This window comes from Sebastes fasciatus, chromosome 9 (assembly GCF_043250625.1).
Source record: "Sebastes fasciatus isolate fSebFas1 chromosome 9, fSebFas1.pri, whole genome shotgun sequence".
NCBI lineage: Eukaryota > Metazoa > Chordata > Actinopteri > Perciformes > Sebastidae > Sebastes > Sebastes fasciatus.
The window spans coordinates 5,764,332-5,886,227 of NC_133803.1; the positions used below are offsets into that span (position 1 = coordinate 5,764,332).

The window sequence follows — 121,896 nt, forward strand, 5'->3', positions numbered from 1 at the left end:
ATGTCCCTATGGTCAAATTATTTTACATCTTTTCTAGGGGTACCATCATTTTTGTCCTGGCCAGTTTCATTAGTTTGTTTTTTAAAATGATTCTGTTGAACCACAATTCAAAAACAATGTCTGACTTTCATTAGTTCATTTTCAGTACATTTTTATTTATTATTACTTTTGTCAGTTTCAAGTTATTTCAGTGACCATTGTGGGTTTTTCTCTCTTTAACAGAAGGGTACCAACAACTTTGCCTACGTCTGTATGTACGCATTTACAGATTGTCTATAATTGCAAATCTGAATACCATTTGGAGATCTGATTACACACACACACGGATTGAGTTGCAGTTACACAACTCTCCACACACATTTGCAAATAGTTTTGCTACAATAGTGGCCCCATAGGAAGCAGGGAGAAACAGCTAGCCTGGTTCTGTGCAAAGTTCAAAAATACATCTACCAACAGCTCTAAAGATCCCTATTAACATGTTGCATCTCATTTGTTTCATGTGTTCACAAACATGAATGTAAAATCGTCAATTTGTGGTTGCACGCTGGAACTATTTCTTGATGAACAGTTGGTGCAGTGTCTGTGTGAAGCTTCCTGAAGTCTGTCACAGTGAGGTTGCCAGGTTTGGTATTATTATGCCTGCTATGCCTATTATTATGAAGCCCCGTGTGGAGTGTTGTTGGAGTATTAGGGCAGTCTTTTGTGCTTTCATTTTGGAGATCTGATCGAACCACCTGCATATTTTGTCTTGTGTTTACACCCAAATGCATCATCAATTTCTACCAAAATTTTGCCAACCAAATGAACTGTTAACAGTTGCAGGTTGAAAGGTAGTAGTAATACTAGCAGTACTTAACAGTAGTTGCTGTAACATTAATATGGTGTGGAGAAGGTCAACACTCAATCACACCATCATACAAGCATATTATGCTTAAACGTATTCTATTTAGCCATTACATCAAATGGATTTTGTCAGTATAGCACAAGTAAATAACAGCCAGGCTTAATTCCTAATCTTCATTTGAAGAACTAACTATGAAGTTATTTATGTGTTCACTGGAGGATGCTGTAGTGAGTGTACAGACACTTAGAATAAACTCACAAGCCCATGTGACATAAAAAAATAATTGCATTTGTTTACATTTTCATATTTTGTGTTAAAACAAATACAACCAAAATACAAAATGTAGGAAGCATCACTAAGTACTTACCACAATAAAAAGGTTGAAGTAGGGGCCATAGAGGCAAGAGATGAAATAATAAATAAGAAACCAAACCACAAACTTCAATCTGTGACAACCCTGACAATTTCTGGTGAGAAACAGAGACAGTTCTGTTCGTTAGTCATTGGCTGATCTGGGAGACGGTGTCATCATCTGTCACAAAGGACCAGTCAATGGTGTATGTACAATTCAGTACCTGCTGTCACCATAGAGGTCAGGTGTCTCAACACAGATTTATTCAGTTTAATAATCTGGCCAGCCCTGACATCTAGTGGTGACAAAATGCTTTCTCCACACTTTGTGCAGCAGTGATGTACTGTGGCTCTAGTACAGTAGGCTACCCTACTACATCACGTCTTGATGTGGACAGAAGTACAACAGCTAGACCCTGGGTCCCCCTGGGTCCCCATGGGACATTATTAGACATCATATTCAGACATACATCAGTATTCATTTGTGTTTAATCAAACTACCCCACAGCATGAGTGTATTCTTACACTCTTGATACAAAATTAGCAAATTAAAAAGTGCAAGGACTATGGGGTTTTCTGTGTTCTGCGTGTGAGACAACCACACTCACGTCATGTTTAATTTCTCTTTAAAGGTTTCCCATGGCAGAGGCCGGGCGTCCTGTGTCAGAGCTGTACCCACTAGGGGGAGCTGTTCCCTTGGAATCTACACTCTCTGATCAGACCCTCTTTGGCACCTCCAAGAGCTCTACACGGGCAATAACACCCCATAACAGTGTGGCTGGAGGACCAGGTAACACCTCCCAGGAGGAGGCCGTCAGAGAGATCTGTAAAGAACATTCAGCTACTTCTCCGTTCAGAGAAACTAACGGCAGCGGTCTGAGGGTCGGCGGAGAGCCCGGTGAACAGGAACAAAGCCAATCTGAACACTGTGTGCCCCCCAAGGCTTCAAGCCACCCCCATTGTCCGGCTGAGGCGCATACACACTCACATCCCCGCGAGGCAGGCGTGAATGCAATCAATGACAACCCTAAGGCTGGTAGGACAGTGCAGAATGTAAAGCCACCAGCTGTCCTCCCTGTTTACAGGAGTCACTCAGACACTGTACCTCTGGTTAAACAGGATCCAGCCAGCGAGACTTGTGAACTTGCTTATGGTGGAGATAAGAGTGCTGAGAGTCACTGTATGTTAGCCTGCAAGCAGCCCATGCAGCTGCAGCAGTGCAACATCATCACCACCGTTTGCCGAGGGGCCAGCGGCGGAGAAGGTGGCGTACAGCAGCCTCAGAGCAGATGTGTCTGCGTCTCGTCCCCCAATGAAGCAGCCAAAGTGGAGGGTGTTGAAGAAAAATGTGACAAGGCACTTTGCTATGGCTCCTACAACCATCATGTCAATTTCGAAGACACATTTGCTGCCTACTGCCATCCCCAGCCCATCCCGGCCCCCTCCCAGCTGCTGCCGCGCCTGGCGGGCGTGGAGCCAAACTGTGACATGCAGCGTGCGGCGGCAAATCCTTCAGCGACGAACCACCTCACCCTGCCTCGCCTCATCTCCTCCGTCAGTGAGACGGGCCTGGATGCCAAACACCTGCTGCGGTGCTGCAACCTTAACTGCTCCTGGATCGGCTTGTTGCCCGCTGGTGTTGGGCCACAATCCCAAAAACACTTTGGTGGGGAGGAGTATTGCAGCACTCCCGTTGGACATGTCAGAACCATAACCCGGGACACGGGGACTATGACAGCCCACAAAGAGCTGAGGGACATCGGGGTGCAGACGGGACAGATTGCCACGCCTCACGTGTTCCCCCAGATATGTCTGTCAGAGGAGAGCAGGAGTGAGACCTCCTGCAGCCAGACTCCAGATGCCGACGGCGATGGAGGCAAGAAACCGGGCGGTGCTCCCAAGTCCCCGGTGAAGGAGGTGAAGTGGGACGCAGAGGGAATGACATGGGAGGTGTACGGTGCCTCTGTGGACCCTGAGGAGCTGGGCGTGGCCATCCAGAAACACCTGGAGATGCAGATCAAGGAGACGGCAATTCACGCGGCCAAGCTGACACGCCAGAACACCAACACCTCCCGGCAAGGCGGGAACGCCGGCTGTGAGAGAAAGAGGAGCCGGATGATGGGCTCCATCCGAACCGCGGCCTGTTGCACTCTCAGCACTTCAGCTGTCGACTAACTTGACAATGTGACTGATGCACGGGACAGAACCTGAACACTGTGTTCAGTTACTAGTACGGCTACGCTCAGCCTCAGCCTCAAATGTTACTGATATAAGGTCTATGGAAGATAGGATAAGCTGCATACCAGAACCAATGGAAAAGCTTCATGTGAAATAATTATTAATTTGTGTGAAAAAGGGAAAATCAAAAGAAAAAGGGCTGAAGAGGAAACTAATAACAGCTTTATATTTCATCATTTGTTGTCTAACGGTTGAATGTTTCAACTGTTGGAATCATGATTCCTGCTGCTGTGCACTGCCAGTGTTTTCAGAGGGCCACTCCATACAGTTGTGTCTTCATAATAAACTACTTTAAGGACACCTGTACTGTGTAAAGCCATTTGATAGTCCTGCAATAAACACTACTCTTGTTGAGTTTATAATGAATGTGTGGAATGTGTGGAGTGGGGAATATAATCTATTTCAATACGGATACACCTCCACCTCCACCTAACCCTAAACCTTGACTGGTGACTGGTCCTAACTAACCGTCTGGGGCTCCACAAGGTGTTCGGGGTCTCGAGTGACGTGACAGTGGATGTTTGGCAGAGAGAGCCATTGAGAATGTTATACCCAACCCTAATCCCTCCCATCAAAGTTTACAGCCTCAAAAACAACCATATAGTCAAATCCACACCTCTCTTCACAAAGAATCACCACGTGACACTAAAACAAGTCCAACACTTTAGTATTAAAGGCCCCATATCATGTTCATTTTCAGGTTATTATTTGTATTTTGGGTTTCTGCTAGAACATGTTTACCTACTTTAATGTTTAAAAAAAACCTTTTTTTCCCTCATGCTGTCTGTTTGAATATACCTGTATTTACCCTCTGTCTGAAACGCTCCGATTTAGTACATTTCAATGGAATTGTAACAGTATTGCATTGCTAGGAAACAGCTTGGGTCCATGTTTACATCCTGTCAGCTGATGTTATTCACATACACCGCAACAGGAAATAAACCGGGACCCATTTAGAAGGTTTATGTTTAAAACTTTGAAATCGTCTAAATATTGTAGATTTGTGACATCACAAATGGACGGCTTGTTTCAAAAGCTCAGTTTCTGAATACGGGCTGTGTGAATTTCTCTGTGGATTAAGCGTTTCGATACTTTCACAGTATTTATATAGAACTTAAACCTGCTTTATAATATAAAAGCCATGAAAATGTTACTTTTTACAATATGGGACCTTTAATTGTGGGGTGAAATGAACATCGCAACCTACTTTAATGTTGTTATTCTTGGATTTAAAGCAACAGTGTGCAACATTTAGGGGGATTTATTGGCAGAAATGGAATATAATATTAATAACAATGTTGTTGTTTTTTGTGTATAATCACCTGAAAATAAGTATCATTGTGTTTTTGTTACCTTAGAATGAGTCGTTTATATCTACAGTAGCCCAGAACGCCTCCGGGAAGAGCGCCGGGCTTTGAAGCAAATTTTCGTAGTGGCCTAACAACTTCCGTGTCCGTCATGTGATGCCATTTGGCTCCAAAAATACTTTTTTCCATGGACTTACATTGGGAAAGAGACGTCTGTAACTCAGTGGATCATTTTTTTTTAGGTAAATCAACTTCCCAGTACGAACACTTGAATAGCCCTTATTTAAATCATTAGGTCCTAAAAGTTGTCAAATGCACTAATCCAGAGTTATTTTCCTTCTTCCGTGCATGTGAATGAGCCGCAGACCAAGGCCTGGGAGGGGGGGGGGTTAAAGTAAACGCTAGTATGTATGCTCTATGGACCCGATGGATGCGGAAGATTGCTGGAAGTTCCTTTATTTATTATTATGAAACGTTATTATGCGATTAGGTTCATCATATACATACAGGTACATACATTCACGTTTCAGTTCTCCTACACACGGAAGAAGTTTCAGTTGGTTGCAATCTGCAACCTCGCTGCTAGATACTGCCAAATCCTACAAACTGCACCTTTAACATTTGAGTGTAACGTACGAGTTCACCAATAATAGTAAAAACAAAACATTTGTCAGGTTATATAATCATGAGACATGAATCCAATCCACTTTGTTGTCACAACTGTATAACTGATGTTAATGTCATACACCATATATCGGCTTATAAATTGCTTAGTCCAGTATCAGAAACACCAGTAATAGAAAATAGCTAATTTAGGTGGTATAAAAAGAAGTAAATCAAACTTTTTGGTAGCTTTGAACACTTCATACAGTAAAGACAATAAAGATTCTGATCAGAGGGAGCCACATAGTAAACATTAATGTCATCTGTGAGTGAAGCGGAGACTAAGAATGAAACGTGATTGTGTCTAAAACATCACATCCCCACTGTGAAACACAAGAATATTGTCAGGTATTCTTGCTACTGGGTGAAAATCCTGTTTTAGAGACTTTTGTTTTGACTTCAATTACTATAAATGATTCCATAACATTTTAAACCCTTGAATTATTGATACGTTGAGGTTACGTTATCAGGCTTTAGTTTTCTATATCACACTACATTATATATAGGCTACTGTATATAAATCATTTTCAGACATCAACTTGTGAAACGGACACTGAATGTATTCCTGTTTTCTTCTGTAATCCTTACAGCCATTATTTATATTTCCTTTCTATCTGTTTGAACTTGTGTGGAGTTAAAGTCATTGCCAGAGAAAATGTGAAGTCAACAACCCTGCTGTGTTCAGTGTTCAGTTCAGTGTAAGGCTGTTGAAAACAGAGCGGACTAACAGAAACATTATTTGCCTGAAGTTTAAATGGACACTGTGACATTCTGAGAAATCTGTTGACATTTAGGAAAATCTTTTGCCATCTTCCCCAGATGAGGAGATGGATATCAGTTCCATCTCTTTATGTTGAGTACAGAGATAGGTCTAGGAAGTGTTCATCTTAGCTTAACATAAAGACTGGAAGCAGACTGCTAGCCTATATATATACACAGGTATACAGTATACTGTGTATATATGCATATATATATATGCATATATACACAGTATATATATAATCTGACAGTGTATATTTATTCTCTGGCTGAAAAATAACATTACCATTACAGTGGACAACACAATGTTATGGTAGAGCCGACACATAATACGTTCTATTTTGTGTTAAGTTACATTTTTGTTATTTTAAAGGGAACATATGCTCATTTTCAGGTTCATACTTTTTTGGGGGGTTTCTACTAGTACGTGTTTACATGTTTTGATGTTCAAAAAGCATTATTTTTCTCCTACTGTCTGTCTGAATATACCTGTATTCACCCTCTGTCTGAAACGCTCCGTTTTAGCGCCTGTCCCTTTAAGCCCCGCCTCCTGAAAAAGCCCAGTCTGTGACATAGGAAGGGGAGCCAAATCTGAATGGCTTGTTTAATCACGTGTTTTCTGATCTAGGCAGTCCACAAAAACTGACCGGGTCGTCTTATTTCACAGTTTGTGGGTTGGTAGGCACTCCAGATACCCAAATGTATGTGCACAAGGACTGAAAAAGAGTTTTTCATGATGTGTCAACTTTAAATTCTCATGTTACGCTGTGTTACGTTATGAGGAACTACACTCTGTGTCCACTGGTTGAGACGAAGAACGCCTGTGAAATTGAGTAGCAAGGTAGCATTGAGCAAGACAGCCTCTTTTACTCTCTTTTCTCCGTGCTTTATACATAACGGCTGCTTTTGAAATTTACTGCGGCAGTAATCGTTGTTTTGTTTGTGTAGAGGCCCTCCATCATCATATTTCAGGTTTCACGCAGGCATTCATGCAGAATGTAAACTGAGTGTTTGTCAGCTGAAAGTCTTGTTAAAATGTTGTGTAAATTGAGTGGATCCAAGAAGAATGTGTCCAAATCTTGATGCCAGCAATAAAATTACTGAAACTCTGTGATGATTTTGTCTTGGTGGATGAGTGCAAAGGTCAAAGATTCTCAAACACCAAATTTCCACTAGGTTACGTGAACCAGGCGGAAACCTCTGGTTCTGAAAAGTGAAGCCAATGCTGAAGTGCCTTAAACTTGCATTATTTCTAATAGCCAGCAGGGGGAGACTGCTCTGGTTGCTAAAAGAAGTCTGATTGTATAGAAGTCTATGAGAAAATGAGCCTACTTCTCACTTGATTTATTACCTCAGTAAACATTGTAAACATGAGTTTATGGTCTCAACTGTAGTTTCAAGTCTTCTTCAATACAGCATGATGTTCATTTAGTAAATTATGGTCCCATTTAGAGTCAAATAGACCACAAAGCAGGGGATGCTTTAGGGCGTGGCTACCTCGTGAGTTGGGTGGCTACCACTTCTTATATACAGTCTATGGTATGAACATAGTAAATACACTGATGATGCAGTATGAACAGCACTTTGGGCCCAATGGCATCTCGTGACAGTCACGCAAGTTGTAGTACCGCCGTTTGGCCACTACAAAAGTTTGCTTCACAGCCCGGCACTCTTCGTTGGAGGCTTGGTTTGCCGCTGCTCAGACGCAAATGAGCGTAAACGTAAACTGTGGCAAATATTATCTTAATATATAATATATCTTTGAAAATATTATTTGTGACCTTGAACTTCATGGAAAATTTATTTTTTGTTTTTTTAAGGGTCTACACAATATATGAGAGTATTTTCTAATCAATGTCATTATCATTGTCGCAAAGTTTTTACATTCATAAATGCAAATTTAGAGTTTTAACCTCACGTTAATGTTTTCAAGAAAGAAATCGAACTATATATTAAGACAATATCTTCTGCAAAAAACAAACGGGTATTTATTTATTTTAACCCCTGGCATGTTTTATGTTTAATGTTACTTTTTTTTCCATTTAATTTAATGTTTGTTTTCCTTTATTTCCATTGTTTACCTATCTGTCTATTGAAAAAAAAAATCTGAGGTTTTTATTTGAGATATGTCTATGCTCCATACCAACAAATGGTATGAAAATTCAAACAAATGAAAATTCACAGGATTGAATTCTGTCCAATTGTGTTGTGGCCTGAGAGACCGTACTGGATGATGCAAAATGCTAATGTAGACATGGAAATACTGAATATTAAGCACAGAAATAAGACAGCAGATCTAGTCCAGGAGTATTACAGGTATAGGAAGTACAGTGATCATGTACAGATTTTTACAGATGGATCGAAAGAATCCACAGACAGAGGCAACAGGGGCAGCAGTGATGATACCCAGTCACCAGATGTTGGTTAAAAGGAAAACATCAAATTACTTGAGTGTGTATGTGGTTGAACTAGTTGCAATTCTGTTAGCATTGGAGTGGGAGGAGGATATAAGAGAGAGTAAAATACTCATCTGTAGTGATTCAGTTTCATCACTGTCAAGCATTAAAAATGGAAAAAGCATTGTCTGGAGGGAGGTCAACAAACAGTGGCAGCAGCACTGGGATAGAGAGTCCAAAGGGAGACATTTACACAAAATCCAAAATAAAGTAGGAGGGTTAAGAAGTCATGGTAAAAACAGAAAAGAACAGGTTTTAATTAGCAGACTAAGAATTGGGCACTGCCAACTGAACAGCTCACTGCATATTATTGGGAAACACCCTACTGGTCACTGTAGCCAGTGTCAGGTCATGGAGACAGTAGAACATGAACTTTACTTCATGCACAAAGTATGAGTTAAATAGATGGAGTATGTTAGCAGGTTTGCAGAGGGTGGCACCATTGGAGAACAGGATGGAGGATTTACTTGGATGCTGGGACACGGTGGAGGGTGATCTTTCGGTTTCTGATCAACACTGGATTAATTAAGAGACTGTAGTAGAGTAGGGGTAGTGGACGGATAAAACCAGAAGGAGGCAGCAATGCAACACAAAGAATGCCAGCTAAGCTAAGGGTGCCCAAGGGGAGAGATGGTCATTACCCATCTGACAGTAGGACATACAGGATTAAACAAAACACTCCATACAGAAGAGAAGAGAATAGAATAGAATAGACAATCACCCAACTGGACTATGCACGCACTGTAACAAACCGGAAACTGTCAAGCATGTTCTTATAGAGTGCAACAAATATGACAAAGAAAGAAGGGAATTGAAATCAGGAGTAAATGATGGAAATATTACAATGGGGAATCTGCTAGGAAAGACATCTAAGAAAGTACACAATCTTCTAATTAATTACTTAAGGGCAACCGGAATAATGGAGAGAATTTAATTATTAGTATTATTGTTATTATTTTATTTTAGTTAGTTGTTATTATTATTATTATTATTTAATAATAATAATAATAATAATAATAATAATTACAATAATAATTCTTATTCTTATTATTTTTTATTCTTTATTTAAATTATTTTCCCTGCCAATCTACTGCTCCACACTCCAGTCCAGTAGGTGGCGGTAATGCACCCATAAGCTGGTTTGCCAACCGCCAATAAACACCAAAGAAGAAGAAGAAGCTCCACACCGATTGGTGGCAGTAACGCGTCATGTGACCACATGTGACGCAGTAATATAAAAAGGACCGGAAGTGTGGGCGTAGCTGAGCAGACTACTGGCAGCATGGCGGCGATCGGGAGCATCGTGGAAGAGATCCGGAGTAAAGTGATCTTGGGAGAGTTCGGAGTGACGAATGTAAGTCTGTTTATAACTCTGGTTTTATGACTCCGTCCTTCTCTATCAGCTATCTGCAGCCTGCAGCCTCCTCTGAGCTGCTCTGAGCCGCACACATCCTCACCTCCTCATGTTGCTGCTGCCTGCTGGACCGGCTCTCATATACTGAAGTTAACGGTCTGCTTTATCTGCTTAACGACACCATGTCACCTGTTAATACGCCATGAATATTAAAGTGTGTGTCATTGTTACTGGCCTTTACTAGTTTACCACTGAGAGCTGTCACAGACACAGACAGGCCATGCAGGGCAGTCATCCACACAGTCATCTGACAACCAACATCAGCATCGCTTCAGTACCAAGGAGAGAGCACACTATAGAAGATTTTACTCTGTTAAACCAGCATAATAAAACCTGGCATCCTCACTGTCAACGACTTGACTACACTTAGATTTTCTGAATGAAATCATCAGTCCCATCACAAGTTTCTCTGTCACTGTCACTCAGTGTTATTATTCAAGTAACTCTAAATAATAAACTAAATATAAGTGAATGTCCAGTTGTAGATGTCCATCCTTCACACCTGCCAGTCACTGTAAACATTTGATTAGAAGAACACATGACTAGATATGCATTTTATAATACCATAAAAGCATAAATACATTGAACAGGTAATGTTTGCAGTGTTCATTGATTGATTATTTATTTGTTGCTTTTAGGTTCATACATCAGATTACCCTGGAAACTACTCCGGCTATGATGACACGTGGGATATGCAGAAATTTCAAAAGGTACATTTATTGTATTATTTTAGACCTGAAGGTGGCCGCTGGTGATGGAAGGGGGAAAAAAGATTTGTTTGTTTTGTTGTTCATACTTTTATTCATTCATTTATTCTTTAACTTCATGAGGACATTTTTGAATAAGATGTATTTATTCTTAAGACATTTTTATGGAATTAAAGGTACTATATGTAACTTTCAGAAGATCCTTGTTATCAATGACACCTAAGTGAACTGCAGTCAGCATCCTGACGTCTCTCCACGTCGTCCATTAATTCCTGATAATGGACAGCTCGTAGGGCGTTATCCCTTTCATAATGTTCTGTAATGTTCCTATATTTTATTTGGACCAATGGCTCCATGATACTAACTATAGCTTACAGCTAGCAAATGACTTTATCAGCTAATGCTGTGAAGCATCCAAGCAGATCCATGCTGCATAGCTACTGTAAGTTACAGCAAGCTGGCCAACCATAGCTGAAGCACTCAAGACAGTATTTTGCTATATTAGATGCACACTGTTGGTGCTTTAGGGGAGCTCAAGAGAGGCAAAACACCCTCAGGAGTGCGCATAAATGTCATATTCTTTGGATTTTTCGGCAAAACAGTCACGAGTCCTTTTCATAGAAATCAATCTGATCAAATATGAATCAATATTCTGTTAAGTTAATGCCTATTTTTCCTCTCAAATGTTTCAGAATAATTTTGTAGTGAACGGTTTAGCTGTAAAGTGAGAAAGTTTGTGGTGCGGCAGCCGTTGTGGAATCTCCAGGAAATCTCTTGAAGGAACGCCATGTACCGGTCACATGACCAGAGCACAGCCAATAAGATCGATTTTCTAAAGCCTGTAAACAGAGCCATGAGGAGGAGCAGAAGTCTAGTTTTCTCTCAGAGCACTTGAATTACAATATGCTGAAAGGTTAATACGGAATTTTTTCCCCAATGATGCCAAAAGTATACTGCCTACTGAAACTTTAAGAGTGTTTTGCGTGCACTCAAACTGATGTTTGATGACACTCCTATTGAATGAAGAAGTCCTCTCTTTTTGCAGAACTTCCGAATTGACGTAGTGAATCTGGATGAGAACAGCATGGAGTTTGACATGGTGGGGATAGACGCAGCCATCGCCAATGCCTTCAGAAGGATCTTACTAGCAGAGGTAGGATTTCCATTCAGTCGTGTTTTGTCATCTTATAAAACTACATAATGTTGACATAAGATGTTGTTAGAAGGTTTTTAGGTCTACATGCTTCTTTTTCTACCCACTTTGTTTTGTAAGTGACTTGTGTGTAAAGCCTAATTTGAAGAAATTGTACGTTTTTTGCGTCTTTCTATGAGAAAGGAGACTTGGAATTTTTCATTTCATGCAAATATATTGTGAGACGTTTGCATTATTCTTTGGTTGTAGGTGCCTACCATGGCTATAGAGAAGGTGTTCGTCTATAACAACACATCCATCGTCCAGGATGAAGTCTTGGCCCACAGATTAGGTCTGGTCCCCATCAAAGCTGACCCTCGCCTGTTTGAATACAGGAACGCTGGTAAAACAACACAGTGAAGCACTCACACATTCTGTATGCTCCCATTTTACTCTGCTGATGTGGGTTCACCTAAAAGACACATGAGTAGCAGGTTTGGTGTTGAATAGCATTTTGTTCGAGCATTATCCTGCATCAAATCTGCTTCTCAAACCTGCATTTATCAGTTTAAACTGTGTTGTTTTTAGTCTGGATTATGACTGTAACTTAAATACGATCTGCGGTGTCTCATATCAGAATACTTTGCGTGCCTGCTTGTTTCAATACTTCATTGAAGCTATATGATGCTTCCACTGAATACTCCAAACCAAAGATGCCATATTTGTGTGCATCATTCTATCAAATAGAACTATTCAAATATCTTGTGCATTATTTTCTACACATTTGTCTCAAGCTCGGCGTCACAGTGCATGGGTGCAACATGAGTTTGTAAGATGGAGCCACCAGTGAGTGTTTAACATGTTTGGTTATGCTTTGTTTAATCCAGGTGAAGAGTCTGCAGAGGAAGAAGGTTCAGAAATAGACACAATTCAACTGCAGCTGAAGATTAAATGCACCAGGAACCCCAGAGCCACCAAAGACTCGGCTGACCCACGAGAGCTGTATCTGAACCACATGGGTAGGTTTCAGGTGACCTCCAAATGAACAATACAGATACAGACTTACAGACAGTAGCTATGACCAGGGCATACAAACAAATGAGTGATTGTTGAAAATAGAGGAATGGAATTTTCCAAATCACAGATAACTAAGTAAGAAAGAATATCGCTGTTTAAACTTTCTCCCTTGTCCCGTGCTGTCTCGTCACAGTTTATTCCAAGGAGATAAAGTGGGTCCCCATCGGGAACCAGGCAGATGTGTTTGCGGACTCCCTCATCGGACCGGTACACGACGACATCCTGATAGCTCAGCTACGACCGGGACAGGAGCTGGACATTGTCATGCACTGTGTCAAAGGAATTGGTAAGAGCTTTTGAGTGTCTGGAGAAGAGTCTATAGCTAGATCGGTGCACAAGATACTGATATGGGAAAAGGAACAAGGGTATTTGTTTTTACATTTTTAATCAGTATGAAGTTTATTTTCTTGGCCTAAATGTGTTTCCAAATCTAAAAAATACCTGAAAGTTCATTTTTGAATTGAGATCTCTATGTATGACAAAACAATCTTAAAGGTTCTATAAGCAACATTCAGAGCAGCAAACCAGAGGTCATGTTGACCAAATATTTTACGTCATTGACTTAATTTATTTTAACAATGACGCAAATATCTGAAGGCTGTCTGTCAACATGTTTTTATCTAGCCAAATATTCTGCTTAGGGATGCTAATTTTTATTTTTAACCAATAAACGACCCTCGTTAACCGACAAGATCAGTGCGTCGCATGCAGCGGTGCGCCAGCTGTGGATAATGAGCAAAACGGACAACTGAGTCCCCCGTTCACCCGTCCGGGAGCGTTACTGTAGCAGCCACGGTGCTGCGTGTATTGTCGTGTACACATGCAGCTACTTTAGTCTCCACCACATTATTTAGTTAAGCTGCCAGGTTGTCAGCTGTGTGTCTGCTCGACGTAACTGTGTTTGAGATATTGTTAAAAACTATGACGCTGTGTTTTGCAATTCTTAAATACCCAGAATGTAAAGAGGTGTTTATGATCGTTAAAACATCCTCCGATAAGCGGTTATAAAAACAGGCATGGATGGGATGAAGGGAGAAGTGGAACATCTGCAGCTCTGAACCACGACTCCCAAGATCATCAGCAGTGACTGCTGCAAAATGTGTTAAACTAGTAGTGAATCTTGAAGGAGAGGAGTAGGAGGAGCCTGAGTGATTTTTGGAATATTTGTTGTAATAATAGTCGTTATTTTGTTGTGAAAGAAGGCCACCAAATCCTCACACTTATGGGTGGAAATGAAATCACCAGGAATTGAAGTTCTGGAGTTGTTTAAAAGATTATCTATAGTAGAAAAGAGAACCCTTGAATTATTTGTATTATTGTTTATTATATTTTTTAAATATGCTTGCCTTGCTTTTCTAATTTGAGTTATAAGAAATGAATAGATTTTTGTAGCATCAAGATGCTCTAGAAGCTGGGTTTTGCACCATTCAGCCCTTCTGCAGTCCCTTTTCTTCCTCCTTATCCATTCATCCATAAGCCAAGGACTTTTACTTTTAACCGATAACACTTTGATTTTAACAGGAGCGATATCATCCAGAGCTAGTTTAGCGCCACGATTAAATGCAATTACCTTGTGATCACAGGACAACATATTAGAGGTAACAGCATCACAGAATTTATTAGCAAAGATTATCAGCAGAGTTAGCAGGCAGGTCCTGTTTCTGAACAGTTCTGACAGAGTTGACCCTTACAGGATGTAGTGTCCCGTAAAAAAAAGTTCTCAACCTCCGTGTCCACGCTGCCAGCTAGAGCCGTGGCGGAGGCCTAATGCACGGCTGTTGACTGAGCGTCTGTCAGGCGCATCACCTTCAGCATGTAGGTTCTGAGTGGCCACCTCCACCACCTCTCCTAGCGCCCTCTGGTGGCAAATACGAGTCATTGAAACATGTTTTGAAAATACACCATTCTACTGATGTAACTACACGTTATTTATATTTCAGATCTTTATTTGATAGTAGATCAATTAAATTGATCACATTTTTAACAACCAATTAATCGATCGATGATTAATCGTTAACATCCCAACTTCCATTTAAACCTCAGGGAAATTAGTCGTGAGGAACATCCCTAGTTTAAATATGTGTGAAAGTTCTACCGCTCGGCTCAGATGGAAACCTTTCAGACTGCCTCCTGCTTCGACACAGCTTACATGCTACGTGTACTTTCATCATGTTAATCAGTCCAGACACCCTAATATATTTTCTGCTGCCTCATAACTGAAGTGTGTTCTCTGTTCAGGTAAGGACCATGCTAAGTTCTCTCCAGTGGCCACAGCCAGTTACCGCCTCCTCCCAGAGATCACCCTGCTGGAGACGGTGGAGGGAGAGAAGGCCGAGCGCTTAAAAGGCTGCTTCTCACGAGGAGTTCTAGACATAGAAGATGTTAACGGTAAGAAAGAACTAACCTCACAAATCAAATAGAAACCAACTCTTCAGAGGGCATGGTGAAACAACTAAATACATGAGGTGTTAGTCTGAGGACAGTATTCTGTAAGCATGCAGCACATTTCCACATGTGTATATACTCTATCTATCTATAGATATATAGATATAGATATAGATATATATAGATATATAGACATCTATATATATATAGATATAGATATCTATATATATATATATGACATAGATTTCTACTGCCTAAGCAAGAACGGAAAGATGTGAGGATGGCAGAGGAGCTACATTCTTCATCAGTCTGTAATGAGTTCCTACATCCTGTACATGTAATCATCTGTTTTCTTGTGTCGCCCACCTCAGGGAAAAAGGTCGCCAAAGTAGTGAACAGTCGCTTGGATACGTGCAGCAGGGAAGTCCTCCGACACGATGACCTGAAGAACGTGGTGAAGCTCGCAAGACTGCGAGACCATTTCATCTGTAAGTTCATAGACATTGTTCATGTATATGACTGCACAAACTGCTTTAAAGACAGCACTCGGACTAGGGCAAGGGCTTTCGGGGTGTTTTCACACTTGGTCCCTTTCAGTCCTCCAAACAAACTCAGAGCAACGAGATATGTGAACACTCCAAAAGGACTCAGACCCCTCTGAAACTAACTGTACTCAGACCGTACGAGTACGGTTCGATTCAAGTCGGCGTTACGGTTCGCTTAATCTGTGCATTGTGAAAACAAAGCGCTCAAGGTTCGCTTTGCCTTTTGTCGTTGTATTCTTGCACTCTAGAGTTGCAGTAGACAGATCACACACGCTTGCGCACTGCGACGCTCGGAAAAACAACACGGAACCAGTGCTATCTAAAGTTACAGCTTTTATGCGCTGTCACTCATTTCTTTGAACAGCGTTTTTTGCCCTTTTATTCAAATCTATCTCAGCATCAAGTCCCCCTCAGCTCAGAATAAAACCTCTGCTTGTCCTTTTGCGACGTTCATTTTTTTATAACACTGTGACTGAGACAGCTGTTAATTAGAGCAGTTCCACTAAAATGTGTATTGCACAAAGAAATGTCATGTGGTCATACATGGGGTTATGTGCTGGACTAATTCTTGGTAGGTGCAATGACTTCCTGGAGTCTCTCAAGGAGGGTTAAAAGATGAGGTGTCACAGCGCCATATCGCGTCATATCATTTTGGGTACGACACACGCAGTAAAATCTGCACTTGCCGAAAGGCTCACTAGCCGGCGCACGTTCATAGAACATGAAGATGATCGATACGTGTCACTGAGGTGTCCACAGGGAGGGTGTCACAGTAGCCTCATTTATGGGGGAGAATTACAATTTTGCAAAAGATCTTTAATAAAAGACCATAAACGAATACTAAAAGTATTTGAAAACATTCGATTGTATATCGGCCGCCATCCATTAGAGACGATTCGAGCGTACCCAGAAAGTTCTGTCAGGCCAAGCGCACCCAAAGAGCACCTGAGCGAGCGCCATCCCTTTTATTTGTAGCGCCGTCTGCTGTAATCCTCTAACATCGCAGCTCCAGTTACACAGCACATGTGTCACACCCCATAGCTCAAGACCGTATCGCCGGCCTCCACTCAATAGCCTGGGAGTGTCTTCTTCACCGTGTCAACCAAAGCAGCCGCTCCAGGAAGGCACTGCTCCAGGCTGTTGTTGGTTGTGAAATAACAACTGGTGCTCCTAAAACCACAACGACTTGTTTTCTATTTCTACACCTGGCTCAGTCAGCAAGATGACAATATAGTAATATTAATGTTTTCATGTGGATCATTCTGTTGTGGTGAAATAGGAGTTTGTATTACTGTAGTTCTGCTGTACATCAGTTCACGGAGCTCTCTCTCTGTCATACAGTTACCGTGGAGTCGACTGGCATCCTGCCTCCAGATGTCCTGGTCACAGAGGCCATCAAAGTCCTCATGACCAAGTGTCAGAGGTTTCTCAATGAACTGGACTCTACCGTCATGGAGTGAAGTAATGACTGAGCGTGCTCTGAACCATCACAGAAGATCTGACGTTGAAATATGCCAGAGCCAATCGGGGATTGTATTGTTGATATTGTGCTCTCAATGGCTCAGATAAAAACCTATACAGATTTTGTTATGGTGGTTAGACTTGCTTGTAAGTATGTATATACTGCTGACTCTAGTATTTTGTATGCCCTTGCTCTTGATTTTCCTCAAATACACATGCTGGATCTAATAAAAACATCCTATCATGTCATATCCTATTTTACGGCACCACAACATGTATATGAACATTGTTATGTACCCGATGTAGGGGGGAACCTAGATGTTGTATGACTCCCCACTCTTCCCTCTCCCAAGAAAGGCCAGTTACTCAGACTATATCACAGTTCACAGTCAGTAGTTTATTTGAATCTTCAGAGCTGAGCCGTGCCCAAAACTACAAACAAGTCTACTGACCAAAACCCTAAAATTCCCTATCAAAAAACAAAAGTTAAACCAAAAACAAGTCTCTGCCCTGAGCTCCTGAGTAAAAAAAACAAAAACAATAAAGAGAAAAAGGGTTAAACAGCAAAAAACCTTCTCACTGCTACTGAACTGCTTATTGTGTCCATTATTCACAGTGTTTAAAGTAGCTGAATATAAATATACAAATGGATAGAACTGAAACTTTTACTAACTTCAATTCACAACATTGCACAAGCTTGCCAAAAGACTTGTCTACAGATATACCACTCACAGAAAATCTAGAAAAGTTCTCTGAGTACACAGACTAGAGCTGCATCTCAATTCCCTGCATCTCAAGTTTGCCTCCTCGTTTCATTGTTTCCTCGTCTCCTCGATCCTCCAGCTTGTGACCCGGATATCGATCTCAGCGCTCCATCTTGAAGGACATCCCAATTCCTAAAATGCATCTCGAGGAGCGAGAAGGCTTGCCGGAGGAGCCATAAGCGAGGATACACCGGTGTATCCTTCACGGAAGTTTTTTACCGACCGACACGTCCCCTTATTGGATAGCAGTTACTGATTGGAAGCTGCTGCTGATTGGACTGATCTGATACGACAACATCACTAAGTTTCCTACCGGAGTGAATACAGATTAGACAACTAAACTATAAAACAAAAGTTTTATAGTTTAGTTGTCTTCTGATTCACCATCTAGGTAAAATCTGTGTTAACTGTAGGTGTGAACAACAAACGGACCATGTTGATGGAAAAGTGTTCCAGCAGCAGAAGGACCTGCAGGATCTCTGCCTCACACAAGGAGCCTGACACTGAAAGAGCTTTATAAAACCTGACAACGAACGGACCTCAAACAACTTTCTCCATTTATTCAAAAGACTTTTCTTTTCATGATCTATCCCGTTAACTTTTACACTCTTACAACTATTACACTCAGAGAGAGAAGGAGGGTCTGGCTTTTACACCTTTTACATAATTTATCCTCATTTCCATTCAGTCAAATGATAATTCCTGAGCGTCAGGTTTGATATGAGTTACATTACATCATTTACATTTTCCCTCAAACACTTTAGCCTAATAAATCATTTCTAGTGTCAGATATCAATAAATACACATGCTAATAATGAATAAATAAAGGCATTGTGCTCCATTGTGAATTATGCCTGAAATGGTTCCTGGTCCTCTAAGCAGGACTCAGTATTCATTATAAATACAGACTGCAGGCTGTTATTCATGTGCACGTGTTTGTTAAACAGGTAACAGGCTACAGAGAGAAAACACTGCTGCTCTACCACTGATAATAACTGTGTCTTTATTAGTATTAGATCATAAACAGCTGTTAAAGCCGACTGATCCAGATGTGATCAGCTGCTGCTGTCATCAGAAACGGACGTAGCTTCACGTGACGCTTCAGAGGAAAGGACGTCTCGTATCTCTAAAAACACATTTCCTCTCTTCCTCTCCTCGTGTCTCTTCCTCCTTCGTCCTCCGCTCGCATCTCCCTAGGAGGGAATAAGACGCGAGGAGAGGAATTGAGCCGTATAAATTGGGAAATGGGAAAGGCCTTATGTGCTGGCCCTTTGTTGGGAGTTTTGATGTGAAGGAGGGAAGATGTGTCAGCTGGAGTTTAAAAAGACTGATGTCATCCAGTGGACCAATGCAGAGGCAGCAATTCCTTTGAATGGACCAATCACTGCTTCTCAGTCACACTCCCACACATGCACACACTGTGAGGGGAGGACAGAGTAACCTGGCACATCAATACAAACAACAACATACTGTGTACATACAGTATACACTGTATATATTACAAGTTACTTAATTTACTGTATTAAAGCCCCTTCAGTATATCAGCCTGGCCCACATTAGTTCATCACAGATATATCTGTGTATATGCTTGCTGATAAGAAAACTGCCACACAGAAAAGCCAAACATGTCAAACAAAATTTAAAGAAAGTGGTTGTGTTTCAGAAAGCGGGACTAGTGAAAACTCTGAATAAGTGGTTCCTGAAAGAGAGATAACTTCAACTCTGGGTCATATGTGCAAGGCCTCCATACATCCTACTTGATATTGACATAAGTACTGTACCTTCAGAAGAAACAATTATTTGTACATAATGCATTATTTATTTTATAATTAGTTCTCATTTCATCACAGTCAATATCCAATCAAATCAGATACCATGCCTACTCACATGGCTTCTACCAAGGTCTCAAACTCATCCTGAAAGGCCTCAAACTTTGACAGGTTATGATTTGGATTACCGTCTGCCATTTAATACATTTTTAAGAACTTAACTTAACTCGAATGCCGAGTACAATTCTGTGTCTTTGTCAATGTATTATCTAACTATAAATGAAAGAAGACAAAGAAAACTGTGTGTTCCATCCAGGGTCCGAAATTAGCACCCACCACCCGACAAATGCAGGTGAATTGTTGGCAGTGGCGGGTAAAATCGGCCGGCCATCCGCCACTTTGGCAGGCAGGGAAAACACTAGTGATGGGAACAGCGAACTGTTTCCTAGTTGTCTGATTCCTTGGCATCTCATGCCTCCGTGTCTATCGATTCATCTTAATGATGCTTTCCAACAGTTACACACGCACAATGACGCACACGCACTGCATATCATGTTTCAGTGTGTTTGGGACCGGAGCCATGGCAGAGAGAGAAAAAAAGCATTCAAAAGCATGGCGCTACTAAACCTGAGGGGACGCACCCTATTTTTTTCCTGATAATGCTACACTGTGAACAACAAACCCGTGTTGAAATCAGGCAATCAGGAGGAGAGTTAGTAACGTTAACTGTTAGCAGCCAGTGGGCAGCTGCTTTATACCAACTAGAAAGTCAACCCATGTTAAAGAACTTCAATCTGCTATGAAAACGGTTCTCCTGTTAACCCCAGAAACTAAACTGAAGGTACAGACATGACCGCAAAGTAACAAAATAACAAAACGCTATACTTAAAGGGTTCGTGTTGGTGAGAATTAACAACCCAGTGGATTTATGAAGGCCATGATAAAGACATAAAAATGCACAAATAGGAGACATCCAGTATCCACAGTGATGCATTCCATGCTTGGTAACAGGCATACATCTCAAGTGAAAACAGTTTGCAACATATAGGACACAATATGAGTGAGAAACTATTAATCATAGTTGATTTTGCTTCAATAAGTATAATTATAAGTCTATCTTTGTACCAAAGGAACTTGATAGTGATAGGCACTGGTGGAACAAGTATTTAGAGGGGGGTTTAGGGTTATTTTTATAAAACGGTCACTATATCCTGACAGGACAGGTAAGGACAGGTAAGGACAGGTAAGGACAGGTAAGGACAGGTAAGGACAGAAAAATATTTCTGAGGTGGAGGAAGCAAGATTGCACCCCCCTTGTTATTTGAGCCTCAAAACAAAGTCTTGTGTCAAATAAAACACCCAGGTTTCTTGCAACTGGTTTAATATTTACTGAGAGGGAATCGGGACTATCTTGTAGATTGGAGTTGTGACTGAGGGGGCCAAATAGGAGAACCTCCGAGTTCAATTTGTCAGAGTTCAATTGAAGGAAGTTCTGGGACATCCATCAATGTATATCGGCTAGGCAGGCTGAGGAGATAGAGTGCACTTATCAGTAGGCCTATAGTGTTTTCAGCAAATAATGATATTGCTCTCATCTTAAATAGTCTTGTTCATAAGGAGAAACTGGAGACAGACTTGAGGAAATAAAACCTATTTTGCTTTTTTGCTACACTTTTGAAGTACTTTCAGAATCTCAAGTTTGTAAAATAATCTTAATGGAACTGTTTCCCTTATTATTGCCCCTCACTAGTTATGTTTTCCCATGCTCCTATCAGTCTATAACAGGATCTTTCCTCCATGACAAGCTTCTTCTCCTTCTGTAAACATCTTTTCTTTTTTTTAGATCACTTGGCACGCGCTCCACGGGCACGCGAGCTGCCTCCTCTCCGTCACTTCCGTCTCCTCCTCAGCAGAGCAAGATGGCGACAGCAGTAGAGAGAGTAGATGGATGTGTCGGGTCCTTGGACTCGGACTCGGTGTCACCGAGACAGTCCAGCCCGCCGCCGGAGCAGACGCACCAGAACAACCCGCTGCTGGGTCTGCCCATCGTGGCCATCGAGACCATCCTCAACTTCATGTCCTACGACGAGATCAGCCTGCTGCGCTCGGTAAGAGAAGAACACACAACAAGCAGCTGGAGGGGAACAAAGCTAACGATAGACATACACATGCACTGCTCATCTTTAGGGCAGCAGATGTTGTGTAACACCTTCGTATGAAATGATTAAAGGTTGTGTTGTAATGTCCGTGCAGCCGTCTAGCTGCTGCCGCGGGCCGCGGGGCTCACCGAGCTGTTAGCCGAACAGCAGACAGACACTGAGCAACACGACACACAGCACCAACACACAGAGACAGGATGACAACTGCACCACTGCTGTGCGTGTTTACTCCTGTATGCATATCCCTGCAGTCCAGATGTTGTCTGGAGATGTACCGGTACTCTGGCGAGGTTAGCTGTGGATCATTCACTGGTCACTTTGCTGCACACTGTGCTGTGCTTCTCTCTGCAGCTCTCCTTAGTAGTCTCTTCACTGATCTCAGCTAACGTTACAGGCACAGTTAGAGGTTGTGACAAGGCGTCATCATACAAGGTCACGTGGACTTTGTTGCAGCAGTTGTGTTCCTTATGACGTGATCAACCTTATCAATGCCTCTCATGTAATCCTTGTGTTTGCATTAAGAGCAAAATGGGCCCCTTGAGGCAGGGACAGGTACCCATCCTCCACATCGGTTACGACTGTTTGCGTGTTTATGCCTGGTATTTTGCAGGTTGAAACGGTTTTAGTTCCTCCTGGAGATGAAGATGTGCTGTCTACATACTGTCCTCTTTTATCCTCCTGCAACAGAAAATAGTTCCTCTGGTGCACACTAAATTAGTTGTCTCTGATAATTGATCCAAAACTCTCTATAGCATATGATACCAAATATTACAGGAAACCTGTGATGCAGACTATTTTCTTCACACAGCACTATTTTTCTGTCAAACATGAGTTGCTTGATAATTTCGGCTTACTGTGCAGCTGTATTAGGGGAAACTGTACAAAAGCATTATAATAAATCAATCAGACAGTCTCAGAAGATAGTTGATATTAATGGATCAGGGTTAAAAGTGATTGGGACATCCCTTCTTCAGACTGCCATTTAAAACAGAGGGAGACTCATTGGGACTGTGCCCGGTAGACCTGGGGCTTTGCTTGTGAGACTTTTGCATTTGATTTTTGAGTCACCATAATAAATGACTAATGAGAGGAAGACATGTCCTTCATAATCCTCAACATGGCTCCTTTTTTTATCCTCCTGCAACAGAAAATATATCCTCTGGTGCACACAACATTTCTCAATTTCTCAAGTTGTCTCTGATATTTGATCCAAACAAACATGGTAAATGAATGGGGGTCAAGGAATGCTGTACCGCTGGTGGAAATAGTTTTGCAGTGGGTGTGGGGTTGCGAAGGGTTGGAAAATTTCCAGGGGGAAGTTAAGCTCGGGAATTTTTTGCACAATTTCAATATAAAAGCGTACCTTTTAATAGCATTCAACAGCGCACTCCTCCATCACATGTACAGATCAGCTCCCAGCATCCCATTAAATAGGAATTTGGTCAAATTCCAACCCTCTGCATGCACAGTGCATTCTGCCATCACATGTGCAGCCCACACTACTGCACTGTCTGAGACACAGGACTACATGCTTTCATGGAAGGTTTGATATTATTACTGGAGTGAATATATATTTTATATTTTATATGATATTTCAGCTAACCAGTAGATAGTAGCCTAAAGCAAAGTACACAGTTTATAACTTGTTAACATCTTCTGCTAGTCTTTGCTATCTAGCTGATGTAGCGGATAAAGCCATGGATGTATTCAACTTTAAACTTTATTAAATGGATCATATACATACAGGTACATACACAAAATTTGACCTCTGCATTTAACCCATCCTGAGCATTTAGGAGCAACTGTAAGAGCACGGCTGCTGTAAGAGCCCGGGGAGCAACTTGGGGTTTAGTGTCTCGCACAAGGACACTTCGACATGCAGACAGTAGGAACCGGGGATCTACCGGGGATCTACCGGGGAGCTACAGCCGCTCTCTAAGAGACCTGGATACAGCGTAGGAGGCATCCATGCAAGGCTTTTGCATCCATGGGCCCATAGAGCAAGCACTCTAGCATTAGACGGAGCTCCTCAGGCGATGCTACTTTCACATTATGCTAGCTTCGACCTTACCTTTAACTAGTGGACTAGTAGCCTCTTCCTGCTGTCAAATAGGGGCTAAAATCCTGATACTAGAGGTTAGAGGTACCGTTCTCTAATTAAACTACTGGGGTAAGAAGAACCCTCTGTAGGAAAATGTCTTCCTGCGGAAGTGGCCTCGAAAAAAGATGCTAAACTCCTCTAGCTCCACAAGAGCTCTGCTGCTGGAAGCAGAAATACATCCTCTATTCGGCTTATGTACATATTCCTAAAACACAGTACCTGTTGTTCACCTGTTTTATTTGTGTCTGTCTTCTCCAGGTATGTAAGCGCATGGACATTATCTGCCAGCGTGTCCTGAACCAGGGCTTCCTGAAGGTGGAGCGTTACCACAGTCTGTGCCAGAGGCAAGTCAAAGCCCAGCTGCCCAGGTCAGTATCACACCAGTACAAGATCCGTAAGAAAAATATGGTCACTGCCGTCGAGGTTTAGCCAAACACTGTGGAAGAACAAGGGCATAGTGACATCACACACATGTTTCTGAAGGGACATTTTGAATACTTTGATTGAACCTGTCTTTCATGGGTCTTTAGACCCCCCCTGCAGTCAGTGACGGTACTGCAGGTGTTCAGTGGACGATTTATGAAATAAGTATATATAGATTTGTTTACTACGATATTTCTTCTTTATTAAAAATGATCATTATTAGATTAAAAAAGGAACTCAATGTGCGTCTAACATGAATTTGTCATGACTCAGGCTGACGGCAGTTAAACAAGCCTGGCACTGAGCTTACGACTTGTCTGCACTGGCCGTGTAGTGAAAGCAGCACGTCAGCAGCAGCAGCAGCTTCAGTCCTCTCTACATTGGATGTGTTCAGCTCATACACTACAAGAGCTCACAGCCCAACGCAGTAGTCAAAAGAAAATCCACCTGAAGCCTGAAAGAATGCTTTTGAGTCGCAAATAGGAATGTAAAGTTAAAACCTGAATAGTGTACCTGTTCCGTCAGACACACTTGAGACAGATGGCTGGACGCCCCCTCTGAGCTCTTCCTTGTGAAGAACCACCACTGCTTAGTTTCAATTCCAGATGCATTCAACAGGCTATGTGGCTTGAATGTGTCTCTTGAGTTCCATCACAAGGGGTCCATTACTCCAAAAAGGGTCAGAACCAGTGGTTTAGGACATGATTGTTTGAGTGGCCGCTGCCTCATCTCAGCTCCAACTCCAACCCTTTAGGTTACACTAAAAGTAGCTTTGAGCACTTAACTTGATTCAAAGCTCTACAGAAACCTTAATGAATGTTTTAATTCTGCGTGATTGAACTATATAAAAATGAGGTTTTTGATATCAGCGGTCTAGCCCCCAGAAAACGAACAAACCCAGATGACATTAACACGTTTTGTTCCAGGATTTATGGCAACAATAGCTTTGTTTAAGACAAAAGTTTGTGTAGACAAACATGTCTTTATAGTCAGGCTGGCAATACATATACAATGCATCTAAGTTTTTTATCATGTTTGGTCAATAACCTTGTTAGACTTTATAGCAGAATGTAAACGGAACCAGTCAGACAACGGTGAAGACTGAACTACTGAGCCTGCTGAGGACCTTTTGGGAACCCTCTTAATTCAGATTAATGTGTTGAGTGAATCATTAAAGAGAGAATCACACTTCTTTAAGTATTTTTTTTTGATGGGAAGCATGGTTTTTCATTCAAAGCCTATCGCTCCTTTGTGGAGCATAGGCCGTTGACCACAGTCCGCCAGAGTCTTTTGTCCTGGGCTTTCCTCTCCAGTTGTTTCCATGTCAGCCCGCTCTGTTTGATGTCCGTGTCAAGGTCCCTTCGCCAGGTGTTCTTGGGCCGGCCTCTCCTTCTTTTGCCTTGTGGGTTCCATCTAAGGGCCTGCCTGGTGATGCTGGTACCGGGTTTCCGGAGTGTATGGCCAATCCATCCCCATCTCCTTCTCCTGATCTCTTCTTCAACAGGTTTTTGACCTGTTCTCTGCCAAAGATCATTGTTACTGATGGTATCCGGCCAGTGGATGTTTAAGATGCGCCTCAGGCAGTTGTTTATGAATGTTTGTACTTTTGTTGTTGTGATCTTTATTGTCCTCCACGTCTCTGAACCATAGAGGAGTATTGGTTTAATGTTGGAGTTGAAGAGTCTGAGCTTTGTCCGCCGGCGGATTTCTTTGGAGCTCCAGATGTTCTTTAGTTGTATGAATGAAGCCCTTGCCTTGCCGATTCTGGCTCTGACAGCTGCATCCGTTCCGCCCTGTTTATTGATGACACTACCGAGGTATGTAAAGCCTTCTACTTCTTCCAGTGCTGTTCCCTCCAAGGTCACTGAGTCTTCGCTGGTTGTGTTGACCTTGAGGACTTTACTTTTCCCTTTATGGATGTTGAGGCCTATTTGTGATGATGTGTCTGCCAGTATTGTTGTCTTTTCTTGCATCTGTTGTCGACTGTGAGACAGCAAAGCCAGGTCATCAGCAAAGTCTAAGTCGTCTAGCTGTGTTGTGAGTGTCCACTGGATCCCGTTTCTCCTCTGTGCTGTTGTGGTCTTCATTATCCAATCGATAACCAGGAGGAAGAGGAAAGGGGACAGTAGACAGCCTTGCCTGACGCCGGTCTTCACTTGGAAGCTTCTGGTGAGCTGTCGTCCATGGATAACTCTGCAGGTCATCCCTGCGTAAGAGTTCCTGATTATGTTGACCATTTTTTCTGGAATGCCATGGTATCGAAGCAGTTTCCAGAGGATGCTTCTGTCAAATGCCTTCTCATAGTCTATGAAGTTGATGTACAGCGGAGAATTCCATTCCAATGACCGTTCGACTATGATGCGGAGAGTTGCGATCTGGTCCACGCATGATCTATTCTGCCGAAAGCCTGCTTGCTGATCTCTTAGCAGTGGGTCCACAGCTTTCTTTATTCGTTCCAGGAGAATTCTGTTGAATATTTTTCTTGGCACTGAGAGAAGCATGATTCCTCTGTAGTTAGAGCATTTGCTCAGGTCTCCTTTCTTGGGGAGCTTGACCAGATAGCCCTCTTGCCAGTCTGTTGGTACTTCCTCCTTCTCCCAGATCTTCTGAAACAGTGGGTGCAGCATCTCTACGGAGGTGTCCATGTCTGCCTTCAGCGCCTCTGCCGGAATGTTGTCTGGTCCTGCTGCCTTGTTGTTCCTCAATTGTGTGATGGCCTTTTTAATTTCCAGCTTGGTGGGTTTTCCGGAGTTGATGGGCAAATCCGTCTCTGCAGGTTGAATGTCTGGAGGGTTAGGTGGTGTAGGTCTGTTCAGGAGTTCTTCAAAGTGTTCTGCCCATCTCTCCTGTTGTAGTTCTAGTTCTGTGATCGTCTTCCCTTCCTTGTCTTTCACTGGTCGATCTGTCTGTCTGGTCTTGCTGGACAGCTTCTTGGTGGTGTCGTACAGCTCTTTCATGTTTCCCTTTGCTGCCGCCTCTTCTGCTTCTTTAGCCAGGCTGTCGATGTAATTTCTCTTGTCCTTCTTCGCACTTTTCTTTACCTTTCTGTTGACCTCTGTGTATTCTTGTTGGGCTTTTGCCTTGGTTGTTCTTGTACGACAGTTGTTAACCTCTGCCTTCTTCTGTCTTCTCTCTTCTATCTTGTGTAGAGTTTCTGCTGATATCCACTCTTTCTGCTGGCACTTCTTTAGTCCGATTACTTCCTGACATGTTGTTGTGACGGCCTCTCTTATCTTTTCCCATTGGTCTTGCATGTCTTCTTCCATGCTCAGATCTTGCAATACCTGGAATCTGTTCTTCAGAGTCAGCGTGTACTCCTCCCTTTTCTGTGTCTCTTCCAAAAGGCGGACGTTGAACTTCTGTCTCTTTGTTGTTGTTTCCATCCAGTGCTTCTTCAGTTTCAGCTTCAGAGTGGCAACTAGCAGGTGGTGATCTGATGCTATGTCTGCTCCTCTCCTCACCCGTAGGTCCTGAAGTGATCTCCTGAACTTCCTGGTTATACAGAAGTGGTCGATCTGGTTCTCTGTCACGCCATCCGGTGATATCCAGGTTGCTTTATGAATCCTCTTGTGTGGAAAGACGCTTCCACCTATGACTAGGTTGTTCAGGGCACAGGTGTCTGCAAATCTCTCTCCATTCTTACTCATCTCTCCCAAACCCTGCTTGCTCATTACTTCTTCGTAGCCTGTGTTGTCTCTTCCGATCTTTGCATTGAAGTCTCCCATGAGAATACTGATGTCTTTTCCCTTTATTTGTTCCAGGATGCTCTGCAGTCTGTTATAAAAGTCATCCTTATTTTCATCGTCACTGTCGTTTGTTGGTGCGTAACACTGTATCACATTCATCTTGATCTTCTGCTTCTTAGTTCTGAAAGAAGCTGTTATGATTCTTGGACCATGTGCTTCCCATCCAATCAGGGCCCTCTGTGCTGTTCTTGATAGAAGAAGACCGACTCCCTCTGTGTGCGGGGCTTTGTCTTCTTCATGGTCCGAGTAGAGTAGCAGCTCTCCTGTCATCAGTCTTTGTTGTCCAGATTGAATCCATCTTGTCTCACTGATTCCCAACAGGTCTAGGTTGTATCTATTCATTTCTGCTGCTGCTTGCATGGTCTTTCCGGTCTCATACATGGTCCTAACGTTCCACGTTCCAATCCGGATGTCCCTGGTTGACAGAAGGGGTTTCGGCTCTGTGACTTCCTTGACTTTGTGGTTTTCATCACACAGTGTCATATTTCCTCTTGATGAGGAACCCTCCTCTACCAGGATTTGATTCTGTCTTTCTGTTGTCAACGTTTCTGTAGCGTATAGGTTTTTTACAAGTTGGGGTTGCTAGCCCTAAGCCTAACCTTCCACCATTTCTGGCTTCTGGTAAGTTTTGGAGTCAGTTTGTTAGTCCTCTCCCCTAACTTATTGTCTTCCAGGTAGTGGATTACAGTCTCATACCACGTGAGGCCAGACAGGCTTTGGGTCATGTACAAGCTGTCTCGGCACGTCAAGCCCAACCAACTCCTGCTACTGTGTAGTGAAAGCTGCAACTAAGGCGAGCATTTCATACCAGCAGCACGAGACAGGAAGCATGGCTTATGACCCTCTTTTTATTGGTATAATATGGACATATCCCATTGCATTGTGTTAAAGCTCAAGAAGAAGATTCAGTTTCTCAAAACTAAAGCTGTCGGTAACGTTGATGAACATAACTTTTAATTATAACTGCTGTGAGTCGGGGCCAGCCATGTTGAGGAAGAAGAAGAAGAAGAAGAAGGAAGATGAATGAGAATTACAAATATCTTTAAAATCCTGTATCTCTAATCCACACAGCACAATGCCCGAGTAGGCTTTAGCACGTTCGCTCTGCCTCAACCGGGTCTCAGACTTACCTCAGACACCGGGTTAAAACTAACACTTTAACACTATGACTAGACAATCGCCAGGGTTGCATTTGAAGGCGGATTTCCATCTAGTGTCAAAAATTCAGCTTTCGTGACAAAATTCTGAGAATTTGTGTAATTCAACTAAACAACATTTTTTTATTATTCAAAAATCTGGCTGGATAGTTTGTGGAGGTGAATTGAGAAAAAAATGCGGGTGGAGATAGGTTTAATAAGTTTTACAGTTTGATTGGTGAGTGAGAGTGATGGACTTCATAATTCCTGCCAGGTTGAAGCATATGAAAGTTTCTGCTCACTTGGGCCTACATTTTGGTGAAAGTTGCAAAGTTGTAGTGCGTACGGCTGATTTGTTATGAATTATCAACTTCAGATGGTTGCTGTAGCGCCATCTTCAGGACTATTGGCCCACAAAGCCAGTTGAGGAAGTTTGGCAAAGGACTGGACCTATGTGCAATGTTTGGTTTTTTTGTTGTTTTTTCATGGTAGGTAGAATAAGAATAAGAATATCCAGCAAAACAAGAGGGACCGGTAGCAGAGTGAATAAAAGTCCTCCGTTGAAAACATAATCCTTCACCAGTGTTTTTATCATGAATTTTCTTCCAGGCGAGAGTCGGAGAGGAGAAACCATTCGCTGGCCCGTCACGCTGACATCCTGGCTGCCGTGGAGACACGCCTCTCTCTGCTCAACATGACCTTCATGAAATACGTCGACTCCAACCTCTGCTGCTTCATCCCTGGAAAGGTGAGCTCAGCTGCCTCCGGTCCACAAAACAGCAGCCGCAGTAGGAGGACCGGTAGCAATGCGTCATTGAAGTACAGCAGGAAGCTCACATTAATCACATGCCACCATTATGCCACGGTGTTGGATTCCACCCAAAGTTTCGGCCCTGTGTACGAGACGATAATAATTCTGTCCCATCCTGTAAAGAAGATCTGAATTTCGTTGAAATTTCTTCAATAGCAAAAATATGTCTGTTAATTTCCTCTAACCATGAATACTTCCTATACGTTCACCACGTTTCCTCTCATAGTCTTAAGCAAATGCGCTCAGTTCTACAGTTGTTAAAAACAGAAATGTTGAATACACTATACTATATAATTTTCTCAAAGTGTACCATCATTGTCGAGGCAAAATGTGAGCGAACTGCTCAACATACTGTTGAGTGAGATTTCAGTCATTTGAGTGATTACATGTCGGTGTGATTTTTGAATGAGGTTTTCTTACTCAGCAACTTTTGCTCCTGGAACTTGAGGTTTCCTTCAAAACCAGACTGACTGTCTGCAGTTCTCAGACCTGGCCAGCAGAGAGCCCACTGAGGTTATCAGGGTGTAAAAAAAAACATCAGTCATGTTTCAGTCATATCAGTTATGTGTGCTCTAATCTCCTGTCTTCTTTGCAATGTCATGTGCCTGTTGTGTTGTTGTCAGGTGATAGATGAGATTTACCGCGTGTTGCGCTACGTGAACTCCACTCGGGCCCCCCAGCGAGCTCACGAGGTCCTGCAGGAGTTGAGGGATATCTCCTCCATGGCCATGGAGTACTTCGATGAGAAGATCGTTCCCATCCTGAAGAAGAAGCTGCCGGGGGCCGACCTGTCCGGCCGCCTCATCGGCTCAACACCAGGTAACGGACGTGTGTTTTCTCCTGGCTCATAGAGTTCAAGTTCAAAAGAGAAATTCACCCCAAAGCAGCTCTCAATAAGACAATAACAATATGCAATGAAAATGGCTTTAAGATGGAGTAAAATAGAAAAAAAGGATTTTGACTGTAAGATACTGAAATTAAGATAATTAGATATTGACCGTCTGTCAGCACTGGATGCTTATTTTCACATTTAAATGACATTTGTGGCTAAAATATCTGAAAATGTGATCTTTTAAACTTGTACTGTGGTGCAACATAGTGGACATACATTTGACCTTGATATGTCCAGATAGTAATAGAGCTGCAAAGTAAGATGAGTAGCTGGTTGTGGAAGTGATTCTTCCCACTTTAAGTTCCCATTTATTTCAAAGTCTATTAATTATTACTTTAATTTTCCTCAACATAGAAACACAGGAGTCTCATGAATCATGTAACTATACTATACTATACTATAAGTGAACATTGTGACCACGACTGTTGTGTAAGAAATCCTTTATTTTCTGTGAGTTTGGTATGGCAGGTGGCTCTAAATACTATAATACCCATGAGCCTTAGCCACTGTTACTGTTCATTTTATATCATATATTCATTTACAATATAGTATATTACATGTTCACAAAACTCAATTGAGACACTGTTAATGGATAAATTAGCAGATGACAGTCTTTTTGTACAGAACCAGAGAGTTTTTCGTCTTTTCTTCTGATGATTTGATTCTGTCTGTCTGCCACCTTGGGGCGGCTTTGGCTCAGAGGGTAGAGCGGGTCGTCCACCAATCGGAAGGTCGGTGTTTCGAACCCCGGCTCCTCCGGTCACATGTCACATGAAGTGTTCTTAAGCAAGACACTTAACCACAAATTGCTCCCGAAGCCATCGCTCAGCCATCGGTGTGTGAATGAGTATTTAGATTAGGTCCTGATGGGCAAAGTAAATAACGGATAAATGAAGGATAAAATTATTAGTTTTTAGTTGCCGTTGAGACACATTCTTGGCGTAGTTCTTGTTCCCTCAGAGCGGTGGTCACCAACTCCTTCCAAACAAAAATCACTTCTCATGTTCAATATAAAAATAGAAGGTCTTGTCCTGCTGCAGTGTCACTTTTGCCCTGCAGGAATCTCTTCTTGTTTTTTTGTTTTATTGTGTAACAGTAAATTCCTGAAGACCTCTGAACCTCTGTCCTGTTCCCCTCAGTGGCAGGTCCGTCTACCTCCCTGACCACCATGTCCCTGCTGGCCAAGAACACGCCGTCGCGCTCCGAGATGACCAAGGTGCAGCAGCAGGTGAAGGTGAACGGGGCGTCGATGACGGTACTGCGGAGGGAGATGCAGGAGATCCGCGTCAAGCAGCTGGAGCAGCAGAAGCAGCTGCAGGACCAGGAGCAGAAGCTGCTGGAACAGACCCAGGTGATCGGCGAGCAGAACGCCCGCCTTGCCGAGCTGGAACACAAGCTCCGCGAACTGATGGACAGCAGTGCCATGGGAGGACCCAGGACCGGCACGACCGCCCCTTCCACATCCAGCGGCGCCGCCGTGTCTTCCACTGTCGCCGGCGCCTCCGGTACCGTGGTCGCGGCCTCTCTATCCAGAGAGCCAGAAGGAGAGGGGGGGTCATCCCTCAAACGTACCAGAAAGAGCTCAGACCTCCCACGACAGTCCAAACGGCTGCGCAGCAAGAAATAAGAGACTCAGTGTGTCATTTAGTTGAAGTTTTTGTTTTTTGGTTTCGAGGTCTGACTGATCACACCTTCTACCCAACCCCCCCCCCCCCCCGCGTCACTGCCCACCCCACCATCAACTGTACCGTCTGTGAGATGAGTCAGGAGTATCTCCCCCCTCCCCACCCCATCCACTAAATCAGAATATAGGCAGGTGGTGGTGCAGCTAAGACTATTTATTGAAGGTTCCATTAAAATGACTGTAAAGCTTTTTAATGTAGATGCTTTTCTAAGAGGCTTATATGTTTGCAAAAATTAGTATGGCTAAACAGCAGAAATTCAGATGGTCGGTAAACCTGGTCTAACAGAAGTCACATTGTAAGTGTTATTAATGTAGTTCCTAGTTTCTGAAATCAAATCTACCAAGAGATTTGATTTCAGAAACATACACGATTAAAAGGATATCACAGTAAAAACACAGAGTCATGACAGTCCTTACATCGCAAAATAAGACCTAATTGAAGTTGCATGTTATGGGTAATCTAGGTAATCTCCTTTCCATTTTCACACGGGTAGGAAGTCTAAATCCATAAAGCATTCATTTCATTCACACTTGTTTCTTCCTAACTTTGGCTAAGTGCAATACAATTCATCTAAGAAGTGAGAGGTATTTCATATTCCTTACCAGTTGGTCTATCCAAAATTGCTTCTCAGATCAGTTCAGTTCGATCTGACCAGTTTTTGAATCGGCATAAAAAGGAAGGATGGGGGTCTTAAAGAAGGAAAAAGGCAGTTTGCATCAATCTTGACTCTTGGTTTCCAGCGAGGGTGTGCCTGAAAGCACCCGGTGTTCCTGCTTGTCTTTGACTCTATGAGCTGTGCTAAGGAGGGAAAAGAAACTATAGAACTGCTCTCCAAACATCCTTTTAGGATCATACCAGTGTTTTTTTTTACATATTTCAGCCTATTTAATACAAATAGTATAGCTGAACATTTTTATAAAGTACACTAAAGAGTGTTACAGTTTTCTGAACAGCTGTTTATTATCTTTCATTTCACCGCAGAAACGTGCACGTCATGACGTTGGAGAAAAACAACAACATGGCAGCTGTTCCTGGAAACGTTCCCATCTCTCTACCTAAAAAATCGGACAAAATACATTAACTCAAGGTCCACTTACTAGCTTTTTTTTCAGAGCTTTCAACCACCAACACGGTCTCCACCATTGTAAATAGTAGTTTGAAAGGTTGTGAGTCGACCTGGAATCTAAAATACTATGTCAAATTATAAAGTTTGACGAAATATTGCTTTTTTTGCGACGTTTTCAACCATTTCTAAAAGTCTTCATCAGTGCATGACATGAGCAAACTTATCTGCTAATGAAGACCTTGAGATGTTGTTGAAAGCTCTAGAAAAAGCTTGTAGGTGGACTTTGAGTTGAGAGTATTTTGTCACATTGGAATTAGTGGTTTGAAGACTGTGAGATGTTGTGGTTGAAAGCTCTGGCAGAAGAAGCTAGTATGTGGACCTTGATTTATAGTTTTCATCAAACTTCCTACACAACCTATCTTTTTTTTCCAGAGCTTTCAGCTTCATCTCAAAGCCTTCAGTGGAGTTTGGTGTATTTCCAAGGTCAAGAATAAACAGTTTAGGAGTTTCTAGAGGCTGCGTTCGGGATCGCATACCAACGTACGGCGTGCTACATCCTCTATCTGTATGTACTGCCTTCTAAATGAACGATTAAAGGAACCGTGTTCAGCATGTAGGGGGATCTATTGGCAGAAATGGAATATAATATAAATAAACATGTTTCCTTTAGTGTATAATCACCTGAAAATAAGCACCGTTGTGTTTTCGTTAGCTTAGAATGAGCCGTTTATATCTACAGAGGGAGCGGGTCCCCTCTTCACGAAGCCGGCCATCATGTTTCTACGGTAGCCCAGAACGGACAAACCAAACACTGGCTCTAGAGCGGGACATCATAGTTCTCCTATACGCTTGGGACACGGGAAAAGTTTCAGTTGGTTGCAATCTGCAACCTCACCACTAGATGCTGCTAGATCCTACACACTGTACCTTTAAGTACGCCATTACCAGTAGACTGTTCACACTGAAGTGCATCACATGACTGTATCGATCCCAACGTTACTGGTCCGAGCTATCGTTGAATGAAAATGTAAATCAACATCCACTTATTTGATCATTTTCCACTATTATTTTAGGGGCAAATTAAATTATGAAATGTTTTAGTGTTGAATGTGTTTTCTACAGTACATTATATATGTGAGCCTTTTTCATCTATAACTGTTCCTGAACGTCACTCGCCATCTTTTGTAATTATTTTATCAAACAGTTCATTATTTAAACTGTCGGCCATTGGGCAGTCTGAAGAGTCGCAATGCATTGTGGGGCGGTTGAGTATACGTCCATTAAGCTCACATCTCATACTCGGAAATTCTTGCTAACCTAGTATACATCTGGGCATTTTTCTCACGTATACAAAATCCACATACTATGCAGTGTGAACGCAGCATTGAGTAGTCCACAGAGCCTGAGTCAGATCATCATGTTAAGTATTTACATGATCAACACTCAGTTTACTCATTTCCAGGCTGATTATTTGTAGTAAATAGTTGGAAACAGAGAAAAAAACACTTGTATGGTCCTTAAAAGTCAAAGTAGAAAGTATGTAAATTTGAAAAAAATAAAGTATACTGTATGCACTGGCATTTGAAGAGTGTTCATCCAAATGACACATTTTAAAGTCTCCTCCTCTCTAGCTCCATGCAGATTGTTTTTGTTTTCTTGTCCATGTTAAGAGACACCTGTCTCAGAGACTTCTGCCTCCACCTGTAAATGGGATGTAGCCTAACAGCATGGATGATACCACCGGAAGGAAGTGAGAAAATCTATTTTTGACCCTTTAAAGTGGCATCACTTTTTTTTTCTTTTAAATGTTGTAACACCAACTTTGAAATTGAAGTTTTGAAATCAGCCCGTTGAATTAGTGTTAAGGGTTAGTAAGGGAAATAGCATAACTTCTGACTGGTGTGCGGTGACAGTAGAGGGGTGCTAGACATGTTCTACATTTGTGCTGGACAGATCGGCTCAGAGTGAGATGAGAAGTTCCCCCCGGCGTCGTATCGGCTCCCCCCATCTGCCTCTTGCCTTGTGAGGCTATAGGTTAGCTCTGAGCCCATATTGTGGCTGTGCTCTTCTGTTCTTTGGATGACTTGAACCACTCACGGCATGACCTTTTCGGGTAAAGAAACTTTGGAGATGCAGTTCACTTCTCGGTGAACACTAGCGCGTATTATAATGACACTGGGCAGAAAAGGCACAAGAAGATGTAATCTAGTGGCTTAATTTGAGACTGCGTCTCAGTTTAGAAAATTGTACTGTAATCTTTATGTACTTTACAGTGTTGGTTGTGAATTATTCCATGTATGTATATCAAGAACACTATCCTTTTGAGTTGGCCAACTTGGGGCCAACTGTACGGTTTTGTTGCACATATTGCTGTTACAAATGTACAAATCAAACCTATTAAAAACCCAACTTATCCACATATATCTCTGTTTACACCCGTCACAAGCTCAGTTCTTACAGCCAGTGTTCTGCATGCTCACTTCACAGGTTCATTTATATCAGTTCATTTAACTTTACTAGACGATATGCATTTTTAACATTTTAGGTTTTAAAGGGGTATTCCATTATTTCATAAAGTTGGTGGACTTGTAAGATAAACATTAAAACAAGTACAGCCATGCTAGCAGCTCAGGTGGTGCTTTGAGCTAATGCTAAAGCAAAGCTGGGTTGCTTAGGAAGGTTCCTAACGGAGTGAAATGACCCGGAAGTATCTCAGTAGCAGCCATGATGAGAGCTGTTTGATTTCTCTAGATGCTAAGGAAAGCTTCAATGCTTCCTTTCTTATCTCCTTTAGCATAGGATACACCGGACCATCCTTTACCTAAAGGAAATGAGATGATGCTGCCCCACAATTCCTTGCGGCCGCAACTTTTAAAGCGACGCACCATTCTGCAGTTCATAAAAACAAACAATATGCTTATCTTGCATATTGTTTTTCATACAGTCATATTCTAATTGGGATTCATGTTGATTAATATGACAGTGACAACCATTACGTTTCACTTTATTTCTCTTTATTTATGTCGATCAAATAAGTAAAAAACAAAACAAGAATAACAAATATAAGGAACAGTAAATATATAGCATATTGTCAATAAACAAATAATCAACATAAATAAATATTACCCCCGAAAAGGAGTAGGAAGAAATATACATTTAATGGTTCTACTCCTTCACCATAACTCAAACAACAACTATCAATTCAGACCTTAGTAATGAAGTGTATAATCCTTTATTACATGTTGATGTAAAGTGTTCCAGCAGCAGAAGGACCTGTGGTGTCTCTCTTTCACACACCACGGCTGAAGCAGTCTGTCACTGAAGGAGCTGTTTAAGAACGCACAGAGGGGAGCAGCGCCTTTTGTAGTCCATCTTCAGAACATTGTAGTTTCACCACGGCAGAATAACACTGTCGCATCATAATTACTGAGCCTAGCGTAAGTGCAGTTGGATTCTCTTAACACCACGGTTGTCTTTTCCTAAGTCCTTCTGAATTCTCCTTCACTTCTTTCCTTGACCTCATGACATTTTCCATCAAGGTCAAAGGAAAAGTGGTCAGGAAAAGACGTTAGGATGTCATTTTATGACTTTTTTCGACCGCAGCTTATGTATAATATTGATCATGGTCACCATCTTACATTGGCAGTAAACAAATTACAACTGAGGCTGAAGGGATTGTCATTAGTGTTGCAGGTGATTTGGCCATAAACCAAAGGACAGGACAAACTATGACCTGATGGTGGTGCTAGAGGAAAAGTGATTAGGGCGAAGGCAGGGTGCACCCTGGACAGGACACCAGTTCATCACAGGGCTGACAAACATAGAGGCAGAAAACCATTCACGCTCACATTCACACCAATGGGAACTTTAGTACAGCAATGAACCTGATAAACCTATAACCTGCATGTCTTTAGACTGTGGGAGGAAGCAGTGGTTGGCACCGTCGCCTCACAGCAAGAGGCTTCTGGGTTTGAACCCGCTGGCCGGCTAGAGCCCTTCTGTGTGGAGTTTGTGGTTATAGATAATAGATAGATGATTATGTCAGTGTTCAGGTATTCCTCTTGACTTGTGCTTAATGGCAGAACATAAAATGGCACACTGTTCACCAGTCCAGACTTCCAATCCATGCACGGGCCTGTGAGCATTTTGATTGCGTCACTAGTCCTTCATCACCCCACTCTATAACGGTCCTTTAGGGGAGACACTGAGGTGAATAGGGTAAGAAATTGAACATGGAAACTTCCCCAGTTGATTTCTTAAATTAAGCCAATTATTTTTTGTGAAATGTATGTTTAAATATGCAAATGAGGCATAATCTTATTAAATATGTGCTAATCTGCATATATTTCAGGAGCAGGAATCTGAACACTGGATGAAGCCGGGTTCAGAATTCTTGTTTCATTTTGTTGACATGTTACAGTCAAAGGTTTTTACAGTGAGGATTTTGGATATCTCTTTGTATGACTCCATAAATCAGAAAATACTGTCAACAGCCATAAAAACAAATCCATTTTCGCCACATTTTTAGGAATAAAATATCATATAGTATATATAGATATAGATAGGAGTGAAACTGGAAAGTCAGTCTGGTATATGTTGATGCTACTGAAGTGGAGATTTCTGTCTCAGAGTTTGAGACGCATACATTTTGTAAGACACTACAGGTTTAACTAATAGATATCACCATGAAACTTCCCCAGTTGATTACTGACATCAAGGCATTATTTTTTGCATTACAAGTTTTCTCAAATGTTATTTCTCTATGTTCTCTAATGCTAACGTTTTGATGAATTTAGGTGTGTAGGTCCCATCACATACTGTTCCACATCCTACATTCATTGTTTCAGGAACCAACCCAGTCTCATATCAAAATGTGGAATAGCTACGTGTTTCACAATAACAGCTCTTAAATTGTGAGATGCCTATTTTTTTTTTGGCCTGTTCTTTTCTACTGGCCTATGTCCACGTCATGTGACTGCCAAGCATCTTTACGTGAAACAACATGGCGAATAATCTTTTTATTGTCAGTGGAAAATGTTATATTTTAAGATTCAAAATTAAAATGCGTTTTGATGACATTTTTAGCGAGAAATGTGCATTTTATTTTCATAATCTTTGGTCAGTGAATGCACATGATCTTTAGTTTGTTAGTTATTACGAAGATTGTTATAGGTCTCACCAGAAAATTGTTGAAATGCAACATCGTTGCTGGGGTGGTTGCTATGGACGCTGCTAACCCACATGTTGTATATAGGTCGCATGCTGTTTGAATCATTGTCTTTGCGTCGTGTCACCACCTTTCTCTACACAAAAACATAAAAGTGTCCTTGATAGCTCAACAATATGTTGAGGGTGGACGTTGAGGCCATCAGTTTGAATTATTTCTCATTCCAAGTTTTTTTTTGTCAGTTTTGGTTCAGCGGAAAGCTATATTACCCATGATCCTCAGCCACAGGTAGGCGGAAGTGGTGCGTGGACGGGCTTCATTCCACTTCAAATTGCTGCAACCAGAATCCAAAAGCCAGAGTTGCTCATTTAATTATATATTTCCAAGAATATGTCATTTTTAGAATAAAAATTTAGGCTACATGAATATGGATCAGTTATAAGAAAATGGAAATAATAAAAAAACATATGTGCATTGTACTACAAAAAAACGTAGGCATCTCACAATTTAAGAGCTGTTATTGTGAAACTAGGACGTTTTGTCCCGTGGACCAACGTAGCTCTTCCACATTTTGATATGAGACTGGGTCGCAGGAACAGTGATGTTGGATGAAAGACAATGTTGCATGTTGATGTTAGAGACCTTGTTTCCATTGTCATGCCATCATTTTCTCGTTCCCTCACCTTCCTGTGGAGCCAAACAGGAAGTGTTCCATTGTTTTTATGCTCTACAGCTGCAGCAGCCCTGAGATAAGTTTCGGGGTGGGGGGCGGTTAGATAAATTCATACAAACTAATGTAAAAAACTATTTATTTCTTCTAAATGGTTCTCATATCAAGGTCCGTGCTTTCAGCCGACATCCATAAAACATTTGCCCAAGAATCAACATAATCCATATCTCAGTCCATAATCCAGGGAGCAATTATATTTCCGGACAAAACGTAAACAAATTAGAAGCATTTAAAAGTAATTTCTACAAGACAGGATTGAAAAAGTGCCACATAGCCTATGTGACATAAAATGATGACATATAGGTACCAAATTTACAATGTACAATATAACATTTCACAAGAAACAATGCCGTTGAATAAGAAGGACATGAGATTTGTTTAGTTCAGCATTTGAATACAACTGTCACGTACGATCACAGAATTCTTTTGTAGGTGGAGGTGGACTGAGGAGACATTTCCTGGAGGTTCTTGGGGCACTGAATGTACCCACAGTTTTTTTTCAAGAATGATCTGTGAGATTCAATGTCCACATTGGCACTGTAAAAGGATCACACAGCCCTGAAATAAAGAACACCTCCACCATAGTAGTAGTAAGAAATAAATCTCACACTAATGCATCAGCTGGATATCTTTCCAAAAGTTTATTTTGGCCCGCCACTAACCCGCCCTCTTCGGAGGACTAAATTTACTTTGTTTTTATTCTTTTTCAAATTAATAGCCAATGAAGGAAAAGAAAAGTGATGATACTAATAATAATCATAATCCTAGTCAAACCATATTACTTTAAAAAAAAAAAAAAGTAGGGCCGAATAGGCTGGCCACCTTAACGAAATTTATTACACGGCTGTGTTGAATACTCGATTCTGATTGATCAATCACGGCGTTCTGTGGTCTGTAATTTCTGTATAACAGACCATTGCTATGGGTGCAGTTCAGATGTCGGACTCTGGAGGACCGTTTTTGTGTAAAAATATTGATTTCTTCAGTAAGTAGCCGTGTAATAAGCGGGATAATGTACAGCTAGCGGGTCATTGTTGTGAAAGAGTGCAGCAGACCGGCTCGCTGTACATTATCCCTTACATAAACCAATAAACAGACAGCAACAGTGACAAAAAAAACAAAAAACATTCAAAGAGTGGACATGGACACATTTATGTAACCAGACAAATATCAACAATGACAGAAAACAACGAGTTGACAGACATAGAACAGAGACAAAGAGAAAATAAGGGGTATAGGAAAGGGGTGGGATTGTATTATGAAGATGATAGTAGTGACGGGGCGGCATTTAGTTCACCGGCAGATTAAGAGTCAGGATAAGATATGAGACATTTGTATTGAATTCCGTGATTTGATTATTTAGTTTGGCAGAGACTTGCTCTAGTGATACAAGAGGAGGTTCAACCATTGTTTTATAGAGAGAAGGTGTCTGGTCTTCCAGTTGAGGAGAATGGTTTTCTTGGCAATAGCTAGAGCCACAAGTAAAGATGTGTTGCTTGGTGTTATTAAGTCTGACAGGTTGCCAAGAGGACACACATACACTACTGTATCGCACCCATCTATTCGTGTGCACAGTTCCTGTAAACCCTCTACACACAAACACAGATATGCAAGCAGATATGCAAGGGTTTCATCACAGTTCATGTTTTGTTTTTCCTGTGCGTTTCCTTCTCACATTTAGAGGGCAAAGGGAACGAGGCGACATCCGTGATCCTATCTGCCAACTAGAGGCAGAGTGATTTTCTCAGGAGTGCTCTCTGACAGTTTCTGGATGGACATAAAAGGCCCTGAGAGCTGACTATCCTAAGAATAACCTCATTTAGAGCAATTTACTACTGTGGGAGGGAGGATCAGACTGGAAGGTTGTTAAAATGTTTTGATTTGACCCGTTCACCTCCCTCTGTCTGTGACCAGTCATCATCTTTACTTTCAACTTTATTTGTGTTTTTTTCCCGGCTTCAATTACACTAGTTCCTTCCACTGTTTTGGAGGATTTTCACATGGTTACACTGAACTTGCACCAATTAGACAGATGTTTTTACTGATAAGCTGGCTGGTATCGGGCTTTAATTAAAGGTCAGATCGCCTGTCTCTGTGTGTCAATATGTCTGCTACCACTTACTGTACAAAGAGTTTCTAAATTGTAACTTTATGAATGGTTAATAAATACTTGACTAAAACTTCATAGAACAGTTATGGAGCCATTCAGAAGAACAACTTTCGGGTTGCCAGATTGTGGCTGGTGTTTATCCTCCTAGAGCAGGACACTTGCTTTGTATTTTTTGCTCTTTAATGCTTCAGGAAGTTTTTTATAACTATAGATGACATACTAACTTTTGTTGTTGGCTTATTAGAAATTGAGTGACTCATGACCCTTTATTAATGACTTATTAACATATAACTGCACACTTGATGTTTATTACTCATTTAAAGTAACTTTCCACACATATTTTTCAAAACCCAAAAGTTGATGTTATTAATGGCTTATAACTGATTTATAAAGCATCAGTGAATAATATATGGACCATCAGTAAATACATTAGTTAGAACTTATAAACTTATTAGAAGGTGGCTCTATATGTCTAATACTTGAGTAGATCCGAGAGGACTCTGATCATGTGATGCGTCTGTGGCTCAGAGGGTAGAGCAGGTCGTCCACCATTAGGAAGGTTGGTGGTTCGATCCCCAGCTGCTCTGGTCACATGTCGATGTGTCCTTGAGCAAGATACTTAACCCCAAATTGCTTCCAAAGGCTTGGCATGTGAATGAGTATTTAGATCAAATCCTGATGGGCAAAGCTGGCAGCTCAAGGCAGCTTCTACCATCAGTGTGTGAATGTGTGTGTGTGAATGTTGACATGTAGTGTAGACTAGAAAAGCGCTATATAGCGCTATATACCACTGACAGGTGAAGTGAATAACATTGATTATCTCATTACAATGGCACCTGGCAGTGGGGGGGATATATTAGACAGCAAGTGAACATTTTGAACTTTGAACTTTGTGTTGGAAGCAGAAAAAATGGGCCAGCGTAAAGATGTGAGTGACTTTGACAAGGGCCAAACTGTGATGGCTAGACGACTGGGTGAGAGCATCTCCAGAACTGCAGCTCTTGTGGTATGTTCCCGGTCTGCAGTGGTCAGGACCTACCAAAAGTGGTCCAAGGAAGGAAAACCGGTGAACCGGCGACAGGGTCAGCTCACTGATGCACGTGGGGAGTGAAGGCTGGCCCGTGTTGTCCGATCCAATAGAAGAGCTACTGGAGCTCAAACTGCTGAAAAAGTTAATGCTGGTTCCGATAGAAAGGTGTCAGAACACACAGTGCATCGCAGTTGGTTGCGTAGACCGGTCAGGGTGCCCGTGCTGACCCGTGTCCACCGCCAAAAGCACCTACAATGGGCAACGTGAGTATCAGAACTGGACCACGGAGCAATGGAGGAGGTGTCCTGGTCTGATGAATCACGTTTTCATGTGGATGGCAACGAGCTGGAGGTGTTGACTTGTCCTCCAAATTCTCCAGATCTCAATCTGATCGAGCATCTGTGGGATGTGCTGGACAAACAAGTCCGATCCACGGAGGCCCCACCTCGCAACTTACAGGACTTAAAGGATCTGCTACTGACGTCTTGGTGCCAGATACCTACAGCAGACCTTCAGAGGTCTAGTGGAGTCCATGCCTCGACGGGTCAGGGCTGTTTTGGCGGCAAAAGCTGCAGTTTTGGAGAGGATCTGACCCAGTTGTCATCACAATTTGGCCATTGTCAAAGTCGCTCACATCCTTACGCTTGCCAATTTTTCTAGCTAGTTCAAAGTTCAAAATATTCACTCACTGTCTAATATATCCCACCCACTGCCAGGTGCCATTGTAACGAGATAATCCATGTTATTCACTTCCCCTGTCAGTGGTCATAATGTTATGGCTGATCAGTGTATATGTGTGTGTGTGTGTGTGTGTGTGTGTGTGTGTGTGTGTGTGTCAAAAATCTGTCGCTCAAATCCTGGTTTGCAGTGCTGCTCATTTGTCTTTACAGCATGTCCCACATGTAATTACGCTCTATTCTGAGGCGTTGACATGTACATCATTATGTATTATATCATCTTTCTAACAACAGGCTCGGGGCTCAGTAAACATAGAGTGTCAGGTGTGCCTGAGTCCTTCTGAGGTGTGATGAATAAACCGCTCAGTTCCTGTGGAAAGGCCTCTGCACACCAAGCCCATATTTTTAGTCCGAAATTGTTGCATGTTTAAAAATAAATACGGCCTCACGTTGTGTCAGTCACGTTTACACACCCACCCCAAAACTTTCTTCTGTCATTAAAGTTTTCAGAAACAGGTTCGATTTTCTGCGTCTTTTCGAATCTGTTTGACCACTCAGAGCCACGGGTTTACATGTGTACCGAATATGTGGGAATAATATTATCCAGTTTGTGATTCAGAATGTATCGCATACACTGGTCATGGAATGAAACTATGACATAATGCTCTCTCCTGCGATGGAAAAAGGGTAGAGACCATGCAGTATAATGGAATAAATCACTTCCCAATCCAAGCCAGATGTGCTGTCATTGTTTTATCAGCTCCAGAGGTATTAATTCAAGAAAACAGAGGCCATTTGGAGAGACATATGGTTTCCCTTATCCCTGAATCTTCTCCCCGACTGTAAAATTTTTATAAATGGGCCAAAACACACAGAATCAGAGTCGTCTCTAAACAAGATAGACTGTGGCGATCGCTCTGAAGTCCAGCTTCTCAAGAACATGATGAACTCATAATATTATGGAACCTCTGGCCCTGCATGTCTCTCTCACGACAGGTTACATCACTGACTCCAACCAGGCACACTTGTTATACATCAGGGCAGGGCTGACGGAAACGATGAGGATAGACCGGTCAGCATGGGTATACTTAAATAGCTGGTGGATGGTCAAACAAACAAGACTTTCAACCAGAAGACCGGTGGTCGTGTCCCGTGTGAAACTAAAAGTAACACTGACTTATTTTGTCATGTCACGTGACTTGTCGGTAGCGTCAGTCACGTGAGTCGTTAGTATTGTGAGTCGCGAGAAAGTGAAGTTAACGTCAACCACAATGTTTCCTAACCCTACCTAAGTGGTTGTGTTGCCTAAACCTAACTTCTTGTGAAAATGGAAGTTTGAAAGGACACTATGGATGTAACAAGCGTATATTGACAGGCCGTCTCCAGTCCGTCCGAAAGTAATGTAAGAGGGGTAAAGAGAGTACAACAGAGACTCCGGCCCTGGACAGACGGGCTTCACTAGATAGAACTTTGCGGTTTTGGTGCTTCCGTGTAGTTTGTGTTGGAGTCTGAGTCTGAACAGCGTAGCTACAAGCGAGCGTGCATGGGACACCAACCCGCAATGATTTATACGTGTTAGGACTTACAAACAGTACCTTTAACTATTAATAGTAAAAGTCCTGCATTCAAATGTTTACTTCAAGTGAAGAATGAAAGAAAGGCATTATCAGCACACCTTATTTAAATTTACTTAACGTCTGTTCAAGGTGGAGCTTTCAATTCTATAGTTTAATGAATAATATGGATAATAACATTTCTCTGTCAGGTAAATGTACAATGTTTTCCTCTGAAGTAGAAGTACACAGCAAGTAGTATACAGTTTTAAGTTGCATATTTCTTGCTTTGGGGTTACTTCGGGGTACAGTGAGTTAGACTAGTAACATGATTCAATATTTATCATATCTAAACATCATTATAAATATAAAGCTGTTTGGGGCCCCTTGCCTAACGGTGAAGTTTGCCTCTGGTTTTTTTTTTTCCTGTGAGTGTATTTCACTGGAGTTTCTGTCTGTGAGTAGCTGTGATTTTGGTGTGTGACGCAATTATGTCATGGCAGGTGTACTGCTCAGGACCCGAGGAAGTGCAGTGTTGAGTGTGAAGTTATTTATATGAGTGATTCTCGAGAAAGCTGCAGCAAGCAACACCACAGGCCAAACATTCAGCCTGTTCTGAACAGACATGTTTTCAACGAGCACTATAGTTCCTCAAATGACAAAGATGTGGACATACACGTGACCACTGCGGCAAAACATTCCACACCAGACAGGACGGAGTGAAGTGAATATAATATTTCAGTCCAGACGCAGATTGAGGTTTATTGATCTAGAAACCCTGTCTCAACATTGAACTTCAACACATTGTATTCAGGGTATCTTTGCTTTAGCCGGCTCATACAAACATGTCTCACAAAGGTGGTCGACTATCTGTGTAAATCCAGGATTTTCCGCCCACTCTCTAAAGTTGTTTCAAACTGTGTGAAATTTTGCAAAAAAGTTATATAACAGGTCAAATGTTAATACCTACAGAGACTGTTCACATTCACATTTGGGAATATGTCTCTTGAAGAGCTTCCAAGCAAACACTGATGTTTTTACATGACTCTGTGTCAGCACACACTACAGTAGTGTGTGTAGTTCCTCTTGTGAGTGCCCCGACCACATTCCTATTTTTGTTGGCACTCGTATGCACAGTCCATTATCTGTGCTCTGACAACAACCCCAGTGTAGCTACGCTGGTCCGGTGAATTAAAGCTGAAGTAGGCGAGATTGGAGCAAATATGATTAAAAAAAGTTATTTTTATAAAACAGTTGCTGTATCCAGACAGTAGTACATGAAACAGGTAACCTGAAACAAATCATGTGCCTCTGTGTCCTCTGGTGCTCCTAACGGCATCTGCAAGATTTCACAGACCGGAGGAAAACAAGCAGTCAGAGCTGATCTGAGGTCTGCCGTCCATCTGCTGTCAATCACTCGCGAACTCCGACCAAACGGTCAAACTAGGCCGCGCTGATCAAATATGAATCAATATTATGTTATGTTAATGCCTATTTCTCTCCTCAAATGTTTTAAGAATCATCTTGTAGTGCACGGTTTAGCTGTAAAATTAGAAAGTTTGTGACGTGGCAGCCATTGTGAAATCTGTTGAAGGAACGCCAAGTTCCGGTCACATGACCGGAGCACAGCCAATAGGAACGCTCTCTCTCGGAAATGACCTGTGATAGGTCAAAGTCTCCCGTCATGGGCTAGATTTTTTTAAAGCCTGAAAACAGAGCCATGAGGAGGAGCAGAAGTCTCTCAGAACACTTGAATTACAATATGCTGAAAGGTTATTATGGGATTTTTGCCCACTGATGCCAAAAACATACTGCCTACTGCCACTTTAATGGCCACACATCATACAGATGAAGTTTTATTTTATCTCTCTCTCTTTTCTTCAGCAAACACAGTGAAAGCTATAAGAAAATAAAAGACATAAAGGTTTCAAATATACATCTCTCAGTCATTTTAAACGTCATCCTACCTACATAAAAGTATACCTCTGGGGTCCCCGCAGACCCCAGAGGTATACTCTGGTAAGAGCTCGTTTAGAGATTACACATTTCTTGTTGGTAGTCATTTTGAAATGTAAAAAAAAAAAAAGAAGTTTGACCATTAATATGAACATGACGGATTTGAATGTCTATAGTTGGCTGAAGAGAGACTGACATTACAGGGAGATCATTTAGCTTCATAGTGACCTGAGAGCTGTATGTGGGTGTGTCTGAATTCCATGACTTAGCTCTGTTTTTCTAGTTAGTGAAGGAAAAACAGAGGAATAATGTTTCCAAGAAAGGGTCAATATTTGGAAGGAATGTGATATTCAAATAACATCACTCGTAGAAACAGAATACAGTCCACTAGTGGAAGAAAGGCGTTCAGATAAACAGTTTGGTGCAGTGTTTTCTAAATGAAGGAGAGCGTTGCTCACTTCCCTCTCAGCACTGACATGTGAATGTTCTCAGTGAGACGAAAAGGTGTATGAATGACACGAAAATGAGCAAGGAAACAGCGTGCAATAAGAACGTTGGATGGATTAAAAATAAAATAAAAGTCTCATCAAACTTGAGGAAGGTGGCGGACATTCAGGCGTGCTGTGCTGGCTGTGCTTGTCGGTTGAAAAGAAGTGGCGTGACGTCGTGCACGCGTACTATACTGCGTGGTTTGAGCCAATGAACCTCTATGAAACACAACGTCATTTGTTTTATATGTTTTAATCTCATTCAATTTAACCTAGAAAAACTCATGTTAATTATATTTGTTTGTTATAAATAAAATTCTAAAAATATGTTTAATTGGGTAAAATCAAGTGAATTTGTTCTTGTGATATCAGTCAAAAATCATTTGGGTCATTCATCCACATGGATGGGAGAAACCTATGGGAAAGACTGAATTGGCATGATGGCGATCAACCTTAATCTATTAAGGTATCGCGAGCGCACAGTTTCAGGCAAGGTCACAAAGTAATTACTAGACATGTGTATAAAACAGACATTTGTTTAACAAGAAATATACAAACTTGTCAAAACTACAATCCAAACACACGTCAAATTGCATTGACATCTATATTTTCTGTTTTCTATTGTGGCGATGACGCAACGCCGATCTGGTTCATCCACTGATGGTCGAAAGCTCCAAAAGAAGTTAGAAGATGTTGTAGTTGTGAAAAACTACTTCCAAGGTCAAGATTAGCTGTGTTAGAAGTTAATGATAAAACGGCTTGCAAACTAGATTCCTAAAAATAAAGTAATTACAGCTCTTTAAATCAACCCTTAATCCTAACTGCTCTGTAAAAACTGTTGTGGTTGCTTTGAAATATTTAACAGTAACAATAAAGTTGTCGACCATGTTGTTGATATCATTTTGTTGTGTGTGTGTGTGTGTGTGGAGGGGGTCTGACCCTGTCGCCGGTTCACCGGTTCTCCTTCCTTGGACCACTTTTGGTAGATCCTGACCCCTGCAGACTGGGAACATCCCACAAGAGCTGCAGTTCTGGAGATGCTCTGACCCAGTCGTCTAGCCAGCACTATTTGGCCCTCATCAAAGTCGCTCACATCCTTAAACGCTGGCCCATTTTTTATGCTTCCAACACAAAGTTCAAAATGTTGACTTGCTGTCTAATATTTCCCCCCCACTGCCAGGTGCCATGGTAACGAGATAGTCAATGTTATTCACTTCACCTCTCAGTGGTGATAATGTTATGGCTGATCAGTGTAAGTGTCATTCAATGTAATGTCTTAATGTGAACGGGGTTTTAAAATCTCAGTGGAACATCCTCCTCCCTCTTAAACCGTTCTCGCTCTTCCTCCAGCTCTTGTCGCTCCCTGTTCGCCTTCAGGCTGAGTGTAAACCTCAGTCTTCCTCTTGGACTTTTCCCTCCTCCACCTCTCTCATTCTGGCTGGCTGCAACTCCTCCTCCTCCTCCTCCTCCTCCTCTTCCTCCTCCTCCTCTCATTGCTCTGAGTGGAGCCCAGCCCCCTTTTACTTGTCTCAGCTGGAGCTCTCACAACACTCACACTCACACACTCAGGCCGTCCAGCAGTCTAGGAAACGTATCTATCATGACCGGGTATCATGACCCTGCCGGAGGACAACCTCCACGCTGAATCCCCCCACAACAACAGACGCCTTTTTCTCAACTGAACTTCAAGGCAACCTCTTTAAAAAACAGCATGAGGAATCTCTAAGGAAGTTTTGCTTCTTTTTTTCAACCTCACTATATTTGAATTGTCCTCAACCTCAGGGATTGTCACAGGAAATATGAGTGTGAAGAAGAAAAAGACTGGGCTGGTCATCAGCTGGCAGAAGTCATTCTCCCTCCTGGCTCCTTGGAGGAAAGGTACAGTTACCTTCTATCTTCTTCTGTGTCTTTCCATGGCAGTTAGTGGTTTCAATTTCTCCATCAGCTTCTAATTTGTGTCTCCTGTGAGATGAGATGCAGCAGTAGGCAGTCACAGGGTGTGTTTTGATTTACCTCTCTGATCTCTCTGATCAAGGCATCGGTCTCAGTAAGCAGAAGGATGAATAGCACTCTGCAGGCCTCTGTGATGACATTTTAATTGAGTAGACGAAGTGTGAAAAACCCTCAGAACTGATTTAGCTGTGGGTCTACAGGGAACCCTTTGATGGGAAGCAAATCTGTAGTTGGTTAATTAAGTGAGATTAGCAGCTCCATCATTTGACTCAGTCGCTTTAATAAGAGTTTAATTGGATTCATTTTTCTTTCTAAAGGGCAATAAACTTCCAGGAGGAACTTTTAAGACCCAATTCTTCATCTTCACTTGGCTGCTGATCATAAAACTTTTCATTTAGTTTTTTAACAATGTGATTTTAATGAAAATCGAAAGCTGTAAATACTGTGTGTGGTCTGGTTGAACTGACAAAACAGACATATAAAACTCATGTAGGCCTATACCTCCTCCTCCATGTGTCTACTGTAACAGGAGAGTAGTGTAATTTATTAATTGCAGCAGATTAGATAGATTTTAAAGTTGCATTCGTTGTTCTGGGCACTTGGAGGCAGCAGAACAAGCTGAAAGCTGATATATTATCACCTTATAAAGTTGTTATGGCTATAATGTGTTAGCAAATAATTAGTTACATACCCAGCCACAAGCAAAGTAACTCATTTGAAGTCCTGTTGGATCAATATTCACACTCCTCTAGACTCTTTCGCTGCTAAATGCTCCACTGTGTTCTGCCTGGTGTTGAGCAGGTAGTGCAGGGTGGGTTTATCAGAGCTTTTCCTCTGAAAACAGCTGCCTGCTGCTGGAAACAAGGGTTGATGAGAATGCTGATACTGAAACAAACATCACGTTTTCCGACTGGAAAACCAAAACAATTAGCTCAAAGTGGCTAAAAGCTATATAAAAACTGCAGACTTGTTGATAATTCTCTGTGGGTTTGTCATTGCGGGCAACGCCTTTCACACAGCCTGAACATGACAGCCATGACATCTAGTCATATGATCAATGCATACACATTTTACCATTTGGGTCAAAACAATGAGCTAAAAGACGTTAAAGTGGGTAGAAATGGAGCAATTATGATTAAAAAAAGTTATTTTTATAAAACGGTCGCTATATCCTGAGAGTAGTACATGAAACAGTTAACCTGAAAATAATCATGTGCCTTTGTGTCCTCCGGTGCTCCTAACGGCATCTGCAAGATTTCACAGACCGGAGGAAAACAAGCATTCTGAGCTGATCTGGAGGTTGTCGTCCAGCTTCCGTCTATGAGAGCCGGCTGTCAATCACTCGCAAACTCCGATCAAACGGTCAAACTAGGCAGCGCTGATCAAATATGAATCAATATTCTGTTACTTTAATGCCTATTTCTCTCCTCAAATGTTTTCAGAAACATCTTGTAGTGTACTGTTTAGCTGTAAAATGAGAAAGGTTGTGAGCCATGTTGAGATCAAGCTGAAGAAATGCCAAGCACCGCCCACCAGCCGGAGCACAGCCAATAGCAACGCTCAATAGGAACGTTCTCTCTCTGAAATGACCTGTGATTGGCCAAAGTCTTCCGTCACGAGCTAGATTTTCTAAAGCCTGAAAACAGAGCCATGAGGAGGTGCAAAAGTCTAGTTTTCTCTCAGAACACTTGAATTACAATATGTGGAAAGGTTATTATGGAATTTTTGCCCAATGATGCCAAAAACATACTGCCTACTGAAGCTTTAAAGAGCTCCAAAGAGCTGACGGGGGACAGCAGAGCTGATGATTCTCTCTGGTTTCCTCACTACGAGCAACCCCCTTTCACATTACACATTTGATCCATTGCCAATGTAGAGCTTTGAGGGATGTAACTTCTATATTACAGCATGTGTCTGAAGAGTGATGATATATTCAGCTATGTCTGTGTTGAGTTTGTGAAAACTCTCTCTCGCTCCCAGACAAGCAACACTACACTACACTGAGTGTAGTGTACTGAGTACATCCCTCTTGCCTTTCTAATCTTGGCGTCAGGTTGCTTTGCATTCCACGCGCGAGCCTCGTTCAGATATCACCGTAAGCTTATTTACAGTATGAGCCTCCACACCTGCCAAGCAGCAAATCCTCCGGGCGTCTTGTCGTGGGAGAGATGATAAATCTGCTCATTGTTGCAGCTGTGTGGGAGCCCCTCTCCGCTCTCTGCCTGACAGCAGTCACATTGCTCACCATGTTACTCAGAGGGGCCTTTGTTAACGTAATACTTACATTGTGGACAGTGTTGCTGTTTAGGTTCAGGAGGGAGCGGGGTATTGTCTGGGGGAGCCGTATGAGAATACACTGCCTTTCTCCAAACTGTAACATACATAATATCAAGATCGGATGTTCTTTGTTTCACGAGACTGCAGAAAAGAAGAAACCAGGAACGTTTCAATAAATCTGCCCTCTCTGATCATCATTAGGTGACTCATACCTGAAATATGCAACGCTGAGGCAGATTCAGTGGATTTCTGTGGATTGTCAGACATTATTCAGAGATGAGTAAAGAAGTAAATATGTCATGTGTGACACATATGTGTCAGAAGAGTAGGGTTCCACCCACTGATTGTCAAGGAGGGTTGAGAGATTCACTCGACAAGGAGGCAGTTAAAGATGTTTGGTGCGTTTACTACGTCCTGTGGAACAGATGCAGATAGAAGCTTTGTGTAACACTCGTAGCGATGTTTTAGACAGCACAGACTACAGATGAATAGTTGAAAGATTGCATTAGGAGATAACAATGGAAGAGAGCATGAATGGATATCACGGATGAGACAGAAAGCTACGGTTTCGATGACATATTTCACATCCTGCAACCGACTGAAAGTTCATCTTGACCTTGGAAACAGTAGTTGATTGCTCTACATTAAGACAAGCTCATAATTAAGAAACCGTATCAAATATCCTATTTCTTCCATCTGTCCTTTCTACTTTTCTTTTATTCTGTTCTTTTTTCCAATTCTTTCCTTCCTTCTTCAGCTGATATGAACTGGAAATACAAGATTCTCAGACTGCACGACTAAACTCTTTTCTTTGACATACTAGTGTTGACATGTACATTTTATGTACTGTTCTTGTACATTGCTTGGATAACCTGCTGCTGCTGCACATTACTTTCCCAATTTGGGATCAATAAAGTACATCTATCTATCTATCTATCTATCTATCTATCTATCTATCTATCTATCTATCTATCTATCTATCTATCTATCTATCTTGCTACTACTGGTTTAGCTTTCCTTCAGTAAAATTTTGAATTCAGGACTTTGCTTGTAGTCAGGCCATTTGTTATATTGGATATGTTCACATCTGTGTTCTTGCGCCTATAAACCCTTGCATTTTTCAATATTTTTTTTCCACACCTAACCAAATTAAATAAACTGAACCAGTCTCAGTGTATTTCCCCAAATATGCTTGATGTGAAAGCACCTTGAAAGTGGGTATATGCAGTATACGGGCCTCGTTGAGTCATGTGTCATTGAAAAAAACTGAATAAATTGTCTGCTTAAACTCCTTCAGTATAATCCTGTATTTTAGAGTGATGGGAAGTCAAACTCTAAAATATCAGAGGAAATTAGTCGAAGGCGATTTGACTTGAGTTACAGTGCTCTTGCACATTCTTGCCTTATCTTAATGGTTTCCAAGTATGGTGACCCCCCCCGTTAACTTTGATAAAGGGAAGGCGTCTTGGTATCATCCTTAAGGTTGATGACGCCACGGTCAAGAGAGAGGTGGAGAAAACAGAGTAGGCATCCAAGCTGGGCCATGTGTTGAGAGATGAGTGTACTGGTTTCATGGTGTGTCCCACCTTATCACGCATCTGCTTAATGTCACTTGTTCAAGCTCCTAATAGAGCACCAGAACATGATGCTGCTTTGGACTCAGAGCCTATAAGTACCATCCATCCATCATCTGTAACCGCTTATCCCGTTCAGGGTCGCGTAGGGGGTGCTGGAGCCGACGCTCCCAAAACTAGCCACTCGTTGGCCCTTCCACTCAAAAACTCTTGACTGCAGCCCAGCACATCAGCGGTCAGTCTTGACCACTGACCACCCAGAGTGCTAACAGCGGGCTGACACACCCATAACCCACCTGGGCTGTAAAAAATAACCGTCTTGTCCCAGCCTGTTTATGACCTTTTGTGCTCTGGATGTGACAGGCCAACTGAGCCAACTGTTTAGCCCGAGGGCTTACACGTGCCTGCATGCGGTCCCTCAAAAAGCCTTCCGAAAATCTCAGAAAACCTCCTAAAATCTGTCAGGCAGCCGGACGGCACCCGCCTGCTGCAGCAGGTGAAGCCTATGTTTGTCTCTTAAAACATATTTATTTTATAGGGGTAACAGATTGCTTTGCAGAAAAAGCTTCTTTTGTGATAGGCTTCTTGTGATGTAATCCACAAACCCTCCGCTTCAAAGAAATATAGTTTCTGCCGTCTATGAGAGCCGGCTGTCAATCACGCAAACTCCGACCAAGCGGTCAAACTAGGCAGCGCTGATCAAATATGAATCAATATTCTGTTACTGTAATGCCTATTTCTCTCCTCAAATGTTTTCAGAATCATCTTGTAGTGTATGGTTTAGCTGTAAAATGAGAAAGTTTGTGACCCAGCAGCCATGCTGACATCAGCCAGAGCACAGCCAATAGGAACGCTCGCTCTCTGAAATGACCTGTGATTGGTCAAAGTCTCCCGTCACGGCCTAGATTTTCTAAAGCCTGAATACAGAGCCATGAGGAGGTGCAGAAGTCTAGTTTTCTCTCAGAATACTTGAATTACAATATGCTGAAAGGTTACTATGGGATTTTTGCCCAATGATGACAAAAATATACTGCCAAAAAAAATGGTTGCCTACTGAAGCTTTAAGGTCATGTAACACTTTGATGCACAATAAGTAAAAAGGCCATGGGCACTTATTTGCTTGGAAGCAAGATGTGTGTTTGCTCTACCTTGCATTCATTTGACGGAATTAATGAAGTAATTTGAGGGTACGAATGACTGATTTGTGGTATTTAGATGAGCTGAGACACCTCCACGGTGCTTTCTCAGATCTGGTGAATGGGAATCAGGCGAATATTCTGAGTATATGGGAACATTTTCTGTTTCACAACTGAGAACGCTACAATAGAAAAAGGCAAGAGTGAGCATGGCTCACATACCCCCGCTCACTTCTTGACCCCAAAGAAGGCTTTGCCCTTTTGGAAAAAATTCTAAAATGTTGGGCACCCTGGACTTCTAACCCCCCAAAGGCACAACTAGCCCACACTGTCAACCATCATACCAAATTTGAAGTTCTTAAGTTAAATAGTTTTCGAGTTCTACTCCAGAAACGAAATTGAAGATGAAAAAATCACAGCTTTTCGCCAAACTTTCAAAAATGTTGGGCACCCTGGACTTCTAACCCCCTTTAAGCCCTGGATGCAGGCTGAGTTTTCTCTCCAGCCCTCCAGGAAGCTTAGAGCTTTGTTCTAATGGTGTCCATCAAAGAGGGCAACAGGGCAATCCACTTACCACCTTTAGTCCTGAAAAACTCTGACTTTGTCAGGGACTCATTTAAATGACAATGCCTGGAATGTGAAATGAATATGATAGGAAATGGCTGAAGGACGTTTTCAGACAGAAAAGAGGCTTAAGGATGAATCTGGAGTGGTGGTGGGGTGGGGTGGGGGGGGACTGTCTGTAATCATATGTTTGGGGATCTTAGTCGAGCACAAAGACTGGAAATAGGCTGAGTCAGCCCGTGTAGACAATTACAGGATAAAATATGTGTTTGTGTTGTTTGGAAGGGGATGAGGACAGCTGGTTTCCGGAGGCCGACACCTGTCCGGCTGACGGTGGTTATGTAGAGAGGATTGTAGGGAAGGAATGGGATTGTATCACAATAGCAAGAAGTCAGATTTCACAGCTGAGTCGGCGGGATGACTTCAGCGTGTAATTAAAGTCAGCTCGCTCTCCTTCTTGTTGTCTGCTGGTGATTCACAGAAACAGACTAGAAAAACTACACAAGAAAACGATAATAGAGGTGGCAAGAAACAATCGTTTGTTAGTCTGCTTGTACCAGAATATATAAGTCATTTAATGATTTCAGAGCTTTCACATTCTCATCTGATGTTTTTTTTTTTCAATTTCCACATTCCTGGTTTCTTATTCAGTCACTGAGAATAGATCAGCTTCCTCTGTTAATTGAGAAAAGATGATTTGGACACAGAGACACCACAGATGACTTCTACACAGCCGCAGCTTATACAGACCAGCAGTATCCCCATGAATTACGTTCACAATGGACCATTCTGCACCAGCGGCGGCTGGTGACTCAAAAAACTGGGGAGGAGAGGAGGAAAACCAACCCATCCACGGCGTCATGTTATTGTACACTAGTTGGCTACTCATCTCTACTTTCTTTCTTTATTAAACAAAAGAACATAATTCAGTATACAGGGGATCGTAGCCAAACAGAACAATAACAAAAGAGCCAGGGGTAGGCTACATTACACTAGACAAAAATATTATAAAACATACAGATATTAAGGGTCTTGTAGCCAAATAGAAAGTGGTTTCACATATTTATCGAATTATTTATTTTCAGACTTGGTGTGAAAAGGTCTATTGTCTTGTTTTGTTTTTAACCGTTACCGCAATCTTTCCCAAACCTAACACCTGAATGAAGCAGCTGTACATATTCTGGCAGGGTTTACCTGCTTGTTAGTACATGTTTAACAGCTGTGAGGAAGAAAGGCATCTGTAGTGCAGTAGTTTCATTGACGTTTGCTCATCCCTCACAGTCAGAAAATCTATTGATGACAGCTTTTCTGCTGTCTGTGATCCATGATGGGAGCAAGGATGGATCACTCACTGCCCGGGGGCCTCAATCTCAACTGGCCTGAGGGTAAAGTCACAGACAATCATAAAAACAGAAATGTGTGTGTAAGTGACTCCCTTGAATCTCAGTATATAAATGACGCCACGGTGATAAGTCAGGAGTTTTGTCTGGGTCTCTTCACACTTCCTCTACCAGACTTGAGCTCATGAGGTTTATATAGCAGCTTGCTGTTTTCTTGAACAAAGAAGATATGAAATAAAGAAATACTAAGGCTGTGGACTTTACTTGATGTGGACTTTACTTGCAGACTACATGCAAGATATAGTTTTGTACTGTAATCACATCTTGGGCCCTTAACCTTTGTTATGATTTAAGCAATCCCAACTCCCTAAATTATATAATTATATGCTATTAAATGGTTTTTCTAAATCCATTTGAAGGAATCCTGATTGCTGTCTGGATTACGTTCATTGGCAATGATTTTCCCAGTCTACAATTTGTGATGTTCTTATACAAAGACCAGGGCTTGGACACTGGAGACCCGAATTCGTGTCTTGCGTCCCATGTGTAGTTTTGCTGTGCTCACACCAAATTTATTCACGCAAGTTTGACCGCAGGATCATTTGTGTTTAGACGCTCCCTTCGTGGAGATACCAACTATGTTTCATCAACCATGGCTGAAATAACCGCTATTGCTGCTTTGTATACATGTTGTTGAAGTCCCAGATACGTCGGAAAACCAAACGCTGCTGTGTCGTGGTTTTTAACATCATCTGGAGATGCATGCAGCTCGGTGAAATTCACTGTACTGTATCTAGCAAGTCACACGTCGGCTGAATTAATCTGGTTTACTACAGCGGTATGAACCCTAAATTAAGATATAATGCTCAACGCTTCTTTGCATTGACTTTGTATGTAGTTTGCTTCGTGTTTGGTGTGAACACGGCAGTAGGATTAGGTTTTGGCTAGTTTGGTCAGAGCAGCATTGTGGTTTTGGTTAAATATAGACTTTTAACTATTCCTCAGCTCTTAGCAAAGTGTAAAAGCCCAGCTTCTGACACTGTAAGTATTTTTTATTAAATGCTGTAGTAAGATATTGCTGCATTACTTCTTGACAGTATTCAGGTTGATTTATTGACCTCAAGGACTTGAGCACAATTACATGTAGTGTATAGATTACTTTGAAAATACCAAACATTTCTGAGTAAAGCTGTTTATTTTCTCTCCACGCCTTCCTGCAGTACATGCCAGTTACTGTACTACATGTTATCACTACAGCTGCTGCTCCACGACCTTCTTAATCCCTCTATCTCCAGGCTGTGTGTGAACCACAGCAGCTCTCCTGACACACTGATTACACAACTGGCTGGATGCTGTCTTCAGACAGCCAATTATGAGATTATCAGGAGCTGCTGCTGGAGACGCTGGACAGGGGCGTTAAGTCTTTCTATCTCCCCTCAGGGTTTACAGTCCTGTCAACATGTTTAAATGACGTCTTCAATGTGACAGTACAGTTAAACTTTGAGAGGCGTCATCTTTAGTTACTTTCATTCATATTGGTGATGTAGTTGTACTTAAATTAGTTGCACCTGCTATTTTAGTCTATTAGTTTGCACCTTAAAGCAAGTGATTTAAAGCCATACATACTGTGTCTGCAAATCCCAAAGTTAAAATTCACATCAATGAATTGGTTATCTGCTAAAATCTAAAGAAACAACAAAGACTGCTTTTCAACACATAAAAGTGTTTTCATCTGATCTTGTAAAGTTATTGCTAACTTGGTTAGCTATATGGTATATTACTGGAGCCTGTTTTCCCAAATGATGTTAGTCAGGAAAGTGGCTAAATGTTGTTGAAATAACAGTAACGTTTCCCAAGATTACTTGCCAATTGTCTGTTAGCAAGCTACTTAGCTTCATTGCCATCTGGCCATCAAGAGATGTGTACCACTGTCACATTTCACTGACTGTAAATCATTCTCAGCGCCAGTTGCCAGAAAAAATGTTGGCAGTGTACGTTTCTGCAAACCATGGGATATGTTGAATGTCGACGTTTCTAAACCAAAAATACGTTTCATATCAGCCTCGTATCATGCTTGCAGAAATGCACAATGACTGTGGTTAATGTTGTGATCGGTTAGGTTTAGGCAACACAACTACTTGGTTAAGGTTAGAAAAAAGATCATTGTTTGTGTTAAAATAATAATGTAACAACATAACGTAACGATGTAAAGCCTCGTCCACAACAGGAACCTCAGGAGCGCGTGGCGGCTGCGTTACCTGTTGTTTTTTATTTCGGCGTCCGTGTTAACAGGTTAGAGCAGCCACACTGCCGGCGTGAGACGCGCGTCTTGTCTATTTTTGACGTGAGCGGCGTGCGGTTCACAGCAACAACAGACATTGAAAGTGATCTATTGACTGTATATTGACATCATATCAGCAACATTACTACAGTTTCAATGTCTGTATCTGTGAAAAAAAGTAAAGACTTATTTTAAATCAACACTACTTGCTTTCATTTCAAAATAAAATCCCTCAAGCGTTTTTTTCTGTGGACAGAATTCCTTCATTTGTTAACACAAGGCTTTTATTCTGAAATATGTGCAGGACAGTGTTGTACACCCGACGCGTGAATCATGCAGCCACCACGCGCTGTTCATGCGGGCTGTCTGGCTGGAAATCCTTAGCGGATTTTCTTACATATCGTTAGGCAACAAGCGTAACAACGATACGTAACAAGCGTAAACTCACCGTGTACTTTTGCTTTCACACAGGACACGAGCAGACCCAATCCACCACATCCTTGGTGGACTTTCTTGCTCTTTATACTCGTTATTATGCCACCTTTCAATAACAGTCGCTCCATACACTACATCACTTGCTCTGCCCGAATGCAAAAACGTCCACGTTAAAAAAACAAACATTAAACATCCGCATTTAATGTTACAGAAACTACAATGCCAACGTTTTTTTCCTGGCGACTGGGCTGACCATTCTGCCTGTCTTTTGTTGAGCAGTTTATACTCCAGTAGAGGAACTTTATATTAAACTGGATGCTTACTCAATTTTAGAGCTCAAAAAAAAAGAAGAGAAAAAGATCTGATAACGATATATTGGCAGATTTGTACATCACCATATTACAATTAACAGTTTGCAGTTGGTGAAAATTAGCATGTTAAAGTTCTCCACAGTTGAACTCTATAGAAATATCTGTAGAAATAAGTTTCTAGCAGAAGAGTTCTGGAGAAAACAGCAAGAATCTAGGCAAAAGGTTTTTATGAATGGATAATGCAACAGCTTCTTTATCTTTATCTATTCCTCCGTCAACTGGAAGCATTTCAGGACTATTGTTTGCATTGCTGGTCACTCTAGATCCTTTTACATCACACTCTGGCTTTGAGTGGCTTCAGTGGTGTTGCACAAGAGACAGTAAACACTGATTCAGGCTACCATGGACATAAACACACAATGGGCTTCAGCCAGTACAGTGAGGTCATTGGAAAAGACAATAAGCCTCAGTGGTGACCTGCTGAAGCGACAATAGAAATAGCTGTATGCATTCTTCTATTTTTTCCCCAGCATTCGGCAAAAACAGGAAATGAGTTTTCTAGTCCACACAGAAGAGAGTTTGTTTTGGGAGTCAACAGCTTGAATTGAGACATCTAAAAAGGAAATTCTGCATGTGGCATAAGCAGATTAATAGAATAGAAATTTTAATATAAACGTTATAGACATTCATAGTAAGCAAAGAAAATATACACAGGGCATCATCTCTGCCTTGATGAGGCCACAATTTGATTCAGTTGGAGCGTCAAGAGAATGGAAATTCTATGTTTGTATGCGCTGCAAAGCATATGTAGGGAATACAAGGTGTGCGATAATCCAGTGATTAACTATCACATCTAATGATGGCTTTTCAGTAATTGCTGTGAATATTCCAACAAGTCCTCCAATTTACAGTTTTTCTCAATCACTTTGGCTCATTTTTCGAAATAGCCTTAACTGTGTCTTTTATCGAAACTGTTGTCACAACTGTTTGATGGGACATCACAACTATATTGCATGTTTGCAAAAGGTAGTAACTCAGCCAAAACACTTCATTCATGTTAGTGTCAGTCAGTAAACTGGCCAACGGTACCAAAATGACAAGTTGTTTTGTCATCATGTGAACCGTACTGGTACGACATTCAAACCCTGGAAATGTTTCTAATATACGAATCTCTGTTTTGTTCTACTTTTTGTTGACACTGACTGCTTACTGTACTATACCAGAATTTGTCTAGCTGAATGCTGTTGTGTATCACACTGAGCTTTTTAGATTTTCATTTCAACAGTAGGTCAAATACAGGATATACACATTTGTATGTACTGTATACAGTACATTTATTTGTGTAGCAATGTGTTACGTGTACTGTAAAGTCGTATACAGTGAACAATGAAAACAATGAAAAACCTGCAGTAGTTCAGTTCAAAAATGACAAATTGTACCTCCTCGCCATAGAAATCTATGAAATATACATCTATGTCTGACAGATTTTGATAATTGAACGAATCATTTTGCATAATTTTGATCAGCAAGACGTGTGCAAGTAGTTATTGTACTGACTTTTTTGCACACGTCTCAAACACGTGCAATTTGCTTGAATGAATGAGAAATTCAAAAAGTAGACCAAGGTTCTGCTGGGTTCCAAGCTTGCTTAACTGTTATTGGAGCATAGAGCAAAAAGGGGCGGGACTTAGGAAGGGGTCAATTCACATGGCTACCAGAGGTCTTTGTCAGGTAAATGTGTCATATTATGGCGTTTGATTGATGAACCCATGCTATTGTTTTAGGAGGAGAGTGATACATTATTTCATGATGTGCACATCCATTATTCGTTGTGGTCATTTGTTATTTGAATAGTTTGAGCTTTAGATTCTGACCTTACATAAGCGCTGTATGAAAACAGGGAAAGTGCACTTTACTCTATTTTTTAAGTAAAAAAAAATCTCTTTGTTTTTGTGTTGCACCACTGTGGGAAAACACAGACTTTGTTTAGCAAGGGAAGAGACCTGGTTCATAGCCTTTAGAAGCTGATATGGCACAACCAAACACTGTAGTATTAGTGCTTTAATTGGCAGAGCTGCTCCTATTCAACAACACGGTAATAAAAACAGTGGTGTTTTTCTAGGAACTACGGGTGTGTGGCTATTTCGTTGAGTGATTGACTCGTATTAATCAAATTTAAAGATATTTCACATTTTGAGATTTTCAGTTGTGCCGAGTTACAATCAAAATTTAAAAACCCTCCAATCAGTTCCAATCAGCTAACATCCTCTATTTAGCTAATTGCTTGTTAAATCATTCATCATTCAGTGGCGGCCTCCACCCTTCATAATCACAACATCCCCTCTGAATCATCTGATTGTCCACATTCACACTGCATTTGCTACTTTTGCTTTGCTGTGTGTATTATCAGTAAACCAAAGAGTTCCACTTCCATTCAGATTCTCACAATATGCTTTGGAAAAAAATTCCCCTCCAAGGACTCCCTCCTCCAGAGTTCCCCTCAGAGAGGATAAAAGCGTCGGATTTACCACTTCAAAGAACTCTTAATCTCATATTTGCCTCAGCAAAATCTCCAATTTACCCTGCAGGAAGTTGCCCAACCTCCATTATGGATAAGGGGTGATATAGCACTCTGGAATTATATTCTTCCAAAGATACAGTATCAAACTATAAAAATATAACAAACCCTAAAGTCAAGCAGGGCCCCCGCATTTTCTGAAGGAATTCTTTTTGTCTTTTTTCTTAAAATTCAAAGGTTAGAAGGTAGGAAAAAAGACATATCAAATTGCCCACAGTGAGAAAGAGGAGAGGACACATATGACTGCTCCCTGTAATGGTCTTAACTGGGGCTTCAGATCAAAGTTGGACAGGTAGGACACATTGTGTGGGTCCTGTGGTATTTGAGTTAAAGAATGCAGGATTAAATAAACACCAGTCTTCAAGGGTTCAGTCTTTTTGATGGTGCATGTGGTCCATACATAGTCAAAAGTCTGGATACAGTCCAGAATTAACCAGTTGACAGAATGGTTGAAATACCTGCACTTCTACAGTCTTTCATTTTGTTCTTAAAAGCCCTTAAAATTAATTATAGTACATCCAACAAGTTCTCATCCCAACTCCTCACATACACTTTGTCAGACCACTCGGTGTCACTTTTCTGTCGCAGTAAACACGTGCTCAGTGTTGTGAATTAAACAAAAACACTTGCTTAGGTTCAAGGCAACAAAACCATTAAGTTAGGTTTAGGAAAAAACAACATGGTTGGGCTTAAAAGTACCACGTTTGTACAGTGAAAATGTGACTTGGTGTTGTGAACACGGGACACAAACGATCGGCTGCCTTGTGCGGCGGTATCACACGCGATGGCCGTGACAAAGCATTGGTATTTGATGCTCTGCAGGTATTATATAATTTGATTATGGGTGAAATACCTTAGGTCAAGCAAATCCACTCTCTGGCAGCCCTAAGCTACACTTTGGCTTAACCTCAAGTATTTCAAGGCCTTTTGTTTCCTTTGAGGCATATCAGAGACATTTCAGGCTGTGTGAAAACTGGAGGCCCATGTATGCAGATGGGGGACACTGTTCTCTCAAGAAAAACAGCAGCATCAGTCGTTTCACTGAAGGCCCAATAACTCAGGACCTCTAGCAGTCGTAGGGTCAACAGAACATGGGACTTTGACATGGGAGAACACTGTTCGTTTCATGTTTTATACCGACAGTCAACGTTGGTTTATTTTGACTGACCACAATTGTTTCCAAATCTTAACCAAGTACATATTTTTGCGTTGATCCCGACTGACATTACTGTCTTTAAGAGGCTGTAGTGGGTTCAGTCTTAAAGCTAGAGTGACGATAGTGGTGCGGTATATGAAACTAGACGACATGTCATGTTAGCTTGTCAAGAAGGAGGCTAAATAACACTCCAAAGTTAGGCTAAATTGTAGTGAGGGAAAAACTGGCATGGTCATTTTCAAAGGGATCCCATGACCACTGCCCTAAAGATATGTGAATGAAAATGGGTTCTATGGGTACCCACGAGTCTCCCCTTTTACCGACATGCCCACTTTATGATAATCACATGCAGTTTGGGGCAAAAACCATGCAGTTTTATGCATGCTGTAGTGTGTTTGAATATTTCTGCATACTAGGGTCCCTAAACAGTTTAGGAATTACATAAATGTGTGTGTTCCTCAAGGTCTTGGTGTCTGAATGTGGTATTTTGGAGGGATTATTTGATCAATTCTCAAGTGGTAAAAAAATGGTTAAATTAAGCACCAAATCTGTGCAACAAATGGTATCAACCCAAACATTACTGCAACAGCTTATGAGACATAATAGATCTTTGGGATGACCATCATATACTTCTATCATAATGTTCTAAACCCTTATACACTTTCACAATTCATTTTAACGAATTAATGAATGAGTTAATTCATTAATTAATTAATGTTTATTTCTGATTTATGACTAGAACTTGACACACTGTGCTGAGCTGCATCTCAAATTAATCTTCAGATTCCCAGCTTTCTTAAGCGTGGGTATGTGGGTCTCCTAGGGTTAACCAATATGATGCATATCCCTATAACCTTAATCAAGTAGTTATTTCAATAAATCTGTATTTCTTTGTCTGTTTAATAGTGAAAGGAGAGAGAGATCCAGTGCTGGACAGTGAGGTTGTCCTGACCAAAATGAAGCTCTTCAACAACTTCCACGAGAAGCTCCTGATGGCCGACGACTCGGCGTCCACCATCTCCACGGTGTCGGTTTCCGAGCAGGACATCTCAGACCCCATCAAAGCCTCTGAGGAGAATTCCAATCTCGACGACAAGTCCGGACAACCTCGGACGGAGTCTGGCTCAGACTACCTTTCTACCATTTTCTCAGACTCTCAGTTGACGAGGTTGTACAAGTTTGAGTCGGAGGACTCTGGAGTGGAGCTGCCCAGCGGAGCGAACTCTCCATCCACCCCGACAGGCTCTGAGCAGAGCTTCATGGGCCACAGTCGGGAGTCCTCATGCAACTCCTGCAACCTAAACTCTGACTCTACCACTCTCCCTGATAAACTAGTCACATATGCACAGAGCTCTGAGATTACAGAAGCAGAGGACTCGGTGGATAGTAGTCTGACGAGTAAAGCGGTGGATACTCGGGACGATGTGTCCATACACTCTGAGGAGCTGAGTTCAGCTGTGAGAGTGGAACTGCACATAGATGAGGACATGGATAGGGTCCAGTGTAGGGCTTTAGGAATCGGCCCTGAGAGAGAGGAGGAGATGTCTGGACAGCTCGAGGAGGAGACCTGCTTAGGAGGATCCTGCGATGACGTGACGGGCAATGACTTTGAGCCGGAACCTATAAGGAGGAGCGCCATCAGTGACAGCCTGGAGGAGTACATGGATGAATGCTGCAGATTTAGTGAGGTAAGAACTTCATGTCCAAACATCCTCAGATCCATCCATCCATATCCTGCCCTTTATATGGTTGTAGGCTAAGCAGGTTAAGCGAGGTATCCCAGATTTCTCCCTATAGCCACATCCGACAGCTCTTCCTTGATCACTTTCCTTCCTTGTTCCGAGGCCAGATGGGATAGGCTATATAACCCCTCCGGCAAGTTCTGAGTCCACCCTGGGGTCTCCTTCTTGTCTAGACATGTCTACTCCAAAAATGTTATACTGTACATCCAATGTCACACATGATACTTTAAATGTACAGATTGAATGTGAAGCAAATTGTTGCTTCATTTGGGTGAATTTGGCAGCTGGATTGTTTGCGCAGTCCCTTCTTATTGTACATAACAAACGTACTTATTTGAACCCAAACCACGATCTTTTCCTAAACCTAACCAAGTAAACCTAAAAACAACGCACGGAGAGACACTTTGTAGAGCACACCAACTGCGCGCACTGCAACAGCCGATTTTGCGACTTTTTTATTTTTATTTTTGCTTTTCAAAACGGGACGTCAAAGCGCCGTGCACTTATCCTGGAAAGATGAAGGAGAATCAGGAACAGATGAAGAGATGGCTTGTCAAGAGGAATTGATCCAGCTGATGTAAGTGGCTTACATTTATTTTCAGTATATTTGAAAAAAAAAAATGAAAATATATACATGGATAGGTTTTCTTTATATTTGTACATTTGATGTTCATTTGGGCAGAGAAGGTGTTTTATGATTTTATTCAAGGTATCAGATGATAATCCAGACACTGTAGCTATCGAGCAATCTCATATGTCCTCGTATACTGTGTGAGATGTGAAATACAAAAATACTTACTGGGCTTATATGATCTGATATTTCAAACCTTCAATATCTCTAATGATTTTTATTTGTTTTATAGTGATGATGAGCAACAGGCTGCTGAAGAGCCTGAAGAGCGTCCTCTCCAGCAACAGACAAGGAGCTTTGAATACATTTCTGAGATTAAATTAATTTTTTCTCTTGTCTTTATGGTAATTTGAATTATTTATACATTCATGTGACATCACTGCAGCTTACATATGCTGGTAGCCCAGTTTGTCCTGAAATTAGTCATGAGTGTGCATTACAATGTTGAGATTCTATCTTAATTATTACAAAAGGAAACCATGTGGACCAAAAATAGCAACAAAAAAAAATGGCGTAGACCCCAGAGGGTTAATACAATCCCTTAGATTTGCTTATTGAAGAAATATGGCAAAGATATGAAGTGAGAAGGATATTTTACAGTTGAAAAATAACCTTTTGCATTCATGTGTGTGGTGTGCTTCCAAAATTGTTGAATAAAGACAATTATGGTTCCTCCCTTTTGGATGAGCAACAAAGATATTTCATGTCCTCTGTCATTATCTATAATTTTAAACTCTTTCCCTCTACGTCACCATGGCAACTGAAATACGGTTCACCGAGTCATACATTTTCTAGAGTGCATTTATAGGTATAATTTTCACGTGGAGGTCCTTTGATTGTCAGATATTGTTTTTAACTTATAGCTGAACAAAAGAATGTAAAAAGCACTGCCGTCGTACCTGTGCTTTGACCTATTCCTTTGCCAGGGACCTGACAAAAAAGTACACATTCATAAGGACCTGCAGGGGCATGTTTCATACATGTTACGGAAAAAAGAGTTATTTTTCTTGTTCAAATCCAGAACAAAGTGAGCTCTACATAGAGAGCACCTGACAGCTGTGGAAGAGTCATAATAATCAGCTGTTTGATGTTCCTGAACACATCACAGTCAGGCCTTGAGACTGTCTTTCATTGCTGGCAACTATTAGAGTGAGAAACTAATACAGCCCAGAGATTTCCATTTGTATCTGCTGTTTCTGACAGGAGAGGAACAAATTGTGCAAATGATAGTAACAAAAGGTTTAAAGCACTTTATAAGTCGCAACGTTGTTTCCCAAAAGAGAATCAAAAAGTAAATTAATTATTAGTGTTAGTAACATTTTTATTGACATTTTTACCAGGCTGAGATACTGAAAACGCTACTACTTTGAGATACCATTATCAATATTTTTGAATTTTAAAATGTCCAAATCAGTACAATAGCCTACTATGCAGTGCATAATATTGGCTATGTCAATATATAGCTTGGGCTCTATTATCTGTGTTCTAACAGGAGTCTCTAGCTACGCTAGCTCTGTAAAGCTTCAGTTCTGTTTTCCACAAGGACGGCAGACATGAGCTGACATGGAATCGTGACAAGGAAACGTTTGGATCTTTATACTCCGTGCGGGTTTCTCCTCGCGGCAAACCAACATTCTCAAAGCACCTCAAAGTTCTCCATTTTCTCCGCCCATCTTTGGCTTGCATGCTGTCATTTAGTAATTAGTAGTAAACACAAAGTACAGCTGAGCCTGATGGAAATGTCATTAGTTTTGCAGGTATTTGGTCATAAACTGAAGTATTTGACACATCAAAATGATATAACCTGATGATGGCCCCTTGGTAAATAGTCAAGGGATCATCCTGAGGGGAACAAGAATGTCTATACCAAATTTCATGGCAATCCATCCAGTAGTCGTCCACCACATCCTCCCTGTCTCATCCTCAAAGATCTGTCAAAACAATGCCGAGCTCAAAGGCCATTTCGAAGACGAGGTTTTTATTATTGCCGGCATATCGGGCAAACCATAACACGAGAGCCGCAAGGTGGGGAGGGCATGCGTTACAGTGCGCGGCAGCTTTTTCATGGACTCATGTCACGCAGCACCTGTTCATCTGTGCAGAGGGACTGGAGATTTTTCTAGCGATACTGTCGCTGACCACCTGCCCCTCTCTCATCTGAACCCCCTCCAGTTCTCCAAGCCTAGAGCTTGGCGGCCTACCTGGATGCATCAAATAGGTGTCAAATATCTCAAATTACTCACATATTTACCCAGATAAAGGCTCTTTGATAGGTCCCCAGAGCCCCTGTGGGGTAATGGCGTGTGGCGGTGGCTTTTAGGGGCCCCAGCATGACGGTAGGGGTACATTGCTGACAGGCAGTAAAGGTGGTGTGGCCCCCACGGTCATCATCATCACTTGTCACCAAAGTTAATAATGTAATTCCTTTCCCCTGCTAAATGGGACTCTGTAGTCCGCGGCAGAGGGATATTGGATTTTTCTTGCCTCAAATATGTGAACATTAAGGACTTTCTCTGTGCTCACCCACCTACCTTTTCTCTTCTACTCTGTTCCTCCGTCTGTCGTTAAATACAACAAGAATGGATTCTATAATCTCTTAAAGTTAAAGTCTTAATGGTCAGATGTTGGAGATATCATTGAGTATACAGCTGTCATAGTTCCAAGTAACCGTAATCATATGGACTGTTTATCTGCATGTCTGATCTCACACTTGGTATCAGTGCTAGTGTGAAATGTAATTAATGAAGCCTGAATCCTGAATCCACACGCCATTTACTTGAATTCCTCAGCTGCACAACATTAGACAGTGTCTATCAGGTTATTACACCTGATAAACACTCAAAGGGGCGAATTCACAAAAGGATTACGCGACTTTTGCGGCCGCTAAACCTGCACAAATAGGACAAAAGCCAATTGTGTAATTTAATGGTTGTCACCTGCAAAGGGTAAAATGCACCACTAACTGCACTGTGCTCCTGTGCCATTTGCATGTAATTAAATTAGTCAATGTAAAGACATTTGGCACTAAATTGTCCCATTTCTATGCAAATGAGCCTCACTGCAAAAACAATCCAATCGCAAAGATCGGCGCTGATAGCCACCCGCAGTTACAGTGAAATTATTAGCATATGGACGAGTGGACGAGATTAGAGCAAATATGATTTTATAGAAGCCTATCTGAGATCTGCTGTCTATGAGAAACGGCTGTCAATCACTTTGCGAACTCCGACCAAAAGGTCAAACTAGGCAGTGCTAATGAAATATGAATCAATATTCTGTTACGTTAATGTCTATTTCTCTCCTCAAATGTTTTCAGAATCATCTTGTGGTGCACGGTTTAGCTGTAAAATGAGAAAGTTTTACAAAGCCAAAAGTTAGGTGCCAACACTGGACAGAAGGACAACTCCAGCACATAGTGTCCTCCGGTTCCTGCCTGTCTGCTTTGAAAGATATACTGCAGGGAAGTGAGGCAGAAACACTATCTGTGTGTTGAAAAGACAGAGGTCTGGCCAGGAGAAGCAGCGTACGTGCTCTGCTCGTACCTTCCTCCCTATCTGGATGCTCCGCACATCTGGCGCTTCATTCCTTTCTAACACTGTCATGTTTAGGAAAGTATTTTGGATGCAGCAAAGATAATGGAAAGTGAGGGTCAGAGAAGGCCTCGGGTTTCCACGGTGATCTTCGATGTTATTGTCTTATCATGCTCTTACTTTTAATGTGAAAGAGGGAAAAATTAAATCATAAAACCAGATATTGCCTAATTTTAACCAATAACTAGGCTAGTCCTAGCAACCACCATAGTAACATTACATTTATCCCACATTAAAGGTCCCATATTGTAAAAAGTGAGATTTTGATGTCTTTTATATTATAAAGCAGGTTTAAATTATATATAAATACTGTGAAAGTATCAAAACACTCAATCCATGGAGAAATACACACAGCCCATATTCAGAAATTGTGTTTTTGAAACAAGCCGTTAGGATTTCTGTCCATTTGTGATGTCACAAATATACAATATTTAGACAATTTCACAGTTTTAAATGTAAACATACTAAATGTGTCCCAGTTTATTTCCTGATGCTGTGTATGTGAATGACATCAGCCGACAGGATGTAAACATGGACCCAAGCTGTTTCCTAGCAACCCAATTCCGTTGCCATTCCATTGAAATGCACTAAAATGGAGTGTTTCTGACAGAGGGTGAATACAGGTATATTCAGACAGACAGTATGAGAAAAATAATGTGTTTTTTGAACATTAAAGCATATAAACATGTTCTAGTAGAAACCCAAAATACAAGTATGAACCTGAAAATGAGCATGATATGTCCCCTTGAACACAGAAAGAGTCTCTTTAGCCATACAGAGGAAAAGTCATCAAAATAAAAGAATGTGTTTCCAACAAAGTTCTATGGTTGCTATGGTTTTACGGTTGTGATATTATAGGCTACATGAATAACTTGACTGGTTCACAGCAGTATATTTCTTGTAAAGGTCCTAGTGGAACCATTTGAATGTGGTTCTACAGGTCATTTATGAGTTTTAGCCACACTAGAAATCTGTTTCTAGCTACTGTGTAGCTCTGGCTCACTATCAGTTGGTTGGTCCACCACCTTGGATAAGACTGAAACATCTTAACAAATATTTACATTGATACAGATATTATATGCAACCTGACCCGCCAGATGGTTTGTTCCACAGAACCATCTGAGAAGCCGTCATTGGAAACTATTTGGAAAAGGGTAGGCACTTTCAAAAAATACTTGGCAGGTGATTGGATGAACCATCTGTCAATCAAACTCTTACTGAAGCCAGTCGGGAGAAGAACAGAAACATCTTTTACATCGAGAAAAGGCTTCAGTGCCGTTCTTTGCTCTTCTTTCAATGAAGAAATACTCTCCAGTTCTGATAGAACTGATGCCATTGCAGCATCTACGCTAACCTCTTCACCATTGTTGTTTAGAACTCCTTGTCGCATCACACACACCTAAACCACCAAGCTCGTACGCAGCTGCCAGTATCTCCTCACAGGACACTGTAAAACTAATGACATTCCCATCAGCCTCAGCTGTAGTTTATCACCTCACTTGTGATTGTGAGCTTTGTGTAGTGACAGAAATAACAAGATTGCAGATACAAACGGTCATTATGAGGGTTTTTTTTGGGTGAGGAGCTCAGACATGGAGGAGATGGGGATGGTGCTTCCAGTGGAATCGCTGCTTCTTTGAGACAAAAGGAGACGGTTGAGGTGGCTATGGCATTATTCCCCCAGAACTCCTGTGCGTCTCCCTGTGAAGGTATTTCCATGCATGTCCAGAAGAGACCCCTGAGTTGACTTGCCATGACTTACTGGACAGTTTACATATCTGCCCTGGGATTGTCTTGGGATACAGTGGAAATGATGTCTTGACTTCCTTGCTTAGACCTGCTGTAACCAAGTCTTGGACATTACCTGCTAATCTTCAGCATGATAGCACTGTCATTGTGAGCATGTTAACGTGCCTAAGTACAGCTTCAGAGAGCTGCAAGCATAGCTGCTGCCTCTTCTTAAAGTTGGTAGAGGGAATTTCGTGAAACGCTGTGATGTATATGAATCCATCAGACTAACCTTTTGAATAATGAAAACAGTGTAGATCGTCCACGTGTACTACAGGGTGACACGGGACTGTTTTTTTTACTTCCTGGTTTCTTTTACTTCTTGCCAATTCTTAGTTTATTTCTTATCAGTGAGCAGAGTACACATCAGTGTAGGCCGACGCGGACCCTATAGTAGCATGAATGGAACCACGTGCACGTCCACTCGACTGCAGCTGTCCGTGGACACGTAACGTATGTCCGAGGCTTTTTTCCCAATCCCATTTCTTCCGGTTTCTACCCAGACTACATTTTTCAGTGTTTAGATTATGATATTTAGGCTTCAGACATCCTTTAGCTGCAGCATAATGACCCTCAGATTCAAATAAATAACGTCTAAATAGCTCTTTTCCAATCAAAAGGTCTGACGTCAGCTACTAATGTCCACCTCAGGCAATATTGGATCCAGTGTTGCATGCAACACAAGCACATAGGCCTACTCTAGTATTATCCAAACTTCACTTGTCAAGACATGTAGCTTTTCACATCCTTGTGACCTCAGTCAGCTCCGTGCGTGAGACATTATCAGCCCTCGATGGCAGCAACTCAGAGGAAGTGCAGCAGGGTGTGTCTGTGTGTGTGTGTGTGTGTGTGTGTGTGTTTGTTTGCATGTGCTTGCCCATTTTAAAATGTGTCTGCGCACGCAAAAGAGGGCATTCCCAAATCTCACTCTCTCTTCCCGTCCGTGGATCACTCATTGGTCTCTGTGGGGCCGTGGATAAGATCTGCCCCAGCCCCGATAACGTGCCTGTCTCAGCCAGAACGGCCTCCGGTTACAGACCCTCCCCCTCATCAACAACTACCCTGGAGGATGTGAGGGTCATCTCCTGGAAGGAATACCCTTCCTTATCTTAATTAGTCGCATTCGTCTGGTAGCTCGCAGTAAAGAGGCTCTGTGGAGTCACACAGATGAGGAAATCCAACGGATATATATTACATTAACCCTTTGAACCCGATTGGTGCATTTTGTTTTTTTGACCAAAATGGAAGGGGTTGATGAGAGCAGAGAAAGTGAACCAAAACAGTAAAGTTGTGGGTTGTAAAAGATGCAAAATGCTCGGTAGAGTTTTCTTACACAGTAATTTGACCCAATGTTAATGTAAAAATATTGATGAGTAGGAATATCCTACAATGACATCACTGAGTCCATCCACCTCTTCAGGGGAACCAAAGCAAGTCCCTATTACCATCCTTTCAGATCCAACTCTGTTCAAGATTGAAGTGTCAGAGCAAACACATTACTTTTCTCGTAGCTTACTTCAAAAAACAAAACTTCAAAAACGTTAGAAAACTGGTAACTCTCCCCCGGGTATCCTGAGTAACCTGCTCACCTTCTGTTTGTTCAGGCACAGCAGACGAGTTCCAACCCTCTGGGTTCAGGCCTGGGTTACCTGGAGCACATCTGCCAACTCCTCGAGAAGATCGGCCAGCTGCAGGAGACCAATCTCCGGCTGCAGAGGCAGATCTGCGGCCTGCACAAGGACAGCAAGGTGACAAAGGCCAAAGAGGTGTGTGACTGTTCTTTTACTTATTTTTATTTTGAAGGTGGAGAACATTGATTTCACACTTTTTATTGCTCTTATTCTTTCTATCTATCTATCTATATATTCTGTTTTTCATTGTGTTACCTCATTAGGCGATCAGATGCTTCAGTAAAATAATACTGGAGTCGACATCTGCAGGCCTGATCTGGTCAAACACTGAATACCAGATGTTTAACAAAAATAGAAAAAAGAAGAGGCGTGGGCTATAAACGACGTTATGTAGTTGTTATGTAATAAAGCTGAGAGAGGGGTTCTTTTGTGTCGATATCAGGAGGGAAATGTGCATGTGTGTAGGCAGATGTGCAATTGGATGTGTTGCTCTAGAGGCCTATTTGAACCTTGTTTCCACAGTAGGTGAAAGGTAACTTCAGAGCAGGGAAAGAGATCATGTGGCAAAAATCAGGAATTGACTTTCTGTAATCTAGGATCGCACAATGAAGCCATGCAGGTGGTGTGTGTGTGTGTGTGTGTGTGTGTCCGTACACATGCTCTGTAATATTTATAGAGCAGCAGAAAAATCCTGTGACGCTGCTGTCGTAGGCTGCATTTGCGTAGTTTGCCCTATTATGGGATTTTACCTGGAAGTGGTGTCATACTGTCGTCACCCTTTCAGTTGACATGGAAGGATGTGAACCCACACAGGATGAGCATACGTACAATACTGACACACAGACACCTGCACACACACATATTGGACCAAAATATCACGGGCTCAAATGCCCGTGTATAATACGGTAATACAGTAACGCACTGTCTTGAGCATTTAATTATTCTCTGGAACAAATATGAAGTTTTGGGGAACGGTCGGCCCATAACATGGCACAAACAAGTAAAAGTAGTCTAACAGGTTGCAGGATTATTTAATTTATTTATTATTCATTTTATTTCATTTGTATGAACAAATGAAGGAAGAATGTATGCTCTGTAATTAGTGTCAAGTTTGTGTTTTGAGGTGATCTTGCCTTTAATTTATTTTTTAATTTTCTCAACAAAAACAAATACAGTAAAATAATTTCAAATTTGACATGGTCATTCTGACTGACCCTCTCGATAGTTTCTACTGCAAACCAGTAGAAATTCATAATATGAAATGCTAAATTAAGAATATTCTTCTTCCTTCCTTTCTGAACAGGACTTTTTCCAGCAGCACTGCAGCTGTGCTGCAGCCAGCCTGGCTTTCCAGGACTCTCAGAAGAGACACTCCAAAAGTGAGTTTCTGTCACCCAGTGGAACCCTCTCTGACCTATCCACCATCCACGAGGTCACCAGGCATCCGCTCATATCAACCAGGGGAGGTAATGTTATGGCATATTTTACTTTATTTGCTGCAAAAAGGAAGAAATTACAGAAAAGAAACAACAACTTTCAAATTGTGTCCTTCAAGGTGCTGTTGAACAAACATTTCCAAACATAGTGAGCATGTGAGAACATGTTTTCATTCATTCATTTATCTTAAGCCAGACAATTTTCTTTGTGTACAGTATGTGATGAACACATGCTCAAAAAATAGTACTACAATTGTGTTTGATGGCACAGATTCCACCACACAGAGCCAAACTACATGCTAGAGATTCATTAGAGAGCGCTGGTGAGTCTAGCTAGCACACATTTCAAGATGTCTTGTTATAATCAACAAGACAATTTGTGATGTCAAAGAGTGTTCAAATAAAGGAAAATCATGGTTTTGGCCACCGTTCCCATTGGTAACTAGAGTGGCACTCAGAGAGCGCAGACCTCTGCCAAGCTGCCCGAGTACGATTGCCCCCCCCTCTCCGTGCAGCTTGCGGCATCATCCACGTGTATTTTTGTTTATGTTGAGATCAGCTGTACGCAGCAGAGCAGCATAAAACACTTCATTCAAACTGGACAGAAGCAGAGTAAAACTGACCTAAATCGTTGTTGTTACTCTTTCCAACAATCACCAAGTGTGCTTTGGTCGAACATAACTGTAATTTCACCGAGTTTAATGTGAAAAAACGCAGAATCTACAGGTGTCCCCCCTCCCTCCACCCCCTGCTCTCTCTCTCTGTCCCTCTCTCTGCAGGCAGAAGGAAAGAGGCTGTGTGACGTTATGAACGCGTCATCAGTTACACTGAGCATGTCCTAAAGCCTGTGTGTAATGCACAGGCTGAGTTATTAAAAAAAAATCCTGAATCCGGATCACCACCGAACTCTAATGGATTGCCACACCCCACCCCTCTAAAAAAATTAATAAAAATCCATCGTGGACTTTTGGAGTAATCCTCCAAACGGACAAACCAACAATCAAACCAAAGCCGGTGAAAACATAACCTCCTTCCTATAGGCCTTCGGCCTTGGCGGAGGTAATTACATTGTACTCAAAGTAAATAGTTCTATCTTATATTATATAGTAGTTATATGTATATAGTTATATCTTGGAGCACAGTGACATCACTAAAAAGAAGATGCTTTTGTTGGCATTATTTGCTTTTATTGGACAGATGAAGAGTGTAGTGGCAGACTGGAAATGGGGAGAGAGAGAGAGAGAGAGAGAGAGAGAGAGAGAGAGAGAGAGAGAGAGAGAGAGAGAGAGAGAGAGAGAGAGAGAGAGAGAGAGAGAGAGAGAGAGAGAGAGAGAGAGAGAGAGAGAGAGAGAGAGAGAGAGAGAGAGAGAGAGAGAGAGAGAGAGAGAGAGAGAGAGAGAGAGAGAGAGAGAGAGAGAGAGAGAGAGAGAGAGAGAGAGAGAGAGAGAGGAATCTGACATGTAACAAAGGTCCCAGAGTTGGAATCATACTGGGGACATCGTGTCATGCACTGTAACCACTCGGCTAGTTTGACAGGGCAAGAAACACGAGCAGTGAAATGATCAGATTGTAAACAAGGTTGGTCATATTTATTTGGAAGAGAAAACAAAAGTGAAGGGTAAAATTATTATCCAAACATCCGCAGGAGTTTTCCGCAGATGTTGAATGATCCCAGCCTCCTCAGGAAGTACAGTCTCCTTTGGCCCTTCTTGTAGAGGTGGTCAGTGTTTATACACAGTCCAGTTTGTCGTCCAGCTGCTGCCCGAGGTACTTGTAGGTACCCACCTCATCGTGGGGGTGGTCTAGACTTCCTGAAGTCTATGACCATCTCTTTGGTTTTTGATTTGTTGAGCTGCAGGTGGTTTGAGTGACACCAGGAGAGCAGGACAAGCGAGTACATATACTTGTATAGATGCAACTTCATCTAGTACAGTGAAAGCATTGGGCTTCTAGAAGATAAGATATTCATTATACAGTAGTAGCTTTCTGTTCTGTGAGTCTATGATATGCAGCTGAGTGCCCTGGAGGTTACTAAAACTGCCCCTATTTAACCTTTAGCATTTAATTACTAGTAGGATCAGCACTTAATAACCTGCCCCAGTGGGATGTGTCAACAAACACACACGCGCAGAGCTACGTATTAATGTTTTCATTCCAGTGTTTGTCTGACATGTTCCTGAAATGGATCTGTTACCGTAGGTGTGTTATTAAAAAGCCTTAGCAGTACTTAAGTTTCATGTTATCATTACTGTTTTCGGAGCGGCTCACGTTGCCTAAGGAGGAGGCAGTGGTGGCCGACAGCTCGGTGGTCCCCGTGGGGGAAGATGGAATTATGACTCGAGTGGGACACGGGCGGAATTCCTGGCATCCTGCTCACGGCGAGAAACACATAATGTCCCGTGGACTCTGGAATGTCTTGGTTCTTCCTCTGATGGGCAGGAAACTGGATCCGGAGAAGAGGTCGAGGAGTCAGGAGAGGAGGGGGGGGCCAGATTAGGCTGTGCGGCAGTGTGGGATTGTCACTTGTGTTTTGGTTATTCATGCTGCTCTCCTTCACGTGGCCGGGTTACGTGATTGGCCACCGCAGCGCGACCGGAGTTTCGTTTCTCCAAAAGCTGATTATGTTTCAACTTTTTTTTTTCCGGCATCCCCTCCCCTCCACCACCCCCACCGCAGCCTAAACGCACTACAAACATTGAAATAAATGGGAGGACTGGCCTGATTTAATACAGCCTCACACACAAAAACACGAGACACAGCTGTCGACCCGGGGTTTTCCTTATCTAGCGGAGGGCCGTGATCAGTAGAAAGTGTGAGCCCATGTGATGAGGGGAGGTGTGTTTACATGGACGTGGGAGAAGTGGGGAGTGGGATGAACGGGGGCAAAAAACAGACCTGAGTTCCTTCACCATTTGTCAGAACAGTCATCACTCCCTTCTTATGCAAGCAAAGGCTCCCAACATGTGAACACACATTTCACCTCACAAACCAAACTTATAACAGAGTACACGTGCAACACACAGTTTTAAAGGTATTATATGTAACAGTTGTCGGTTGCTGTTTCTAAACACACAGCATTCAAAGTTGATCCCTCCTCCTCCACGGCTCAACGACTTTTGTTTACTTCACAACACTGAGCACGTGGTTACTGCGACCTGAAAAGTGATGCCGAGGGGTCTGACAAAGCGCCGGTATGTGCCGAGCTGGGATGAGAATGTGTCATGTGAACATAGTGGAGCATTTAGCAGCTAAAGAGCCAGTTAGTGAAGACCAAAGTTAATTAGTCAGTTAATTAGTTAATTGAACTTAAATACTCATTGGGTGGCAGGAAACATGACACTAAGAACACTGTCTCCTAAAAATTAGGTTTACAAATACATTTTCAAATATGTTTTTAATTAACATCTCTGCCAGACCAGAACACACTGTAATTAAGATATAATGACACTTTGACATTTTCCCCAAGACACCAGGTTAGCATTTAAAACTTTTTAAAATACAAATGTGCACAGCAAAAAAACTAAAACAACTCAACTATGACAATAAATAAACAGAGTGCACATGAGTGATTTGCACGTGAACGGGCCTCTGGTGGCTGTGGGGCTCTATAGAAGCAGTTACCAAATCACTGTAAAAAGAATGAACTGCCTCACAAAGACGCAGATTGGACCATATGAATACTGATTTCAACCCTTGCTTACCCAAACTAACTCTCCCACTCACACCCTGTACATTTTTGTGATTTGTGTTTCAGACATGAGCGGTGAGGGTTTGACACCCATCCCGCTGTGGAGGACAGGCTTGAACCGAAGGAGTTACACTGAGGGGGAGGTCCGCTTCCTCGGGGACAGCACGGAAGGACTGTCCATCTCCCAGCGCAGGGTGAGACATGTGCACATGTTATAGGTCCACTACAAGAATTGCACTCAGCAGTGTCTTGGTATTATTTAACAAAGGACCTTTTCATGTAAAGACATATGAGGCAAAGTACTGCGGAAAATGGACTAATGCCCAGATTCCAGTTCAGATCGCTAGTTTGCTTCTTAGTATTGTATTATTGATTGTATTGATATTAACGTACCAATACTATACTAACATACACAGATTACAGATTGTCTGTCCAATCAGTGTTTATGTGGGGAGGTGCACTGCTTTCCGTCCTGCAGATATCTCCAGCGGTCCTGACAGTTGTGTCAGCAAGGGTTAAGAGTATACATTATGGCATTAGTATGAACTTGAACTTGCTACAACCCTGGTTTTAATAAGAACAAGCTGTCTGATTGGCTGTTCAGCCTTGTGGATCAGAGATTTACCAATTTAGTATATTTTTCTGTAGTTTTTACCACCACCTTTTCTTTTCTTCTACAATTAAAAGACCAACCCCTTGACCTTACCTCTAGTGCCACTAAAAGTCAAGTTTGCACACTTCATAAAACAGCAGAATGCTGGGAATATTTTGTTGCCAATAAAATCTTTTGATTTTAATGACCTACCAGATGACTACTGTAGCGCAACATTTCAGAACAAACCTAATTAGTATGTTGTTTCTTCTGTATATGTTTGTATTTTTCAGTGTTAGTTGTGTTCAAACAAAACATGTGGCACATTTTAGACAGGCCCAATTGCATACAAAGTCAATGGAAAAGACGTGATTAGATGCAAATCCGAAATTTGTGCTGTATATATTTACTTATATGTCTTTATGAATCAGCTTTATGAACGTACAGAAATGAAAGGACAAAGGAGAGACTGGAGGGAAAAAACAGAACAAACTCAAGTAGTCAATGCATCCACTGCTAGCTATAGATAATGCACTTTTGGTATGTTGGCTGTTTGGGACAAAACAACACAGACTACACAAACGGTCCAGCAGCCCAATTTGCACAAATGAACACACCTTAATGAAAACCTGTGGGAGCTGCTGGCAGGGCTTTAGAACTTTGGTCTTGTGGTCACTTGTCACATCTAAAAGTATTAAATTAAATATTGGTATTAAATTGTCATTCTTGTGTGTTTTTGTGTTTAGCTGAGTGAAAACTACACATGGGGAAGAGTCAAAGACCTGGTGAGGAAAACTAAGTTGAGGAACCAAAACAGGCTGGGACTGACTTCCGCCTCACTGAAGATGTCCTGCCCACAACTCTACATGTGAGGAATACATTACAGATTACATGCTATGCTGTATATTCTCTATAAACTGTTTATGGACCGTTATACTAAATCAAGACTGAAAACATGACCCATGACCCCACAGACTCAACAGACTTTCGTTTATTTTTCATCTGGAGCTGTTTTTCCTGGTTTGGTCTAGATGATCACTTCCAATGCAGCAATGCTTTCCCTAGTTTTGTGTGGAATAACTTGACTATCCTGCACAGAGCCCTGATCTAAATCCCATCCAACACCTCCAGGGTGAACTGGAATAACGCAGAGTGAACGCCTTGGACTTTTGTCAATTAAAACTGCAGTAGTTGGATCATACAGGTTGGTGTTACTACCTGCTGGACATTTCTGCCTGTTGCACCTCCAACGGTGAGGTGTTCATCAGCTCTGGGACGGTTATTGTTCTTGACCTGCTTGCAGGCTTCCAGTACTTCAGCCAGCTTCCTCAGGACCTGGTCATGCCGCTGTCTGTAGTGCCCCTGGGTCAATATGGTTTTGCACCCTGACAGGATATGTTGAAGGTGGTATTACAGAGGGGGCGACCCTCTTCATTGCCGAACCACTGGTGGAGGTTTCAGGGGCAGGGCATGGCATAGGTTGCCTTGAGAAGGAAGCTGAGCCTGACTTGCTGGATCTTCAACAGGTTGGCCCAGCTGACTGACCTGTTGAGAGTGCCCTCCCATTTCTTCCCATTTTGTCGACATTGCTTGTTGTATCGGGCTTGCTCCGTCCTCGTCACCACCACCTTTCCCCTCTTTTTTTGGTGTCCTTCGACCAGAGACTCTGCCCAGCTCTGCTTGTCCACATCGCACCCTGGCGACGATCTCCGGATGTTGCAGCCTGCTAATAGTCTCTTTGATCTCCATGCTACGCCTGCCACTTCCGGCTCGTTCGGATGGGGACTTCTGCACACCTCACTAGCGGGTTGCTGGACTCTCTTGACTCCAGGATCTTGTCTTCTCCTGCTTGTAGCCAAGGGTAATGGTTTGGGTTGACAGCTGGAGTGAGTTTGTCCCAAAGAGGCCTGTTTAAAGGAGCATTTTTGGATGTAGGAGTTAGCGATTCTGTCCTGTTTATGAAGGAATTAAGGACATCTTCAGTGGCTACATCACCCTGTGGAACAGTGTGAAGTAGTAACATCACACCTTGTACTTTCTCGGGAGTTGTCTCTGGTTGATTCTGTATTGGTTTTCTGGCCCTCAAATTCCACTCTCATTCTTCGTTGAATTTGATTGTTGACCAAACCTCCCTGATAGATATGGTTATACTAATTCTGAATCACATCACTTGTATATACTACACAGTTGAGACAAACTGTTAGCCAAAGAAAATATACAGCTCAAGAGGCTTAATTAGAATTACTATAAACAGAAAGCCCAAACTTAAGTGTCTTTTGTTTTTGTGATGATGTCTCATCCCTTTGAGTTGAAATGCACCAGGGAAAAACTACTGAAAATGAGCTGTGCTTGTTTCCCTTGTTTGTTTGAACTAAGGAGGAATGCAAGTAATTTGACTGCAGTGAAAAAAAACCCCAGCATGGTGGAAAAGAAAGGCACATTTTGGGGTGGGAAAGCGGTGACAGCTTCAGTGACTGTTAAGCAAGAAGAAGAAGAAGAAGAAGAGTGTGACAGGGGCCTGGCAGATAGAGATAAAGGGAGCTATTAGCTTCATTTTTTTTGCCTGTGAGAGGAGAGGTCTGAGTGGGGATGAACTGTGGCTTTTCTTTATTTGAGAGCATGTACATTGTTGGAATCTGATGGGAGGTGGAGGGCTGCTGGCCCCTTCAGTCTCTCCCTCTGTCCTGACCGGGGCTTGGCACAGACCCAGATGGACAGAGGAGGGGGGGGGGGTTGCAGAGTCAAGCCTGAGGTATGCCTGGAGGAGTGGGAGAATTACGCCTTGGATTTAAGTTGAGGCCTGGTGAGATATGGCTGCAGTCCAGGATTCATTAGAAAGAACACCACCCTCCTGCTGAGACATGCACGCCGGCCAACTGCAGCGCTTCTGACAATGTGGGAATAACGGACAATATTATGTTTTCTCATACTCTCAGGCTGAGCTGCTGTGATGCAAATCGAAGGGAGTGTCACTGATGTCCACCAGAAATACTGTAAAAAGCCAGTAGCTTACTGTAATAACTGTTTCCTCTTCCTTACAGGCCTGATGTGGAACCAGTAGAACCCGCTGGCAGAAACAGGAACTCCATGATTTCCTTGAGCCAACAGAGCAAATTGGACTTCCCTTGGCTACAATAAACTTTCAGGTAGTGCAGACTACTTGTTATCTTTCCTCACCAGTAGTGCCATACTTAAAGGTCTATATGTATGATCCAATCCACACCATAGGTGGTTTGGTTCCCCCCACACTGTATAAGCGGCAGAAAATTGACAAATGGATGGACTTACGACATACATCAGACCGGCACATACGAAACGTTAAGCGCCCCGTTTTGGGGGATAAAACCGAAGATCACATAGATGTCAATGCAATACGACATGTGTTTGGATTGTATTATTTTTATTCAATAATCTCATTATAAACACGTCTAATAATTATTTTGCAATCTTGCCTGAACCTGAACGTTCGCGATACCTTTAGAAATGAAGGTTGATGGGCGTCATACCCCTTCGGTCTTCCCCCGTCCAACACAGTCGCCGGATATTGCTTATCCAGACATCTCTACATATTTGATTGAATCACGTTAGGCTTAGTGTTGTCTGTAAGTAACCAACCTGTTGATAGCCAACTGTTTGATCTATACTATAGTATATAGTTTAGTCTATATAGCTATAGTTGGAGACGACAGTCTGATGCTGCCATACTGTATGACCGTACTGCAGCAGCCTCCCATTCAAGGCAACGTTAGCTATCTATTAGTAGTAACATAACAGTCACCAGCATCATTTAGCGATTTACCACACTGACAGTGAATATTCAGGTATCTTATGTGCCTCAGATATCATTGTGAAAGTCTCGGTTAACCCGCGACACAACAGCATCTCCTGCATTTTCTTGTTTCTCTCCTAAAGTGACAGCGAGTTTCTTTTGCCTAGAAAGGGAGTGCCGCCTCGGCGATGACGCAATGCTGGTCTGGTCTATAGCTTGGAGCCATAAAGCCCCTCTATTATATATATAATTTTTAGGACATGGCATGTGGAACAAATCGGAGATCAGCATTTTTGGATTTACTGTTGGTTGCCATGTGTCAACTTCCTCTGTTTATGCTGTTGGCGTCTACGTAGGATTGTTTTCCCCCTAAAAGTGGCGTGATGATGAGAACTTACGCTGCATGACGTATCGTGTACATGATGCCTCCAGTCCATGCAAACAACAGATGAAGTCACTTAAGTACATTACAACTTCACATTACATTAATATCCAACTATTGCCCGATCAGATCATCATATCCTTCATACTGTCATGTTAGTATACTGTATTATTGTAACATAGACACAAAAGACTGAATATCATAGACAGAATGTTCATTTTGAACAAAATGCTCATTGACAGTGCTTTTTGACCAGATATTCCTATGATATTGGAGTATGAAAATAATAATAATAATAAGGTCTGGTAACTGAATCCACATAGTTAAAGTCCCCCTCCACTCAAAAACGTGTTGGAACAATGTCATTTTAGTGGTAACATAACCTTTTCTAAACTCTGCCCTCCATCTTTGTCTCCTCCTCAGATCAGATCCAGCTGTCTCACACGGGGAAGAGGAGGACACCACGAAGTGACTCAGATGAGGAAAAGAAACCGTGAAGAATGAAAAGGAGGAAATGAAGAAGAAAGAAAGAAAGAAAAAACTGACGGAATTAAAGGAAAGGACTCTTGTTCGGGAGATGCCGTTGCTGCACGTAGGAGAGAATGATATGTGAAATTCATTGTAACTCAACTGTATATCGCAGTGTACATGAACAATATAGGTTATGTTCTCATGAAATTAAGAAGATGAGGATACTATATAATCTACGCTGACATTTAACTGCATTATAAATTCTCTGGTGATACCATTTACACTTCTACAGGTTTCCATTAGGATGCTGCAACATCTGTAACAATCCAGCTAATGTGAAACTTACACATATTTCATAACTTTTCATTTCATATGAAGTTGTAAATGTGTTATAGACAAATGACAGACTGCTTTGTATAGTGTGTGTGTGTGTGTGTGTGCGTATGCATTATATTGCATAACCAGTGCAAGCAGAGATAATGTGTATGAAGAGTGCAGGAGAAATACACATTTACATTTACATAAACTCTGATGATAGGATGTTGCAGAAAAACATGACTCTCTTGATATAACTAAATATATAAGTGGTATATTTGATGACATGCGGAGCTTGCGTTTGACATGTTAAGCTCTGTGATTTATCTTCTGTGCCGGTTTTAGCGGCACTGAAATTCTGCCCAGACGAGATGCAGGAGTCGTGAGTTACAGTATGAGAAAGGAAAAGGCCGAGGGTGAGTAGTAATATGCTGATTTCACATAAATGCGGTAAAGGCCTCGGTATGCTTCAAATTAAGTGCTTGTCGGATCATCTAACAGCGTTTGAATTCCCCCTTTTCGAAAGCCGGAATCGAGGTGTCTGGCAATTTAGCTTTCCGAACTATCCGGAAACCAATAAACCAACAATACTGCACACTTTGATGCAGTGATTGGCCAGGTGTGTGACCAGATGTTTCCTTTACGCCGGGATTCCACCTCTGCGACTTTGTTTTGTTCCATCCCCGGCACGGTGTCATACCAGTCGGTTTTGCCCGACTTGCATATTTCATGGATTTGTTAATTTTTCCGGGATATTTGTACTTCTACCGGTAGGCTACGTAGTTAAATGGTTTCTTTTTTTGTCTGTTTTAATTGTGTTTTTATTGTTGTTATTTCCTACTTTGTAGCCTACAAACAAAGTGAATGCCGTTAAAAGTTGTTATGAACAACGTGGATCAAAGATTTGTGCCTGTATAGTGATATGATACCATCAGGAGTCTGCAAAGGATGTTTATTTTGAAAATTGACCGGGTGCCCTAGCCGTTCCACTTCCTGCCCAGCTCGATCTGCTCTGTGCAACGCACCACGTCTCCGTCAAAAATAGACCATGCGTGTACGTTTAGCGTAGCAAAGCGGATAGCTGCTTCTGGGACACTTCTGAAATGCGCTACAGTGCGTCTGGTGGAATCACAAGGAGTCGTGATCAGACGTTCAGCAGGGACAACACACAAAAACACAGAGTTGTTGGAGAGAGATTGATGAGGCCCCACCTTTTAGTCAAAAGTGTATCTACCATCCAGAAAAGGTAGAAACACTTTTGATTCTACATGTGCTGTCATACAAACTAGTCTGTTTCAAGCATACTGAGGCCTTAAAGATCTACTATCTGTCCCTGATCGATGTATCCCAGTAATGACAGAACAAGTAGTAAGCACTAATGCCATTCCCTACAACCAAACTTTGTCAGTACTTTGTTTCTCGACACCTTTCACGGTCACGCTTGTCGTTGTCAGATGAAAATCTGGAATTCTTTTTTTTAAATTAAGCTTTTTGGAATCCAAGACAAACAGGACAGCCTCGTTTTAGCTAAATTAAAATACATTAGTTCAGCGGTTTTCAAAGGTTTTATGAGGCTTGTGGGTTGCAAAATAGTTTCATAGAGAATTGAACTGTTCAATGTATTTGAGAGTATGATGCTCCCAAAAGGTTTTCAACCAAAATAAAAAACAATGTAAATCATTTTTTCCCCACATAATGTTTACTCGCTTGAAAGACACAAAAATATGTAACAAACATCAGCAACTCCCCTAAACTGTAGTAATTTGGCTATCAGGAATAGTATTGTATTAAGGTGCGTTCAGATTGAATGCAAAGCAAATCTTTTGCCTCATGTTTTTTGTGCAAATGTCACAACTGGACTACTTTTGCAGTGCGTGTTTCTTTGCCCCAACTGTGCAACCATTGGCATCCACTCGTGTCTTTACATTAACTTAATATATAGTCGAGCTACCTCAAAACATTGGCCTTAGGTATAGTCTGAACACACATTTAAAGCCAACCCAGTTTGTATATGTAGTTGGTGATGAAGATATACACACATTTCTTGGTGAACAGACAGGAAAAGACACAAAACTGAATATTGCAAAGTTGCATTATCTGCTATTTGTTGTGTTGTCTTATAAGAAACAAATGCAACAGCTCATAACTTGTCATGATTCTGAGCAACCTCCTATAGAAAAAAAACACACTCTTGGCAGTTTGCAAGATCACTGACTCTGACTCCGACCCTCATCCTGACTTGGCACTGTGGATGGAAAACAAAAGATAATAATACAAATAGCAATAATGACTTTTTTTCTCTACAGAGTACTCAGAGAAAATAACTTTTGATGTCAAACTTAGTTAAAACGGCAACAAATAAGTAGCAACTGCTTTGTTGTTTAGGACAAAGTGCTTGTAGATTCCAACACACCGAGTATTCCAATTCCACCATCATATGTGTTTGAATATTACGATACCAAGGGATCCTTCAATGCATATTGTACTCCAAAGAGGTAAGAACAATGTCTTTACTGTATACTATACTAAGCGTCGGATCAGTCAGTAAAAGAAGGGATATATTCTGTTTTTGTGTAAATTATATCTGATGTTTATCTGTATGACGTCAGACAACTGTATATGTATTGTATGTTGCAGTATGCTTATTGCATCAATATTCAAATTTATTTTTCAAAATAAAGTTAAATCAAAAGCAGATATTTATGTGTGATATCATTTGTTTACAGCATTGCTTTTACTCATGTGGCATGTGGAGTAATAATACGATGTAAATAAAAAGATAAAATGACAATAAAATTGAATGTGAAATTATTATACTGGTACCTCCCCTTTTTTGCCCATTGCATATATGGTGCTTTTAATTTTCCCTAAAGTTTAGCATGAGAAGCAAATTAAGGGGTGTCAAAGGTTAAGGTCCTTTTGGCCGTATAATAACCGTGTCACCATTGCATCGAAAGGAGTCAGTATTCATGTTAAGTATAGTATACTAGTACTAAGTACTAGTATTTTCACAATAAATTGATCACTGGCATAGTCTAAGCACACATTGTGTGGAGCACTCTCAAACCTCAGCTTTCCATTCAGCCACTGTTTTATTCAACCCGTTGTCATTTCCAACCCGTCAAATCCTGCCGCTTGGTCAGTGCCCCTTTGGCGTCTGATACCAACGCAACGAGGTGCCCCTTAGTTTAGCGTCTGTATGAGACGCACCGGACTTTCAACTGATGCCAATGTAAACCCACCCGCATCATCATTAGACGCTCAGAGCAACTGATGTAGTATAAAGTGTGAGAGAGTCCACGTAGGGCGGGTAGGAGGGGTTTCAAGTCTTCTTCTATTAAGCATGATGTTCAGTTTGTAAATTATGGTCCCATTTAGAGTTAAATAGACCATAAAGCAGGGGATGCTTTAGGGCAAGGCTACCTTGTGATTGACAGGTTACTACAACAGCATTGTCCGGTATGGGAGTTGTCCGTGTTTTCGTCCTAGAACTTTAACACTTTTACAGTGTGTTTTCAGTTCAGGGAAAGTTAATTGTAACATTTTGATCGCCTAAAAATGTCTTATTCAGCGTTCGGTTGTATTTAGCTCCACCCTCTCATGTCTCTTCTGGTTCCACAAAAACCAAGATGGCGATGGCCAAAATGCCAAATTGGAGGCTTCAAAACCATAGTCCACAAGCCAATGGGTGACGTCATGGTGACTTCGTCCACTTCTTGTACAATCTATGTTTGTGTCCCGTGTGAAACTAAAAGTCAACGTTGGCATTTTGTCATGTCAGTCGTTAGTCAAGTTAACGTCGACCGTGATCTTTTCCTAACCCTAACGAAGCAGTTTTGTTGCCTAAACCCAACTTCCTGTGAAGACAGGAAGTTTTTTATATTATACATGTCACAAGTGTGTATTGACATGCCGTCCCTCACACGTCCAATACTGACTCTAGAGGGGTACCTAGAGCATCGTAGTTTGAACATATAAGGCCACTGGCCGAGCCTCCGTATCAGACGAGTTGGGAGTGAGAATGTGTTGTTTTATTCATCAAATGAGGAGGCTGGTATCGTCTTTAGACGAGCAGGCAATACTGTATATGAAATAAATGAAAAACATGACTTATTTCAGGATCGATACAAAACAAATAACTATGACATTAAAATGAAGCATTATATTTGCCTGGTCCTCGTTACATGGGACAAGAAATGTATTTACACTAAACATCAAGTTTCAGACTGCTGCATGTTAGCAGATGCTAATGTTTTAGATGAAGAATAATAATGTTGGCATTGCTTGATCTACATTAAATTAGAGTATGCTTCTTGACTAAGAAAAGGGCACTAGGTGGTTGACAGCCAGGTGTAATGCTGTTGTATACTGTAACAACTACAAATACATATATAAAGCTGTGTAAATTTTGCACTGAAAGTAACCTTAAAGACCACTGCCACAACATTTTGACTTGTCAAACACAGGTGTTATTAGTACATTTAATTTCCCTGCTAATTCAATCAAATGTCATACATAATAATAAAGTTGAATTCATATTCATATTTGTGACCCAGTAATTACAGTTATGACAGCCGTATGCAATACCAAGTGTTACATAAATGCTGGTATTGTTGTTAGATTGCTGCTTAGCCAAATAGTCATCAGTCTTGACTGGCCTCAGGTGGTTACAGCGAGGAAGTGCAACCAAAAAGAAAACTCACTGATCTCCTTTAAGTTTTGCTGCCCTAGAGGTTGGAGCTGTCCTACTCTAACATACTTCACTAATGCATTTTTTTTTGTTCTATTCTATTCTAAATTCAACATATTTAAATTTTTGTTATACACGTTCTGTGTGTGTAGCAAGGAAGGGGGCTACAACTGCATTTCATTGTGCAATGTATTGTATAATGCCAATAAAGCCGAACCCTTGAACTTTGGAAACAATGAGCAGACTGTTTTCTAGAATCCACCTCCACAGAAATTTGAAGAACAAATGTGTGAGATGCATTCAAATGTGTTCACCCACTGGGTTATTACACCCACTGCAGCACAGAACATAGTGAGCAGGCGAAAGACAAAAAGTTCATTGAGTTACAATAAATGATTCATTATTACAGTAATCATTCGTACCATATCAGCGGAGACAGGCAAAGCTGTGAAACATCAAGTTGATATTAAACCTGAAAGTTCATTCTTGAGCTTATGAACAGTAGTTTGACAATATTCAAGGTCTGCTTTTTTCAGAGCTTTTAACAACATCTCATGGTCTTCATCAGCAGATGTTATTGGCACAGTTGTTTACAGCAGGCCAACGAGTAGAATTTAAAGGGGAACACTACCTAAATTAAGAATTCCAGTATGTTATCTCCATGGCCTAGGCCAGGGGTCAGCAACCTGCGGCTCCGGAGCCACATGCGGCTCTTTAGCTCCTCTCCAGTGGCTCCCTGTGGATTTTTAAAAATGGAAATTAATAACTGTTTTTTGTTTACATTTTCATTTTTATTTATCATTGTTGTAGGTCTCTGGTACGACGGTATGACGGAGTATGAGGGCCCCATTGAGGAAGAAAAATAAATCTGAGATTTCGATAATAAAGTCAGAAGTTTAAGAGAAAAAAAGTCAATGGTTCAATATCCAAATCACATGGTTTGGAACAAAAGAACTTTGCAGAAACAAGAAAACAGGAAAACTGGCAAACCTACTCTCTAGGGTGAAAGAAATCACTCACACAGGAGGAGCGACGACAAACTGACAAAGACACAGGCTTAAATACACGAGGAGGGCAGGATGATTACACACAGGTGGAACTAATCCGGGCGTGGCAGACAATCACAAAAATTGCAGGAAAACAAACAAAGGCAGGAAGTAAAACTAGATATGACACAGGAGGATTGAATTTCAAAATAAAAGAGGAAACACTAGAATGAATGAATATAAATGAAAACCCCAAATTCAAGAAACCAAAATCACAAATAACGGAACTAATAAACCACTGAAAAGGATAAACACAAGATCTTAACAAAAAGGAAAATGTCATATGTCCTCTGGCACAGTGCCAGACCATGACACAGAATACAATTGTCAAAACGTATGATGAACTCTTTAAAGATGAATAATTTGTATATATATACACATAATAATGTTTCTCATTGATAATGCTGTCCTGACCCACAAAGTCGTCGTGGAAGGGCAGCACACACCCTCCGGTTCCCCCCAGGTTAACAGTCTCTGTGTGAGAGCTACAATATTGTTACCTTCTTTATGAGACTTGCAAGAGAAGCGGTAGAAAAGAATGGCCAAAGGTGAAGCAGCAAGAGACTACACAATTACAAAAGAAATCCTGTTTTCAGAAAGTTTTATATTATTTAATTCATATATTAAACAAAACTTCAATGAAAATCTGAACACATCAAATCACAAGATTGTACAGAATGGCAACTATGGTCGATTTCTAAAACACATTTTTAAAAGCTACTGTATACTGAATGTCTGTATGTCCCTCACACTGTGTCCTGATCTTTAAAGTAGTCATTGTACCAGAGGCGCCAGAATGAGTTTTGAAGTGGGGGGGGGGGACATCCACTTTTGGATGACGTAATTTCCACAGGCGATTAATTTAATTAATGAATTAATTTTAATTCATATATTAGTTGTATATGAATTGAATATACTGTATGAATTCAAAACGGTCGGGTTGCCAACATGTCTGCACACCCTTGACGTACTGAGGACAGTCCGTCCCGGTTGACAGTTGTGCCGCGAGCCCCGTCCCTCCCCGCAAGGAGAGAGGGCGCAACAAGCACTCAACGGCCCCAGGAAGCGGTGAGGTCCAAGCGAGGGAACTCACATTTGGAGCCGCGAGCCGCCTTCAGCTCGGATCAAGCCGACTTAGAGCAGGTACACCGGAGGAAATGCAGTGCGGAGGCCAGCCAGCGGGAAACATCTCGACACACTGAGTTGAATCCCCCCGGCACACTGCAAGAACCACCTCACCCGTTGAAATATTTTTGGCTCATTATGAAACTGTGGTGGGCTGGATGTCAGGCTAGAAGTTAGATTACTTTGATTTAATTTGAAATAGGCAACACAATAGTTGATTATCATTGGATAAAAGTCCAACATGTTAAGCCATATAGACATTATCACCAACGTTCTATGACCTTAATACCTGGCTTAGTCATTACCACTTTATTACCACAACACCTGAACGTGGGGGGACAAAAAGTCTCGTTGTCCCCCCTATTCCGGCGTCTATGCATTGTACTTCAGTACACTAAACATTGGCAGTGGTTGGCACTTGAAGTCAATCAAGCCTTTGTGTTGATGAAAGTCATTATTGCCAGGTGATGGAGGATGGAGGAGCTTGAGTTTGATCTGCAAGATGGTAAAAGATTCAAAGACAAGGACTGTAATTACACGTGATATGTGGGTGGAAAGATCAGGAGTGCTTCACCCTCATCCTACCAACCTGTTTAACATATCATGACTAATAACTGGGGTCCCTGGGGACACCAAGAATAAACTACTGTCAGAAACAACCATCATAGCAAAATGTTAACTTATTTCTTCTCAAAACATTATTATTTATGTAATTACTGTCATCTGAAGAAAAAAAACAACAGGTTATTATTATTATTTTAGTAAAGTTACAGTTAATTTGCATATTGTGTAAAACTTTGTAAAAATGTAAATAATGATTACTAGGTTCCTTGTGAAACATTGAAGTTTAGCTATGTTTCTATCTAAAATACCCAGTTCTCTCTTGGTCCCCATACTTGCTTTCTTACACTGTCAGTATTTTATTAGTACTTGATTCATACAATGAAATTATACTGTAAATCACAGCTGCATTATTAAGTGTAACCAGTGCTTCATTAGTGTACTCATGCTACATCCGTTTCCCTTCTTTCTTTCTTTTTTTACTTTTGCTGCTACAACAGCCATATTGTGCAGTGATCAGAACTTCCATCACACCCCAAATTATTCTGGACTTCTTTATTTTATTGGCACTTAAAGTCATACAACGAAATGACACAGTAAACTGCAGGCTGTAATATAAAGTGTTACCAAAGTTAGCTCAAGCAGGAAGACAATTATACAGTATGTTGTAACATATCACTCTGGGACTCCACCCCTCAGGTATAATCCAATGATTTCAGCGGAATTTGATCATCAGTGATTGTTTGGCTTTCATCGTCATCCAGTGATCATCTTAGTGGGGTGTATTTAAACCAGTGTGAATGCCTCTATGTGCGGCTAGGGGAAGATGCCCAATTTTATGCAATTTATACTCTAAAAACTGTAGCTCGATAATCAGACTGAATTGCGATTTCCTTTCACCTTTCAGCGATACAGTATGGTGTTGTCACATTTAGCCCTTTTTCACTGCACAGACATAATGAAACATAACCTAACATGTAGCCACCGTCACAGCTTCTGCTCTTGTATCAGCTCTTTTGGGGACCTGGAGCTAAATTTGGGCGCTGCTCAGAAAGATGTACTTTTACGCAGGTACTTTAAGGGGTTTGCTCGCAGTGCTGTCGATCACGATTGGTACAGCAGACGTGACGATGTGACAAAGGTGACTATGACAAACACACTAAAACAGTAACCACCATTTTACTACCGCATCTGTATCGACCAGTAAAAACCAATACTTGAAAAAATAATAAACAGTGATGAATGCTTGTTGAACAAAACCAACATGTCCAGGCCATTATTAAGTATTTGGGGAAAGGAGGTAATTCAAAGGGAGCTGGAGTTTAGAGGTTTGTAACCAAAAGGTAGACAAGAAGATTTCTCAGTGATTCGACGCACAGCCGAACGGTGCAGGAAAACAAATTCTAAAGATGAAACAAGATAACAGAAGCGTAAAGGATCACAATGCGCACAGCAGAGCAAAATGAAAAAAATATTATGAGTTCAGTGTTCAATTCTTTGTTGGCATATAAACCAGATTGGTTACTTCACTCGGCTAGCAAACAGAACATAAAAATGACGTATATGGTCCCTCCATAGCCTTTTCACGGCATATATCTGAAATGTAGTGGTTTGTAAAATACTGTGAAAATGCAGGTAAGTACTTCCTTATTTAGGATATGAGAAGCCTGATGTCACAGGCTGTTGAGTTCCTGCAGTGGTAAAGGGTAAAGCTTTATCAATCACACAGTCACCTCATGTTGCTCATGGCTGAGCGGAGGGAACGGGCTACTACAACACTCTCTGGAATACAGTGTACTTGCTAACCCACTGTAGCTTCATGAGCCAGATCCACTGCTGCTGGTGCTTAAAATATATATGATCAGAGTCCTCAGAAGTCTTTATCCCAGCCAGACAGCTCATCCGGAGGCTCCTCCGTGTCAGGAGGAAATATGTCAAAGTGACTGTGATCCGTCGGCCCGTTCAGCTGCAGAAACGAGGAAAATCATCATGAAATCATTTCATTTTGTCAGCGTGGGATCATTCACAAGTTCCTCATTGGCCGAGCTGAATTTCCTCTGTCAGTGCACATAGTTATCATGGTAATGTGGACACCTACATTTGCATAATGACATGTATACTTATAATACATATTTATATATGTCAAATGTTAACATACACTGTCAGGGACAGTTTGGTTTCTTTAAATCTCTATCAAAAGTGGTTTTGGGATCTAAAATTAAGCTTTTGGGATGATCCTCACAAACTCCTGACATCAAGCCCATTCAAAAGATGATGTGGACTGGCATGAAACGATGAGTCCATGCAGGAAAACCCAACAGATTTGGTTGGATTCTACCAATTATTCCAAGAAGATCTCTGCCAAATGTGTATTGATGGTTACCATAAGCTGTTTGAACTTTCTACAAAGTCAACCAAATCTGCAAATTTTCCCTGTCAAAGTATTTTTTTTTACATTTTCCCTACATGATGCATGACCACAGGACATACAGGCGTAGAGACAGCTCTGCACAGTACTGTGGTTGAAAGAAGCAGTGGTTGCGGTGTGTAAATGGTTAAAGTATGTATTGGTCTTAGTTTCATTACCTTAAAGGTCCCATATTGTAAAAGGTGAGATTTTCATGTATTTTATATTATAAAGCAGGTTTAAGTGTAAATACTGTTAAACTATATAAATGCTCAATATACGGAGAAATACACACAGCCCGTATTCAGACATTGTGCGTTGAAACAAGCCGTCAGGATTTCTGTCCATTTGTGTTGTCACAAATATACAATATTTACATGGTTTTAAACATAAACATTCTAAATGTGTCCCAGTTTATTTCCTGTTGCAGTGTATGTAAATAACATCAGCTGACAGGAAGTAAACATGGACCCAAACTGTTGCTTAGCAACGCAATTCCGTTGCAATTCCGTTGAAATGCACTAAAATGGAGCGTTTCAGACAGAGGGTAAATACAGGTATATTCCGGCAGACCGTATGAGTAAAATAAAGTTTTTTTTTTAACATTACAGCATGTAAACATGTTCTAGTAGAAACATAAAATACAAGTATGAGCCTGAAAATGAGCAAGATATGGGACCTTTAATGCTGACTGAAAATATTGTGCAGTCAAACTTCTTTAGTGAAGTGTAACACACAAAAACAAAACACAGCACACTAAATCCCTGTGTGTTTTAGGAAGTGCAGGATAATTTCTCTGCATTTGCTTTTCACAGCATCAGCAGATAAAACCCAGCCGGTATTTTCCTTTTCAAGTTGGATAACAATGTGCTCATCTTATTTTGTTAGTAAAGGCTAACTCACTGCAGACAACACATGCAAGATTTGTCCAATCGGCATTTTAACTTTCATTCAATACTCTCAGGTTCTCCATTGAATTTTCTCACAAATAATGTCATAATCAGCACACCAGTATTCTCCACAAAGGGGATGAAAGCAGTCGATCACATTCTTGTACATTCTATTGAACTGAAATGTTGTTTCTACAGATTTGTTTTTGGATTGTCTGCTTCTGCTTGTTTATTGTTAGGAAACAAAGGTCATAGTTTCACCTCTCTCTTCAATGGAGACAGGAGCTTGTGACGTCTCAAACCCTCCCAGTTGAAGCCCTGAAACCACCTACAAAAGAAACAAAATAAAATCCCTCAAAGTTGGATTTTATTTGAAATTACAACTCCCATTATGTTCTGTAGAAAAGTAGCCTTCAACCACATCACTGTTGGGTGAACCGGTTAAGAACTGTTTTCTTAATCCAAATAGAAACCACACACCTAACATGACAGCCAGCGAAAGCTAGCTAAAAGCTAGATGTATTACAAAGAAGTATGTGCCGTTACTGGGTACTTGAGTCACTGGAGCTCTGGCATGCACTGCATCATTCACTGCTTTTAAATCTTGAACAAAATGATGAGGAGCCTTTTTAACAGGGAAGATGCAGTAGGTGTGTCTGGACATCCTTGCTTCAATAAGGATTCAAAGACAGGGGGTTGACCCTGGGTCAGGCGGGTTCGGGCCAAGTTTTCTAGAAAATATGACGGGTTTGGGCGGCCGGTTCGAGACTGCTTCTTGTCTCTGTCCTTCTTGTCTCAGACATCAGTCTGGACAATTGTGCTACTATAATGCATAAAGTTAAAGCTTATGGGTTGGGTTTGGGTCGTTGATTAACTCATATTTTTGCAGGTCGGGCAGGGAGGATTGGCTCTGATAATGGGTCGGGTGGGTGCGGGTAATAAAAAAACGCTGACCCATGCATTACTACTATCTACCATGCATGCTGCCATCATCGGGCAGCATGCTCCATCCACCAAACAAACAAACCACACCTCTTCAGCTACCTCCTCCTGTCAAGCAACGCACCACACACTCCTGATTATGACATCAGCAGATAACATTACAGTTTAAGATTAAATTCTTATTCATTAAGTAATTAAATTATGAGCAGTCATGTGGAAGTTTCTATATCTTGTGCAGTTGTTTGATTTTTTTATAAACTTCATCTGAAAATGTCCAAAAGGAAGACATAGATATCATTTGGAAAGGAGACTTACTTGTGTTTCTTGATGTCAATGATGCCGTTCTTTTTGTTTCCCAGCCTCTCCACTGGACTTAGCCTGAGAGGAAAAGAGAGAGACATTTATATTGGTTTAATGTCAAGTTTAATAACCCTGTGGATGTTCTGTTTAAAAAGAGACAGCCTGGAAACTTAACACACTCACATGATTAAATTAGTCTAACGGTGGGTTCACATCAGGAACGGAGGCACGGCACTATGTTAATGGTCATGCGAGCTGAAGCCTGGCTGTTCACACCATTTCTCCGCAGTCAACAAGTGATTCTGCTCCTCTGCTGCTTACTATAGAGCCCACGATCACAAACAGCAGTGACACTAGGCTATTTCTAATAAATATAGAGGATGGATTTTGAAATGGGACTGGGAGGGAATCAGAGGAATTAAAACTCAGGGAGAACAGCAGGGAGAAGTGTTTTACGATGCTTCGCTACATTCAGCTGATCTCAACATAAACAGAAATACACGTGGATGATGGCGCAAGCTGAACGGAGAGAGGGGGGGCAATTGTACTCGAGCAACTTGGTCTGCGCTCTCCGAGTGCCATTCTAGTTCTAAATGAGACTGCCAGGCTGCTCTACACCACCAATTACACAGTGATTCCCTGAATATGTGTTTAAATGACAAAGCGGTATTGTCCTCATATCTGATCGTGCTTGTTGATTCACCGTACTTGCAGAGTCTCCTGATGAGGTCGTCTGGACGCTTCCCTATTCTCTTAGGGAAGTCCACCTTCTCAATGCCATGGAGGACCATGGTGTAAATCTTTATGGGGTCTGAGCCAGCAAAGGGAGGGCTGGAAGAAAAACATGTTTTAGATTTATTGAAAAAATAAAGCAAAAAAATAAATAAATCAGACTGCACTGTTCAGAGAGACAAAGTCATCCCCCCGCGGCTGCAATTTAAAGCTAGTCTCTACTCTGCAGTGTTCTGGAGATGTTCTAAAAATAGTAATTAGAGTACTTAGTCGTATACGACATGCTTGACCTCAGAAGGTTAATCATTGGTACCTCACCTGACAGGAAACAGTAGAAACAGGGACTCTATTCAACCCTGTCAGCATGTAGATGAGGAATAACCCTTATTATTCCTCATCTACATGCTTTCTCTGGGTCTGATAATCTGCCATCATTGACTTTGTTTGTTGAGTTTTAACTGTTATGCTGATGACCCTCAACTGTACCTTCACATCACACCTTCCACCCACCTCTGCGTGTCATCAAATGTGGTACCAAGACTAAGAAAAGCAAAAGTCTTTGCTTTAACATTTTCTTCCCAAATCTCAAAAGTAGCAGATTCTACCTTACTGACTTACTTGCCAGTGAGAAGTTCAAATACGAGGATTCCTAAAGACCAGCAATCAGCTCCAAAGTCATGGCCTTTGTTCATGATGACTTCCGGGGCCACATACTCTGGAGTCCCACAGAATGTCCAGGTCTTCTTTCCAAGGCCGATCTTTTTAGCAAAGCCAAAATCTGCCTGAGGAAATACAGAGGACATATATTACCTTAATAATATGCTCAAAGATAATATAGACACACAATGAATAACACTATTTAAAGGACATCACTCAAACAAATATTTAGACAGTGGCTTACCATTTTGACATAACCCTCAGCATCCAGTAGTAGGTTTTCAGGCTTCAGGTCTCTGTAGACGATGCCCATAGTGTGGAGGTAATCAAAGGCCTCTAAGACACAACCAGTACAGAACCTGGCTGTGGGCTCATCAAAATAACTCCTGGCAGGTTATGAAAAGATCAACAAATCAATAGAATTATATGAATATACACAGAGCCGACTCTGAAAAACTGTCAGGGACGTTGCAGTTCATGTTCGGTGTCTTAACCCCTAAACCAATAGAGTGCTAGAGGGATGACGTACTTTCGTAGGCCAACCCGAAAGTTAGCATCACACCCTCGACGAAAAGCCAACAGGATTTTTCCATTGGATTTTGGATTATTGCAGAAAATAAGCTTACACTTTTTGTTCAGCAAGATAATCTTCACAAAATAACACCACTTTTGTGATTTTTGTAGCATAAATGCAATAGCCAGAAGTAAAAATCTAATATTAGTCAAAAAGTCTTTTGAAGTTTAAAAAACCTTAAAAAATATTATTTTTTTTTCAACAAAATACACCAAGGTCTCATGACTTCACGTCGCCACTACAAAGCTAAAAGCGGACTAATGTTCGACCATGATGATGTTAAGTAGTCTCATTTAGCCATCCGCATTTTTGAAGACACATAAAAGACACTGTTAAAGTTACGCTTTACTGAAAATATAAATTTCTGGATGTTTTCATTTGTAGTTGTTATAAATGTAGCAAAAGGACCTACACTCACATGTCCCTCAGCACAGTCCACAGCTCTCCACCGAGACACGCCTCCAGCAGCATGTAGACAAACTTATCATCCCGAAATGTTTGGAATAACCTGAAATACATCAACAGACAACCAAGAGACTCTTTGTTAACTACTGTGTTAAATTAAAAACACCCATACTTGTCAACCTTGAGACCCTAAAAATAGTGAGGATTTCAAAACCAAAGTGGGCGTCTAGAGGTTTCTTCCCCGTCTCTCACTCCCTGAAGGCCCTTTCAGACACAACGCGACAATGGCACCACTGTGCTCTGAAACCCGTTATTTCCAATGGCTTGCACCCCACCATGACGACTTTTCGCTGTGTTGTGCAAAGTATCCAGTTCTCTTAATACATCCATGGTTGAGATAATGAAAATGAAAAAAAGTGTGAAAATTTGTCATAAATTGGGAGAAATATGGGAGAATTGTGACCCCAGGAAGAAACCGGGAGAGGGCGATGAAAACAGGGAGTCTCCCGGGAAAATCGTGAGGGTTGGCAAGTATGAAAACTCCTCCTAATCCACTTGCTAGCATAGCAACAATAACTAATTTAGGACCCCTAAATATAAATAATGATTGTCACTGGTAATATGCTTAGTGCTGCACGTCTAGTGGAAACTGCATTCATGTTTTGTATTGGTATTGATGTCTTGTATTGGTAATGCAATGCTGAAAACATAATAATGATCATATAGTCATATACCCATGACATGCCTATGATGCATTTCTATTGGCCTATAAACGTGAAGCACTGCAGATTGCTGATGCTGCAGCTCTTCAGAGAAAAAGACTTTTGGTGCAAGTTCTAAAAAAAAATCTCTCATTCTCTAAACTTTACAGCCCATGACCACTGAAACTTATACGAATTTGCATTCTTAGATTTAATTTAACACTGAGACCCCATAAAAAACAAAAAATGTCTGAACTAAAAAGGACGAAACTGAGTGGTAGGAGGAATGTTGTATTAGTGAAGTGGGAGAGTGAACATTTTGGCTGAACTTTTCCCTTTCAATGACAATGTCAACAGACTGCTTGCACAAGGCCTTTGTTCTTTAAAGTCATAGTCCAGATAAATCTCAGTGCAGTGGTGGGACCCGGGTCCGCAGCTTTCTCCCAGCAGGTTCCTTAGCAACTCCACAGAGAAACCACCACACTGACCGGCCCCCATTATCTTCTCCTTAAGGAATACGAGATATTTGTGGCAGATTGATCTGTTAGCTATCTTACTCATCATGTAGCCTCTTCTGTTAAACATCCACATACTTCCACTAGCTCTGATTACGGAAAACAACTAAACATCCTAACATAATCATAATCTCAAAGTCAAACATCTTACTCTTCATGAAACAAAGAAACCTTAATGTGTAATGATGTGTATGGCCCACACCTGATGATAAACGCTGAGTTTGTTTGCTGAAGGATGTTTTTCTCAGAGTAGATGTGCTCCTGCTGTCTGGTGTCCACAATGTGCTTCTTCTTGATGCACTTCAGAGCAAACGTGGTGTCCTCATCCTTCAGCTTTACCTGGGAAACAAACAGCAGAGAGGAGCTTGTTGAGCAAAGCTCACTGACGGATACTAGAAATGTATATTATAGCTAAACGTTACACAAAAGCACCAGCTAAACAGTGACTGAATGTGTGTACAAATGTGTGTATAAATGTATAAAAGATAAAAAAAAAAATTACATTAAAATTAACCAACATTGCTAAATGTTGAGTCGTAAAAATTGTAAGAAAAAAATGTTGGCACTGGACGTTTCTGTAAAGCGTGGATACGTAGAATGTGGAAGTTTTTGCGTTTGGTCAGAGCAATTGACGTATCGAGTGGCCGTTATTCGTTGGTGCATTACACTGTTACTGCAACTCACCAGCTCCACTCGTCCAAATCCTCCCATGCCCAGTGTAGCTATGACCTCGAGCTCCTGGAAAGGCAGGAGAGAAATCTTCTCCCTCAGCCTCCTCAGCTCCTGGGCCTCTGCAGAGTCAATCTGAGGTGAGTGGGGCCTGAGAGAGTAGTAACACGGGACATACGATTACATTTGGGCCCTTTTTTCCTTTTCAGGGTTAGACTGACAGATTCATTTAAAAACTAAGCTTCAAAGCAGCTTCTCACCAGTAAAACTGGTAATGCAGTCATGACTATATGATATCCAATAAGTCACCACCATTATCACCTTACAAGGAGGCTTAATTAACATTTATACAGCTAAAAGTCTGTTGTGTCATTCTGTCATTGTGCACTTACAGGACATTCCTCATCTCATCACTCCTGGAGAGCTCTTCCACGTATTCCTTCAGGTAAGCCTGAAGTTCCTCATAAGTTCCCACCATTTGGTTGAAGTTGCTGGAGAGGAGGCAAACACATGAAAAACTTTTAAAGAGGAAAGAGAGTCTGAAACAAGTAACCTTTTACTGGCTCCAATTGTAAACCTAATAGTATACTCTCTGTCTGAGTAAGATACATTCAATTATTTTAGTATTTTAGCATTTTTTATGCATTAATATCATCATCATCATCATTAACGTCTTCACATGTATGTCCTGTACATAATCACCCAGTCCATGTATATCCATCCAGTATTTATTTCTTTGGACTATTTGTATTGTTTTAAATTTACAGAAAAACTTGACTTGTATATATACATTTGATTTCATGAGGACCCGAGTATCGACGAAGTCGGAGCTGAGGACCTATTGAAATTCAAATGATTATTAATATTAGGGCCCGGGCCCTAAATTGATGTAATCCGATCAACTTCAAATTTGGTCAGTACAATCTTAAGACCTTTGTCATGAAAAGTTATTAAAGGTTTGAGCTTTCATAAAACGCGTTGCCGTGGTGTGGCGGACAATTTACATGATTCTCCATTTATTGAACTGTTGTAACTCCACTGTGATTGGTCAAATCTGCCCAAAACTTGACCTATTTCATGGTAGTCCGGGCCTGAGGACATCTACGTTACAATATTGACTCATAGTCATAGCGCCACCTACTGGCAATAGAAAGTCAGCGTTATGTGACAAACATCATCAGATTTTGTCTGATTTTGATTGTGTGGTCTAAACTTGATATAGTATATCTTCCTTTATTTGGAACAAAAACATTCCTAGAATTAGAAAAGCATATCTAGAGAGACCGAAAGATGCGGGGGGAGTGGCACTGCCAAATTTTCTGCATTATTACTGGGCTTCCAACATTCATAAAGTTATTCACTGGGTATCAAATTTCTATGAGGGCACAGGACTATTATGGGCTGAGATGGAACAATTTGTTTGCAATCCAGTATCCTTACCATCAATGCTTTGTGCACCACTACCTCTCAGCAAAAAAAGGCAGACAGTTAACCCCATTGTAAATGGCTCACTGAAAATATGGTCCCAGTTTAGGTCACATTTTAAACATAAACAGGTGCTCACTTTGCTACCTATCGTATCTAATGGGCTATTTCCACCTTTATTAATAGACTCTGCATTCCAGTTATGGTTCAGGAAGGGGCTACGATGTATAAGTGATCTTTTTCAAAATAATAACTTTATGTCTTTTGAGCACATTGTTAGAGAACATGACATACCTAAATCAAATTTTTTCAGGTATTTGCAAGTGCGCAGTCTTGTCAGAAAGCTTTTTGTTTCCTTCCCATCTCGCCCGACAGATGTTTGGATTGAGGAATTTTTAGATTTGGATCCTCTTGAACGTGGTCTGATATCTAGACTGTACAGTGAAATTCAAAGGGTGGCATCGCCTTCACTGAACCATCTCAGGGAACAGAGAAAGCTCATACCCAGATCGTAGCTACCCAATAGAAACACCACTGATGGTCAGCAATAATAAATCAAGATGTGCTTCACTATGAACACGTGAGGGAGAAAATTAACCATCAAAGATTGCAAGATTACAGTCTAGTACACATAGAAAACAGCGCATGGATGCAATGTGCTTTTTTTTGTCTTTTTTTTAAAAAAACAGATAAAGTTTGCCGGTTTGCAATTGAACGGATCCATTCAACATCTATCTGTGTAAAACATGGATTATTACAATTTAAGATTATTCACAGACTCCACCTTTCAAAAAGCAAACTCGCAAAGATGTTCCCAGGAACAGATCCAACTTGCTCCCGTTGCCATCAAGACGATGCCACCCTTTATCACATGTTTTGGACTTGCCCAGCCCTGGTTCCACTCTGGACCGCTATCTTTGAAACCTTTTCATACATTTGTGATAAAGAAATACAGCCAGACCCAACAATTGCGATATTTGGGGTAGCTCCTCCAGAAGTCCCACTGTCATTGGTTCAAGCTGATGCATTGGCTTTTTCCTCACTGCTAGTGCGAAGGCTAATAATACTACAGTGGAAATCCAACAATCCACCGACGCATTCTCAATGGATAGAAAGTGTTATGACATATTTAAAGCTAGAGAAACTTAGATACTCAACAAGAGGCTCATCTAAGAGGTTTTTCAAAGTGTGGCGGCCTTTTCTCTTTTACTTTGAACATGAATATGTATCTAAACAGCAGATGTAGGCTCCCCTGTTAGTATGTACTGGTATCCTGCCAGTACCCCCGACGTGCGCAAAGGTGCGAGGGCCTGATCATCGCTGCTTGCAGCTTTAATATTATAGTTTGCTCTTTGTTTGTAAAATTATCCGCTCCGCTGACAGCAGACTTGCTCATGTTTGTGATTGGTCATATGCTCCGCCCCTTTTATGCGAACGCTCTCATAGCCAGATTGAGAAACACTTGGTTGACTTACCGAGTTGATGACCACCGTCGTGTGACCGCCTAGCGTGACCGCCCAGCGTGATCGCGGTTGTTAGGGTTAGTGAAGCCAGATAACGGGAAGTTACTCAGGTTTTGTCGAACTCACTTCGTAGTATAGACTTCTGGTCTGGAGCAGGCTAGCTGCACAGAATAAATCTCCATGGTAATTTATGTGCTACTGCTCAGTCAGTTAAATCCAGCCAGGATAACTGGAAAATGCCAGTTTGATACGCTATCTAGGTTTTGTGAAATAGCCCACTTGGTATATTAGTCCAGCTCTACATAATAACATGCCACGTAAACAACATCCAGCTACTCACTCTCTGTCCACCACCAGGCAGTGTGTGTCGTTCTCATTGCAGACGATGTTGGCTGAGCGGACATCCTCACTGTAAACATGCATGTACAGTTCAGTCAAACATGATGGGTCATCTTTGTCTGTTTCTATTGTTTGCTTGTGGGTTGAAGGCACAGTATGTTCTGAATGTCCTGAAGGGAGCAGTTTCTCCTCTGTCTCAAAATAGTACAACAGAAATGCTCCTGTAATGTGAAAATGAAACTCTGAAGGACTCTCACCGTCTCCTCATCCTGTCACATCTTGTCACTGACCTTTTTGACTTGTCTTTTCAATTGTGCATGACTCATACAAGATAAGCAGAGATATTTTTCCCATGTCTCCTCCTAAAAACCCTCATTTGCACCAGACTTTCATAAATAGAGGTTACAGTGGACAGGTACTTAAAAGCTATCTTCCTGTATGCATGGGTTTCATTTGTTTTCATGCATGGTTGTTATTGGTTCGTTGGTTATTATCTCCGCCGGGATATAATGAGATCGGTCCTGTGTGTGCCTGAGTGCAACCTGGTCTCCTACAAAATTACATTCCCATACAACTAAACTGCATTCTCAATTACGTTTCGAGGGAAACATATTTTTTCCGGTATTATATTCGCAATTTTAAACACTGACTAATGTCATAAATTGACACAAATCAAAACAAAAAAATGCAAAAAAACAACTATGTTAGGTTTAGGCAACAAATCTACTTAGTTAAGTTTAGTAAAAAATAAAAAATAAATGAACGTTGTCTTTTGATATCACATGAACACTGGTCTCCTGGGTGAAAGTCCTGTGTTTGTTGATCCATCCACCTTCGCCAACCTCCTCCCTGACGCATTTGTGATACGTCAAAAACAAACGGAATCCACGACCAAATACGTTTCCCTCGAAACCTAATTCACAATGCAGTTACATTGTATATGAACGTACTTTTCAGCAGACATCTTCATAGGTAAAAATGTAAACATGTCTGATACACTTGCAGTCTAGACGGAGGGTTAGCCAAGTGTGGGTTGTATTGGTTTGATCAAACATTAGCAGTGGTTGTTGCAGACACACCTGGCAGAGATCTGCCCTATACTGAGTGCACCTTTCTAGTTATAACATGACTGGAAGTGAGATGTTGTGGGATGTTCTATGCTGAGCATGCTGATGATGCTGAGAATACAGAGGATGTTGTTGATGTTAATCTGGCTGAGGATTTTGAAGATGATGAGGATGTTGACGTGGATGGGCATGCTGAGGTTGTTGAGGATGCTGAGAACTCTGAGGGATGTTGAGGAGGCTGGCATGACTAAATATATACAGTATATAAAAGTGCTGCACTGTGTCCTCAGCCTTCTGTGAAGCTGTTGTTTGTACCTGATGAGAGCTTTCTCTCCAAAGTAGTCTCCAGCTCCCAATGTCTTGATTTCCTGTGGTTCAGCGAAGCCCTCCGTGCTCTGAGTGACTATGACCTACAGATAGGAAACGATAGAATGAGGCACAGCAACAACTACTCATTTAATCAGCGTTTCGTTGTTTTATCATTGGAATCGTGAAATTAAGATAATCATTCTTTCACTGTTGGGCTCACTGTAAGTCGATCAGTATACAAGCTATGGATCACTTCCTTAAATGTATTTGTAAGTTTTCAGTTTTGCAACCACTACGCCCACATGCATCTATAGTTAATCCAATGGCCACTGTTTTTACAGCAGTCCCCTGAGTCTTTGTTCATTTAGTGCTGTGGGCTGAACCACGGGCAGCTTAACACTGGTAACACGAAGGAGTTGGTGGTGGACTTCAGTAGGCGTCGAACACCCCCGCACCCCCTACACCCCCTACACCTATTTCCATCCAAGGGGTGGATATGGACTGTTTAGGTACAAGTAACTTGGAGTTTGCCTAGACAACAAGCTGGACTGGGCTAAGACCACTTAGGCTGTGTATAAGAAGGGCCAGAGCCGACTTCCTGCGGAGGCTCCGGTCATTCAATGTTTGCAGTACCATGCTGAGGATGGTCTACCAGTCGGTGGTAGCCAGTGCCATCTTCTTTGCTGTGGTATGCTGGGGCAGCAGGATGAGGACAGTCGAAGCCAACAGAATCACTCCCAACTCGTCAAATACTTATAGAGGCATAGTCAGCGGCTCTACGCTTCAAACTACGATGCTCTAAGTACCCATCTAGTGTCAGTTTTGGACATGTCAGGGACGGCATGTCTTTACATGCATAGTGTCTTTTCAAAATAAACTTTGTGTTCACAGGAAACGTACAGTTTCTGCTTGTTACATACATATTATCTTTTAAAAATGTAATTCCAACATAGGTTTACTTACTCAATAAAAGTACTTGGTTAGGTTTAGGCCATAAAACTACTCGGTTACTCTTCAGAAAAGATCGTGTTTGGGGTTAAAATAACTATGGCTCTTACTGGTGTTAGTAAAGTGTGGAAGTTAACAGTCAACGTTGACTTGGTTTCACACAGGAAGCCCGGTGCATCACATACAGATGCTAAAGGGTGCCCCATTGCGTTGGTATATGATCCTTGTTTTTACTCCTTGCATGGTGTATGTTTTGGATTTTATGGAGTTTGGATATCTCTTTGTTGATTTTTTTTACTTGTACCATTATTGATATTTTATGCACTATATTTGCACTCTACACTGTACTGTACTGCAACAGCTGCAGAAAAATCTCTCTCAAGATGGATAAAGTTCTATCTTATATCATCGTGATAAAATGTGAGGAACACTTGTAGAATTGTGGACTTGAATTTGAAATTGGAACAGTGCTTGGGCTGTGACATTTCTAAAGTCAATGGGAACACAAGTACGGACACAAACACAGATTGAGAAAGGCCTGATTGTGCAGATATCTCACCTCTCCTTTTGCAATGATAAAGAAAGTGTTCCCTTCTTCACCCTCTCGAATAATATACTCCCCTTTTTCAAAATAGTCCTGAAAAAAACAGAAGAACAGTCATTCTCTTGTCCACTTAGGTCCTGTTCAGACCTGGCATGAACATGTGTCTCGGGTGATCCGATCACAACCTAATCTGAACCTACTTAGTCAGAAACAGATACTGTATGGAACTGAATATAATGCTTTTTTAGATTATAGGCAAAAAATGTGGTGGAGTGGGAAATACTCACCACTTCAAGACAATCAACAACCTTGGCTAGTTTCTCCTCTGGCAGTCCTCGGAGCAGAGACACACTTACAGAGAAACAAGTACACACATTCATCATGGGTGCTGGGATTGATTATATATAGTATAACTGCAAAATAATGTAGTATCTAGTATCTGTAGTATATAATCCCAATGAAATCATGAGTATCTGTATCTGTGTCTGCGCATGTCCAATATGTCTATGTAGTTAAATGTAGGCTATGTGTATAACAAGAGGGCATTGGCTTGAAATAGGCAAATTATGTATCCTCAGGGACAAACATGCACTAACAGCAGAGTTTTTACTGCTTTTACCAAAACCTGACCATATCTGTAATAATAAGACCTATTTCTAGAGTGTTGTTGAGTGTGTAATGAACTACTGCCAACTGCAATCTTAGAAATAAGGGTTCTGAAAAAGGTTCTTGATGCAGGGCTGAGGTTCTACCCAGAACCATTTGTTTCTGAAGAACCCTACTGAATCTCTGTTTTTTAAAGAATGGCTGTCACAAAGTTTTAGTTGGTCTTGTTTGTCACAATAAACCCAACCCCATCCCCTGACGTAAGTGGTTCTTGGTTCTAGACCATTAAAGTGTTAGTGTCACTCTGGAACCAGTTGGTTCCAACTGGTTCGAGATTAGGCACCTCAACTCTAGGCACTAGGCAACTCTATATGGTTGTAGTTAGCACCTTTATTTGCAAAAGAGTAATGTAAAGTTTAGTCTAAAACTCAGACCTGAACCCAGCCTGTAACTACATCTTTAAGATCTGAACCGACTGAACACGACAGGTACAGCCCCGTTTGAAACTTAAACCTCATCTGAATGTCGTAGCTATATTTGTACTTACTGAGTGTTAGCTTGCCAGGCTAATGCTACATATTGGCTACACTGTTGCAAGTTTGGAGTGTACCGCCAACCTCACTGAAAACACTGGTTTGATTGTATAGTTGAGAGAAGTCAGTTGTTTGTACCTGCGCAGAAAGCTGAAGTACTCCTCATGTCTGGCCTGTGTGGTCCGCATCATGATGGTCTGGAAAGTCTGGCGATCCAGAGCCCAGATATGAGACTGGGACACAGCTGGATGAGAATGGAGAACCTTTAACAACTCATTAAACCTATTGCTTTATCATCACTGTGGAGGATAGTTAAGGGTTATTCTAAATAAATGGCTAGAACGACCGATAGAAAGCGGTCGATCAACTTTTTCTTTTTCCGGATTTCGTTCTCCAGCCGGTGGATGTTGCTCACCAAACGTGAGTAAGCCAGTTTACAGTTCTTACACACAGCCACGTTACTGATGAAATGATTGGAAACAGGATGATGCAAGCAAGCAGACCATCCACTAGCATAAAACAATGCGCTCGTTTAATATGGAAAACTTAAACCACGATATGAAAATAATCCTATGTTCGGTAAAAGATTGGCGTTAAAAATGTGTTTTTGCGGACTTGTGCTCTTCTGTGAGTGCACCAGCATAAAACAAGTCCTTAAAAGACCATTATATAATCCATATCTAATGACTAAAATCTGTATTTCTGTTAAAAGATGTGATTGATGCGACCAAGATCTAAAAGTGTAAGATAGATAGATAACATAGATATGGCCTAAAACTGAAGTTGGAAAGATATTCACGGATTCAACCTTCCCAGAACTCATAAGCAAAACATTGTTAAAACACGACGGTTCTTTCTAACCCTAGTAAGGTAGACAATGAGCTACAACCTCAGTTACAGCAAAATGAGCCGTCCTCCGAGCTGGACACTTAACTTTGGTTTCTATGTGCACCTGGCTGTGAGACAAGTGACAAAAGAGACAAGTGCACAGGGCTGTCTAGAAAGAGATACTTTCTTAAAAAAGAAAGTGAGGAATAATCCTTAAAAAGTTAGATTCTAGAGCAGCTAACCTTCAGGTATCTTTGACAAGGCTGCATTTGATTGCTCACCATTTCAGAACCAAATGTGCAACAGCCACTGTTATTAATTCATTTATTTTAATTTCTACAGCAGATTTTACTGGGCTCCCAAAATCATCTTTATATTCTGATAATTGCACAAGAACGAAGCAAAAATGCAAGTTATACATTTTAAAATTCAATTGGCAAGTCAACATTTAAGATCACAATAATCTATTTTTAAAGAGATTAAAATTAAACAGTAATTATTCCAGTGGCACATCTCCAGGATCAATGTCTCACCTACATGTTCATCCAAATTTTAACATTTTGCCTGGTTGCTCTGTGCAAGAGACTTGATAATGTTGAATAGAATCAGCATTGTGACAAATGAGTCTGTCTACAAAATGTAGAACTTTCCCGCCAATATTAATTTAACCATATTGGGTGCTACCGTTACACAAGAACTTAGTAGTATAAGCACATCCATAGCCTACAGTACAGTATGAGACTCATGGATGAGTAGTTTTAAAGTATATTTAATAACTCCCTTGTGTGAATACTCATCTGCTTATGTACCATACAGCCAGCAGATGTCTTAGACATGATATGGATATGGTTGTCAAACACAAACAACATGATACACACTAAAGGAACAGAGTCTCAGGGGATCTATCCAAACACTGGGGCTGTATTCGAAACCACCTTCTGAATACTACTAAGGAACGCAGTATGCAGTATACAGTATATACTGCGTTCCTCAGTAGTATGCCATATGAAACAGTTAAAACGATTTACTTTACAGTATACTAGGCCAGACCTTAGTCTTTAAACAAGCTCATAAAGTACTGGACTAAAAAAAACACCACCACCAATACTACTATTGCTATTTTAAGTACAACTTATACAGCCTACTGACTAACTTAAACTAGTAAATATTGCATGGTTTAACTCAACCCCTTAAACAATTCATTCTAAGAGCTCATGGTGAAGTAAGACAGGATCATCAACGAGGGGAGACGGTAAATACAAAACATTGCACGACAAAATTGCTTTCAGTTACGGCAAAAAAAATAGTGGAATGATATACCTAAAAAATATGAGAGTAATGTTAAAAAGGGTCATGTTGTTTCAGCAGGTATCTCTTTGCCCCGTCAGAGGCTGCTCTTCCCTCACCTGGTCTGTGAGCTTTTCAACTCCAAAAAGGCAGATAACCACAGGATCCCGTTAATTTACAATGGACATTTGTGTTGTGATATTTAAACAAACCATCCGTCAACAAGGAAATAAAAGCCCCTCGTCTACAGACCGGTCTCTAGAGAGAGCTCCAGACAGCTCATAGCGGTCTCTGAGTGTGACCTCCCTGCTGGCTGGCAGCGACCCTGTCAGGCGCTGGCTAGCTGTCACGGCAGTTTGTGGAGCTTCTCAACTCGTTGGAGCAAATGTTCGATTTGCCATCTAATATGGTAAAACTGCCAATATTCAAAATCTACATGCTTGATTTCTTGCCGCAAAAAATTTCAGAAGTGAATTTAGTGATGAAATAGCTACGCAAAATGAAAACAAAAAGACAAGCCGTTTTTGGCTGCTGTTGTTGTAACCGTATCCGTACTGTTCCAGCGCTTTGCATTGTGGGATACAGTAGGCGAGTTAGACTGGTCCGATGCATACTGGAGATTTTTCTTTTGTTTGAATACTGCATACTACATGTTACATTTTGACCAAATCAGTACGTACTACTAGTATAGTATGCGGTTTTGAATGCAGAATAACTCTAGAGAGAGCCTTTTACGTTTTTGCTTTACCTGAAGGCCACCGCTTTTGGAACTGCAGTAACGTTGCTCCTATAGTGTTATTATGGTGAGGATGGCCTCTGAGCAAAACGTAAGGCATTATCATAGTTTTGCACTTGGTGGCTCACGTCTCCGCTGTCTTGAAAGGAAGGGGTGAGCGGAGGGGTAATCAACACCACTAGATGCAGTCAAATCCTACACACTGTCGCTTTAAGCACAAGGGAGTGTATGCATGCATGTAATCCCAGAGGTGAGACGTATTAAGAACCATGACTGGTTTGGTCTTATTGAAGTCCCTCACCTTTGACTGTGGCTGTTCTCTTGCAGTTGTACAGTATGGCCAGTTCTCCAAATGCTGTGCCAGGATGCATCTTCCCCAGCAGCTTCCCATTCTGAATGACCTCCAGCAAGCCATCTACAGCGAGGAAAACACAACATACAGTACAGTTCAAACTCATGCATACAACAACATTGTAGATGATAAAATATGTTTAGGAAGGCCAACCTCCTACAAGTCGCCAATTGTGTTGAATTTTAGACTTTCCCTAAACTTCATTTCTACAACAACTGTGTTGTAAAATTTGCAAAAATCATTCTGCTGAGCTGACCTGCCAGTACATAGAGGTAGTTTCCAGGTTCCCCCTCCTGGATGACCAGCTGTCCCTCGGTGTAAACCTTCTCATACATACAGTCCACCATCTCCCTCATGTGCTGTGGCTCCAGCCTCTTCAGAAAGTCATTGTTCATGATGGCGTCGTTGATGAGCTTCTTGGTGCTGGGATTCAAGAAGAAGCAGAAACAAAAAAGTGCCGGTCAAGTCAATTTTATCACAAATGTACCTCAAGTGGCTTTACAATCTGAACAGCATACGACACCCTCTGTCCTCAAATTCTGAAGGTCCAAAGTCCATTGGACAAAGAAAAGAGGTCAATGTTCCTTCACTGAGCAGAGTGAAGAACAGTGCTGGAAAACAAGTGAGATAAGCATCTTTGTGTCAAATTGACAGGATGTTCCGGTTAGCTGTAGCCAGCTGTCTCCTGTGGTCTTTTCCTTACATTAACACTGTTGAATAACGCCACAGTAAGTACTAGGTTAAAGGGATAGTTTTTTTTTTTTTAAGTGAAAGCTAAGAAAAATGTATACTTTATCTTACACAGCGCCATCTGCCAAGTGTCTTTTTAACCACTATGCATATGGTTAAGAAGAAAGCAATACAATTATACATATGTGAGGAAAGAAATAATCAGTTATACCAAGTTTTGCTTGATTTTTTCAAAATGTAGCATGTTGCATTGACACTGCCTAAACGTGTCATTCCCACATGCTGTAGACACGAAAGGCGCCAAATAGGATAAGATGGAAAACAAAGGCCATCAATTCCTTTTCTTTTTTATTAAATAGCATTTTGACAGTGAGGCAGGATAATTTTATAATGACATTGTAAAATGGATTGCATGTTCAAGCACTAACTCAGCTGACAACCTCATGGTATTTAAACCTGAATGCCCAGGAGATGAAATGCCTTGAATTGGATGCTAGAATTTTTATTATTTGCAATAACAAATGTGGTCATATCAGAACTGTATAAACACTGTTATGCTTTTACCAGACATGACTGCTAGACCAATAGAATCTTGCAAATGTGCATCCTGGGTCCAAGCCACTGCCTTAATGTCTGCAGTTCCAATTTATTCAGCAGATCGCTCTGAGCGGGTGTTTGTGTGCGTCCCTGATTACCACATCACACAGATGATGCGCTAGTAGTGCATTCAGTGAAAAGAAGAGTGCTGAATGGATCGGAGAGTAGTGGGCAAGAGAGGCAGCTTAGGTTGTGTAATTGAGGTCCATAATGACCCAGATCCTGCATTTAAATTCTGTGGCCTTTTATTTCCCTCCATGTTTTTCTATTATCCTGCAATGCTAATTTAGCCTTTCACATGTTGGGGGATATATTACAAAAGCTGGCCAGAGCTCTCACATCCCCCTACCAATGATTCCTACCAGTGTTCTGTTTGGGTTGATCACAACTGATCAAATTACAACAGGACAGTTTTTTGCGCCACTGAAGAACACGCTGATGACTTCATTTTCTAGTTTTATCATAAGTGATGGCTTTGTTTGGCATTTTCTTCTTTCTAATTTTTCTACACCTCAGCAATTATGATCGGTGATTTTGCAAATAAATCCAGGTGCTTGGGTAGAGTCCTGCTTGATGCTGATTGGCTGTCAGATGTGAGGCAGATTTGTTGCTAAAGTTTAGTTGCAAATTAGGTATAAATATCTCTAAGGATGTGTTCACACGCTCATTTGGACCAGTTGTTTGAAAATGAGAATGAGAGAACAGCTTGCTCGCGCTTGGCATTATACTTTACAATTTTTGCACCGCTTTTGAATGTTGCCATGTGAACAGAAATTAACCAAGGAGTTCGGTTTTTGGTAGGGGTCCAATTGTATCGAATTAGTTCCTGAATTGGAAAAAAAGCAAATTGATTGCAGGTCTGAAAATGCTCTTAGTCTCAGTTTACAGTGCTTTGTGTTGAAATCATCAAATGCACTTGAACAAAACAACTGTTAAATTCCTGCTGATGACATTTTCAGTTGACAGTAGCAATTTCTAAGAGCAATTAAGTATCCATCCATTTTCTGTCACTTATCTGGGTCTGGGTCTCAGTGGCAGCAGACTAAGCGAGGTAGTCCAGATGTCCCTCTCCCCAGCAACATTTTCCAGCTCTTCCTGGGGGGATCCTGAGATGTTCCCAAGCCAGAAGAGATATATAATCTCTCCAGGCGTGTTCTGGGTCTACCCCAGGGTCTCCTACCAGTTAGATGTGCCTGGAAAACCTCCAAAGGAAGACGCCCGGGAGGCATCCTGACCAGATGCCCCGAAACACCTTAATTGGCTCCTTGCGGATGAAACTCATTTTGGCCGCTTGTGTCCTCTATCTCATTCTTTCGGTCACTACCTGAAGCTCATGACCATAGGTGAGGGTTGGAACGTAGAGCAACTGATAAATTGAAAAATGTCCCTACTGGCTCAGGGGGCAATGTTGTCGGGGGCAAGAGTTTCTGGTAGGGTATTCCAAGGCAAACAGATCTCTGGGAAGGGACCAGACTAAGAGCGATTCACAGACCCCCTGAATTGGCCAGAAAGGAGATGCAGCATAGGGAAAACGGGGTGCCCTCGAGGCTTGACCCATGGGGCTCGGTCGGGCACAGCCAGCCAGGTAGCAGGCAATTGCAGACTGGTTCTTAAATTAGCAATACTTCTTCAATTGTGTTGTAATTGTTGTAACTTCTGCTTAGCTGCACATTCCACACTGGACTATACTGATGTGTTTTTTCCCCAATTAGTCTAAAATGCACATTATTTTTAAAAGCATACTGTAGTATTTTAGAGAACACACCTCACAACTTCCCGCTAGGTTTTTTTGTCTTCTCTCACTGTGATTGAAAACTCTATAACATTTTGTGACGTTCTAGCCCTCTGGTCATTATCATCACACTGATCAGCCATAACATTATGACCACTGACACGTGAAGTGTGTAACATGGATTATCTCGTTACAATAGCACCTGGCAGTGGGTGGGATATATTAGACAGCAAGAGAACATTTTGAAATCTGAACTTTGTGTTGGAAGAAGAAAAAATGGGCCAGCGTAAGGATGTGAGCAACTTTGACAAGGGCCAAATTGTGTTGGCTAAACAACTGGATCAGAGCATCTCCAAAACTCCAGCTCTGCTTAGCCGCAGACCGGTCAGGGTGCCCGTGCTGACCCGAGCATCAGAACTGGACCACGGAGCAATGGAAGAAGGTGACCCCACCTTGCAACTTACAGGACTTCTTTCTACCAATCGGAAGGACAAAGATGGAGCCCGCCTTTACTGCTCAGTGACCATACCTGGTTCCAGCTTCACTTTAATTAATAATAAAACATTAGCTGTTGGAACACTGAAGTACTCAAAGATGGGCAAGCTATACAAAGAGCCCATTGCTTTCACCTAAGAAAAAAACAATTAGGTCTTATCTTGTAATTATGACTTACTATCTCATTATTCTGTAATAAATCTGATATGTCTGATCCCTGCATAATGTTTACAAACCAGCACACACTGTGGGCTTGATATGGCCATGGGTGACAATTACCCCCATTGTGAAAAGTGGTCACTAATGTAATCCATTGCAAGGAGTGTTTAACATTTGAAACATAGGTATTGTGTGGAGTGACCCTTTAACTTACTGTGAGTCCTTGCGTACGGACTTTGCGATGGAGATGTGTGCTGCTCTGAACCCTCCACAGAAGTTCTCTGAGGTGGGTTCAGCAGAGACGCCCTCTTTTGCCTTGAGCCTGCGGTGGACCTCCACAGCCACCCTGTGGAAGCGTTTGGGACTCTGGTTGATGACACTGAAGCGGTGGTGGCTGCGGTGGCACAGGGGTGGCGGAGTGCGGAGCAGGCTGTTGTTGTAGCCAATAGCATCCTGGAGCTTGTCGATCTGGGAGATCTTGGCATCCAGATCCCTTTGGAGATGCTGTAACTGGAGCTCCTGCGCTCGGAACTCTTGGTCCCGACGTGCCAGCTCCGCCTCGAGGTGTGTAATCCGCAACCTGAAGATAAGTATTAGTTCAATCACTTGAATACACATAAAGGCAGCCTTACAAAGCCAGACGACTGTACACCCTGGGACAGCTGTAGCTCAGAGGTATAGCAGGTCATTCACTAATCAATACTGAACCCCAAATTACTCCTGAAGGCTGTACGAATCGGTGTGTAAATGAGCACTTACATTAGATCCTGATGGGCAAGTTGGCACCTTGCATGGCAGCCTCTGCCATCAGTGTATGAATGGCTGTATTCGAAACCGCATACTATACTAGCAACGTACATGAAACCTGCCTTGGCGGAGGTCTGCGCTCTCCGAGTGCACTTCTAAATTATTTCTTCATCTGTTCTGTTTTCAGGCCTTATCATTAACCTCTTGTGTCATTTCAGAGCCTGCCACTCCCTCCTGCTTGCAATCATCTCATTTCCTTCACCTGGGTTTCCCTGGCCACCTCCTCACCTGGAGCTTGTTCCCTAATCAGTTCCTCAGTCTGTATTTGCCAGATTGTCTGGTGTTTTGCTGCCTAGCCTTCCAGCATTTCTTTCTCTTGCCTGACTAACTACTAGTTTTTGATGGTTTCCCAGACCTTACCTGTTTACCTGTTTGCCTGTTTGGACTGGTTTCCTACTACTGACCTTTGACTGACTTACCAAGTAAAGCTGAACATAACCGTTGAACTGCCTGCCTCCTTGTTGTGCTTTTGGGTTCCATTCTGCCAGTTTCGTTAGAAGCTTTACAAATGTTTGACCTGTCATTACACCCTGCAGTGGGTATCAGGCTGTGCTGTCATAGAACTAATTAGCCCTTAGGTGACACCATTCCCTAAACCTAACATACCATTAGACTGCCTATGAATCATACTCTCACCCAAGCAAAGAACACATGCTTGGCGGCTTGACCTGAAACTTACATCTACATTGTACTGAATCTGCTTAGGCTAGCCTACATTGGCTGGCCCCACTGGACTGAAGGGCAGTTTCATCGGAATCTATGGCATACTTTCCAGTTTCTTACATGAGTCAACATCGGTGTTGTTTGACCATGGCATGACCGTTTCTTAACTGTAACTAAGTTTTTTTAAAACCCAAATTATGATCTTTCCCTAACCTGAGCCAAGTTGCTTTTTAGCCTACAACTAATGAAACCTTAACCATAGCAGTGACAGATCTGAAAATCTGCTAGTCTTTTTTGTAAAAAAGTATGAAAATGCTTTTGGAAGGCCCTGATAAACAACATATTTTGGAGGAAGCAGGTGTTTGCAGCTGCATGCATGTTGTATTTTGGTGACATTTCCAAAACAGCCTCAATATTATTCCAGTTTAAAACACATAAGCAAAGACCAAAGACATCCCACGGAGGGATGCATTGATCCAACTAGGTGATCATGATGGGCTTTTTTTAAATGATTCATGTTAAAAAAAATAAGAAATCTATATATATATATCCACAAGTTGGATATTTCTCTTTATTGTGTAATTGGAATTTATAAACTGTGTTAGGGACTTTATTCATCCTCAGTGGGACTATTAAAATGTATACAGCAGAGCGCACACACACAAACACACACACATACGTATCTCAAATAAAAGTAAGTAAGTAAAATAAGCTTTGCAACATATAGAAGTCACAGGTCATCCTTTACTTATCTTACAATAGCTTTTTCATAATAGAGCACACAAATGCATGAGGTACCTGAGGATGTCTGTGTCCAGGCCAGGATGGTCTGTGTGGATGGAGGCCAGGCAGCTGTTCTCCTCAGCCCGTTGGGCTTTTATCGAACCATTGCCCATGGCCAGGCATTGGCTGGCCACCATAGGAATAGCTCTCAGTCTCACCGCGATGACTGACTGAGAGGGAGCTCTGCAAGGGGTGCTCTTTCTTCTTTAATGCCTGCTTTATTAAATGATAAAATGTACTACAGAAATTCAAACGACACAAGAATGATTACTCTGACTGACGACGTGTGTTAGTCAATCAATTGTGATTCTTAACCCCCTGAGACCCGCGGGATCGCCGGCAATCACGTCCAGATTTACCGTCTTTCAGAGGCTGTAGCAGGCTCAATTTTAGATCTAGAGTGAAGGTGCTGGTACCATATGAAACTAACCTAAGGAAGGAGGCTAAATAACGCTCCAAAGTTAGGCTAAATTTTGAAAAACTGGTATGGCCATTTTCAAAGGGATCCCATGACTTTTGACCTTAAAATATGTGAATGAAAATGGGTTCTATGGGTACGCATGAGTCTCCCTTTTACAGACATGCCCTCTTTATGATAATCACATGCAGTTTTGGCCAAAAACAATGCAGTTTTATGCACGCAGTATAAATGTGATATTTTTGCCTATTCTAAAAATGGTGTGTTTGAATATTTCTACATACTGGCGTCCCTAAACAGCCTTGGAATTACATAAATTGGGCATGACTGGATTCAATGAGCTTATATTCATTTGTGACGATGTTAGTCTCCATAGTGGCCATTTCATTGTAGTGAGACCATTTATGAATCTTAATTTTTATCAATTCTTGAGTGGTAAAAAATGGTTAAATTTAGCACCAAATCTGTGTATCAAATGGTATCAATCCTAAAAATTCTGCAACATACTTCCATTATAATGTTAAAATTACAAGCCTTATACACTTGTAATTTATTTTTAATTAATTCAATATTTTTTATTACAAATTGACACACAGTGCTGAGCTGCATCTCAAATACATCGTCAGGTTCTCAGCTTTCAGATGATGTACACCACTTCCATGTGACATCTACTGATGACCTGCTATCTAGCCCGAAAGCCCCCCCCCCCAAAAAGACAAAAAGGAGCCAATGTGGGTCTCAGAGGGTTAATATGAAATGGAAACTCTGGGGTCGACAGAATCCTGCCACAAACAATGCCGCCTTCGATCAACCTCTACACATTCTATTTACTCAGTGCCAATGGGTGAACAAATATTATTTATGCAAGTGTTAAAAACTTACAACACTGTCAATTATGCCTAAGCAAGTCTCAAATCAGGTTTTGCATCATGCACCCTTTAGATTCTCCCAGTTTCTATACAGTCTATTTATCAAGAAAGAGAACAATTTCCATTATTTACTCACCGAGTGGCCGAGGAATGTGTTGAGAATGATAATCCTAATGTTCTGAAACGCAGACGATATGATCATTGTTTCATGCTCCCTCTACAATTCAATTGTGTCTTATTTGGTCGCTGTCCACAAGCACAATGACACTCATCTAATGTATGCTGTGAGGCGCTTTTACCATTTCCAACTGTGTCACCAAGAAGTGGATCTGCTGATGAAGTCGAAGTGTCTGGCAACCCCTGGTGGCCTTGTGGTGTTTGACATGTTGAGAGAGCGAGAGGGAAAGAGGGAGAGAGCAATTATATAATAGTAATATTTGGAAGTAGTAGTAGTAGAGTCATAGGATAAATGATAAATGTTGGGTGTACACATCTCTCTCTCTCTCTCTCTCTCTCTCATATATATATATATATATATATATATATATATAGATCCTTTAAGTCCTGTAAGTTGCGAGGTGGGTACCTCCGTGGATCGGATTTGTTTGTCCAGCACATCCCACAGATGCTCCATTGGATTGAGATCTGGAGAATTTGGAGGCCGAGTCAACACCTCGAACTCGTTGCCATCCACATGATGTAAAAGAAAACGTGATTCATCATCAGACCAGCCCACCTTCTTGCATTGCTCCGTGGTCCAGTTCTGATGAAGTCCACTGACAGGTGAAGTGAATAGCATTGATTATCTCGTTACAATGGTACCTGGCAGTGGGGGGGATATATTAGACAGCAAGTGAACATTTTGAACTTTGAACTTTGTGTTGGAAGCAGAAAAAATGGGCCAGCGTAAGGATGTGAGTGACTTTGATAAAGGCCAAATGGTGCTGGCTAGACGACTGGGTCAGAGCATCTCCTGAACTGCAGCTCTTGTGGGATGTTCCCGGTCTGCAGTGGTCAGGACCTACCAAAAGTGGTCCAAGGAAGGAGAACCAGTGAATCGGCGACAGGGTTAGACCCGAGGTTCATTGATGCACGTGGGGAGCGAAGGCTGGCCCGTGTTGTCCGATCCAATAGAAGAGCTACTGGAGCTCAAACTGCTGAAAAAGTGAATGCTGGTTCCGATAGAAAGGAGTCAGAACACACAGTGCATCTCAGTTTATTGCGTATGGGGCTGCGTATCTGCAGACCGGTCAGGGTGCCCGTGCTGCCCTAATGTTATGGCTGATCGTTGTATACTTATGAGTGCATCAAACATCTTTGGTGATTTGGTTTGCCTGGAACACGGCAAGGAATAGACGCAGTCAGATGCACGTGTTTATTTGCATACTGTATAGAGCGGGGAAGTGGTCACTCGAGACACATGGGGAGATGCATTCTAATGCCACTGACATACTTAGAGCTGTCCACTTGTGATCGGATCACCCAAGTCCCATGTTAATACCAGGTGTAAACAGGGCATAAGAGAGCAATAGTAAATTCTAGGCAGATCTTTTTAAATCCTGGAAAATGCCTCTAGCCGTGCGTACATATTGTAAAGAGCGAAGTTTTCTGGATGTGAAAAAATGTTGTCACTTAACCAGGGTTTTTCAGAATTGTAAAATACTGATATTCTTTTCTGGCAATAGGATTGTGTCAGAGGTAAGAAAAGAGATGCTTCACTGCAGTTGTAATAGTAAAAAAAAAAAATTATACATTTAAATCCAACAACAAAAGACATGTATGCACACAAACACACCAAAACGGAATCCATTGAAAATAGCTTTCTTTATTCGGAGTCAGTGACAAATTGCTTAAAAAGATGACTTCTACTGAACAGTGAATCTGTTTGGCAATCAGTGACGACAGCTGCCATTGTTTGGATTATAAAAAGTAAAAATAAAATTATTTTGGAAAACAAAAACAATATCATTACCTCATATAAACAATCAGTTCTGACTGCACTAAAACTAACAGCAACTCAGCATGTGGATTACAGTGAATACTGCGGTTGGAAGTTACATTGAATCTTGGAAAACAAACTTATACATCTCAAATCAATGTCGTGGTATAGCACAGAAATCTGCAGAAAAGGTCATTCGCTTGGCAGATTTCTTTTGAATGTGCAAGAAATCATCAAATGTACAGTATATCTATATTCCATCATCAATATAGGAAAAGAAAGTTGAAAAAACAATAGCATGCAAATTCTGTATAATGCCCTCTTTAGTACAGAATTTCAAACAAATTATACATCAAGATTTATACTTAAAATAAAGCAAGTTAACTGTGTTTATGAACACTTTTCTACTTACAGAAATTCTACTTTACGTTCCAAATTTAAATACAAACAGTGTGACCTAAATAAAAGACAGTGCAACTGCTGCTGTAAATACAAATCCAGGCGATGGTATATCCACAATAATGCACTCTGAGGGGATCCAAAATAGAAAGTAATGGCCACCTAGCCAGATCTCTGTATAGTTATTCTTAATGCCTGTCAGGTGAGTAGTACATTCACCAGTTAGAAGGACGCAGGTGGAGATTTTTCTTTAGAGAATTTTTACGTTATTTTTTCTGTTTGTGGCCGACACTGGGGCAGGATATATATATATATATATATATATATATATATATATATATATATATATATATATATATATATATATATATATATAAGTGCATTATGGCATTTCTGAAGAACTCATCAATGGGAAGTAAATAATATTACTCACAGATAATACACAGACTGGCATTAACACATCTGGCACATCAGCTTTGATACAAAACCAAAAAGTACATTTGAATCAAATAATGCCTTTGTTTGAATTTAGTGCAGCTAAAAACACATTTTCTGGTTCACGACCTGTTGCAGATGGTTAATTGAAAACTTATATTCTTATATACTTACATAAAACTTATATTCTGTAACACAAATTCATGCACACAAATGTAGTGATGTCCTGCTTTGTTTGCAACGTATTACATACAGAACACAACTTTATATATGCTATATAGGACATAGCAAACCAAGTCAATAATAAAGCAAATGAACAACTTGCTTTCTTTAAACAAAGAAAACTGTTAGTTCCATATTTGTGCAAAATAGAAATGTGAAGTTTAAAACAGGAACTACATACATAGACACTTTCAGATACAAATTGTTAAAGATGAATTTTGTTACAATGCCCAACAACAACCCAAACTTTCCTCTCAGTGCTCTTTTGATGTTCTGAAGATGAAGGGATGGGAATGGAGGGGTGTATTTCTTTGAAATAAATTATTTGGTAAATGCTACATTGCCTGACAGGAAATCAGATCTTATCAGTTGTGAAATGTGGTTATGATCCCTTTGTATGGTGGCAGAGAGAAGAAGAAAACGTACAAGTAAACAGACAAAACAGATAGACAATCTAACTCAATAGACAAAACACAATTAAATCAACAAAACAGTCATATTGAATAAAACAATAAATAGGTGATGCTATTTTCTTTTGTTGTTTCTTTTTGTTTGTGCTTTCTGAAGTTGCAATGCTTTGAACTCAATCTACTTTTGCTATTGAAAGGTTTCTTTTTCAAAGTAAAATTGATTCAATAATTGCAATAATAAAGATATTTTCATTAAACCAACTTTTAAAATGAACAGTAGGTACATTGTAGTAGTTTTTTGTTTTTTTTAAACAATGAAACTGCATTCCATTTCTTTCAAATTCAAACTACTGAACTCAAAAACTGGAAAACTGGCATCAAGAAAAATATAAATGAAACACCGTGATGACCCAGGTATGTTTACAAGGCAGCTGTCAATATGACACAAGGAATGCTTCTGTACATTTGATTTCCAATGAAACAGGAAAGTGTGACACACTGACCGAGGTTCCTTTTTTTAAAATGATTTGCATGCACAGTTACAGCAGTTAAATATTCCGACTGTGGCGTTTTTTTGTTTGTTTGTTGTTGTTTTTTTTTTGTTTTTTTCCCACTAAATATCAATTTATATTCAGTAAAACAATAAATATATTTTTTTAAATATTTTTTTAGTTAAAAAAAATACAGTATTTGCATGCAATATATCTAATTGCATGTCATATAGACTGGATATGTGGGGCATGCCAATGTGAGAATCGTTAAAATATTTTCTTCCACATTTTTCTCCACAATTATCAATCATCTCTACATAATCAGCATATGAATACTGCCCTTTGAGATTTTTGACGCTTATTCTGTACGTAAAATCATATTTCATCAATGCAATCTATTTACAAAGACTGACTTTATACATACAATCCTTAGTCGTATATAGTACAATACTTACAATTACAGCATTTAATCATGGTGTCCTTTAACACCTTAATACAAAAAAACAGAATAATACCATATATGTGACCAGGCATGCTGCATGATGCTGGTTTCAAAGTATTTCCTATACAGCACAATCATTCAAACAAAATGCCACAGCTGCATGTAAAGGTTTTTTTTTTTTTTTTGTTAAAGGCAGTGAGTCGGATAATATATCAAGAAGGAATCATCAAAAGGGTCTCCCTTTGTTTTTTCTTGGAAACACATGGCATCTATATCTGTTCTGTGAGCTGCTCTGAATTCTTTATCACAGTTACAGTATTGATGTCACGTCAAACACAACAAATAGCATGTGCTAAAGTGTCCATGCCTCACTTTCACTATAGGAGTTAAATAGATCAAAGTGTATGCAGTCAGAGAAACACATCAGTAGGTACATTATCTCCCTGTGGCTG

General features: G+C 41.3%; 5 protein-coding genes across 9 annotated transcripts; 4 read left to right on the top strand and 1 right to left on the bottom strand.

Annotated features, from left to right (window-relative positions):
- The first annotated feature begins 1,778 nt into the window (after nucleotides 1-1,778).
- LOC141773676 (G protein-regulated inducer of neurite outgrowth 2) lies at nucleotides 1,779-7,276 on the top strand. Its single transcript, XM_074645598.1, has 2 exons — nucleotides 1,779-6,342; nucleotides 6,395-7,276. Exon 1 carries the CDS (start codon nucleotides 1,835-1,837, stop codon nucleotides 3,368-3,370), a length of 1,536 nt encoding a protein of 511 aa, XP_074501699.1. The 5' UTR covers nucleotides 1,779-1,834; the 3' UTR covers nucleotides 3,371-6,342; nucleotides 6,395-7,276.
- A 2,549-nt stretch (nucleotides 7,277-9,825) lies between these two features.
- On the top strand, nucleotides 9,826-17,588 carry polr1c (RNA polymerase I and III subunit C). Its single transcript, XM_074645617.1, has 9 exons — nucleotides 9,826-9,972; nucleotides 10,671-10,742; nucleotides 11,785-11,892; nucleotides 12,142-12,274; nucleotides 12,759-12,890; nucleotides 13,082-13,234; nucleotides 15,187-15,336; nucleotides 15,705-15,821; nucleotides 17,220-17,588. Exons 1-9 carry the CDS (start codon nucleotides 9,901-9,903, stop codon nucleotides 17,336-17,338), a joined length of 1,056 nt encoding a protein of 351 aa, XP_074501718.1. The 5' UTR covers nucleotides 9,826-9,900; the 3' UTR covers nucleotides 17,339-17,588.
- Nucleotides 17,589-21,732: 4,144 nt separating this feature from the next.
- Nucleotides 21,733-36,312, top strand: fbxo28 (F-box protein 28). Its single transcript, XM_074645622.1, has 5 exons — nucleotides 21,733-21,980; nucleotides 24,391-24,500; nucleotides 30,047-30,185; nucleotides 30,872-31,067; nucleotides 32,280-36,312. The coding sequence occupies exons 1-5, from the start codon at nucleotides 21,792-21,794 to the stop codon at nucleotides 32,765-32,767; spliced, it is 1,122 nt and encodes a 373-aa protein (XP_074501723.1). The 5' UTR covers nucleotides 21,733-21,791; the 3' UTR covers nucleotides 32,768-36,312.
- A 12,820-nt stretch (nucleotides 36,313-49,132) lies between these two features.
- On the top strand, nucleotides 49,133-84,976 carry LOC141773677 (uncharacterized). The gene is made up of 8 exons (XM_074645599.1): nucleotides 49,133-49,480; nucleotides 64,114-64,895; nucleotides 72,563-72,724; nucleotides 73,893-74,055; nucleotides 77,780-77,907; nucleotides 79,052-79,173; nucleotides 81,347-81,451; nucleotides 82,880-84,976. Exons 1-7 carry the CDS (start codon nucleotides 49,402-49,404, stop codon nucleotides 81,441-81,443), a joined length of 1,533 nt encoding a protein of 510 aa, XP_074501700.1. The 5' UTR covers nucleotides 49,133-49,401; the 3' UTR covers nucleotides 81,444-81,451; nucleotides 82,880-84,976.
- A 4,859-nt stretch (nucleotides 84,977-89,835) lies between these two features.
- prkg2l (protein kinase cGMP-dependent 2, like) lies at nucleotides 89,836-117,394 on the bottom strand. Of its 5 annotated transcripts, none has more exons than XM_074645556.1 (20): nucleotides 117,243-117,394; nucleotides 115,835-116,032; nucleotides 113,781-114,146; nucleotides 110,150-110,316; nucleotides 109,843-109,956; nucleotides 106,829-106,934; nucleotides 105,839-105,902; nucleotides 105,567-105,644; nucleotides 104,066-104,160; nucleotides 102,685-102,753; nucleotides 99,849-99,947; nucleotides 99,472-99,607; nucleotides 98,990-99,126; nucleotides 97,585-97,674; nucleotides 96,837-96,978; nucleotides 96,554-96,717; nucleotides 95,912-96,034; nucleotides 95,219-95,281; nucleotides 94,223-94,289; nucleotides 89,836-92,630 (listed from the first exon to the last, which is right to left on the bottom strand). In XM_074645556.1, exons 2-20 carry the CDS (start codon nucleotides 115,954-115,956, stop codon nucleotides 92,535-92,537), a joined length of 2,298 nt encoding a protein of 765 aa, XP_074501657.1. In that variant the 5' UTR covers nucleotides 115,957-116,032; nucleotides 117,243-117,394; the 3' UTR covers nucleotides 89,836-92,534. The 5 variants fall into 5 exon arrangements, 4 of the variants coding, with proteins under 4 accessions (XP_074501657.1, XP_074501659.1, XP_074501658.1 ...); XM_074645558.1 differs by having other exon boundaries at nucleotides 115,835-116,035; XM_074645557.1 differs by having other exon boundaries at nucleotides 115,835-116,057.
- Between the last annotated feature and the right edge of the window lie 4,502 nt (nucleotides 117,395-121,896).

What these genes read in the sequence shown, in the direction of transcription:
- fbxo28 (XM_074645622.1), top strand. Translation starts at nt 21,792, where the DNA reads ATGGCGACAGCAGTAGAGAGAGTAGATGGATGTGTCGGGTCCTTGGAC. An exon ending in AGATCAGCCTGCTGCGCTCG is followed by an intron (nt 21,981 to 24,390) that starts GTAAGAGAAGAA and finishes TGTCTTCTCCAG; the next exon opens with GTATGTAAGCGCATGGACAT. An exon ending in GTCAAAGCCCAGCTGCCCAG is followed by an intron (nt 24,501 to 30,046) that starts GTCAGTATCACA and finishes ATTTTCTTCCAG; the next exon opens with GCGAGAGTCGGAGAGGAGAA.
- LOC141773677 (XM_074645599.1), top strand. Translation starts at nt 49,402, where the DNA reads ATGAGTGTGAAGAAGAAAAAGACTGGGCTGGTCATCAGCTGGCAGAAG. An exon ending in GCTCATATCAACCAGGGGAG is followed by an intron (nt 74,056 to 77,779) that starts GTAATGTTATGG and finishes TTTGTGTTTCAG; the next exon opens with ACATGAGCGGTGAGGGTTTG. An exon ending in TGTCCATCTCCCAGCGCAGG is followed by an intron (nt 77,908 to 79,051) that starts GTGAGACATGTG and finishes TTTTGTGTTTAG; the next exon opens with CTGAGTGAAAACTACACATG.
- LOC141773676 (XM_074645598.1), top strand. Translation starts at nt 1,835, where the DNA reads ATGGCAGAGGCCGGGCGTCCTGTGTCAGAGCTGTACCCACTAGGGGGA.
- prkg2l (XM_074645556.1), bottom strand. Translation starts at nt 115,956, where the DNA reads ATGGTGGCCAGCCAATGCCTGGCCATGGGCAATGGTTCGATAAAAGCC. An exon ending in GATTTGGACGAGTGGAGCTG is followed by an intron (nt 99,127 to 99,471) that starts GTGAGTTGCAGT and finishes TTTGTTTCCCAG; the next exon opens with GTAAAGCTGAAGGATGAGGA. An exon ending in ATTGACATCAAGAAACACAA is followed by an intron (nt 94,290 to 95,218) that starts GTAAGTCTCCTT and finishes TTTCTTTTGTAG; the next exon opens with GTGGTTTCAGGGCTTCAACT.
- polr1c (XM_074645617.1), top strand. Translation starts at nt 9,901, where the DNA reads ATGGCGGCGATCGGGAGCATCGTGGAAGAGATCCGGAGTAAAGTGATC. An exon ending in GAGAGTTCGGAGTGACGAAT is followed by an intron (nt 9,973 to 10,670) that starts GTAAGTCTGTTT and finishes TGTTGCTTTTAG; the next exon opens with GTTCATACATCAGATTACCC. An exon ending in ATATGCAGAAATTTCAAAAG is followed by an intron (nt 10,743 to 11,784) that starts GTACATTTATTG and finishes CTCTTTTTGCAG; the next exon opens with AACTTCCGAATTGACGTAGT.